General features: G+C 42.8%; 4 protein-coding genes across 10 annotated transcripts; 2 read left to right on the forward strand and 2 right to left on the reverse strand.

Moving 5' to 3' along the window:
- Positions 1-3,692: 3,692 nt before the first annotated feature.
- C28H1orf131 (chromosome 28 C1orf131 homolog) lies at positions 3,693-36,371 on the reverse strand. The gene is made up of 7 exons (XM_027531128.1): positions 36,213-36,371; positions 31,328-31,671; positions 16,200-16,265; positions 6,629-6,724; positions 6,413-6,499; positions 5,777-5,829; positions 3,693-4,564 (listed from the first exon to the last, which is right to left on the reverse strand). The coding sequence occupies exons 1-7, from the start codon at positions 36,298-36,300 to the stop codon at positions 4,429-4,431; spliced, it is 870 nt and encodes a 289-aa protein (XP_027386929.1). The 5' UTR covers positions 36,301-36,371; the 3' UTR covers positions 3,693-4,428.
- Positions 36,372-36,406: 35 nt separating this feature from the next.
- On the forward strand, positions 36,407-77,057 carry GNPAT (glyceronephosphate O-acyltransferase). 2 transcript variants are annotated; one of them, XM_027531126.1, is made up of 16 exons: positions 36,407-36,649; positions 48,136-48,318; positions 55,990-56,166; positions 58,331-58,460; positions 62,018-62,145; positions 62,457-62,532; positions 62,800-62,951; positions 63,070-63,200; positions 64,605-64,828; positions 68,045-68,287; positions 70,087-70,166; positions 71,038-71,178; positions 71,446-71,545; positions 71,629-71,722; positions 72,331-72,392; positions 76,755-77,057. In XM_027531126.1, exons 1-16 carry the CDS (start codon positions 36,572-36,574, stop codon positions 76,796-76,798), a joined length of 2,043 nt encoding a protein of 680 aa, XP_027386927.1. In that variant the 5' UTR covers positions 36,407-36,571; the 3' UTR covers positions 76,799-77,057. The 2 variants fall into 2 exon arrangements, with proteins under 2 accessions (XP_027386927.1, XP_027386928.1); XM_027531127.1 differs by lacking the exon at positions 48,136-48,318 and having other exon boundaries at positions 36,519-36,649.
- Positions 77,058-91,983: 14,926 nt separating this feature from the next.
- EXOC8 (exocyst complex component 8) lies at positions 91,984-96,603 on the reverse strand. Its single transcript, XM_027530930.1, has one exon. The coding sequence runs from the start codon at positions 96,453-96,455 to the stop codon at positions 94,278-94,280; it is 2,178 nt and encodes a 725-aa protein (XP_027386731.1). The 5' UTR covers positions 96,456-96,603; the 3' UTR covers positions 91,984-94,277.
- Positions 96,604-96,661: 58 nt separating this feature from the next.
- SPRTN (SprT-like N-terminal domain) lies at positions 96,662-109,712 on the forward strand. Of its 6 annotated transcripts, none has more exons than XM_027530931.1 (6): positions 96,695-96,805; positions 96,876-97,270; positions 98,499-98,598; positions 102,602-102,730; positions 106,017-106,284; positions 107,436-109,712. In XM_027530931.1, exons 2-6 carry the CDS (start codon positions 97,050-97,052, stop codon positions 108,173-108,175), a joined length of 1,458 nt encoding a protein of 485 aa, XP_027386732.1. In that variant the 5' UTR covers positions 96,695-96,805; positions 96,876-97,049; the 3' UTR covers positions 108,176-109,712. The 6 variants fall into 6 exon arrangements, with proteins under 6 accessions (XP_027386737.1, XP_027386733.1, XP_027386732.1 ...); XM_027530935.1 differs by having other exon boundaries at positions 96,698-96,805; positions 96,876-97,812; positions 107,436-108,347; XM_027530933.1 differs by having other exon boundaries at positions 96,704-96,722.
- The last annotated feature ends 6,942 nt before the right edge of the window (positions 109,713-116,654 follow it).

The raw sequence follows: 116,654 nt of genomic DNA on the forward strand, positions 1-116,654 counted from the left end.
TGATGAATGATGTTGACTCAAGTCAGAGTAGCTGGGAGCCGAGACTGCAGCCAAGTTCTTAAGCCGGGAGGCATCGCTTTCTCTCAACGGGAGCGGAGGGCTGCCTGGCCCGGGTGCTGGGAGACCCAGGGAGCTCCTGGGAGCCACTCCCCAGACTAGGACCTCAGGAAGCCTCCAAGGAGAGAATCCAAGACAGGCTTCGGGTCTGGAAAAGTGACTGCTGGCAGTTGTGGACACAGGAGCGCAGTGGGTGTTTCCTGGGTGAGGCTGCAGCTGGGGAAGGGCCCTTCCAACTTCTCAGTGGTGACTGGACGTCTCAGGCCCCAGGGTTTTCTCAGCACCAAGAGGAAGTGCAGAGTGAGCAAAGCAGAAAACATTAAGTGCATGATGTAGAATTGCTGCTTTCGCACTCAGCTGTTGTATTAAGCATGAGAGATGTGTGTTTAATGTTGGCAAAGGAACTTTCAAAGTAGCAAAAAGCTTTGTGTCCTTGTTTTAGCTGTCGATGACGGAAGCTCCATCTTCCTGTCTTTCTTTACCCTGCTTTCCCCCTCCCCCGCTCCTCCCCCACTGCGCCACTGTCTGTCGGGAGCTGCTGCCATAGGGTGGCAGCCCTTGGTCCCATTGGTGTTCACATTCCACTGGAAACCCGGAGGAGGGAGGTGGGGGGATGGTATGCAACTTTTTTCTAATTTTTGTATTGGTATGCCAAGCGTTTGTATTTTTTGAATTGCAAACACTGTGCTTTCTGGTCTTTGGGGGTTGGTTGGACTTTGTGTATCGCCTTTTGGAAAACTTGAGTTTTACCACAACCTTAAGCAGATTTGAAATAAATTCTTTTGACACTGCCAACAGCTGAAAGACAAGGTCTGATCTGTGCTTACTGATCAGCAGCAAGGTCTGCCTCTCTTCAAAGTTGCCTAAGTGCCAGCTGGATGGGACAGAGGCTGCAGTGGGATGGGGTGGGGGCCCGGGGAGGCCCAAGGTCAATGTGCTCAGGAAATCATGAAGTAAATATGCTGTGTGCTAAGTCGCTTCAGCCGGGTCCGACCCTTTGTGACCCCATGGACTGTAGCCTGCCAGGGTCCTCTGTCCATGGGATTCTCCAGGCAAGAATACTAGAGTGGGTTGCCATGCCCTTCTCCAGGGGATCTTCCTGACCCAGGGAACGAACTCACTTCTGTCTCCTGCGTTGGCAGGTGGGTTCTTTACCACTAGCACCATATGACTCTCAATTATAAGGTACCATCTCAAACAGTTCATGAAACTCATTTTTGCAAGTAATTGGTAAGAGTTAACACATAGTTGAGATAAATTCATGAATGAAAAGTGGATCATGGGCTGCAAGTGGAAGCTAACTAAGATTTGGGGAAAATGTCCTAATTGACCTGGGAGGATGAAGGAGACTGACCAGCCCCTTCACCCACAGACTGAGCCTGGTGTCTGACTGAAAACTGTCTTTTCTCAAATTGTGCTTCCCAAGAACAGCTGTCTCCCATGCCCCCACAGCTGGCGACCTGGTGTCAGCCTTCTGTCACCTGCCGGACCACCAAGTGGTTTAGCCAGGTTTCAGGGCCAGTTGCGGACTCTGAGAGCAGAGGGCAGGACATCCCTTAGAGGGAACTCTTGGCATCAACACAAAGAGAAGGAAGCAGAATCTGGCCAAGGGAGACCCAGCAAAGGCCTCGGCCATTCAGCTCAGTTACCCAGAGCTGGGACGTCAGTCATCACTGCCTGGGACATTACAGGGGGCGGGCATCCCTGAGAAGAGCTCACTGCTGAAGCAGGTACCTCAGCGCTCTTGGCAGAGGGTCTGCAGGGACACGGCAGGGCCCACCAGTCCACGCCCCGTGCCACACACAGGTTTCCCCTCAAGTTTAGGGAGAGGCTCCTCCAGAGTCGTGGAGAGGGAAGCTGAGACGAGCCAGGCTGGCTGGTCCTGGAGCTGCACAGACCCTCACCGTTTGCCTGGACTCCGTCAACCCCCACCCCCACCCCAGCATCCCTGCTCCAGACTCCCATCCCCTGGGGGGCGGGGGCACGGAAGACCTGAGCTTCAGGTTGCCAAGGCCCTTCTCAGCCCAGGGTTCCCGCGCTTGTCGACTTACCACCAACACTGGGGACGTGGAGCACTGGAGACATCTGGGTAACCACCTGGGAACAGACTCCTTCCTGCCTGCCCCCTGGGTGACTGTAGCCCTGCCTCCACTTGCCGGTCAGGGTCAGTTACCTCTGCAAGCTGGTGCCCACTGTTGCCCGGGCAAGAGCCTTGGTTCAGTGAAACACAGCTGCGCTCTCTACTTCCTTCTTTGAACACAAGGCCAAGCGCTGTGGGGACGGGAATCAAGAATTCCCTAAGCAGGTGCCTGGGATTAAGGGCAGATGGTAGTGTTGTATGGCACCAGGACCGATCCACCCAGGTGTATCCATGATCAGGGAGATGCCCTGCGAAGGGGAGGGGCGCTGAGTATGCAAGACACAGCAAGGAAGCACTTAAGCCCCCCCCGAGCGTGGGCTCCTCCCGTGGCAGCACTGCTCTCCACAGTCACTTCTCTCTGCTGCCAGCCTTGCTGGAGGAAGCCTCATGAACGGGGAATAAACAGCATGGTCTTACACGCGACCATCAGTGCTGGTCATGCAGGCTTGCTTGTCACCCTTACACCTGACTATTTCCAGAGCGCCCAGTGGTTACATGGCTCCTCTGTATTTACTCCATAAATTAAAAGGTGAAACAAGAAACAAGGAAAGCAATTTACACTAGGAGCTTGCATGCTTTTCCACAATTGACTAGCCTGGGACTCTGGTCGAGAGTTGGGCCAAGTGCTCAGTTATCTGAGCCACAAAGGCTCATGGGAGGTGGGGTGAGGTGGGACTGCTGGGTTTCCTGGCTCCCTGTCAATAAGACAAGGAGTTAAACTGACCGGGTACCCACTCCAGTAGGTCATTTCCAGCTCCTCAGATTTTTCCTAGGGCTTTGTCACGTTTGGTGAACTTCCCTGGTAGCTCAGTCAGTAAAGCGTCCGCCTGCAATGAGGGAGACCCGGGTTTGATCCCTGGGTCGGGAAGATCCCCTGGAGAAGGAAATGGCAACCCAGTCCAGCACTCTTGCCTGGAAAATCCCATGGACGGAGGAGCCTGGTGGGCTACAGTCCATGGGGTCGCAAAGAGTCGGACACAACTGTTTCACACCTTCTTAAAAAAAAAAAGAAAAGAAAAAAAAAAACACTTAAAAACTGCCAAGGACTTCACTGGTGGTCCTAGTGGTAAGGAATCCACCTGCCAATGGTTCCATCCCTGGTCCGGGAAGACCCCACAGGCAGTAGAACAACTAAGGCTGCACTCCGTAACTGCTGAACCCATGCACCTAGAGCCCGTGCTCTGCGACAAGAAGCCAGCACAACCAGAAACCCTTGTGCCACAACCAGAGCAGCCCACATGCAACGATGCAGGGACAAAAGACTCAGCTCAGCCCAAAACGAGCTAATTAAAATAAGTCTGCCAAAATATAGACCCTAATGAATACTGCCTTTCAAAATAAACCAGGAAAAAAAAAAAAAACTTCCAGTGTTTTAATTTAATAAAACATTTCCAATTTTGCTTCAATTGAAAATATATTTTGAACAATGTAAATGCCTTCCAAGTCAACTTATGAGTCACTTAAGAGAGTCAACCAGTGGTGAAAAGTACCCCTCTGTTTTCCCCAAAACTTTATTATTTATTAGGTTTAGATCTGAATTTTTGGACAGTGGGGGGAAAAAAAACAGCCAAAAATGAAGACCTTTTTTTTAAGTGTCACAAGCTTTAGGAAGTTCCAATACTTTCAATAAGGGCAATACTATTTAAAAATATGTGTATGGCTGCCCCAAGGGATGACTTTGAAGGAGATAACATTTAACTTACTGGTTGTGTTTTTTAACAGTCATGTTCATTTTTATCAAAAAGTTGTGTTTTATTTATACAGCTTCTTATAAAGTAGATTTTATACACCTTAGGTAGGCTGAAAATGTGAATTGCTTTTCCCACAAAACAACTGACAAATTATCACATTCTTAATTCTTTCATGATTAAACATTTTTAGAAAATTATAAACCAATTTTAAGCTAATTATTAGCACCTACAAATCTGTAAAATTATGAAATATCTACAAGTAAACGCACAAGGCACCAGTGAAAGTGAAACTTGAGTGAACCTCGCTGGAGAATATTAAACATTCTTCTCAATAATTCGACTTCAGATTCATGTTGCAGTTGGCCCAATGTGGTTATCATAAAAAAACAGATACTTTAGTAGCTAGAAATTAATTATTTCTTTTCCTTAAGATAAAAAAGTCTGTGAAATACAAAATAAATAAGAATAATCTGGAAGTCTTGTAGGGTCCAGTTTCGGTCCATTTGGCACTTTCCCATTTCTCTATTTTATAAAATAACGTCATTTAGCCACTCTGGAAGAATTTATTTTCTTGATATCAACTTGGCTCAGAATCAATGTCCCATTTTTGAATTTTCCAACCTGTCCAATCCGTCCACTTGACAAAATACTTGGAGCAGACTTCTTTTTTGATTTCCTACATTTAAAGTGAGAGAAAATTACTGTAATCAAGCTTTAAACAAATGATTCCAGCACCACAACCAGGCCACTTGGGTCTGTTCCTGTGAACTCTCAGCTCTTCCCAGGCACGGCCCCCGACCCAATGTAGTACCACCTCCTTCTTGCGGTCCCTGAACTGCCTCCTGCCTCAGGGCCTTTCCACTGGTTTCTTCTACCCTGAATAATCTGCTACCGGGTCTTTCCAGATCTTCCTCTTTATTCAGTTCTCAAGACTCAGATGTGGCTTCCTTAGAACAACACACCAGCCCACCCTCAGTGACATTCCCTCATACTGTGCTAAACTTCAACCTCCTCACAAAGACTGCCAGCTTCCCTGGTGGCTCAGATGGTAAAGAATCTGCTTGCAACTGGGTTCGATCCCTGGTTGGGAAGATCCCCTGGAAGAGGGCATGGCAACCCATTCCAATATTCTTGCCTGGAGAATCCCATGGACAGAAGAGTCTGGTGGACTACAGTCCATGGGGTCTGCAAAGAATCGACACAGCTGAGAGACTAACACTTTCACGAAGCCTGCCCAGACTTGACAAGCCCTATGTATCTGTTTATAGGTTTTAATGTGTCTCCCGCCCTAAAATGTAAGCTCCTCCAGGGCAGGGACCCTCAATGTGCTCATGGCTGTACCCCTCACATCTATGTGCCCAGCACACAGAAGACAGACCACACAGCCAGAAACAACTGATCAGCTTCCAGCTGTAGACAAAAGTAGATTTTGAAACAGTAATTTCAGAAGAGAGAAAGAGGTACTTGAATGAAAGCTAGGAAATAAGCAGAATGGCAGAAAATCAAGGTTCTACTACTCAAACCCCAGTGCTCTCCCTTGTGTGGCTGTGGACAGGCAGGCAGCACAGACCCCGGCCGGCCATGCTGACCCAGCAGTACCTCTCTTAGGAGCGAACAGAGGTCTTGTTGGAAACTTCAGTCCCAGCTTTTCCATCAGTCACTGCACATGTCTGGTGCTTGAAAACAGGTTCCTTATTCAATTCTGAGGGAGTCACCTCATCTTGGACAATTCACTAAATCCTGTATTCCGCCCTCAAGGGCCTGATTTAGGATAAAAGTGCAGCGCTGCACCAGGCTAGAAACACCACATCCATTCAAGGTATCACCTTCAGAACTAACCAAAAGGTTTATCCAAATCATTCCACCCCAGTGCCTAATTATCACTTACCTGTCTTCCTGCCCTTTCCTCTTCTTTTTCTTGAAAATATCTGTGTCCTTGGCCTGATTTCAGAATCAAAGAAAAAATATGTATCCATAATGGATAATGGAGATTCAAAAAAAGGCAAGAGATTTGTCACCAAAAGCCACAGAGATACCATTTATTTTTAATATTTTTTCAGGTAGGCACATTAAACGTAACTGACTCAAAGTTTCATCCTAAAACCCTTTCAAGACTGTGAAAGGCCATTCAGAGAAAATGAACAGCAGAAAGGTCAAACCTTCCATTTTAAGCAAAAGGGAGGGAACATAACATCCACATACCCTTGTGGTTTGTCGTAAGTCCGTGTGTTCTATACAACACAAAAGGCAAAAGAAACAACTTGATATAGCGCAAGGATCAAAGCAGCTCATAGTACCTGAACAGGAGTCGGCCATTTCAAAGCAAACCTTTCATGTAAATGAGTCAGATTACGTGGCTGGTATCACAAAATGCAGCTGACTCAAAGAAGTAGACAGAACAGTTATTTAACCCTAGGCTTGTTGTTGCCTAGACTGCTTTCCAAGCAGAGGGGTCCAGCATTGCGCTGCGGCAGACTGACACCATCTTTCCATTCTAGTTTAATAAAGAGGCTATGACACCTACCATTCTCTTTTCTTCTTCCTTTGCTGCCTTCTTTTCTTTGATGTGCTCCTGCAAAACCTTGTAATTCACATAACTATTTTTGGGAGGCTGAAACGAGAAAGTACACTTATCATTTTTTATCTTGCAAACACTTCCCAGCATCCCCCATCCTGCCTTGGTCAGGTGTTCCCCTCTGCCGTAACCCGATGGGGGTGGAAGGCAGAGGCAGCCACTCACCCGAGCACCCAGCATAATGGCACGTTCCCGTTCCAGGACTCTCTCCTTTCCTTTTCCATAGCCTGTGATCCCAAACCGGTGCACTTCCAAGCGAGCCTGCAGACACAAAGCACAGTCAGACTCAAGTGCCTTCCAAAGACTCCACAAAGGGAACACAGCCGGAGAGGTACTGCCCATCAGACACGACGCGCTACACCCCCAGTGCTATTATGTGTGACCTGCAGTGGCTGGCTACACCGCGTAAGAGTTCTGTCATGGTGGCAGGTAAGCAGCTTTGGGGAGCTCTCATGAAGGTTCATGAATTCCCCACACTGTTTTCCCACATTTAATGCATGCAGCTGAAGCTGAGATTTCTCTGCATACAAATCAGTGATAAAATGAGGATGACCCACAGAGCTCTGTGGTGCTTTGAAGTGAAGTGAAGTGAAGTCGCTCAGTCGTGCCCAACTCTTTGCGACCCCATGGACAGTAGCCTGCACCAAGCTCTTCCGTCCATGGGATTTTCTAGGCAAGAGTACTGGAGTGGGTTGCTGTTTCCTTCTCCAGGGAATCTTCCCGACCCAGGGATTGAACCCAGGTCTCCCGCATTTTAGACAGATGCTTTACCGTCTGAGCCACCAGGGAAGTCCTTGTGGTGTTTTAGATGTGCCCTAAAACAAGCTGTTACCTGCAAAGGCAACAAAGCACCTCCCCAGACATATCTACTCACACCAAGAAACCCTTTATCACAGCAGCTTCAAACACAGGTCCATTTTCTTTAAAAACATTGTTGGAACTTCCCTGGTGCAGTGGTTAAAAAATCTGCCTTGCAATGCAGGGGATATGGGTCTGATCCCTAGTCAGGGAACTAAAATCCCACAGGCCAAGGAGCTATGAGCCTGAGCACGCCGTCGCCTGTGCACCACAACCAAAGATCCCACACAACACAATTAAGATTCAGTGCAGCCAAATAAATAAATACATTAAAAAAAACAACTTAAAAAAATACATTATATATAAAAAACATATTGTAAAACAGAAAAAGACACCAATATCCACTCATGGCAGCTGAACTGCTTCCTATCTTTTTTCTCACACATTTTTTTTTTAATTGGAGGCCAATTACTTTACAATATTATAGTGGTTTTTGCCATACATTCACATGAATCAGCCATGGTTGTACATGTGTTCCCAATTCTGAACTTCCCCCCTGCCCCCGCCACCCCATCCTATCCCTCAGGGTCATCCCAGTGCACAAGCCCTGTCTCATGCATTGAACCTGGACTGGCAATCTGTTTCAAACATGATAATATACATGTTTCAATGCTATTCTCTCAAATCATCCCACCCTCGTCTTCTCCCACAGAGTCCAAAAGTCTGTTCTTTATATCTGTGTCTCTTTTGCTGTCTTGCATATAGGGTCATCATTATCATCTATCTAAATTCCATATGTATGTGTTAATATACGGTATTGGTGTTTCTCTTTCTGGCTTACTTCACTCTGTACAACAGGCTCCAGTTTCATCCACCTCATTAGAACTGATTCAAATGCATTCTTTTTAATGGCTGAGTAATATTCCATCGTGTATAGGTACCACAGCTTTCTTATCCATTCATCTGCTGATGAACATCTAGGTTGCTTCCATGTCCTGGCTATTGTAAACAGTGCTGCGATGAACATTGGGGTACACATGTCTCTTTCAGTTTTGGTTTCCTCAGCATGTGTGCCCAGCAGTGGGATTGCTGGGTCATATGGCAGTTCTATTTCCAGTTTTTTAAGGAATCTCCACACTGTTCTCCACAGTGGCTGTACTAGTTTGCATTCCCACCAACAGTGTAAGAGGCTTCCCTTTTCTCCACATCCTCTCCAGCATTTATTGCTTGTAGACTTTTTGACAGCAGCCGTTGTGACTGGCGTGAGATGGTACCTCATTGTGGTTTTGATTTGCATTTCTCTGATCATGAGTGATGTTGAGCATCTTTTCATGTGTTTGTTAGCTATCTGTATGTCTTCTTTGGCGAAATGTCTGTTTAGTTCTTTGGCCCATTTTTTGATTGGGTCATTTATTTTTCTGGTATTGAGCTGCATGAGCTGCTTGTTTATTTTTGAGATTAATTCACTGTCAGTTGCTTCATTTGCTATTATTTTCTCCCATTCTGAAGGCTGCCTTTTCACCTTGCTTATAGTTTCCTTCATTGTGCAACCTTTTAAGTTTAATTAGGTCCCATTTGTTTATTTTTTTTTATTTCCATACTCTGGGAGGTGGATCATAGAGGATCCTGCTGTGATTTACATCAGAGAGCATTTTGCCTATGTTTTCCTCTAGGAGTTTTATAGCTTCTGGTCTTACATTTAGATCTTTAATCTATTTTGAGTTTATTTCTGTGTATGGTGTTAGAAAGTGTTCTAGTTTCATTCTTTTACAAGTCGTTGACCAGTTTTCCCAGCCCCACTTGTTAAAGAGATTGTCTTTTCTCAATTGTATATTCTTTCCTCCTTTGTCAAAGATAAGGTGTCCATAGGTGCATGGATTTATCTCTGGGCTTTCTATTTTGTTCCATTGATCTATGTTTCTGTCTTTGTGCCAGTACCATACTGTCTTGATGACTGTGGCTTTGTAGTATAGCCTGAAGTCAGGCAGGTTGATTCTTCCAGTTCCATTCTTCTTTCTCAAGATTGCTTTGGCTATTCGAGGTTTTTTGTATTTCCATACAAATTGTGAAATTATTTGTTCTAGTTCTCTCTGAGAAATACCATGCGTAGCTTGATAGGGACTATACTGAATCTATAGATTGCTATGGGTAGTATACTCATTTTCACTATATTGATTCTTCCAATCCACAAACATGGTATATTTCTCCATCTATTTGTGTCCTCTTTGATTTCTTTCATCAGTGTTTTATAGTTTTCTATATATAGGTCTTCTGTTTCTTTAGATAGATTTATTCCTAAGTATTTGATTCTTCTCTTTGCAATGGTGAATGAAATTGTTTCCTTAATTTCTCTGTTTTCTCATTGTTAGTAATATAGGAATGCAAGGGATTTCTGTGTGTTAATTTTATATCTTGCAACTTTACTATATTAATTGATTAGCTCTAGTAATTTTCTGGTGGAGTCTTTAGGGTTTTCTATGTAGAGGATCACATCATCTGCAAACAGTGAGAGTTTTACTTCTTCTTTTCCAATCTGGATTCCTTTTCTTTCTTTTTCTTCTCTGATTGCTGTGGCTAAAACTTCCAAAACTATGTTGAATAGCAGCAGTGAGAGTGGGCACCCTTGTCTTGTTACTGACTTTAGGGGAAATGCTTTCAACTTTTCACCATTGAGGATAATGTTTGCTGTGGATTTATCAAATATGGCTTTTATTATGTTGAAGTATGTTCCTTCTATGCCTGCATTCTGGAGGGTTTTTATCATAAATGGATGTTGAATTTTGTCAAAGGCTTTCTCTCCCATCTATTGAGATAATCATATGGTTTTTATCTTTCAATTTGTTAATGTGGTGTATCACATTGATTAATTTGTGAATACTGAAGAATCCTTGCATCCCTGAGATAAGGCCCACTTGGTCATGACGTATGATCTTTTTAATATGTTGTTGGATTCTGTTTGCTAGAATTTTATTAAGGATTTTCGTATCTATGTTCATCAGTGATACTGGCCTGTAGTTTTCTTTTTTTGTGTGGCATCTTTGTCAGGTTTTGGTATTAGGGTGATGGTGGCCTCATAGAATGAGTTTGGAAGTTTACCTTCCTCTGCAATTTTCTGGAAGAGTTTGAGCAGGATAGGTGTTTATCTCGTCTCTAAATTTTTGGTAGCATTCAGCTGTGAAGCCATCTGGACCTGGGCTTTTGTTTGCTGGAAGATTTCTGATTACAGTTTCAATTTCTGTGCTTGTGATGGGTCTGTTAAGATTTTCTATTTCTTCCTGGTTCAGTTTTGGAAAGCTGTACTTTTCTAAGAATTTGTCCATTTCTTCCACGTTGTCCATTTTATTGGCATATAATTGCTGATAGTAGTCTCTTATGATCCTTTGTATTTCTGTGTTGTCTGTTGTGATCTCTCCATTTTCATTTCTAATGTTATTGATTTGATTTTTCTCCCTTTGTTTCTTGATGAGTCTGGCTAATGGTCTGTCAATTTTATTTATCCTCTCAAAGAACAAGCGTTTGGCTTTGTTGCTTTTTGCTATGGTCTCCGTTGTTTCTTTTGCATTTATTTCTGCCCTAATTTTTAAGATTTCTTTCCTTCTACTAACCCTGGGGTTCTTCATTTCTTCCTTTTCTAGTTGCTTTAGGTGTAGAGTTAGGTTATTTCTTTTTTACTTTTTTCTTGTTTCTTGAGGTACGCCTGTATTGCTATGAACCTTCCCCTTAGCACTGCTTTTACAGTGTCCCACAGGTTTTGGGTTGTTGTGTTTTCATTTTCATTCGTTTCTATGTATATTTTGATTTCTTTTTTGATTTCTTCTGTGATTTGTTGGTTATTCAGAAGCGTGTTGTTCAGCCTCCATGTGTTGGAATTTTTAATAGTTTTTCTCCTGTAATTGAGATCTAATCTTACTGCATTGTGATCAGAAAAGATGCTTGGAATGATTTCAATTTTTTTGAATTTACCAAGGCTAGATTTATGGCCCAGGATGTGATCTATCATGGAGAAGGTGAAATTCATTGTTTTGGGTGAAAAGTCCTATAGATATCAGTTAGGTCTAACTCTATTGTATCATTTAAAGTTTGTATTTCCTTGCTAATTTTCTGTTTAGTTGATCTATCCATAGGTGTCAGTCAATTCAGTTCAGTTCAGTTCAGTTGCTGAGTTGTGTCTGACTCTTTGCGACCCCATGAATTGCAGGACGCCAGGCCTCCCTGTCCGTCACCAACTCCTGGAGTTCACCCAGACTCACATCCATCGAGTCAGTGATGCCATCCAGCCATCTCATCCTCTGTCGTCCCCTTCTCCTCCTGCCCCCAATCCCTCCCAGCATCAGAGTCTTTTCCAATGAGTTAACTCTTCGCATGAGGTGGTCAAAGTACTGGAGGGTATTAAAGTCTCCCACTATTATTGTGTTACTGTTAATTTCCCCTTTCATACTTCTTAGCATTTCCCTTACATATTATTGTGCTCCTATGTTGGGTGCATATATGTTTATAACTGTTACATCTTCTTCTTGGATTGATCCTTTGATCATTATGTAGTGTCCTTCTTTGTCTCTTTTCACGGCCTATATTTCAAAGTCTATTTTATCTGATATGAGTATTGCTACTCCTGCTTTCTTTTGGTCTCCAAATTTGCATGAAATATCTTTTTCCAGCCCTTCACTTTTAGTCTGTACATGTCCCTTGTTTCGAGGTGGGTCTCTTGTAGACAACATATATAGGGGTCTTGCTTTTGTATCCATTCAGCCAGTCTTTGTCTTTTGGTTGGGGCATTCAACCCATTTACATTTAAGGTAATTATTGATAAATATGATCCCATTGCCATTTACTTTGTTGTTTGGGGTTTGAATTTATAAACCTTTTCTGTATTTCCTGTCTAGAGAAGATCTTTTGGCATTTGTTGAAGAGCTAATTTGGTGGTGCTGAATTCTCTCAGCTTTTGCTTGTCTGTAAAGCTTTTGATTTCTCCTTCATATGTGAATGAGATCCTTGCTAGGTACAGTAATCTGGGCTGTAGGTTTTTCTCTTTCATCATTTTAAGTACGTCCTGCCATTCCCTCCTGGCTTGAGGAGTTTCTATTGAATGACCAGCTGTTGTTATCCTTATAGGGATCCCCTTGTGAGTTATTTGTTGTTTTTCCCTTGCTGCTTTTAATATTTGTTGTGTTTGATCCTCGTTAATTTGATTAATATGTGTCTTGGGGTGTTTCGCCTTGGTTTATCCTGTTTGGAACTCTCTGGGTTTCTTGAACTTGGGTGGCTATTTCCTTTCCCATTTTAGGGAAGTTTTTGACTATTATCTCCTCACGTATTTTCTCATGGCCTTTCTTTTTGTCTTCTTCTGGAACTCCTATGATTCAAATGTTGGGGCATTTAACATTGTCCAGAGGTCTCTGAGGTTGTCCTCATTTAATTCTTTTTTCTTTTTTCCTCTCTTTGTTTATTTCCACCATTCTATCTTCCACCTCACTTATCCTATCTTCTGCCTCAGTTATTCTACTGTTGGTTCCCTCCAGAGAGCTTTTGATCTGTTATTGCATTATTCATTATTGATTTGACTCTTTTTTATTTCTTCTAGGTCCTTGTTAAATGTTTCTTGCATCTTCTCAATCCTTGTCTCCAGACTATTTATCTGTAACTCCATTTTGTTTTCAAGATTTTGGATCATTTTTACTATCATTATTCTGAAATTTTTTTTCAGGTAGGCTCCCTATCTCTTCCTCCTCTTTTGTTTGGTTTGATGGGCTTTTATCATGTTCCTTTACCTGCTGAGTATTTCTCTGCCTTTTCATCTTGTTTAGGTTGCTGTGTTTGGGGTGGCCTTTCCGTATGCTTAAGTTTGTGGCTCCTCTTTATTGTGGAGGATCCTCCCTGTGGGTGGGGTTGGATGAGTGGCTTGTCAAGGTTTCCTGGTTAGGGAAGCTTGCATTGGTGTTCTGGTGGGTGGAGCTGGATCTCTTCTCTCTGGAGTGCAATGATGTAGTGAGTTTTGAGATGTCTATGGGTTTGGTGTGACTTTTGGCCACCTCTATTTTTGTGCTCAGGTTTATGTTCCTGGGTTGTTGGAGAATTAGCTTGGTAAGTCTTGTTCTGAAACTTGTTGGCTCTTGGGTGGAGCTTGGTTTCAGTGTAGGTATCAAGGCTTTTGGATGAGCTCTTGTCGATTAACGTTCCCTGGAGTCAGGAGTTTTCTGATGTTCTCAAGTTTTGTATTTAAGCCTCCTGCCTCTGGCTTTCAGTCTTATTCTTACAGTAGCCTCAAGACTTCTCCATCTATACAGTACTAATGATCAAAAATCTAGATTAATGGTGAAAAGATTCTCCACAGCGAGGGACACCCAGAGAGGTTCACAGAGTTACATGGAGAAGAGGAGAGGGAGGAGGGAGATAGAGGCAACCAGGAAGAGAAGAGGGGGAGTCAAAAGGAGAGAGACCAATCTAGCCTGTGATCAGTTCCCTAAGTGTTCTCCACAGCCTGGGACACCCAAAGAGATTCACAAGAGTTAAGCAGAGAAGAGAAGTGGGAGGGAGGAGATAGAGGTGACCTGGGGGAGAAAAAGGAGTCAAAAGGGGAGAGAGCACTCAAGCCACTAATCACACTCCTAAGTAAAAACGGGTACTGAAGATTGGATTCTTTAAAGTACAGAATTGATAACAAATACCAAAGAAGCAAAGATTAAAAATCTAGAGTAGAGGTTAGACTCTCAAAAATATATTAAAAAAACAAAACAAAGTCACAAAGGTTGTAAAAAAATATATGAAATTTGCTTTAAAAATAGGGTCTTTTTTTGGCAAAGTAAGAGTAGGTTTTAAAAATGAAAATTAAAGGAGTAATAAAGAACTTAAAATTTTAAAAAAAAATTGTAAGTGATAATAGAAAAATATATATAGGAATTTCTCTGGAGCTGTTGAGGGCAATGTGGGGTCAGTTCTGTTCCAGCATATACTTCTTCTCAAGGTCTACAGGCCCCTTCCAATGTAGCCAATGCTGCTGCTGCTGCTGCTGCTAAGTTGCTTCAGTTGTGTCCAACTCTGTGCGACCCCATAGATGGCAGCCCACAAGGTTCCCCCATCCCTGGGATTCTCCAGGCAAGAACACTGGAGCGGGTTCCCATTTCCTTCTCCAATGCATGAAAGTGAAAACTGAAAGTGAAGTCGATCAGTCGTGTCGGACTCTTCGCGACCCCATGGACTGCAGCCTACCAGGCTCCTCCGTCCATGGGATTTTCCAGGCAAGAGTTACTGGAGTGGGGCGCCATCACCTTCTCCTGTAGCCAATGCTAACAGGGTTTTAATCTGTTGCACCTGTCACTTCCAAAGCGGTTCCCTCTTCTTCGTTTATTTTGGCTTCCTCTGTTTGCAAGTCTCTTCAGTATCTAACTTCCGCCTTGACACAAGGGGGCAAAGGTGGTCATTTATTTAGGCTCACTTGTTCAGTTGTGCTGCGGGGAGGGAGGAACACTGCAAACAAATATCACTGGCATATGTGGGGAGTGCTTGCAGTGTCTGGGCCACACTGGGTTTGCCCCTGCTCACGGCGTGTGTGCTTTCCTGGTCTACACTGCTCAGGCTCCAGGTTGTTCTGCTGGAGAACCATCTAAGGCAGGCCCTGGGATGTGTGCACTTCCCAGGTATAAGCCGATCAGGTTCATGTTCTCAGGTACTCCGCAAGGGCACAGACTTGGTTGGGCCTGCGTTTTGTGCCCTTCCAAGGTCCTAGGAGCTCAGGCGACAAGGTGCTTGGTGAGCGCATTCTCCCCAGGTAGGGGTGCATCTTATCACCTCCCTGGTCCCAGCCACTCAGGAGTGCCGTCTCAGGTGTGCCGTGTGTCTCCTCTGGGGAGCTAATCTCTGTCTGAGACCCTCCTGGTGGATGTCAACCATCTAGGATCCCAGGAAGACTTGGTTAGCAACTGGGAGCCTGCTTGCAGTTTGGTAGAGGATGCCGTCTCTTGGGGCTGAGTTTGCCCCTTTCTGGCTCTGGCTGTCGCCTGCCTGCCTTCCTGCCTCCTGCAGGGGATGGGCCAGTCCGCAGCCGGCTAGCTCTCCTCTGGTATTCATTCAGTCCTTTGTTCTGTGAGTGGGTCTGGCAGTGCCTTAGGTTAGAGCTTTTCGCAGGAAAGTTCTCTCTCTCTTTCCTCTTTTTTATTTTCCTCTTTCTCTCTCTGGCTATCCCACAGTTTGGGCTGCTGTCTCACATCAGCTCCCTCAGACTGCCCTCAGGGCATTCAGGCCCGGACCTTACCCTAAGCAATGCAGCCCGGGCCTCCCTGTTAGCCCCCCGCTTGCTGGTGGCAGACAGGAGCGTCTGGGCTACCTCTCCACTGGGAATTGCAGTTAGGCGTGTAATCTGTGAGTTTTATTTATTTTTTCCTCCTGGTTATGTTGTCCTCTGAGATTCCAAAACTCCCCACAGACCTGCAGGTGAGAGGGTTTACTGGTGTTTGGAAACATCTTCTCTTACAACTCCCTCCCTGGGATAGGTCTCCACCCCTAACTCTTTTGTCTCTTTTTATCTTTTATATTTTGTCCTACCTCCTTTCGAAGACAATGGGCTGCCTTTCTGGGTGCCTGGTGTCCTCCGCCAGCATTCAGAAGTTGTTTTGCAGTATTTGCTCAGCGTTCAAATGATCTTTCAATGAATTTGTGGGGGAGAAAGTGGTCTCCCCGTCCTATTCCTCTGCCATCTTAGGACCGCCCCCCTTCTCACACATTTTTAAAACCAAGTTACAACCACAGAACACAAACATCCCTGTTTTTCCTGCCACTATATCATGGACACTATAATCATAAAACCAGCGTGTTTTAAACGACTACACAATGTTCAACCCAGTAAATGCAGTGTGCCCTACGTCACCGTTCCCTAACCATTGGACAACATAGAAACATGCATTTTTGGTATTAAAAGCTTAAAAAATAATTTCAAAACACCTACCTTTTCTAAGTTAAATTCTTGTATATCCACATCTTTATCAAGATGGTTTTGGTCTTTAGTTTTGGTCTGAAAAGAAAAAAATAATTATTAAGGTCATCTGTTCTTTACAGTATCCATCCTCCAAGAGAGTAGTCATGTTTTTAAAAGCTGTGAATCTGGCCCAGATGCCTAGATAACAAACAATAACATATGCTTGTGGCACAAAAGCCTAATTAACAGCGAATGGAAGAAAAATGGAGAACATAAATTTAAGGTTTCAAAGTTTAAGAAAGGATTGATGAGAAACTAAGAAAAAAGAGACATGAGTAAGGGAGAGACCAATATCTGTATCTCATGCAGTGTATGTGGGAAGCTCTGCATAGTGAGGGGTTTAAAAAGGGATAACTGCCGAGCAGGAATTCTAGAGGGTAAAAAGTCATATTTAAATAATTCTCAGGACTCAGGACTTGGTGCTTTCATTGCTGTGGCCGGGGGTTCAATCTCTGGTTGAGGAAATAAGATCCCACAAGCCATGAGGGAAAGGGAGGAAGGGGGGTGGTGGGTTGGAAGGGAAGGAAAGGGAGGAAGGAAGGAAGGAAGGAAGGAAGGAAGGAAAAAAGGCATAAAGGAACAACTTTCTTTCAGGAACATCAGAAATCTAGAAATGATGGAGATGGGGATGCATAATTCCCAATAGAATATAATGATACTGCAAATGCCATCAAGATATGTGACTCTTTACATCAATATACCCCCTGGTTATGGTTACCAATCCATGGAATTAACCAGAAGTTTGAGACTTCAAGGAAACTCTCTTGTCAATCTGGCCAAGGACAGCGGTCACTATTCAACCCCAGGCCATCCTAGCCATGCAGCATCTTGAAAAGCAGTTCTGGCCTCTGGCTCCACAGGGCGGGGCCTGTGCAGAAGACAGCTGTCTTGTATGGACAGCAATGGACAGGGGAGTGGCTTGTTAAAACCCCTCTGCTGGTCACCTGCCTTAATGGAGTAGGCTCACTTTAGTTACTCTTCCCTTTTTCCTCTCTTTAACTGCACACCTTCCCAGCTTCTCGTAGCCCAGCTGTTCCACAGGCATGTAGTGTCAGCTCCTGCCCTGTGAGAGGTGGCTAAGGCTAGCTGGGATCACCAGCCCCAAACTGGGCCCTACTGGGCCTGCACAGGGCCCAAGGAAGGGCCTTTCGGGGTCAGGTGCAGAAAACTCAACCCTCAGATCAAGTTGAGCACCTCAATTTTGAACACACTGAAGCCTGTAACCCAGACACACCTGCACAGAACACGGATTACCTCACCTTTCCCCCTTCCTCCAATAACCTCTCGCCATGCCTAAGATCATCGTGCTTATCCCATCAAGACCCCAACCCCCTCACTTTTGAGAGGCAGACTGAGACTTGTCCTCCCATCTCCTCACTTGGCTGCCTGGTGAATAAATCGTACATCGCAGGATCTCAGTGTCTGGCTTGTTGCATGTTGGGCAAATGGACCTGGTTCGGTAACAGATCGTTCTTCATAGTAAAAACAAACATCTGGGAAAAATTCTTGGCTAATTATTTCATGATGCTGAGTCTATTAGCATGACCCCACCACTACCTTAACTTTTGTTTCTATTTTTAGCTTTAAAACCACTTCAGCACATTAATCAGTGGTCTCCCCTGTTTTCTTTGCCCCTATCCTCACTGTGGTAGGAGGCCCTACTGTCTGCAAGCAACACTCAGTCCTCCTCTACCTCTAGGCTCACAGGAGAACTAGGCTTTGCTCCCTACCTGGAGTTAGGCATGCTGACTTGACTTGTTTTAGCCAAAGACATGAGAGCAGAAGGAACCATATCCCTTCCACAGAGAACCTTTAAGAGCCTTTATCGACTTACCTTCTTCAGCAAATGGTGGAGCCCCTATCACCCTGGGTCCCTAGATTAGGATGGTGTGGACCACGGCGTTCTGCCCTGACAATCCTGATGAACACATGCTGCTACTGCTGCTGCTGAGTCACTTCAGTCGTGTCCAACTCTGTGCGACCCCACAGACAGCAGCCCACCAGGCTCCCCCGTCCCTGGGATTCTCCAGGCAAGAACACTGGAGTGGGTTGCCATTTCCTTCTCCAATGCATGAAAGTGAAAAAATAAAGTGAAGTCACTCAGTCGTGTCTGACTCCTAGTGACCCCATGAACTGCAGCCCACCAGGCCCCTCCATCCATGGGATTTTCCAGGCAAGAGTACTGGAGTGGGTTGCCATTGCCTTCTCCAGATGAACGCATGACGTGAGAATAAAATTAACTTCTGCCTTTAAACCACTGATGTGTAAGGGACTAGTTACAGAACCACCATCTCACCTATGCTCACTGATAAAGCTTCCCTGTCCCACACACAAGAGAGAGAAACGTCTGGAGATTCTGAGAACTTGTATGTGAGGTTATGAAGAAGAGAGCAAGCTATAAAAAGAAGCTGGGACTTCCCTGGCAGTGCAGTTGTTAAGACTTTGCCTTTCAATGCAGGGGCTGCAAGTATAATCCTTGTTCAGGGAACTAAGGAAACTAAGATCCCTTACCCTGGCCTCCAAAAACTCAAAACATAAAACAGAAGCAATATTGTAACAAATTCAATAAAAACTTTAAAACTGGTCCATGTTAAAAAAAAAAAAAAAAGAGGAGGAGCAGTTTGGGAGGAATGCGTGGGGTGAGGGGGGAAGGCAAGCAGGTTACCAGGCTCAGTGATCTTTCTGATGGGCTGACCAAAAGTATTTTCTCCTGCACTGGTGAGATTTTTATCTATTAGTTACACTGTCCAATCTTTGTCCAATTAGAGAAGAGCTGGGTAGATAAACACTCTCTCTTTAATATGCCAGCATTTCTGGGAATATTGAGAATTTTCTTCACGTCTTCTTGAGTGTAAATTATTATTTCGGGGGGTGGGGGGTGGTCCCAAAATGGTGGAGGAATAGGACAGGGAGACCACTTTCTCCCCAACAAATTGATCAAAAGTTCATCTGAATGCTGAGCAACTTCCACAAAACAACTTCTGAATGCTGGCAGAGGACACCAGGCACCCAGAAAGGCAGCCCATCTCTTCGAAAGGAGGTAGAACAAAATATAAGAGAAAGAAAGAAAGACAAAAGAATTAGGGATGGAGACCTGTCCCTGGGGAGGAAGTTGTGAAGGAGGAGAAATTTCCAAACTGTAGGAAATCCTCTCACAGGTGGGTCTGTGGGGAGTTTTGGAAACTCAGAGGGCAACATAACTGGGAGAAAAAAAACCCCACAGAATATGCACCTAACTGCAACTGCCAGTGGGCAAGTAGCCCAGAGGCTCACATCCACCACCAGCAGCGGGGGCTGGACAGGGAGGTGCGGGCTGCGTAACTGGTGCTTAGGGTAAGGACTGGGCTTGAATGGCCTGAGGACAATCTGAGGGAGCTAACGTGAGATAACTTCCCTGCAAAAGGCTCTAACTTGCAGCCTGACAAAGGACACAACTCACACAACAACGGATTGAGCAAATACCAAAGGAGAGCTGGCTGGCTTCGACCCAGCCCCTCCCCGCTGCCAGAGGCAGAGATGCAGGCGGGTGACAGCCAGAGCTGGAAGGCAAGGGGCTGCTCCATTCTCAGCCCCAGAGACCAGAATCTTCCACCAAACTGTGAGCAGGCTCCTAGTTGCTAACCATGTCTTCCTGGGATCCTGGATGGTTGACGGCTGCCAGGAGGGTCGCAGCCTGAGATCTGCTCCCCAGAGGAGACACACAGCACACCTGAGACCGTGATCTCACAGCACACCCTGGAAACCAGTGGGTGGGACCGGGAAGGTGATTAAGATGCACGGCCCACCTGGGGCAGTGCGCTCACCACGCACCCAGTTGCCTGAGCTGCTCGGACCTGGGAAGGGCACAAAACACACACCCAACCGAGTGTGTGCTCCTGTGGAGTACCCGAGAACCTGAACCTGAGCAGCTCAGACCTGGGAAGTACATGAAACACAGGGCCCGCTTTGGACAGTGCCCCTGCTGAGCAACCTGGAGCTGCGGCAGACCCACCGTGGTCCACACACTGCGAGCACTCCCCACACACGCCAGTGATATTTGTTTGCTGTGTTCCTCCCTCCCCACAACACAACTGAACAAGTGAGCCTAAATAAGTGACCACCTTCACCCCCTTGTGTCAGGGTGGAAATTAGATACTGAAGAGACTTCCAGAGGAAGCCAAAAGAAACAAAGAGGGAACCGCTCTGGAAGTGACAGGTGCAACAAATGAAAACCCTGTAGTTAATTAACACTGACTATGCGTTGGAGGGGAGAAGGCAATGGCACCCACTCCAGTACTCTTGCCTGGGAAATCCCATGGACGGAGGAGCCTGGTAGGCTGCAGTCCATGGGGCCGCTAAGAGTCAGACACGACTGAGCGACTTCACTTTCACTTTTCACTTTCATGCATTGGAGAAGGAAATGGCAACCCACTCCAGTGTTCTTGCCTGGAGAATCCCAGGGACGGGGGAGCCTGGTGGGCTGCCGTCTATGGGGTCACACAGAGTCAGGCACAACTGACTTAGCAGCAGCAGCAGCAGCATGCATTGGAGGGGGCCTATAGACCTTAAGAACAAGTACAAGCTGGAACAAGGAACTATCTGAAATGGAACTGACCCCACACTGCCCACAACAGCTCCAGAGAAACTCATAGGTATACTTTTACTATTATCACTTTTTAATTTTTTTTAAAATTTAAGTCCTTTATTACAACTTTAATTTTCATTAGTATAACCTACTATTACCTTGCAAAAAAAAGACCCTATTTTTAAAGCAAATTTCATACATATTTTTTTATAATTTTTGTGATTGATTTTGTTTTGTATTTTTAATATTGTATTTTTGAGAGTCTAACCTTTACTCTAGATTTTTAATCTTTGCTTTTGGTATTTGTTATCAATTTTGTACCTAAATTTAAGAATCTAATGTTCAGTATTCATTTTCACTTAAGGGTGTGATTACTGGCTTGATTGCTCTCTCCCCTTTTGACTCCCCCTCTTCTCCTCCTGGTCACCTCTATCTCCCTTCTCCCTCTTCTCTTCTTCATGTAACTCTGTGAACCTCTCTGGGTGTCCCTCACTGTGAATTGTTTCACCATTAACCTAGATGTTTTATCATCTGTGCCATATGAATGGAGACATCTTGACGCTACTGTAAGAATAAGACTGAAAACCAGAGGCAGGAGGCTTATCTCCAAAACTTGAGAGCACCAGAGAACTGCTGATTCCAGGGAACATTAATAGACCAGAGCTCACCCAAAAGCCTCCATACCTACACTGAAACCAAGCTCCACCCAAGAGCCAACAAGTTTCAGAGCAAGACATTCCATGCAAATCTCCAGCAAAGCAGGAACACAGCCCTGAGCATTAAAAGATTGGTCAACCACCTGCAAAAGAATGAAACTAGAACACTTTCTAACACCATACACAGAAATAAACTCAAAATGGATTAAAGATCTAAATCTAAGACCTGAAACTATAAAACTCCTAGAGGAAAACACAGGCAAACACTCTCTGACATAAATCACAGCAAGATCCTCAATGACCCACCTCCCAGAGTAATGAAAATAAAAGCAAAAATAAACAAATGGGACCTAATTAAATTTAAAAGCTTTTGCACAATGAAGGAAACTATAAGCAAGGTGAAAAGACAGCCTTCAGAATGGGAGAAAATAATAGCAAATGAAGCAACTGACAAAGAATTAATCTCAAAAATATACAAGCAGCTCATGCAGCTCAATACCAGAAAAATAAATGACCCAATCAAAAAATGGGCCAAAGAACTAAACAGACATTTCTCCAAAGAAGACATACAGATGGCTAACAAACACATGAAAAGATGCTCAACACCACTCATGATCAGAGAAATGCAAATCAAAACCACAATGAGGTACCATCTCACGCCAGTCACAATGGCTGCCATCCAAAAGTCTACAAGCAATAAATGCTGGAGAGGGTGTGGAGAAAAGGGAACCCTCTTGCACTGTTGGTAGGAATGCAAACTAGTACAGCCACTATGGAGAACAGTGTGGAGATTCCTTAAAACCTGGAAATAGAACTGCCAAACGACCCAGCAATCCCACTGCTGGGCATACACACTGAGGAACCAGAATTGAAAGAGACACATGTACCCCAATGTTCATTGCAGCACTGTTTATAATAGCCAGGACATGGAAGGAACCTAGATGTCCATTGGCAGATGAGTGGATAAGAAAGTTGTGGTACATATACAGAAGAGAATATTACTCAGCTATTAAAAAAAGAACGCATTTGAATCAGTTCTAATGATGTGGATGAAACTGGAGCATATTATACAGAGTGAAGTAAGTCAGAAAGAGAAATGCCAATACTGTATATTAACGCAAATATATGGAATTTAGAAAGATGGTAACGACGACCCTATATGCGAGGCAGCAAAACAGACACAGATATAAAAAACAGACTTTTGGACTCTTGGGGAGAAGGCAAGGGTGCGATGATTTGAGAGAATAGCACTGAAACATGTATATTACCATACATGAAACAGATGACCAATCCATGTTGGATGCATGAAACAGGGAACTCAAAGCCGGTGCACTGGGACAACCCAGAGGGAGGGGGTGGGGAGGGAGGTGAGAACGGGTTCAGGATGGGGAACACGTGTACACCCACGGCTGATTCATGTCAATGTATGGCAAAAACCACAATATTGTAATCAGCCTCCAATTAAATTAATTCAAAAATTATTTCAACTAGATTAGTTTCTTCCTAATACCTCTATGACTGGATCCACTAAAGAGCAGGGGACTTGGTACAGCTGAAGGGTGATGCTCAAGGTAGCCCTGGAATACTGCAGGCTTCCCAGGTGGCTCAGCAGAAAGAGAATCATCCTGCAACACAGGAGACAGAGACGACTACGGTTTGATCCCTGGGTCAGGAAAATCCCCTAGAGGAGGGCATGGCAACCCAATCCAATATTCTTGCCTGGAGAATCCCATGAACAGAAGAGCTTGGCAGGCTATAGTCCACAAGGTTGCAAAGAGTCGGACATGACTGCAGCAACTGAGCATGCACGCAGGCTGGCATACTACAGAGACTATGAGGGCAGTAAGAAGCGGGGGCAATAACCGGACAGAATGTCTGTAGGGCTAATGACACTTCTGGCGCAGTGCACTCGTGTTCCTCAAGGGACAAACAGCCTAACTAACCTACACTCCTCTCACTAGTGTCGTAGTTAGGCAAACAGCTTTTAAGCCAGAAAGCCTAGGGTCAGAACTTGAGCACTTTTTTCATATCCACAACCCTTCATCTGGAATCCTAAGAAAACTCAGAAGGAAATATTGTGAATATACTGAATACTGTGTACATTTCCGTCCTTTATTTTGCCCATCTTTGCATGAAATGTTCCCTTTGTATCTCTAACTTTCTTGAAGAGATCTCTGTAATCTTTCACATTCAATGGTACACAATGGGATATTGTTTACTATTTCTAGTGGGATCTAAGACAGCAGCTCATAATTAAGCACAGTCACATTTCTGTAGCAACGCCTATAAATATTTATGTCAAATGGAACCAACAAAAGTAACTCTTAAGCCTCACATCAGTTCAGGTCAGTTTTGCTGCCAAATAAATCTGTACCAAACATACAAAAAAAAACACAAAAAAACCTAAACTTGTGCTTTCCAAAGCTCTAGGGTATTAGAGTTGTTTATATGGGATGGTGGGGTGACTGTTTATATGCAAGCAAATCATTAAATCTCTCTAGGCATCAATCCCCTCTGCAAAAGGAAAACAGGTCACATGAATTGTGAAGATTCAATGAAATATTGAACTAGTTAAGGAACATAAATAATCACTTTTAGTACACAGCAACCACTCAGGAAATGGGGCTTCCCTAGGGACTTAGATGGTAAAGAATCTCCTGCAATGTGGGAGACCTGGGTTCGATCCCTGGGTCATGAAGAGCCCCTGGAGAAGGGAATGACTACCCACTCCAGTATCTTGCCTGGAGAATCCCATGGACAGAGGAGCCTGGTGGGCTACAGTCATGGGACTGCAATGAGTTTGACATGACTGAGCAACAAATATACACAGTAAGCTTTCAGGAAATACTGGCAATCTTTACTCAGCAATGCATTACATGCTCAGAAGCAGTCTATGTGTACCACAGCCCATGCCATAGGATCCACGCGTTCCTTCTGATCTACGGTACCCTGCTCTATTGTTTTTACTATGTCTTTCTTGTCTCTCTTCTACAGAGGCCACAGAGGAGGCTAAGGTTCATGAGATGGACCCGCGTTAAGGGTGGAGAAATAGGCTTATCAGATACAGCCCTGACAGCTGAATAATACTTGGATCATTTAAGCTACACCTGACCCTTTCTTAAGAGCATAGGAACTTTCTTCCTCACAGGCAGCCTTTCACTCATTAAAGAGTGGGCTCATCCACTCCACTCTCAAATCAGAAGTCTAGGCCACCCCATTTTGATCCTGGACCCTGCAGTAAACACCTCACCCAGTCCCCTCATGCCTCTGGCTACTGCTTTACCTATAATCCATTTACCATGCAGGGGACACAGCAATCTTTTAAAATATAAATCAGATCACTTCACGCCCCTGCTTAAATTCTTCCATGTGGTTCTCCATGCACTTTAAATCTGAAGGCCCCAAGCCTCTGGGGCCTGGTGTGTCTGGCCCCAGCCTGTCTCTCCACCAGCTCACACCTTCTCCCCACTGTCCTCCTCCTGCTAGTCTCCCAGCTCCTAGAACCTTACAGACCTCAATACAGCTCAGGACATCAGCAGAGCCATCTTCTGCCTACACTGCTCTCTTCTCTCCCATCCCTGGCACCCTTCAACACAGTGTCAGCCTAGAGTCACCTCCTCGGACACTTCCAACCACCTACTCCAATGGAGGTTCTGCCTGTTACTCTCAGGACCCTGCATCTTTCCTTCAGAGTATTTAAAACACTTTTAAAGTATATTATTAATTTATGCAGGGTTTGCCTGACTGCACTAACAAACAATATACTCCATGAAAGCCGAGGACTATTATCTTGTTTACTGTGGCATCTCCTGGGTCTGGCAAATAGTAGGTACCCAATTACTTACGGAATAAATGAATGAACAAATCAATGTAAAGGTGACCTCTGACCTACTATTTCTTATCAAATTACTTCTGTAATCAGAACTTTACAAATGGGACATGATCAGGAAGTTTACTTACAGGTCAGATATCTGGAATGGGTTAAATATACAAATGGTGGCTGCTGCTGCTGCTGCTAAGTCGCTTCAGTTGTGTCCGACTCTGTGCGACCCCATAGACGGCAGCCCACCAGGCTCCCCTGTCCCTGGGATTCTCCAGGCAAGAATACTGGAGTGGGTTGCCATTTCCTTCTCCAATGCATGAAAGTGAAAAGTGAAAGTGAAGTCGCTCAGTCGTGTCAGACTCTTCGAGACCCCATGGACTGCAGCCTACCAGGCTCCTCCACCCATGGGATTTTCCAGGCAAGAGTACTGGAGTGGGGTGCCATTGCCTTCTCTGACCAATGGTGGCCAAGTTCCCAGATGAGTCCATTAAAAGGGGTTCTGATTACCAACTCCAATGTAGGGAAGAAGGTTGCTTCACATGTGGGAGCCAGTGTACAATAAAGCGTGTACTGTAGATTAGAATACACACACAGAACACACGGCTGTGTGTTCACAGCTCAGTGCAATTCCGACACTACGTACCGGAGACAACACAGATTCCACAGGCAAAGGGCTCAGTCTGACAATACCATCCCCACTTCAGACCAGCTACAAGCCCAGATTGTTACATGTAGCACATCTGACCCACCACCTACAGACTGCAAGTTCTCCTGAGCCCCTTCTTGTGTTCAAATAATTTGCTCAAGTGGCTCATGGAACTCAAAAAATCCGTTTACTTCCTGGAGCACCAGTTTATTCTAAAAGGTTGTAACTCGGGAACAGTCAGATGGAGGACATGCAGAGGGCAAGGCATGTGGGAAGCAGAGAGGACCCTGCACCCCCTCTCTGGGCCCCACTCTTGCAGCACCTCCACATGCTCACCAACCCAGAAGCTGTCCAAACCAAACCGCTCCTCTGTGGGGTTTCAAAGGTTTCCTCACACAGGCATAATTGAGTACATCTGCCCTTTCCAGCTGTGAAAAGAAGCGAAGCCAAAAGCAAAGGAGAAAGGAAAGATATAAGCATCTGAATGCAGAGTTCCAAAGAATAGCAAGGAGAGATAAGAAAGCCTTCCTCAGTGATCAATGAAAGAAATAGAGGAAAACAACAGAATGGGAAAGACTAAAGATCTCTTCAAGAAAATTAGAGATACCAAGGGAACATTTCATGCAAAGATGGGCTCAATAAAGGACAGAAATGGTATGGACCTAACAGAAGCAGAAGATATTAAGAAGAGGTGGCAAGAATACACAGAAGAACTGTACAAAAGAGAGCTTCACGACCCAGATAATCATGATGGTGTGATCACTTATCTAGAGCCAGACATCCTGGAATGTGAACTCAAGTGGGCCTTAGAAAGCATCACTACGAACAAAGCTAGTGCAGGTGATGGAATTCCAGTTGAGCTCTTCCAAATCCTGAAAGATGATGCTGTGAAAGTACTGCACTCAATATGCCAGCAAATTTGGGAAACTCAGCAGTGGCCACAGGACTGGAAAAGGTCAGTTTTCATTCCAATCCCAAAGAAAGGCAATGCCAAAGAATGCTCAAACTACCACACAGTTGCACTCATCTCACATGCTAGTAAAGTAATGCTCAAAATTCTCCAAGCCAGGCTTCAGCAATACACGAACCGTGAACTTCCTGATGTTCAAGCTGGTTTTAGAAAAGGCAGAGGAACCAGAGACCAAATTGCCAACATTTACTGGATCATCAAAAAAGCAATAGAGTTCCAGAAAAACATCTATTTCTGCTTTATTGACTATGCCAAAGCCTTTGACTGTGTGGATCACAATAAACTGTTGAAAATTCTGAAAGAGATGGGAATACCAGACCACCTGACCTGCCTCTTGAGAAATTTGTATGCAGGTCAGGAAGCAACAGTTAGAACTGGACATGGAACAACAGACTGGTTCCAAATAGGAAAAGGAGTACATCAAGGCTGTATATTGTCACCCTGCTTATTTAACTTATATGCAGAGTACATCATGAGAAATGCTGGGCTGGAAGAAGCATAAGTTGGAATCAAGACTGCCGGGAGAAGTATCAATCACCTCAGATATGCAGATGACACCATCCTTATGGCAGAAAGTGAAGAGGAACTAAAAAGCCTCTTGATGAAAGTGAAAGAGGAGAGTGAAAAAGTTGGCTTAAAGCTCAACATTCAGAAAACGAAGATCATGGCATCTGGTCCAAACACTTCATGGGAACAGATCAGGAAACAGCGGAAACAGTGTCAGACTTGATTTTTTGGGGTCCAAAATCACTGCAGATGGTGACTGCAGCCATGAAATTAAAAGATACTTACTTCTTGGAAGGAAAGTTATGACCAACCTAGATAGCATTTTAAAAACCAGAGACATTATTTTGCCAACAAAGGTCCGTTAGGTCAAGGCTATGGTTTTTCCAGTAGTCATGTATGGATGTGAGAGCTGGACTGTGAAGAAAGCTGAGCGCCGAAGAATTGATGCTTTTGAACTGTGGTGTTGGAGAAGACTTGAGAGTCCCTTGGACTACAAGGAGATCCAACCAGTCTATCCTAAAGGAGATCAGTCCTGGGTGTTCATTGGAAGTACTGATGCTAAAGTTGAAACTCCAGTACTTTGGCCACCTCATGCGAAAAGTTGACTCATTGGAAAAGACTCTAATGCTGGGAGGGATTAGGAGCAGGAGGAGAAGGGGACGACAGAGGATGAGATGGCTGGATAGCATCACCGACTCGATGGACATGGGTTTGGGTGAACTCTGGGAGTTGGTGATGGACAGGGAGGCCTGGCGTGCTGCAATTCATGGGGTCGCAAAGAGTCGGACACGACTGAGCAACTGAACTGACTGACTGACTGCCCTCTCCAGAGGTCAGGAGATAGGACTGAACTATCCAGTCCTCTAATCACAAGGTTGGTTCTCCTGGCAACTAGTTCCCACTCAAGGATGCTTTCCAAGTCACTTCACTAACAGAAAAGACACCTTTATTTCTCTCATCTTTGAAGAAATTCTAAGAGTTTTAGGAGTTCTATGCTAGAAACAGGGGCTATGTTTAATGTAATATTTCTTATTATAAATCACCATATCACACCCAAGAATATCTGTTTCAATACACTGTGTAGTTGGATCATTTTTGATGGCACAACCTAAATTCTGGGGAAAGGGGGTCACTTACTTGCCAGTACCTCTTGTGTTCACAAGAGTACTTCAGACAACAGACGGCAACAGGAACTCACATGGAGAATCAACTAGTGGGGGGGACCACATAAATGGAGAAATAAAAGGAAAACAGGAATAAAAAACAAACGGAATACTTCAAAGATGACCAGCTGTTCCTGTGACTGGTCAGTGGAAGCCACCATTATTTTATCATGTCTGTTTCCATGTCTGTTTGACTGTCTGATGGTGACTTGTAAGTTTTCAGAGAGCAGGAGCCACAACATGTACATTTTCCCATGTTCTGCAAACTCTTAGCATAGTATTATGTGTCCTAATTACTCCAAAGAACTGGCCTTTGCTTGGTGTGCCTTATACCCAGGATATGCCATAATGACTAGCACTATATTAATTTGCAGTTATTTATATATTGAATATCAACATTCTAAAGTCTTTTTATGGGCATATGTATTTTCATTGTGTTCACATACTGTCTCCTTAGCCAGACACATTTACATCTTCAGAAGATAAATTTTTAAAAGAAGAAAAGGGCAGAACACCAAGAAAAGCTAAAAAATTTCATCAAGATGAGGAAGTCCAAAATGTAAAACGAGGACTTCCCTGCTTGTTCAGTGGTTACGAATCCACCTGCCAACGCAGGGGACCCAGGTTCAGTCCCTGGTCCAGGAAGATCCCACACGTCGCAGGGCAACTAAGCTCGTGCACCACAACTACTGAAGCTCACGTGCTCTGCAACAGGAGAATCCACGGCAAGGAGAAGCCCACACACCACAGCTGGAGAACAGCCCCACCCACCACTGTAGAGAAAAGCCCTCGCAGCAACGAAGACTCAGCGCAGCCCAGAATAAACAAAGAAACGAAAAGGTCCACATGCAAAGGTAAAACGAGCTGAGGTTCCTGAGAAAAGCCAACTACAGTGAAAAGGGGATTCTGTAGAGCAGAAAGGAAAAGGCCGCTGTACGTGTTCTATTATTAAGAGACAGGGAGATACAGACTCATTCAATGACAACTTTTTTTGTCCTAGAAAGGACAAATCAAAATTGTTTTGTTTTAAAATTAGAAAAAACATTTTGTTTTTTTTAAATTTTTAAATTTTGTTCTTAAATTAGAAAAAAAAAATTAGAAAAAACAAAATAAAACTCTATTCCAGAAGGATGAACAAGTCGATATAAGAGGAAACTAAAGACTGAGACATTCCAGGAAACGAGGGTATCTAGGTGCTTAGTGTCAGTTAAATTCCCCAAAGGCAGTACTGTATTTCACAGCACTGTTCTCCAACCTTCTTCATATCATGGCACACACAGAAAATACTAACATTTGTCTGGCCCACTGTAGTACCCTATGGTAAAGAATACCAGTCTTTGGAAGCTCCCTGGTTGGCCAGCTTGGGAGCTCTGGCTACAAGGGCCAAAAGAATCCATTTCTTATGTGCCTGTAAGAATTCCCATCGCCCCAGTACTTGGATACTATAAGAATTGGAAAGCTGACCTAGGATCAAAGGAGATATGGCTACATCCTAGCCTGTGTTCACACGTTCATCAAGAATATGCAAGCCTAGCTGTCTTTGCAGTGGATTGAATCATGGTCTTCAAACAGATATGACCATGCACTAATGCCAGGAATCTGTGAATGTGACCTTCTCTGGAAAAAGAATCTCTGTAGCGTTATCAAGTTAAGGATTTCATGATGAGATCCATCCCAGATTTAGGGTAGCCCTACATCCAATGATGTATTAAAAAGCAGAGACATCATTTTGCCTAACAAAGGTCTGTTTAGTCAAAGCTACGTTTTTTTCCAGCAGTCATGTATTGATGTGAGAGATGGACTGTAAAGAAGGCTGAGCACCGAAAAATTGATGCTTTCAAACTGTGGTACTGGAAAAGACTCTGGAGAGTCCCTTGGACAGCAAAGAGATCAAACCAGTCAATCTTAAAGGAAATCAACCCTGAATATTCACTGGAAGGACTGACGCTGAAGCTGAAGCTCCAATACTTGGACCACCTGATGCGAAGAGCTGATTTTTCTTGAAAAAGACTCTAATGCTCAAAAAGACTGAAGGCAAAAGAAGGACACAGCAGAGAATGAGATGTTTAGATAGCATCACCAACTCAATGGACATGACTCTGAGCCAACTCCAAGAGATAATGGATAACAGAGGAGCCTGTCATGCTGCAGTCCACTGCGTAAAGAGCTGAACACGACTTAGCGACTGAACAGTAACACATCCAATGATGGGTGTCGTTCTAAAAGAAAGGCAAGAGATTTGAGACTCAGGCACCAGGAAGAAGGCCATGTACAGACAGAGTTCAGAGTTCTGTAACTGTCAGAAGATGGAAGAAGCGAGGAAGAACTCACCCTCTGAAGAAGGGAGTAGGGCCCAGCCAACACCATAATTTGGACTTTGGGCCTCCAGAACTGTGAGAGAATTAATTTCCCTACAGGAGCCCCAAGAAACTAAGATAATCCTCTTTTTCTTTTGCTGACAGACAAAAGTTTACAGGACATGCGGAAAGCAACAGAAATGTAAACATCTGGATTTCTGCAATGACCTTGACAAAAACTTGTGAAAAAGTTTGGATAAGCAACCACACCTCTCTCGTGGACTGAATTCTGGGCCAGAGTTACAAATGCAGCCTGAGACTGCTGCTCAGCAGAATCCCTCTGCTTCCCATCAGAATGGAAGTTCCTTGAGAGAAGGGCAGTTTTTGCCTGTTTTGTTCACTGCTACATCCCAGTGCCTAGAACTGTGGCAGTACAACATCAGGGTTTTCACCATATGAGCCAATTTATTACCTTTGTGTTCTCGTCTTGATCTGGCTTCTGTTTTCTTTTTTTACTTCGGCTGTGAAACTGTACCACTTCTACCAGCTCCCTGTCATTCCTTGGGGGAGAGCAGGCTGCTGCAGCTCCAGAGACTACAGGTCCTACAGGAGAACCATTGGGGGTCACAGCAGGAGCACCCTGCAGCTCTTCCTGGAGCTCCTGGAAGAAGCTGGCAGCATTCTTCCTCTGGCCTCTGACAAGAGATTCGGGTTGGGGAGCTGGCTCTGTTGCCAAGGATGCCAGGGTCCCCGTACCTCTCTTCTTCTCTCTCTTTTTTCTGACTCTTTTCTCTTCTGTTTCATCTTCTGTCTCTCCTGTTTGTTTGAACACAAAAAGGAAAAATAAATACTTTGTGCTTCAGCTGTCACCAATATCAAATCATATGAATGCACACATCCATATGTCACAGTTTACAAACACCCAGAAATACACACAAAGAAAATATTTGTTTTTCTTCGGAGGGTCGTATCCAATATCTGCACAATTCAGAGACTCCAAAGCACTTAGTCATCTTTTCCCAAGGTAATTACATTCATGTCTTTGACTCTTAGTACAATTACCTAGTCCTTACCTTGGTCCTGACTAAAAGTGTCATCATGACAACACCCCAGGAACTGGTAATCCTAGCTGGCTCACAGTCTGTACCAAAAATGTAAGTACATCCACCACTGCTTCTTTTTAACACTCTCTAGGGTTACAGGTGGGTACCATAGTCTTCCTATTTCCTTTCATGGTTATAAACTAAAATGAATCTAAGACAACTAGCTTAATTTGAAAGGCTTTGAAAGTGAAAAAGTGAAAGCTGCTCAGTTGTGTCCGACTCTTTGTGACACCATGGACTCCTCTGTCCGTGGAATTTTCAGGCAAGAACACTGGAGTGGGCAGTCATTTCCTTCTGTAGGGGACCTTCCTGACCCAGGGATCGAATCCGGGTCTCTTGCATTGCAGGCAGATTCTTTGCCATCTGAGCCACCAGGGAAGCCCAAGATCAACCTAAGACAATTGGCTAAATTTGAATCCCTTTATTTGCAACTAATATACCTCCCCTTTATTTTAACTGTTTAAACTCTGACCAGTCACCTGAAGGTTCGGACAAGAACTCTAGGCCTCACTACTGACTGACAGTATGAATATCACAGGGCTCTCTAAATATTAGCTGAGTATTTATGCTTGTTTGTATTTTCTCAGATTTTTATTCAGTAAATGTGTATCAGACTTCTTTACCACTGGACGCGACCCCAGTGGTCAGTGGTAAAGAATGCACCTTGCAATGTAGGGGACATATACTTGATACCTGCTTCTGGAAGATTCCACATGCTGTGGGGCAACTAAGCCTGTGGGCCACAACGACTGAGCCCACGAACTGCGACTACTGACGCCTGTGCGTCTAGAGCCTGTGTTCTGCAACAAGAGAAGTCCCCACAAGGAGAAGCCAGAGCACCACCACTAGAGAAGAGCTCTTGCTCATGCTCACCGCAACTAGAGAAAAGCCCAGGTAGGTGCAGCATTGAAGACCCAGTGCAGCCAAAACTTAAATTTAAAATACAAACCTTTAATAAGAAAACATATGTATTTAGAGTCGATGAGAAAACCTTGGTCAAGATGTGGAGTAGAAGGATGTATGCTCATCTCCTCCTGCAAGAGTACCAAAATTGCAACTAGCTGTTGAACAATCATTGACAGGAAGATGCTGGAACTCACCAAAAAAAAAAGACACCCCATGTCCAAAGACAAAGAAGAAGCCACAGCCAGATGTAGGAGGGGTGCAAACACAATAAAATCAAAACCCATACCCGCTGGGTGGGTGACCCACAGACTGGAGAACAATAAAACCAAAGAAGTTCTCACACTGCTGTGAAGGTTCTGAACCCCACGTCAGGCTTCCCAGCCTGAGGATATAACACAAGAACTTGGAATCCCCAGGGAATCTGGCCTTGAGGGCCAGTGGGATTTGATTACAGGCCTTCCAAAGGACTGAAAGAAACAGAGACTCCAGTCTTTGGAGGTCACAAACAAAATTTTGTACATACCAAGACCCAGAGGAGAGGAGCAATGACTTCAAAGGATACTGAACCTAAAGTACCTGCTAGTGTGGGAGGGCCTCCTCGGGAGGTGCGGGTTGGCAGGGGCTCACCACAGGGACGGAGGCACTGGAAAGTCTCCCTTAGAGTAAACTCTCCTGGAGTTTGCCATTAACCCTACAGTAGAGCCCTCAGACCCCAGGGCTGGGATGCCTCAGGCCAACTACCAGGGAGGCAGTGCAACCCCACCCATCAGCAGACAATTGGATCAAAGCTTTACTGAGCAAGGCCCTGCCCATCAGAGCCAGACCTAGTCCCTCCTATCAACAAAAGCTTGAGTAAGAGACAGTTGCTCAGTTGTGTTTGACTCTTTGCAACCCCATTTTGTCATAATAAAAATGACAAATAATATACAAGGGAACTGCCATCAGGCTATAAGCTGATTTCTCAACAGAAACTCTACAAGCCAGAAGGGAATGGCATGACATATTTAAAGTGATGAAAGAGAAGAACCTACAACCAAGAATACTCTATCCAGTAAGACTCTCCTTCAGATATGATGGAGAAATTAAAAGCTTTCCAGACAAGTAAAAGTTAAGAGAATTCAGCACTATGGAACCAGCTTTACAACAAATGCTAAATGAACTTTCGGCAGGAAACACAAGAAAAGGGAAAGACCTATACAATTAAGACAATGGTAATAATATAGGAGGATATTATTATATTATATACAGTAATAAAATAATATGATCATACATATAGGTCCTTCGATGTAAATGGATTAAATGCACCAACCAAAAGACACTGGGTGGGTGAAAAATGTGCATGTATGCACTTCCACTTATCACATCACTCTACTTGATCCCCCCTAAATTCTATGTAATTATTTTATATTGTTAATCATGTTCCCATTACGACTTGCAATTGTAATTATCTTTTACTTTTTGTCTGGCTATTGACTGTGAAAACTGATAAACATCTTTTACTTTGTAATTATGTAACTACTACTCACTTAACACTATTGTATCATGATTGGTCAACAGAAAAATAATAGAACTCTGTATCACCAAAACTAGGATCTAGTAGAAAAACCTGTAATCACTTTTTAAAATCCAGATGCATATCAGAATTATCTTGAATTTTTTTGAAAAATACAAATGCTCAGGTAGTTTTTTTCTTCAGAGCTCCAGATATGTTTCTAATGAGCACTCAAGTTTAAAAACAATAAGACTATAGATGATCTTTTACTTTTCACCTAGTTTCACTTTTTCTATTTCATAGTCAGTGCTCCCGTTTCATTTAGTTTATGTTCTCCAATTTCTCCATTTCTTTCCTTCTAAAAAACTTTTGTATACATATGTATAATATATATATTTAAGAAAACTTGAGTTTTTGCCTAACTAAAAAAATTACATTTTGATTCCACTTGTTTGACTTAGTATAAACAGAATGCTAGATTTCTAATTAAAAAATAGATATGCACAAGCAACAAAGGTTTACTGTATAGCACATAGAACTATAGTCAATATCTTGTAATAACCTATGATGGAAAATAATTTCAAAAAATAATATGTGTATTTGTATAAATAACCTTGCTGTGCACCTGAAACATTGTAAGTCAACTATATTTCAATAAAATACACACATTAAATAAAGAGCCAACTAAACTTTGGCTTTAGGGATATAAAAACAAGTAGATACTGCCCATGTCTTCAGAGCTCCAAGTTCCAGCCTGTGTTAATACAAACTATATTTAGGATTCTGCAGATACAGTCTTCTCTAGGACTTCTCAAGGTCAGAGACTAAGTCTTCTCTGTCTTCCAACATTTCCAAAGGCCCAGAGATACTCTGTCCACAGTACAAGTCAATACAAGTGAGGGAGGTGGAGACAGACAGTGTGGGGCTTAGAACCCAAGCTCTTCAAGTTACTAGCTGGGTGAACTTCCAAGTTTTTTAACTTCTAGTGCTTATTTCTACAATAATGCTATTTGTCTTGTAATAATAGTATCAATGACAATATCTATTTCATAGAATTGTTGTGATAATTAAATGAGTATATACATGTAAAGTATGGAGTATATGGTAAAACCGCAATGCTTTTTTAGCTATTATTTTTATTCCAAGCTATGTAATGAGCTTAGAATTTTGAGCAACTGGCTCCAAAATAAAACAGCAACATCACACTACAAATTGAAGAAATGTGTTTGACCTATACGGCACTAATGCCTAATGATTTCTGGTGCATGAAGGAGTGTCATCTTCCCTGGGGCAAATTCTTCAGAGTGTGTAGAATTGGCTCCTTGCTGAAGTGCCAGGAGTTCCCAGCCTTTAATGGATAATTTTCCTTTTCCGCAATCAAGATGAAGGAAGGCGAGCATAAGTCAGCCAACTCAAGGCTGAAAGGTCGTGAAAAGCTTCATGTGAAACCGTTCTCTGAAGTCACTAAAAGACTGGGTCCCAAAGCGACAAGGTGCCACCAATGCCCGAGGGTCAGGCGGATCTGGGGGTGCGTGGGGGAAAGGGGCTTGCCCGAGGTCGGGAGTGAGAAAGGACGCTATTTCCAGAGCATGAGGTCCTGTGCACATCTCCTCGTTAAGTCTGAAAGCCTTAATGCTTTCGACAAGCAAGCCGGTTGGCCCCCACACTCAGGAACGAGTTGGGACATCTGATTCATAGAAAGACTCACAAACCCCGGTCGTAGGCGAGGGGAGGGTGCAGGACCCATTATCTGAACCAGGTTGTACGAGCCGAAGGGTGCTCCAGGAGCCTGAGGCCAGCCAGGTACGGGGTCCTCAAGTCGGCTCTCCACGTGGGCTCCGAGGCCCCGCACTCACCAAAGTCGTAGAGGTTCTGGAGCAAAGAGTCCAGAAGGGCCTGAGAACCGGGAGGCCCAGAGATCGCCAACCGGGTCTCCTGAGCCATCGTGAGGCCAGCGGGCCGCAGCAAGACAGGGCAGATCTTGCGGACCTCCCGCCGCTCGGCGTCCGCTTCCGGTTTCCGACGGGCTGCGCGCGCCGCAAGTCCCTGCGCGGCTTCCGTCCTGGTTAAGATGGCGGCGCCCGGGGTCCTGTGGAGCGGCCGTAGAGGGTGCTGCCGCCCTAGGCGAGGTCGGGCCGCCCCGCGCGGAAGAACCGCCCACAGCAGCACTGCTTAGCAAAGAATCGCAGGCCACGCCCGGGACAACAGCCGCAGCATGGATCATTCCAGTTCATCCAACTCTTGTTTCTCCGTTGGCTCCACCAGTCCCGGGGCTGTCGTGCTTCTCTACTCGGTATGCGCCCAGGGGAGCGAGGCCGGGGCGGGGCTGCGAGAGGACCCGCTTCTCTTGGTCCCGGGTTCCTCCGGGCTGCGACCCGAGGTCCGAAGGAGTGGGTCCGAGATCCCCAGAGGAGAGACTAGGTGATTGATTTGGTTTCCAGGGCGACGGTGTATCTCGGTGTGTGTGAACGTCAGTATGCTTTTAGAAGTTTGTCTTGGTGATGGTTCCTGCCCGCTTGTTCCTTCCCTTTCACTCCACCAGGCGTGGGGCCTTCAGGAAGCCTCTGACACAAAAACCAGGGAATAGAGTTGGGAATCTCCCTCTCTAGCGAGGGCGTGTCGAACTACCTTTTGGTTGATTTCTCGAACCGGAGAATCCTGCGGGTCTGACCCAACCTGAGGTAGCCTGTGGTTCCCCATCCCGCTCTTTTGCAGGTGTGATATTCCTGGGAGAAAAAGTATTTGGCTTGTATGTGTGCATCGAGTTTCTAAGACTTCTAATCTAAGAAGATTTGGAGCTTCTGGAAATTTTTATTGTGTTTCTGTCTCTGTCCATCATTGTACTTTTCCCACAAGTGATTTTTAAAGACAGCTAATGGCACCCGACCTCCCTACAATTGGCCTTTTCACCGCCTAAACCCCTTCTCCTGATTTTAACTTTTTTGCCAACGGAATGTTGGTAACTCACTGTTTCATGAAGAAATTTTGAGGCAGAAATTTGTAGCTCTCAATATTGCACTACCCTGGGGCAATTGACTTTAAAAAAAATTAATTTTTATTTACCATAAGAAGAAATAAAAGTGCATATTTTAAAGTCATGTTATCTATGTTCTGGCTTAAATCTAAGGTTAATTTATGTAGGAACGTGGTAACAGGGAAAACGTGAAAGAGCAAAGTAAACAAGAAACTCAGTTTCAGAAAAGAATGTACATATGATAAAGAATCAACCTGCAATGCAGGTGACCCGGGTTGGATCCCTGGGTCTGGAAGATCCCCTAGGGACAGGATTGGCAACCCTCTGCAGTGTTCTTGCCTGGGAAATCGCATGGACACAGGAGCCTGGCAGGCTAGTCTATGGGGTTGCACAGAATTGGACATGACTTAGTGACTGAACAACAACAACAACAAAACCCACCTCTACCTTCAAATTGGGAAATCAGTGGAACATGGGAAAACGTCTGTTCCCTTGCTGTGAAGAGCCTGGACTTATAATTGCTGCTAATTGTCCACTCTCCTAAGGTTTATCACTTGACCTCTCTCTTCATTGACCTCACTTCATAGTTCAGTGACATATTTCAACCTTGGAATGTAGTGAAGAGGGTTACTGTGTAGCTCTGACTCCCTATAGGTAGCTTTTTCAGCCCTAAACTGGTTTATGAATTAACAGCAATTTTCCACATGTGTATTAAAGGAAGTAATTGAATTTTTATTTCCTCCGCTCACCAAAGGTAAGACTTTGGTCCACTTTTTCACGTGAAAAACTAAAGCAATTGCATGTACACTGTTACTACTTTTGAAGCTAGACAGCAACCCTCACTACTCTTAAGACTACAGTCTTTAGTTTCTTATTAACCTGAAGTTTTTCTTACTGGTTCAGACCGCCCTTATATATTTCGTTGCCAGGCTCTTAATTGTGCAACACTCTGATCTTAAGAGATGTTTTAGAAACCACTGATTGTAGCAGATGTTGCAGTAGTAGGTACCTACAGTGTTCTAGTCAGCATTGACAGGGTCCAAGATATGGAAGTTAAAGATCCACCTCTTGCCTTTAGGGACTTCACAGGAGATCATGAAAATAAATAATCATAATTAAGTGAGATAAGGGCTTCCCAGGTGGCGTTAGTAGTAAAGAACATGCCTGCCAATGCAGGAAACATAGAGATGTGAGTTGAATCCCTGGGTTGGGAAGATACCCTGGAGGAGGGCATGGCAGCCCATTCCAGTGTTCTTGCCTACAGAACCCCATGGACTGGTGGGTTACAGTTCATCCATGGGGTCATGGAGAGTCAGACACAACTGAATCAACTTAGTACCCAGGCAAGTGAGATAAGCACAGTGATTGAAGTATGCTGAGTATGCTGTGGGAGGGATAAGGAGGAGCACCCAACCTGTCTGGGAACTTGGAGAAGGCTTCTAAGAGAATATGACACCTGAAATGAGATTTTAGATATGAATGGTAGATGAGGAAGAGGAAGACTACCCTAGATGCCAGTGTAAGAAGACCACACCCTAGCATGTTTGGGGGAACCAAAATAGACAAAGGTAGAATAAACGGAATATGAGAAGCACCGCGGGATCATGGAAAAAGCAAGAGTTCCAGAAAAACATCTATTTCTGCTTTATTGACTATGCCAAAGCCTTTGACTGTGTGGATCACAATAAACTGTGGAAAATTCTTCAAGAGATGGGAATACCAGACCACCTGACCTGCCTTTTGAGAAATCTGTATGCAGGTCAGGAAGCAACAGTTAGAACTGGACATGGAACAACAGACTGGTTCCCAATAAGAAAAGGAGTATGTCAAGGCTGTATATTGTCACCCTGCTTATTTAACTTATATGCAGAGTACATCATGAGAAACGCTGGACTGGAAGAAACACAAGCTGGAATCAAGATTGCCGGGAGAAATATCATTAACCTCAGATATGCAGATGACACCACCCTTATGGCAGAAAGTGAAGAGGAACTAAAAAAGCCTCTTGATAAAAGTGAAAAAGCAGAGTGAAAAAGTTGGCTTAAAGCTCAACATTCAGAAAACGAAGATCGTGGCATCCGGTCCCATCACTTCATGGGAAATAGATGGGGAAACAGTGGAAGCAGTGTCAGACTTTATTTTTTGGGGCTCCAAAATCACTGCAGATGGTGACTGCAGTCATGAAATTAAAAGACGCTTACTCCTTTGGAAGGAAAGTTATGACCAACCTAGACAGCATATTGAAAAGCAGAGACATAACTTTGCCAACAAAGGTCCGTCTAGTCAAGGCTATGGTTTTTCCTGTGGTCATGTATGGATGTGAGAGTTGGACTGTGAAGAAGGCTGAGCACCGAAGAATTGATGCTTTTGAACTGTGGTGTTGGAGAAGACTCTTGAGAGTCCCTTGGACTGCAGGGAGATCCAACCAGTCCATTCTGAAGGAGATCAGCCCTGGGATTTCTTTGGAAGGAATGATGCTAAAGCTGAAACTCCAGTATTTTGGCCACCTCATGCGAAGAGTTGACTCATTGGAAAAGACTCTGATGCTGGGAGGGATTGGGGGCAGGAGGAGAAGGGAACGACAGAGGATGAGATGGCTGGATGGCATCACTGACTTGATGAACGTGAGTCTGAGTGAACTCCGGGAGTTGGTGATGGACAGGGAGGCCTGGCGTGCTGCGATTCATGGGGTTGCAAAGAGTCGGACACGACTGAGCGACTGAACTGAACTGAACTGAGAAGCACTGCTAAGTGATAGGCAGAGGATATTTCCTAAAGGAAGTTTATATGTTTAAATGCCCTTAAGGATAAATCTTAAACTTTATGAGGCAACCATTTATTTATTTTTTTGGCTGCGCCATGTGGGACCTGTGCAGTTTTAACCCCCAGATCGCCAGGGAAGTCCCTACAGGGCATCATTTAAGGATGATCGGATTTGTATTTTTCAAAGTCCAAGAGAACTGCTGCTGCTGCTGCTGCTAAGTCACATCAGTCGTGTCCAACTCTGTGCGACCCCATAGACGACAGCCCAACAGGCTCCTCTGTCCCTGGGATTCTCCAGGCAAGAATACTGGAGTGGGTTGCCATTTCCTTCTCCAATGCATGAAAGTGAAAAGTGAAAGTGAAGAAGACTACTAGGTTTCTCAAATGATTGTGTGGATGATCTCTTTTACTTAAGCAAAGACTGTAGAATTAGAATCTGGTTAGGGAAGGAATCTGATCTGGAAGCATGAAGATCAGTTAGGACTCTATTGCCACAATTCAGGGAAGTGATTGATGAAAGCCTGAAGTCAGGCAGTGGCAGTGAGTCTGTGGAGAAGGGAGATGGATGAGTTTGTCTGGTGCTTGGGATAGTTACATGTGGTGGCTAAGAGGCTGAAGCTGACTCCTGATTTCTGCGATAGGGCGCCTGGACAGATGATGCCACCTTTCACTGATAAGAAAGAGGAAGAGGAACAGGTTTAGTTGGGGTTATACAATAGTAATTTCAGTTTAGGATGTGGGGAGTTGGAGATGTAAGAGGCAACATTATGATTTTTAACTTGTGAATTATCATATTATGGACCCAATACATCACAAAGTATTGGGGAAACATCCAAATACAGTTAAAATATGATATTTCTAATGATATGATCTACAAATATATTTCATATGATATTTAAATATGATACCAGAGTAAAAGAGGATGATCTGGCCTTAATACATGGATATGACAGCCATCCGCAAGTAGGTTGTATCTGAAGCCATAGGTCTGCTTGGAATCTTCCAGTGATACCACAGATGAAAAGCAGACTGGGACTGGGTAATTACTGGGTGTACCCATAACCCAAGTTAGAACTTCCTATTAGAGTCTGAATGAAAAGTCTCGTCCTTTTACAGTGTCCTACAAGACTACACAGTCGGGCAACTGCTCTGTCTCTTATTTGACTCATCTTGCTCGCTGGTATTCAGCCACACTGGCCTTCTGTTTCTCAGAAGTAAGCATGCTCCCTCCTCAGAGAACTTAAAGTCCTCTCTGTACAACATGCTGTGTTTTCCCAGAACTTTGCATTGCTGGCCTTTTATTATTATTATTATTATTATTATTATTATTATTATTATTATTATTGAGATCCCAGCTCAAGCATCATCTCCTCAAAGAGACCTTACCCCCACCACACACTCAGTCTAAAGTAGCTCTCCAATCACTCTTGATTAGTTACTGTTTTATTTTCTTTATATTCTGTCTTCAGTGTTATGCTACAACAGTCTTATCCTGACTTTCAAAGCTCATTAACTTGTATGAAGTTTGCAACCCTATGGTTAAAACACTGCTATTATTAAAAATTAAAGATTATTATATAAATTTCCATTAAATAAATTCTGTTAAAAATAGTTAATACAACTCAGCACTTCCTCATTAGTTTACTAAATTTCACTGTTATGCTCTTGAAGTTATTTATGTCACACTGTAAGGTGGAAATCCTAAAGTACAGTGGCTCCTTCCATCTCCTCCTAACTGTGTTTAGTAAGGTTGTGTTGGTAGCTTGAGGCTTCCCCGGTGGCGCTAGTGGTAAAGGACCCGCCTGCCAATGCAGGAGAGGTAAGAGACAGAGGTTCGATTCCTGGGTCGGGAAGACCCCCTGGAGGAGGGCATGGCAACCCGCTCCAGTACTCTTGCCTGGAGAATCCCATGGACAGAGAATCCCATGACACATAAGTCCGTAGGGCCGCACAGAGTCAGATACGATGAAGCACCTTAGCACGCATACAGGCATTGGTAGCTTGAAACTTGCCACGGTGGGAGGGTATAGACCACAGACACTGGCACATGCTATAAAGCAAGGCTCTCCCGTAGATGCACCTTTACCAGCATGCTCCTGGTGGACTTCCTAGTGAACCTGTCTTGTTTCTTTGTTGTTTATCTCCTTAAGGGCAGGCACAGTCAGCCCCCTCAGGGCACATTTCCTGTCTGCCTTGTTCAGGCTGTATTCTTAGCCTGTAGAACAGTGCCGGGTATATTTGGGGCTCTCAGTCACTGTTGAGTGAATGGGCCCACCAGAGCAGTTGTAATGGAGATACAGGTAGAGGCTTGCTGTACAAAGTAAGATAGGGAAGACAGTAGCGGAAAAACACTTCACCTCAGTCTTCTGACTTGGACTCCTCATTGTATTTTGGTCCTGTGAGTATTTATTTTAGGATGGAAAATACTTGTCCAGCAAGACGTGGGGAAGGCCAGTTAAGGAGCAGTAACACTCAACCCTGGCTGCATGTTGGAAATATTTAAAGTACTTTCAAAAATACTTCTGATACACAGGTAGCACTCACAGACCAAAGTAATCAGGAATCTTTGGGAGGGCCTGGGTATCAGAATTTTTTTTAAGTCGTGTCGTGTCGTGAAGTCTCTCAGTCGTGTCCGACTCTTTGCGACCCCATGGACTGTAGCCTACCAGGCTCCTCCCTCCATGGGATTCTCCAGGCAAGAGTACTGGAGTGGGTTGCCATTTCCTTTTTTAAGTTCCCTGAGTTAATTTTAATATGCAGCCTGTGTTAAAACCACTGTATTAGACATTGAGTTAGACCAGATTGGGAGAACTTTGAGCTTTAGACTAAATATTGGAGAGCTGTCATCAACAGGGCTCAAGAAGTGGCTTCATTTAGTAATTTGTTATCATTCTGCAAACAATGATTGGGTTCCTACTAGGGACACATGACAAGGAGCTTCCCTGGTGGCTCAGTGGTAAAGAACCTGCCTGCCAGTGCAGGAGACACAGGTTCGATCCCTGATCTGGGAAGATCGCACATGCCGTGGAACAGCTAAGCCAATGCTCCACAACTACTGGGCCTGTGCTTGAGAGCCTGGGAGCCACAACTACCAAATCCTGTGCACCCTGGAGCCCGTGCTCTACAACAGGAGAAGCCACATCTATGAGAAGCCTGGGCACTGCAACTAGAGAAAAGCCCTCACAGCAGTGAAGACCCAACACATCCAAAAAGAAAGAAAGAACAAATTTTTTTTAAAAGATACATGACAAGAAGTTCACATTCTTGTAGGGGAAACACCAAATACAAGTTTATTGAAGTTTTCTAGATGAAAATGTAATGAGGACTCCCTACAAACTCAAAGGAGAAGATGACCGTTTCAGTCCTAGGTTAAAGGAGAATCTAGAAATAGTACACAGAGGAGGTGTACAGAAACTATTGTTGAAGGCTGAGCACTGTCAAGGTGAACAGTGGGGGAGGGCCATCTGTAAGTGACCTGTCTCAACAACTGGTACCACCGTGCACCTGGTTACCAACAAAAGAAGCTGTGGCTCTCTGGGTCACACAGCTCATATCCCCGACATACACCACAATGCCAAGAATGTTAATAACAGGTGCCAAATGTTTGATAAGGAATGCTGCTCCTGGAGGTAACTTGAACAAAGCTGTAGGAGCCATGGGATGTCATAGCTTGTTTAGGTAACTAGGTCTTTATGTAGCCAGGTCAAGTGTTAAGAGGTGTGAGTTTGATCCTGCAGTTAACAGAACCATGGAAGGACCGTAGGTGAACATATCTTGGAAGTTTGCAGAGTACACATACCTGCTACTCTGCCTGGCGCATTCTTGTTCTGAGGACTCCCTTTCTCCCCACTCCCCCGTCCTCTCTCTCTGCACCCCCCAACCCTAAACACACCTCCCCAGCTCTTTCTGATCCTTTTCTCTTCCCACACTAAACGGGAAGTCTCTTAAGTCTCTTTTTGTCCCTGAAAATTATATCATTTATAATGGTAATTTGTGGCATTCTACCCAGTCTGAGCCTATATAACTTATACTGTTACTTTATTAATGAGAAATGTGAGATTTAAGGTTCTTCAGCAGGAGTCTGTGATATGTTACAATGACTGCAGTTTTACACCAGAATTCCAACAGTTACAATATTTTCCCCTCATATATTTTCTTTATATATGAACATAAAAATGCTCATGTTTGCATGTTTCACATGTTTTACATGCTACCCTTTCATACTTAAGCTCCCCATCAATGCTTTTTTGCTTCTGTTTATATTCTTGTTATGCCTAATGGTGGTCTCAGTTTAAAATTCTGGATTTTTTTTTTAATTACCTTCAGTTCAGTTCAGTTCAGTCACTCAGTCGTGTCCGACTCTTTGCGACCCCATGAATCGCAGCACACCAGGCCTCCCTGTCCATCACTAACTCCCGGAGTTCACTCAGACTCACGTCCATCGAGTCAGTGATGCCATCCAGCCATCTCATCCTCTGTCGTTCCCTTCTCCTCCTGCCCCAAATCCCTCCCAGCATCAGAGTCTTTTCCAATGAGTCAACTCTTCTCATGAGGTGGCCAAAGTACTGAAGTTTCAGCTTTAGCATCATTCCTTCCAAAGAAATCCCAGGGCTGATCTCCTTCAGAATGGACTGGTTGGATCTCCTTGCAGTCCAAGGGACTGTCAAGAATCTTCTCCAACACCACAGTTCAAAAGCATCAATTCTTCGGCGCTCAGCTTTCTTCACAGTCCAACTCTCACATCCATACATGACCACTGGAAAAACCATAGCCTTGACTAGACGGGCCTTTGTAATTCAGAACATATATATATTCCAAACACAGCTAGATGTTGGAAATACAAAGATGCAAAATACTAAGATGCCCTCAAGGTACTTGCATTTTAGTAGGGAGGCAGATGTGCAAATGATCACATGTCATGTGATACATACCATAATAGTTGTATGTAGAAAGAAGTCCTAATGAGGAAGGCAGAGTGATTCCATCAGGGGATCTTGAGAGTTCACAGAAGAGTAATACCTGAGCAAGGATAGGAACAGAAGGGCATTCCAGGCCGATGGACACGTGCAGAGGCCCAGAGGCATGTCAGCAATGGACTGTGTTGGGGAAATCGAATCACTCACTGTTAAGTGGACCATGAGTGTGGTGAGAAGGAAAAGCCAGGTCTCAGAGGTTCTTGTATGACACCAGGAGTGGCTGAGGTCTTATTCTGAAGGAGATGGGGGGGGGGGGGGAGGGGGGAGTCATATTTTAAACCAGAATTTGGCCAGAATTGTGTTTTAAAAAGGGCGTGGAGTGGGGCCTTCCCCATTGCTCCAGTGGCTGGGACTCAGTGTTCCCAACGCAGGCAGGCCTGGGTGCAATCCCTGGCCAGGAAACTGGATCCCACATGCTGCAACTAAGACCTGGCACGGCTAAATAGAAAATAAAAAAGGCATGTAGTGGCATGGAAGACTGATTCAAAGGGGCAAAACACAGGCAGGGAGACCAGTGAGGAAGCTGTTGTGATAAAGAGCATGGGCTATACATGAATGAGAAGACAGGATTGATTCTTAAAGGCCTTGTTAACAGGATGAAATGGATTGGATGTAAAGGGTGACGGAGGAGAGATCTAGAATGATCTAAACAGAGGAGTGAAGATGGCATGGAGGTTATTGATTGATATTTCATGAAAATGATCAGGTTGTAGGATTGTTCAGAGGAGAAGTGAATTCACTTTTGGAAAGGCCAAATTGAAGAAGAGAGAGGACAGTGCAGGGGATTCAGGAACAAATATTTGAAAGCAGTTGAGTAGGTGAGAGTGCTCAACGCTGTGTGGAGTGAGGAGAAGAGGGCTGGAGAGGTTAACACATATTAAAGGAAGTGGGAGGGAAAAAGACGTATTTGTAGTTTAGGGAGAAAATTTCCCCCAGGTTGAGAATCTCTGAATTAGAGAAATGAGATGAATTTTCTACTTGACAAGAATCGAGAATTAAAAACCAAAGTAGGAGCGTTTCGAATTGTTGTAGCTAAGGACAGGAGGGCATGCTTGAGAGTGGTGTCACACTGTGCGGAGGTTTAGGAGGAGGAAGACTGGAAAGAGGCCAGGTCTAGTCGTTAGATTGGAAAGAAATATTAGTGTTTGTTACACCTTTTATAGTAGCAAGGAATGAAAAATAGTGCAAATGTCCGGCATTTAAAGTTATATGGGAGAAACTTAAATTGACATGGAAGAGTGTTTTTAACATTAAGTTTTTAAAAATCAGGTGACAAAAATATGTGTGTGATTGAGGAAGAGACCAAGTCCACAGGCATAGAGACAAGCATTCGCTGAAATAGTATCTGGCTTATTGGGTGTCGATTTTAGTTTTCTTTGTGCTTTTTTGTATCCTCTGAATTTTTATAATGAACATGTATCACTTTGGTAATTAGAACAAAATATATTAAGAAATTAAGGAATATAAAGGTGATTATGCAGCCCCTAAAATATTTTAAAACAATATTTATTAATAATGTAAGGAAGTACTCAGAATACAGTTGATAAGGTAAACCATATTTGGTTTAAACCAAGATAAACCATATTTGGTATGGTCTGTGCTTTAAATTTAAAAATATGTACTTTTTTATCTATGAATGAAAAAAATAAGGAAACTAGTAGTAAAAGTTGAGAGTAGTTTGAGTAAAAGTTAAGAGTAGTGGGCAGTTTGTCTTTGCTTGTGTGTTTCTGTGTTTCCAAATTTTCCATAATTAACATGCTGAGTAGTGTAGGATAGTGGTTAGAAACAAGGTCTGTGCCTAGATAAGGCTCGAGCTTGAGTCCTGTCTCTGCCCTTGGAGAGCTGTGGAGCCCTGGCTAAGTGACTTCACTTCTCTGTGCCTCAGGCTCCCCGCTGTGGAACGGGGTAGTGCTGCTGACTCCCTTACAGGGTTGTTGTGAGGACTGCCCCTTCTTGGAGGTAAAGTTCTTAGAACACTGCCTGACACTTAAGAAGCAGTGATGCATGTTAGCTGTACTGACTGTTACTACTATTTTATCATCAGAAAAACAAACTTTTAAGAATTAACAATTTAGAAGTCATTTAACGATTTAGAAGCCTAATAACAAGCAGTTTCGGGGTGGGTTGGCTAGAAGCTGATTTGCAGTGGTTGAAAGGAGATAAGAAACTAGTACAACAAAATATGAACTGCCCCAGAGAGCTTATATGGGAGCACTTGTGTCTTGAGTTTGCGCCCTTGTACTCTTAATTTATTTGACACAATGGTAACTTTCTAATGTATGCTTTGATTTAATTTTTAAGACTAAGTGAAGGGACTTCCCCGGTAGTCCAGTGGCTAGGACTCTGCACTCCCAATGCAGGGGGCACAGGTTGGATCCCTGGTCAGGGAACTAGATTCCACATGCCACAACTGAGTTTGCATGCTGCAAGTAAAGCCTGGCACAGCCAAATTTTAAATGAAAAATTTTTTTAAAACAACTAAAAGAGGCAGACAAAACAAGGGTGATGGATGAAACCTGTGAAATAGATCAGATTTGCTTTAGACCTTAGTGCCCCACTGTGACTGTACCTGTTAACTTTGGCATAGGGACACTGGCTGTATAAAGATAGCAATCAAAAATAAAATATTACAGTTTAATATCAATTCATTGATCCTAATAATAGCTACATTTTTTTTTTCTTACTATGTGAAAATCTAATCAGAACACCCTGTTCTTTTTTTTGCTTTTCTTTTTTAGGCAAAAATTTATTTAGACCCACTCATTTCATGTATGGAATTTTCTCAGATACATATGGTGGTGAGGGTGGTGGTGGTAACAGTTTAGTCACTAAATTGTTTCGAACTCTTTCGACTCCATGAACTGCAGCCAGGCTCCCCTGTCCATGGGATGTCCCAGGCAAGAATACTGGAGTGAGTTGCCATTTCCTTCTCCAGGGCATTCTGTTCTTACTCTATGTCAGAATAAAAATTTTGACAAAGATGAAACCTTACCAATGTAGTTCCTAACCTGTCTTAACTTATTTTACAGCATGTGCATGACTTTCTTTCCTTTGCCTTGTCTACAGAAAGAGCTCAAAAAGTGGGATGAGTTTGAAGATGTTTTAGAGGAGAGGAGGCATGTCAGTGACTTGAAGTTTGCAATGAAATGCTACACACCTCTTGTCTATAAGGGAATTACTCCTTGTAAGCCAAGTGATATTAAATGTAGTGTTCTCAATTCTGAAGAGATTCATTATGTCATTAAACAGGTAAGTGAGTCCATCTTCAGCCATAGCCAGATTCATTCATTGTGTACAAGTTTCTTTTTCTTCTTGATTCTGTGAATTTATTTTGCTATTTTTAATGTATCTTTTTGGATTTCACTATATTCAGCACATTCATCCAATATTTTTTTACCTATAATGCATGCTAGCCTCTTTGCTAGACATTGTGTCTAATAGTGAGCTAGTTGAGCAGAGTCCTTGACCTCCTGAGTGTTTAGTCTCATAGGAAATGATGACCGGTGTGCAGTCAGTTACAGTGAAATACATACACAAGACATGCCAGTGGGAGGCCAGTGTACAGGACGTTAATTAAGCGTGAGGGCAATTAATTTTGTGCAGGGAGTAAGAGAAGTTATTTTTTAAATGAAGCTCGAAAGATGTGTAGGGACTTGCCATGTGAAATGGATGAAGAAGAGTGTTCTAGCAGAACAAATAACTTCTTTCTTGCGGTTTTCAAACCTCGTGGCACATCAAAATTATTCAGGGAGCCTTGAAAAGTCCCTGTACCTACATCTCACATTTGGGTGAATGAAGTGAAGGGAAGGCAGAATCAAGGCTGATGGAGCCATTCATGAGTTAGGGGCTTAGAGGAGGGGTGAGAAGAGGGCTGGAGAGAGAGGCTGTGCTCCTGCTCTGGACACGTCACTTGAGCTGTCCAGGTCGATGTCCTAGCTGGCGCAATCGGAGCTTCACTGTGGCGGCCCTTCACGTGGTAGTGAGCTTCTACACCCTGATGTTCATGGAGAGATCCTGCTTCTTTGACATTTAAGTGGAGGTGAGTCAGGTTTATGGAAAATTCTTAATTTTTTTTTTTTGGCTACACCACATGGCTTGCGAAATCTTAATTCTCTGACCAAGGTATTGAACCTGGGCCTATGGCAGTGAAACCACAGAGTCCTAACCACTGATCTGCCAGGGAATTCTTAGGAAAACCCTTTATTATCTTTATTTTTTGCTGTCTGTTTTCCTCTGATTTAGACTTAGGACCTATGCTGTTAATCGTATTGTTTTCATCTAGCGTGATCTGTCTTGGGGAAATTATTAATCTTCTCTCACTTCACGTAAGTGAAGTCAGGTTTCCTCATCTGTTAGAAGATAAAGACAGTTGTTCTCAATACTGACTGTTTGTGAGAATCACCTGGAGAACTTCTGCAGAAGTTAAACACAGTTTTCCACACGTATGTAAACTCTGTGAAGGCAAGAATTTTTTTGTCTCTTTCTCTTTTTTAAATTGCTATATGGTACCTAGCACATAGTGCACGTTCAATAAATACTTCTTGAGTTAATGGAAAAAAAATACTTTGATCCCATCCGTAGGGATTCTGGCCTAATTGGTCTAGGTTAGAACCCAGGCGTTCTTCTCTTTTCTTCGTCTCCTCCCTTTCTCCTAAATGGCACTTTTTAATTGCCCTATTCTCCTTGAACCTCCAAATCTATCTCCACATACTCGCGACAGATGACTTTTCTTCCTACTTCACAAAGAAAATTTAAGCCATTATGTGAGAACTCTTTGAACTTGGCTGTGATCAGGCTTCTAATTTACCTGCACCTAATATACATCATTTTCTTAAATGGAGCCCCTTCTGTTTGAGTTTAGTCCCTACCCTACTCCTTCACTCTGGATCCCTCCTCCTCCTCCTCCTCCTCCTCCTCCTCCTCATCCTCAGGGACTTGGCTCTCTTGCCTGTCCAGTCAGATGTCTCAGCTTCTTCCTCTTTATCAGCTCTTTACCATCAGCGTTTAATATGCTCACTGCTCTTCCAGCTTAAATAGACCCCCTTTGACCACGTTCCTTTTCTCCTTAGTACCCCTCCCTTCCTTTCCCACTTCTCTCCCCTTTGAAGAAGTTGGCTGGTTTCTATGCCTCTTGCCCTACTTTCTCACCCTTCATGGAGTGGCTTCCAACCCCTTGTAGTAGTTCTTCCCAAGGCTGTGAATGACTTCCTTCCTTGTGACTAAAATCAACCTAGTTCAAATCCTGGCTAACTTTTGGCACATGCTTTCTCTTTCTTTTCATGACACCATACTCTTCCGCTTACCCACCGCATCTGTTTTATTATTCCTCAGTTGTCTTTACAGGCTTCTTTTTTTTTTAACCTATCTCTTTAAATACTGCTGTTCCTCAAGATTTTGTTTTCTCCCCTTCTTATTCTACTCACTCACTGGACAGTTTTATTTATTGCCAGAATTTTAAGTACCTTCCTTATACTAATGTCTCCATATTATAATATTCAGTTCAGTTCAGTTTAGTTGCTCAGTCGTGTCCGACTCTTTGCGACCCCATGGACTGCAGCATGCCAGGCTTCCCTGTCCATCACCAACTTCCGGAGCTTACTCAAACTCATGTCTGTTGCGTCAGTGATGCCATCCAGCCATATCATCCTCTGTCGTCCCCTTCTCCTCCTGCCTTCTATCTTTCCTAGCATCAGGGTCTTTTCCAGTGAGTCAGTTCTTCGCACCAGGTGGCCAAAGTATTGGAGCTTCAGCTTCAGCATCAATCGTTCCAATGAATATTCAGGACTGATTTCCTTTAGGACTGACTGGTTGGATCTCCTTGCAGTCCAAGGGGCAATCAAGAGTCTTCTCCAACACCACAGTTCAAAAGTATCAATTCTTCGGTACTCAGCTTTCTTTATAGTCCAACTCTCCCAGCCATACATGACTACTGGAAAAACCATAGCTTTGACTAAACAGACCTTTGTCACTGAAAGTAATGCCTCTGCTTTTTAATATGCTGTCTAAGTTGGTCATGGCTTTTCTTCCAAGAAGCAAGCGTCTTTTAATTTCATGGCTTCAGTCACCATCTGCAGTGATTTTGGAGCCCCCCAAAATAAAGTCTGTCACTGTTTCCATTGTTTCCCCATCTATTTGTCATGAAGTGATGGGACCTGATGCTATGATTTTAGTTTTCTGAATGTTGAGTTTTAAGCCTACTTTTTCACTCTCCTCTTTCACTTTCATCAAGAGCTCTTTAGTTTTTCTTTTCTTTCTGCCAAAAGGGTGGTGTCATCTGTGTATCTGAGGTTATTGATATTTTTCCCAGCAATCTTGATTATAATATTACTATATAAAAATAGTATATTATAAATAATATAGGTAATTAGTATCTATTGCTTCAGCCCAGATCTCTCTGGAGTTTCATATGTGTATTTTTGTAGTTTATTGGATATCCTCTTGGAAGTTCCAAAAGCACCTCGTATTCAAGATGTATAAATCAAAGTCTTTGATCCACCTCACCCTCATGCCATGGATATGCTCCCACCCCATCCCCCACCCCAGATTACCCTGTCTCCAAGAATGCTCCCCACCATGTGTTAGTTGCGCAAACCAAAACTCTGGATGCCATCTTCCACTTCTTTCTTTCCTCTCATACGCTGTCAGTCACTGAGAGCTGCTGATGTGCTCTCCGAACAGTGAGGTGCTCTCCTAAAAATAGCACTTGTCTCTTTTCTTTCCATCTCTGCTGCCACTTCTCCACCTCAGGCTCCCTTTATCTCACAGAGTGCGGTAGCATGAAGTGATTATGTCTGCATTTAAGAGACCATTCAGGTTTGTGAGATGTAGAATAGACTGAAGAGGGGCCACACTGGGCACAAGCAGTTGGAAGACTAGCTTCTTTTAGGTTTCCAGGAAGAGGGCTCTGTCGGGATGGCATATCTGTTGGGCAAATAAGAAGCACAGCTGCACAGAATAAGAGACCAGGTCATTCTCTGCTCCTCTGGTTTCCTCCAGTGCCTTCAAGAAGTCATTCCTCCTGAACAACAAGCCTGTTAACTTGTGTTCTTCATCTATTCACATCCTTCCTGTCTCCAGGTGTCTTGTCTTGCCTGCTCCCAGCTTTCTTTGCTGGCTCAAACTGGCATGTACATTTCCTATCTGGAGGAAGGTCCCCTCCTGGCCTTGTATTCTTTCTTTTAAATCTCCATTTCTCTTTCCCTTCTTATCCTGACTCCTTAGAAGTATAGGCTGCCCTCTTCAGTTCAGTTCAGTCGCTCAGTTGTGTCTGACTCTTTGTGACCTCATGGACTGAGGCATGCCGGGCTTCCCTGTCCATCACCAACTCCCGGAGCTTACTCAAACTCATGTCCATCGGGTTGGTAATGCCATCTAACCATCTCATCCTCTGTTGTCCCCTTCTCTTCCTGCCATCAATTTTTCTCAGCATCAGGGTCTTTTCCAATGAGTTGGTTCTTTGCTTTAGGTGGCCAAAGTATTGGAGTTTCAGCTTCAGCATCAGTCCTTCCAATGAATATTCAGGATTGATTTCCTTTAGGACTGACTGGTTGGATCTCCTTGCAGTCCTTGCAAGGTTGGATCTCCTTGCAGGGACTCACAAGAGTCTTCTCCAACACCACAGTTCAAAAGCATCAATTCTTTGGTGCTCAGCTTTCTTTATAGTCCAACTCTCATATGCATACGTGACTACTGGAAAAACCATAGCTTTGACTAAACAGACCTTTGTCACTGAAAGTAATGTCTCTGCTTTTTAATATGCTGTCTAGGTTGGTCATAACTTTTCTCCCAAGGAGCAAGCGTCTTTTAATTTCATGGCTGCAGTCACCATCTGCAGTGATTTTGGAGCCCCCCAAAATAAAGTCTGTCACTGTTTCCATTGTTTCCCCATCTATTTGCCATGAAGTGATGGGACCAGATGCCCTCCTCACATCCCAGTTTCAGAAGTTCATTTGCTGAAATTCATCCAGTAAAAGTTACTGTGAGTCTCCAAGTAACCCGATCCCAGGGACCCACTTAGTCCCCACTTGGTCAGTTATTGCTGTGTCCCTGTCGTTGGACACTCTTCTTCAGGCTGTCTTACCTGGACGCCTGTGACATCATACAAATGGTTCTCTTCTTACATCTTCCTTGTTAATCTATTTTATGTGTTTTTACATCTGCCAATGTTTCTCAGAATTGAATCTTAACAACCTCTTTCTCTTCCTGTCTATAGTCTCCCTGATCGATTTTATCCATTCTCATCATTTCAGTTTTCATCTATAGTCTGATGATATCCAAACGATATCTCTACCCTTGGCTATATTATTGGCATTCAGAATTTTATCTCCGACAGCCCTATTCCCTGCTGGATATCTAAGTTCTGTGTCTCACAAATACCTCAAAATCAGTATATCTACCTTTTTAACCCCTGCAGTGTCCCCGGTCTGCATCCTCTATTCAGAGGATGGCCCTACTACCCATTCTTTTGCCTAAAACTGAGCGTCACACTGCCCTTACCCTTCTCTTCAGCACCCATTATCACCTTTGGGGCTCTTCTGTCTCTGGTCTGAACTATCTTGATAGTTTTCCAAGTGTAGTCCCTTTCCTAGGCTCATTTCCTGAAATCCATTCCCACCAAATCCTTGAGTCCTCCTTTTTCCCTTTTTCTAATTCTGCCTTTCTGTCCTCTCGTCCTCATTAGCCTTTCCTAGGATTACGTGCTTAATTATGTCACCAGTAACTTTAATTCTCATGTACCCCAGTCTGCCTTCCAGACTGCCCAGGATCTGTGTCAGTGTAGCTCTCTCATGTCACCAGGTACCGGGCTGCTCCTGGGTGGATGGGCAGAGTCGTGCACATCAGTGATCTCCAGACTTGAGATCCCTTCTTACATCAGTCCCTTCCCGTCCCCTAAATCTGCCAAACCTTAAGCTCTTATTAGACTCTACCCTTCTTGCCATTAGCAAACAATCATATTTTTACTTTGGAATAATGAAAAAGATTAGAAATTATTTTCCTCAAATTCCTGTTCCTTATCTTGAGGTGTGTCTCTATCTGCACCCTCTCCATGTGTGCTTTAGTCTGGGCTCGGTGACAAGGCCTCTGTGTTCCGGGCCAAGATGAGCACACGTTAATCTCTTCTGAGACTTCTAGCAGAAGCCTCTCCCTGTCTCTATCTTCAGCCTTTCTTTCTCTGTTGATTCTTCCCTTAATCTGACAACAGGTCCAATGCCACCAAACTTTACACTTAAAAATAGTTAAAATGGTAAATTTCATGGTATTATATTTTATCATAGTTTTTTAAATGCAATGATGATATAAAGACAAGAAACAGGGCTAAGGCTTTTCCAAGTTTGGAAACATTTTTACTGTAACTGTTGTCCTCTCTATTCTCCTCATTCAGACTTTTCAGTTATTCACTCTGTGGCCACTGTCTTCACTTTCCCACCTCCTGTTCATTCAGTCTCCGGCCTGTTTATATTCAGTGTTGGTTGTGTTCTGATCATATCACTAAACCTTTCTTGCTTCATCACTTTTCTGAGTATAAGGATATAGTGTAAGGATAAGCTCTGAGTAAAACAAGGGAGTGCCAGTTAAGAGGAAGCAATTTATCTTGGTCCCACAGTCTTGGGCCTGTTGAACTGGCTCCTCAAAAACTCAGACACAGGGACTTGCTGGTGATCCAGTGCTTAAGACTTTGCCATCCAGTGCAGGGGCTACGATCCCTGGTTGAGGACTTAAGATCCCATATGCCTCACAGCCAAAAACCAGAACATAAAACAAAAGTAATATTGTAACAAATTGATGAAGACTTTAAAAATGGTACACATTTAAAAAAAATCTTAAAATGTTAGAGAAAAGCTGAGATATGGAGCTATGCTATGCTATGCTAAGTCACTTCAGTCGTGTCCGACTCTGTGTGACCCCATAGACGGCAGCCACCAGGCTCCCCCGTCCCTGGGATTCTCCAGGCAAGAACACTGGAGTGGGTTGCCATTTCCCTCTCCAGTGCATGAAAGTGAAAAGTGAAAGCGAAGTCGCTCAGTCATGTCCGACTCCCAGCGACCCCATGGACTGCAGCCTACCAGGCTCCTCCATCCATGGGATTTTCCAGGCAAAAGTACTGGAGTGGGATGCCATTGCCTTCTCCGAAGTAGAGGATAATTATACACTTGTGAAAGTACTAAATGCCACTGACTTATTTCCTTTGATATGGCAATTTGTGTGTTAAATTCACCTCAGTTTTTTCAAAAAGTGAAACTCCTTCATTGCATGTAACTGGGGAGATTGGGGCTCTAACATCCCATCCTTGTCTTTAAGAGCATTCTCTTTTAGTAAGAACAAATATAATTTATTACATAGATTTCAGTCTTTTTCAAAGTGCTTTTTTAGGGAGAAGTTAAAGGAACAGATTAGGCTTCTTTGAGGATAGAAGCTGTGACTTGTTCGTCTCCAGGCACTTGACAGTCCCAGCACACAGCCAGCATTTTGTTCTCTGTACAGAAAGATGTGGCATGCCATATGAATGAAGAGCATTCCATTGTGAGGTCATGAATTTCACTAGTTATCCTTTGATAGTTCAGAGATTTTTGTACCAGTGTCCTGCATATCTGATACAGTGAGTGGTTATTTCAATAGAATCTTATATTTTCACCTTGTATGTTGTTACCTTGTAATAGCACTAAGCAATTAGATGAAGAGATACAATAATCTACTGAAAGTAACTCTCAAAGTATATGCTCTCAGACACTAGATTTTGAGCAGCAACTTAGAGAATTTGGATATAAGCTTAAATCATATCCATTTAAATTAGGAAGAAAACATGCCATTTGTGAGTTATATAACATTAGTCCGTTTGGAACTGGTCCTGCTGATTTGAGCAAAAAGAATTTGGACTTTTTTTTTTCCTCCCCAGAAATTTATCCCTGCTTTCCCTTTTAGCTTTCCAAGGAATCCCTTCAACCTGTCGAGGTCCTCCGAGAGGAAGCCTGTGAGATCCTGGATGAAATGAGCCACAAGCTGCGTCTAGGAGCCATTCGGTTTTTTGCCTTTGCCCTGAGTAAAATATTTAAACAGATTTTCTCAAAAGTGCGTGTAAATGAAGAAGGGATTCAGAAAGTGAGTATTGCTTGTTAAAAAACAATCTCTTCTTCAACCCCTCACAGTTTCTTCAACTCAGAGGTGTCCCACTTTGCACTGGATGAGCAGCTCCTGGTTATCAAGCGGCATCCAGCCTGAGCAGAAAGCAGCTCTGCCTCTCTGATGGGTGTTTCTCCCTCTTCCCTTCAGACCTGCAGGCTTCAGACAAACCGACTTACTCACAGACTTGACAGACTAGGCTAACGTCAGATGTTCACTGAGTAGTAAGAGAGTTTCTGTGTATGTTTCTCCGAGATTCTACAACATTTTCTTGTTACTCACACACCTTTCTGGCGTGTTTTTCCTGTAAACAAAGACATTCTCTTGTGGTATAATTATCAAAATAAGCAAATTAACATGGACACAACGCTGGTAATACAGATCTTTTTCATGTTTCACCAGCTGTCCCAGCTCTGTCACATACAGGCAAGGAAAGCCCTATGTCATATGTCACAGTCAGCTTCCATATCTCTTTGGAATTTTAATCTAGACCAATTCCTTAGTCTTTGTTTGTGTTTCATGAAACTACTTTTGAAGAAACAGACCAGGTGTTTCCCGCTGCCCCTTGATCTGGATTGGAGCTGCTTTCTCACGCAGGCTAAGGCCGCGTCCTCCGTGTGTCAGCCTGCGAGCACGTGGCCTCTGTGTGCTTGTTCCTGGTAATGTTCACGCTCATCAGTTGGTCACCTCGCTCTGCCATGTTTCTCCACTCAGTTACTCTCTGTCCCCTTGTAATGAATACACGTCTTGGGGAGTGCTTCAGGTTCCTGTTTTTCATCATACTTTCCTCTGTTAGTCTTTATACCCACTGATGATTTTTGCTTGAATCCAGTTATTACTCTTATGATTGCCAAATGCTGGTTTTTCTAATTGCATCACTCCTGTCATTTAATACTTTTTTTCTGGGAACAAGAGCTTTCTCTATGAAGATTATTTTATCTATTTATTTTTTAATACATTTTTTAATTTACTTGAAAGCTCTTACCTTCATTGGACTTCCTGCTCATGCCTTTTAATGCTGTGTTTTTATTCAGTCATCTACTTTGCTTCCAAGTATTTCTTCTTTTTCCTCCTGTGACTAATTTCTAAATTGCTGACTTACTATTTGGATCTCTGCTGGAGGGTGTTTGGTACAGTGCTGGGGCAGGGGATGTTGCTGGCTAGATCCTAACTGATAACAAACTACCTTACCTCAGTTGATTGTGTACTTAGATTTCAGAAGAACAGACTGTATGTTGACACACTGGGTATTTTTGAGGTTGCTAGCCTGAGAAATGTATTGGGAAGTTCATTTGCATTTGTCCCTGCTGCTGCTGCTGCTAAGTCACTTCAGTCGTGTCTGACTCTGTGCGACCCCATAGATGGCAGCCCATCAGGCTCCGCCGTCCCTGGGATTCTCCAGGCAAGAAGTGGGTTGCCATTTCCTCCTCCAGTGCGTGAAAGTGAAAAGTGAAAGTGAAGTCGCTCAGTCGTGTCTGACTCTTGGCGACCCCATGGACTGCAGCCTACCAGGCTCCTCCATCCATGGGATTTTCCAGGCAAGAGTACTGGAGTGGGGTGCCCTACTACCGGGCATCCACTCTCCCCTGAGTCCAGTGTATAAATAGAAAAGTACCATTCCTTTTCTTGGTCCTAACAATGTGTAATTTTTTTTTTTAAATCTCTGAGAGAGAATTTCTTGCTCTCTCTTCCTACAAACCACCAGTCAGTCTAGTACAACAACTAACTGTTGACTTCTTAACTCAATCTGACTTCAGATTTGTTCCCAGTTCCCCGTGAACATTAGTGGCATGACTATGTCACAACCAAGGAAGCTGAATAAGGCTTAGGCCTTATTTACAAATTTATGTGTGTAATATCAAACAATGCATGTAAAATGCTTAATTGCTGCTCAACTAATGTATGTTAGTGATCATCACCATTACTATTATTATGATCTGTAAATTTTAAATTTTTAATATTCTTGCATTATGTGAGATTATTTAGCTAGAACTCAGAAATAAGTTTTGTGTATGTGGTCAGAGAGGCAGAAAAACATTGTTAGTGTTCCCCCAGTAGCACATTCTTCCACTTTCTGATATAAGGTACAGTTTTAATAAGCGTGAAAGCTGAAAGTGTTCCAAGTGTAACCTTTGTCTTAAAGCTCCAGCGAGCCATCCAGGAGCATCCAGTTGTCCTGCTGCCCAGTCATCGGAGCTACATCGACTTTCTGATGTTGTCTTTCCTTTTGTACAACTATGACTTACCTGTGCCGGTCATAGCAGCAGGAATGGGTATGCTTCGGTCTTCTACTTTCTTTTTTTTTGTTCTTATAAAAATTAAAGTGTTCACTGGAACAATTTTAACAATTCCAAGGAAGTTGAAGAAAATGATGAAAATATAATAGCCTGTCCCTCCTTCCTTCTGGTTCCAGGTGTAATGGTTGGACTGAGTCCTCCGTGTTGTGCTCTACTGGCCTGGGCAGACATAAGCAAGCGTATGTGCACGTAGGGCTTTTGGTTTAGGTTGAAAAAGGAGAGTATACTACCCCACTGGTGGTTTTTTTTTTTTTCCCCCCCGATGGTGCATCGGTGACCATCTCTATAGGTCAATAAATAGATCTAAACTTTTTTTAAAAAGTAAAAAAATTTTTAAAAATCTGAAGGGACTTCCATGGCGATCTGTTGATTAAGACTTCACATTTCTAATGCAGGGATGCGGGTTCAGTCCCTGGTCAGGGAACTAAGATCCCACATGCTGTGCAGTACAGCCGTAAAATAAATATTTTAAATCTAAAAAAAAAAATAGGTCTAAACTCTTTTTACTATTTTTCAATTGTGTTAAAATGCATAAAGCATAAAATTTGCCATCTTCATCATTTTTCAGTGCACACTTCAGTGACATAAAGTTCACACTGTGGTACTACAGTCTATCCACTGAAGTCTTCTCATCTTGCAAAAATGAAATTCTGTCTTCATTTAACACTTAACCTCTCATTCTATTCTCCCTGCATCCCCTGGCAGCCACTATTCTGTTAATGCTTCCTATCTCTACAAATTTGACTATGCACTACCTTCTGCAAGTGGAATTACACAGGATTTGTCCTTCTCTTGCCAGCCTGTTTCACACAGCATAGTGTTCTCGAGGTTCATCCGTATTGTAGTATCCGTCAGAATTTTCTTTTTTTTTTAAGGCTAAATAATACCCAGTGTATTGTTATGCGGTTGCTAAGTCATGTCCGCCTCTTCGCAGCCCCAGGGCCTGCGGCATGCCAGGCTTCCCCGCCCTTCACTGTTTGTATAGACCAGATTTGGTTTACTCATTCATCTATCCCTGGAGACTTGGGATGACTTTGTGGCTGTTGTGAATGGTGCTGCAGTGAGTGTAGATGGATAAATACCTGTCTGAGGCTCTGCTTTCAGTTCTTCCAGATATGTACCCAGAAGTAGAATTGCTGGGTTAGATGGTAATTTTATTTTTAATTTTTTGAGGAACTGCCATTTTGTTTTCTGTAGTGGCTGCACCCCAGCAGTGCATGCAGGTTCACTTTCTCCACATCCAACCAACACTGATTATTTTCTGGTTTTTTAGATTTTTTTCTTTTGTTGTTAATAATAGTCTTCATAATGGGTTTGAAGTGATATCTCGTCATGAGTATTTGTATTTCCCTGGTGATTAGTTATGTTAAGCATCTTTTCATATGCTTGTTGGCCAGTTCTATATCCTCTTCAGAGGAGTATTTTAAGTCTTTTGGATTGTTTCTTTTCTTTGTTGATGAGTTGTAGGAATTTTTTATATATTCTGTATCAGATATGTGATTGTAAATATTTTATCCCTTTTCACTCTGTTGATTGTATCCTTTGATGAATGGAAGTTTTTCATTTTGATTTACAGTCAGTGGTCTGTATCCACAAGTTCTGTATCCATGGATTTAACCAGCCATAGATCAAAAATATTTGGAATAAAAACTCCAGAAAGTTCCAAAAAGCAATAATTGAACTTGCCATCCACAGGGAACTATTTGCATAGCATTTACAGTATACTTGCAACTATTTACAAGCAGTTGTATTAAGAATTATAAGTAATCTGGAGCTGATTTAAAGTGTACTAAGGTGTGCTAGGTTGTATGCAAATACTCTGCCCTTTTATATAAGGGATTTGAACATCCAAGTGTTTTGGTACCCACAAAGAGTCCCAGAACCAGTCCCCCACGGACTTCTCCCAACACAAGGACAACTGTAGTCCAGTTTGTCTGTTGTTTCTTTTATTTTCCGTGCTTTTGGTCTCATATCCAAGAAATCATTGTCAAATCCAATGTTATAAAGCTTTCTCCCTATATTTTCTTCTAAAAGTTCTATAGACTTAGGTTTTGTATTTAGGTCCTTGATGTGTTTTGGTTTAATCTTTGTATGTGGTGTGACTTCTCTGGTAAGATTCTAACTTCATGTCTAAGATTTTTATTGCTACATAAGATTCAGCAGTGTGTATGTATCATAATGTAGTAGTTTTGCTGTAACAAACAACTCTTCAGTTTATTTTCATATTAGTGCTTTTATTTCTGTAGAATTGATTCCAAGAAGTAGGATTACCAAGGTGAAGAAATTGTTTTTTATCTCCCTTATAGGTAGCCAGGAAAGCTGGGATTCAACCATGTATGCGCGTGCTCAGTCATGTCTGACCCTTTGTGACCCCATGGACTGTAGCCCACCAGGCTTCTCTGTCTCTAGGGTTCTCCAGACAAATACTGGAGGGGTGATTTGCCATTTCCTTCTCCAGGGGATCTTCCCAACCCAGGGATCAAACCTGGGTCTCCTGCATTGCAGGCAGATTCTTTACCATCTGAGCCACCTGGATTTAATCAACACCTTTGTTAATAAACCCAGGTGGCACAGTGGTCAATAATCTGCCTGCCAAAGTAGGGGACTAAAGATTGAGTTTGATCCCTGGGCCGGGATGATCCCCTGGAAGAGGAAATGGCAACCCACTCCAGTATTCTTGCCTGGAAAATTCCGTAGACAGAGGAGCCTGGTGAGCTACAGTCCATGAGGTCACAAAGAGTCAGACACAACTGAGCACTAACAGTAAAATTAAAACTGCCAGGAACCTAAGCACTTTAAAAGCATTTCCATCTATATAGACATGTGAAAAAGTTATTTGAAAATTAGGATAAAATGAAAAGAACTTTTTAAAAACTGATAGTGAACTCTTTCTTTTCATTGTTGAATTTTCTTTTCTAATCTGTGCTTCTAAAAGAATATCAATATTTTTACCTGATGGGTAAAAAGGAAAGGAGAGAGTGAGTGAGTTTGGCCTGCCTGTCCAGAGCATGAAGGATGTGTTGATCTGTCGTCAGGGCCAGGCTTCCCAGGTGGCTCAGTGGGTAAAGAATCTGCCTGCCAATGCAGGAGATGCCAGTTTGATCCCCTGGAGGAGGGCATGGCATCCCACTCCAATATTCTTTCCTGGAGAATCCCATGGATAGAGGAACCTGGCCAGCTACAGTCCATAGGGTCTTAAAGAGTTGGACACAAACAACTGAGCACTCACGTTCTGAGGTCAGCAGCAGTACTGACTAAAAAGGTTGGCATGGTGCCACAGTTGAGGCTGCTGCCCCTGTCTCTTGCTGGTCTGGTTGTAGAAGCAGAGGTGCATGGGAAGGAGGGTGCACAAGGTAACCCCCTTACCAGCACCTGCCCACCGAGGCCGTTCTTTCCCATAATCCCATTAGATGTTTCTTCTTAAGATGAGGAGTGTCTTACATACATAAAACCTGTCTTAATAGAATTTGACTTGAGGTATTTATAGGAAGTTGCACTCTGTGGATAAATATTAACCAGCCTGTCTTTGGTAGACTTCCTGGGAATGAAGATGGTTGGTGAGCTGCTGCGGATGTCGGGGGCTTTCTTCATGCGGCGCACCTTTGGTGGCAATAAGCTCTACTGGGCCGTGTTCTCCGAATATGTGAAAACCATGTTACGGGTAAATGCAAATAACTACCCAGTACTTTCAAGCTGTGCTTTCTTTTCACTGACGTTTGCTGTAAGGTCTTATTTAAATCTTAACTTCCGAGTGGACCACTTAGCTGTTTCTTTCCCCTTGAGGAATGTGTGTAACCTCAGCAATCTGTTTACTCTGCGTGGCTCCCTTGTTTAAGTTTCACTGTGAGCAGTGTTTGCTCAGAGGGCTGGGGAGGGAACTTGGGAAAAGGAATCAAAAGAAGCATTTATCACTTTGAGAGTAGGCAACGGGTTTTGTGTTTTGTTTTGTTTGTTTGTGTTTTCTCTTTAAAGAATGGTTATGCTCCTGTTGAATTTTTCCTCGAAGGGACAAGAAGCCGCTCTGCCAAGACATTGACTCCAAAATTTGGTAGGTTCCTTACAGATTGAAGGAAAAATGCAAACCCAAAGACTTCAGGTGTGGTGTTATCCTAGCTGCTTAATAGAACATGACACTTTCTTTTTTTTTTTTCAAGATATTCTTTACCTTATAAGTACAAGTGTTTCTTTAAAAGTGCAACTGTCTATATTGTATTTATGGGCTTGGTATATAATGTATACTCTTAGTATCTTTCCATGCCCTTGTTTGCTCTCCTTTTCAATATGTATGAAAAGCTCTTTCTCCCTGTGTTTACAGGTCTTCTAAATATTGTGATGGAACCATTTTTTAAAAGAGAAGTTTTTGATACCTACCTTGTTCCAATCAGCATCAGTTACGATAGGATATTGGAAGAAACTCTGTATGCATATGAGCTTCTAGGGGTTCCTAAGCCAAAAGAATCTACAACTGTACGTAAAGCTTGATAGCCAAGCTTGACTTTACTGGAATTTATAGAAAATGCTAGTTTATATGTCAACTAATTTCTGTATTTATTCCTATTTTTCCCCCCTGTTGTGACATTCATAGGGATTGTTGAAAGCCAGGAGAATCCTCTCTGAGAAGTTTGGAAACATTCATGTGTACTTTGGAGACCCTGTGTCGCTTCGATCTCTGGCCGCTGGGAGGATGGGGCGGAGCCCGTATAACTTGGTTCCCAGGTGCAAGGCCTGTGTTTTCCTAACTGACATAGAAACAAGGACAAAAATCTAAAAGTGTAAATTGTAATTCTCGAGTTGACCACTTGCAGAACTGAAACTCGCTTTTCTGAGATGATAAGAAGAGAAAGCTTCAATTAATGTGTTTTCCAGACAGCTGCATTGTGCATATTAAACGTGCCAAGCCAGACAGTGCTAAAACAAACACAAGACGCCATTGCCTGCTCTCAAAGTGACAGATGTTTCTTCTGATTCCCTCTCCCCAGGCTCCCTCCCCAGTAACCTACAAACTTAAAAGCACAAACGAGAAAAGTGTGTTAACAAGCACGTGTGTGGCAATTGTTGAGCACTTTTGGTAGGCCAGCCAGAGTATTTATTTTTGATCCTGGAAAGGACTGTTTAGTAATAGTGAATGCGAGTGAGTCCCTGTTCCCAAGAAGGTTATAGTTTTATGGGCAAGGAAACATGTTAGGTTCTCTCAGGATGCAGCTGCAAATGCACATTTGGGGGTTTTCTTAATGCAGAGAAGTACACCTGCGGGAGTAAAGGATACAGACCACCTGCTCAGCCAGGCCTCACGTGACTGCAGCATCGTTCATAATTTATCTGCAGTGCCAGTGGTCCCACAGCAGCTCCAGCTTCATTAGCTATCAGAAGCAGATAGTTAGATTTTTGTGGCCACAAGCTTCACTCTTTCAGTCTCAAATTGGCCAATTGTATCCATTACCAGGGAGTTCTCATTGGCTACAGCTTTCACATTATTTTGTGGGTTATTATGTGACTGCTGTCAGGTCATATGCATATCCACGGTCCAACCAGCTGAGTGGGTTCCTGATATTATACAGTGCAGTGTTTAGTGATCCAGGCATGAGGAGTGTAAGGTGAGGACCCTGGCAACACCGGGCAGGTGCCCTGAAACTTCTCAGAAGGATGGTGTGGCAGTCAGGCCCACTGTACAGCCTAGCAATGCAGACATGAGCAGTTGTCAACAGAACATATACCTGTCATAACCTGATTGGTGTGTTCTACAAGAGACACGTTCAAAAGACTATGGATTTGAACGAGGCATAGTAGTTCAGTCCAGTGGAGGAGGCATCAGTTTTCACAAAAGAAGTGATCTGTCCCACTTACAGAGCAGCAGAAGTGTTGTTTTGCCTGAAATCAGGGATAATAGAACCCTGTTAACTTGAGTAATTTTAATCACCTGTCAAGAGCATGCTCTCAAGGTGAACAGACAGATCACACTTTAGTAAAGTGCAGGTATATTTTTTCAATGTGACCTGAGAGAATTCAGTTGGCATAAAGCATGAGAATCCTCTAAAGGGTCTGTCTTCTCCCGTTCCCTTCTCCTCTCACGTTGTCTCAGTAGCAGAACTGTGATTGCTTGTTCTGTATTCTTCCTTTTAGATATATTCCTCAGAAACAGTCAGAGGAGATGCACACCTTTGTGACTGAAGTTGCCTATAAAATGCAGCTTCTCCAAATTCAAAACCTGGTCCTGAGCCCGTGGCCGCTAATAGTTGCTGTCCTGCTTCAGAACCGGCCATCCATGGACTTTGATGCCCTGTTGGAAAAAACTTTATGGCTGAAAGGCTTAACCCAGGCCTTCGGGGGGTTTCTTACTTGGCCTGGTACGTATGTGGGACATATGTGGTGAGAATGCTTGCTTTTTTTATTTATTAAATTTGGAAAGCTAAACATGAAAAAAACCCATATCGGACTTTGAGCAAAGCATTGCTCAGAGAAAGAAAGCTTAGTCTGTTTTTATACTATAGGACATTGACCATAGCTTGTTGATTACTTGAGAATAATTGTCTATATGTCATGTCTCACTGTGAGACTCCAAGTAGATAGAGGACTAGAACACCCTCCTTTGTATCCAGTGGAGTGGGGAATAAATGATGACTCTTCGTACTCCACATATTCTTCCCGCTACACCGACCTCTTTTTACCACATATTTGCAACCCTTTGCCTTACTGGATTGTAAGGATTAAAGGGCTAGTCTTGCAGAACTGTATACAATTCTCTGATAATAACAGCTTTGAAAACCTCATTGGAGTTGTGAGTACTATGCTCAGAGTTTGGAATATATATGACAGTAGTTAGCTTAAGTTACTTTCAATCTCTTTGATTTAAAATTGTAGAGACTGCAATTGAAAATGCAATCTTTTGAGGGGGGCACACCCATAACATACAGGATCTTAGTTCCCCAACCGAGGATCAAACCTGCGCCCCTACATTGGAAACGTAGAGTTTTAACCACTGGACCTCTAGGGAAGTCCCAGAATGCAGTCTTTTTAAGACCATACAATTATATATAGTCAGATACTTACTGACTGTTCACTCATTAAACCTGGGGAGTACCAGGGGTACAAAGATGAACAAGATGTAAACCCTGTTCTGGATAGAAGGCAGGGTGGTTGGTGACGTGTAAACTAGTCATTCATTGAAATAAAGACAGAGAGCTATGGACAGACTGCTGAGGTTACTGAGAATAGTGCGTGGGAAAGGGCCCACACTCAGCAAGGTGTGACTTGTAAACCAGCCTTGAAGGGCACTAGGAGCCCTTCAGGAAGACAGCTGGGGAGGAGCATGGCTAATGCAGGGAGTAGGAACACGCAGTGAGGGGGCGACAGCACTGGGCGTCTCTTGACCCGCTGGTGACGGGTGACGTTAGAGCACTGGCTTTGGGGAAGGAGTGATGGAGATGGACATGTGGACAAAGGCTGGATCCCAGAGGCCTGCTGTCTTGGAGTCTGGACTAGAGTTGGAGGTCACAGAATGCAGCTGTGGATTTAGGCAGGGAAGTATGGCGGATTGGCCTTAGGAAGTAGCCAGATTTCAGTTTAAAGATGGACCACGGTGGGGAGGGACTGGAGTCAGGGAGACAAGCAGGAAGACTGCCATTCAGAGATGAGCACTCAGGCAGCAGAGCCAGGCAGCCGCAGAGGGCAGCGTGGCTGACAGAGGCCTGGAGGCATTACTTACAGGAGTGCTGGTCAGCCGAGTGTTGATCACCAGTAGGGAAGTAAGGATGAATCATACATCTCTTCCCAGTATTGTAATGGTCTGATAGGAGGCACAGGACATGTTGATTGTAATATAAGGCATAAAGTTGTGAAAGAGGAATACCCAGAAACATATGAAAATGGAGGCACCTGTCTTTCTGAGGTGTTTTGCTTTTTCCAGAGGGGATAAATATGTGGCTAATCCATAGCTAAAAGTACCTGTGCAGCCACCATGACAGCTGTAGTTGTCATTAATACAAAGTGAGAGTCGGTTGGTAAGTTCCAGAAGTCAGGTACCAGAAATGATCAAACACAGTTTCTAATTTAGAACGTGGTGTGTATATTTGGTTCCTTTTTTGCTTTTTTACCCAGATTATTTCATATTCTTAAGCATTCTCATGTCTAGGCTATGATATGCATATTATTATATTATATATGTAAAATAAATCGTATTGTATTGTATATATAGTGTCACGCACTGTATCATTACCATGAACAACCTGAGACAAGGCAGATTAGTCCAGAGTGAATGTGATTGAATCTGGAAGGAAAAACTTCGCCTCCCACTTGTCCCTTCCATGAAGCATTCAGAACCTGTTGTCCCGCTTGAGCAGCGTGCCTCCTTTACACACCTGTCAGCCAGCTCTTCGGAGAAGGCAGTGGCACCCCACTCCAGTACTCTTGCCTGGAAACTCCCATGGACGGAGGAGCCTGGTGGGCTGCAGTCCATGGGGTCGCTAAGAGTCAGACATGACTGAGCAACTTCACTTTCACTTTTCACTTTCATGCATTGGAGAAGGAAATGGCAACCCACTCCAGTGTTCTTGCCTGGAGAATCCCAGGGACTGGGGAGCCTGGTGGGCTGCCGTCTATGGGGTGGCACAGAGTCGGACACGACTGAAGCGACTTAGCAGCAGCAGCAGCCAGCTCTTTGTCTCAGGGTAAGAATAAAATGAGTTCCCTTATCAAGAATATTGTTAAATACTCCCATCTCTTTTATCATGCTTATAATTCTAACTCCTCAGCTATCTCTTGGCCGGTGGAGTGTCGGGTGCTGACGTACCAGAAATTGTTATGAACCTACTTCTTCAGTTACCTTTGATACAGGAAAACCAGAAAAGTCTCCTTGGTGTCCCTTTGTACTCAGGGAGACGTGAAGCTTGGAGGGCGCCTGTTCGGGTTGCCCTTTGGTTTACCTCCAAAGTTGTAAAGTGATATTCTTGCCATCTTGGAATTTAGGTGTGTCGCATATCTTCTTTAAAAAAAAAATTTTTAATTTATTTATTTTTGGCTGCATTGGGTCTTAGTTGAGGCTGCAGGCTTAACTGACGTGTAGTATGTGGAATTTTAGTTCCCTGACCAGGGTTGAACCCACGTTAGAAGGGTAGAACCACCCATTAGAAGGCATGTTCTTAATCACTGGACCCCCCTCCCCTCCCCAGGGAAGTCCCTAGCATGTATTCTTGTCTTAGTATTCTTAGATTCACATATGTGATTTTCTTGTCATGTAACTTGATATTACAAAAATGTGATTCCTGAGAAAGTGTTGGCTTTCAAAATGGGAGTTGATGTGCATTTCAGAATGGCTAACAGATTTGGGGTAGATGAAAAAGTATGTTATATGTCCTTAAAAAGAGTTGATTTATGATATACTGCTTTTAAAATATCCTTCCCATGTAGTATCATTACCTCATTTGGTGGGGCTAAAACCAGTACCTGTACTTAACAGTAAATGTGTCATTTCACTAGCGTTAATTCATACTAGGGGTAAGACCCCCAGCAGTGACCCAGCCCATTTCTTTGCCATTTCCCTGAATGAATTGTCCTTGCCTATTTAGATAATGAACCTGCTGAAGCAGTTATCCAGTCCAGCATTCTTCTGCATTCCAACATCGTCAGCCTCGTCAAAGACCGGGTGATTCTGAAAATGGAGTGCGGAGACTCGGAACTGGTGGATGGACTCATTTTCCAGCATATCACCCTCCTCATGTGCTTGGCATACAGGAACCAGCTGCTCAACGTTTTTGTCCGTCCGTCCTTAGTCGCTATGGCATTGCAGATGACACCTGGGTTCAGGAAAGGTAACTTTTGGTACCATGGTCTTGAATTCTGGAAGAGACCTGGCCATTCAGTCCCATGTAGGGAGCAACATTTGAAGCTTTAAATGCCGTGCCACGTGTGTGCAGCCCACACCCCAGCAAGGGAAGGGCCTGTACTAAGAATTAGTCAGGTTTTTCCTCCTAAATACATGACTAACTGCCTAAAACTCGGGAATTGCAAAGGACCTAAAAAAATGATCTAATCTAAACATCTCCTTTTATAAATGAGGAACACTAGGCTTAGAAATTTCTGACTACTTGAGGGTATGAGACGAGAGCACAGCTCTCCATTGCCTGGTCTGATGCGCTTTCTCTGATGTCACTTCCCTCAGCCGACAGAAGCAGACGGGGTGGGTGAACAGTCCCAGCGGTGTGTGAGTGCTCATATACAGGAGCGTGCTGGTCGCACCGAGGAGTATAACAACAAGTGGAGCCGTGTTTTTCACAGAAACCTGTAGTCAGGGCTGCACTGTAGAATTTTTGGAGGCTGAGTTCCTTCCCCGAAAGCCTCTGATTCAGTTGGTTGTCTTTGTGTTTGTCATCCAGAGCTCTGTAGATCATTTTAAGGAAAAGCCAGAGTGGAGGTGCACTGGGCTCAGCTGCAGACCTTTAGCCTTGGAAGGAAATGTCATTTTGTGAATGAGGAAACTGGGGCCCAGAGGGGTCAGACAGCTTAGGTCAGGACAAAGGAAACTCAGACCTTGATCCTAGTTCTCCCTGAGGCTTCTCACGTTGGGATTCATCCACAGCTGAGGGGCACATACGTAGTCTTCTGGAGTATTTCAGTGTGAACACTCTGAAATTGGAGGCGACCGTTTGTGTCCGCATGGAGGTATATTTTTATGATGAGAAAAGTCATGCCAGAAAGATGAATGTCTGTATCTGATGGGCCAGGAAGACCCACACATCTGAGGGGTAAGACAGTAGTTTCTAGTGTTGTGTGCCAGTGTGTTCTAGTGCCAAAGATGGGATAGAGACATCGGCAGATGTTAATGTGGAAGGAAGGGAGGAAGCCATTCCTTTCCTTCTCTGCTAGGAAACCATGCACAGGTGAAGTGAAGTGCCCTGGCTTTAAGGCCACTTGCTCATTTCCACACTGACTGATTAGAAGCCTGATTGTAATTCAGCTTCAACCATTGAAATCATACTAGACTGTAGTTTACTTGTGGGTAAAATTTAGATTGTTTATAGCTTCCTTCCCTGGTGGCTCAGCTGGTAAAGAATCCGCCTGCAATGCAGGAGACCCCGTTCTATTCCTGGGTCGGGAAAGTCCCCTGGAAAAGGGATAGGCTACCCACTCCGATATTCATGGGCTTCCCTGGTGACTCAGATGATAAAGAATCCGCCTGCAATGTGGGAGACCTGGGTTCAATCCCTGGGTGGGAAGATCCCCTAGAGGGAGAGCATGGCAACCCACTCCAGTGTTCTTGCCTGTAGAATCCCCATGGGCAGAGGAGCCTGGCAGGCTACAGTCCTTGGGGTCGCAAAGAGTTAGACACAACTGAGCAACTAAGCACACAGCATAGCTTCCTTGCCCCTGGAATATGAATAATATGCCTTTAAAATACTACATTTTGAGCTTCAAGAGGAACAGGACATATGTATACCTATGGCTGACTCATGGCAGAAACCAAAGCTATTGTAAAGCAATTATTCTTCAATTAAAAATAAATAAATTTAAAAAAATAAAATACTACATTTTGGAGTATCATGAACTGCTTGGTACTCCCTGCCTGTTTAAAAAGCTGAGTTGTAATTTTGTGTAATGAATTTATTTCCAGAGGATGTCTACAGTTGCTTTCGCTTCCTATGCAGTGTTTTTTCAGATGAGTTCATCTTTCTTCCAGGAAATGCACTAAAGGTAAATCCTTAACTGCAGAAAAGCTGTGTGTTTATGGTGTGAGTTCTGAAAATATTAGGCTTGGATTCACAGGTGTGTCTTCCCTTCCTTCAAGGCTACATGCAGCAGAGAAAGACGTGCAAAAGAGAAACATGGACACTTATAGTTCAACAAACTCCGTTTTAATTCTTCACATTTAATCAATAATTTGGGGATTATTTGGTGAGAGGAACCAAATTGTTGAACTGTTAGTGCAGCCACTGTAAAAATAACTAATAGCCAACTATTCTGTTAGAAAATTTACCAATCAGGACGCGTTTTCCAGCACAACTTACTGGAATGATTAGGGTCTTTTGCTTAGAGACAGTGGAGAACAGTGGTCCTGCCTGGTGGTGAGGACAGCTGGTGAAGGATCGGGCCCCCAGAGCTGGACCGCTGGCTTGCAGGCGTGGAAGCAGCACTGGCAAGTGGGTCTGGAGTCTGTCCGTTACGCTGAGGGACACAGGTTTTGTTCAGTAGGAAGTGAGGGCAGCCATTTTGAGCATAACATGATTCTCAGTGTTTTTCGGACTTGCCGCATGCACTTTTGTTTAAATGTGAGGAGAGTATGGCTGTATACAAAGTGAAAGAAGATCTGTTGCCCAGGTAATGGTTTCTGAGGCTTATCAGGTTTTCAGTGTTTACTGTATTTGAGGATCAATATTCTGAGCGTCGAAACAGTGCTGCTCTGGCTCCTAACAACCACAACCGTGGGTCTGGGAAGGGTTGCAGAATTAGCTAGTGTTTCTCTTGTTTCAAGGGTGCATGGCTGCATACACTGAGCCCAGCAGTGGATCATTGACCTAAATTATAAATTTGTGGATGAATTCTGTCTTTTCCCCTCCCCTTCCAGGACTTTGAAGAAGGCTGTTACTTGCTTTGTAAAAGTGAGGCCATACAAGTGATGACGAGGGACATCCTAGTTACAGAAAAAGGAAATTCTGTGTTAGAGTTTTTAATAGGACTTTTTAAACCTTTTGTGGAATCTTATCAGGTGTGTAAATCTTTGCAAGTTCTCCTTCATCCTCCCATAACAAATATAACTGAGACTGTCCTACCCTGTACTTATTTCCGGTCTGAAGAGCAAGTGTCTTCCCCAAGGGAATGGTAGAACTTTTTTTTTGCAAGGGGAGGGGTCTTTATTCTGCCATAGAGGGGCAGAATACAATTAAGAGGGTAAGTGTAAAATTTTTACTGTTCTATTGTAGTTGGCTTCCCTTTTTCACTTTCTGTTCCTCTTATCCCCCCTCTTAAAAATCAGATAATTTGCAAATACCTCTTGAACGAAGAAGAAGACTACTTCACTGAGAAACAGTACTTCATAAGAGTTAGAAAATTCACAAGTCAGCTTCTCGATCAAGGTGAGTCACAACCCTGAAGGCGGTGCTTTCTGTCAGCTGAGAACAAACAGGAGGTCACTCACTCCCTCATCCCTGTGTTTTAGGGGCCTCACAGTGTTACGATGTATTATCCTCCGACGTACAGAAAAATGCCTTAGCAGCTTTTGTGAGGCTCGGTGTGGTGGAGAAGAAGAAGGTGTAAGTAACAGAGCATGATGCCCAGGGTGGGCTCGGGGCGGCGACAGCTCAAAGCAGTCGAACACCGAGTCCATAGAGAGAACTGTGGAGATGCATGTGGTCTAGGAAACATCACGTCATGCTTCACTTCTGCACGTTCTGAGTAGTGAAGTCACTCTGCGTTCCCATGCAGATTTTATGTGGCTATGAATAAAAATTACACTGAAGCAAAGAAAAAATTTGCTTTAGGCCAGCATTTTGGCTTAGACCTAATTATTGAAATTTATAGGTTAATTCTGGAGTAGGAAATGGCAACCCACTCCTTTATTGCCTGAAATATTCCCTGGACAGAGGAGCCTGGTGGGCGCAGTCCATTGGGAGCAAAGAATTGGACATGACCGAGGGATTGAGTACACGTGCACACATATTGGTTAATTATAAGAAAATCCGAGTGGGGGGCATGTCGTGTGTGTGTGTATCCTTACATATATATTCATATACACACAACTTTCAGCTATTTAAAACTACCCTTGAGGAAGACTATTTAAACATTCTTACTATATAAAAAATGAATGTTGTCTTTTTGTCCTAATTTATGCAGTAAGAAAGCTTATTATTTTTTCTCCTAGAAATAATGATTATATATTTAACGTGAACGAACCTGCCACAACAAAGTTAGAGGAAATGCTTGGTAAGTACCATTTAATAAAATGTGATGGGTTTTCACATTGCATTTAGCAACATATAGTAAAACAGCAAAGTACGGTACTAAATAATTTATCAAAATGAACAGCAGTCAAGCTTTAATACACGCAAAGAACTATTTTTGTTTTGTTTTTTTTTTTATATTCATGGATAAGCTTTATTCCAATGTCTACATAAAAATGAGTTGATGTTAATTAGGAAAAAGTTTTTCCAAAGGGGTTAAAATTTATCAAACAACAGAATTTTGTCCTTCCCTTTAGGCAAAGAACTATTTCTATCATCTAGAGTTTTCTTAAGGAACTAAGAAGAAAACTAACAGAAAACACACCAGGCATAAAATAGACAGTCTTATACAGCATAAAAATGATCCGCTCCTAACATACTAACCAGGGTGCATGATCTAGTCCTGGTGACATCAAGAAGATGCCTCTCCTTCTAGTTTGGATTCATTAGCTCCCATTTCATTGCCAAGGACCTTAGTTTCTTGAATGGGGCCTGAAGCCAGGCCCTTAGCAATGAAAGCATGGAGTCCTAACCACTGGACTGCCTGCTTAGGACTAAAATAGTCTTCTATTTATAGTATGTCTGAAATTTCAGAATACATAACCTTGAAATTCGATTTTGAATTTTGTGGTGGTGGTGTTCAGTTCCTAAGTCGTGTCTGACTCTGCGACCCGTGGACTGCAGCATGCCAGGCTTCCCTGTCTTTCACCATCTCCCAGAGTTTGCTCAGACTCATGTCCATTAAGTTGGTGATGCCATCCAACCATCTCATCCTCTGTCGTCCCCTTCTCTTTCTGCCTTCAGTCTTTCTCAGCATCAGGGTCTTTTCCAGTGAGTCAACTTTACACATCAGGTGGCCAGAGTATTGGAGCTTTAGCTTCAGCATCAGTCCTTTCAATGAATATTTAGGGTTGATTTCCTTAGGATTCACTGGTTTGATCTCCTTACTGTCCAAGGGACTCTCAACAGTCTTTTCCAATACCACAATTCAAAAGCATCAGTTCTGCGGCGCTCAGCCTTCTTTATGGTCCAACTCTCACATCCATGGCTACTGGAAAAACTATAGCTTTGACTACGTGGATCTTTGTTAGCAAAGTGACATCTCTGCTTTTTAATATGTTGTCTAGATTTTTCATAGGTTTTCTTCCAAGAAGCAAGTGTCTTTTAAAATTTCATAGCTGCAGTCACCATCCACAGAGACCACTAAAATTAAGTGTGTCACTGTTTCCATTGTTTCCCCAGCTATTTGCTGTGAAGTAATGGGACCAGGTGCCATAATCTTAGCTTTCTGAATGTTGAGTTTTAAGCCAACTTTTTCACTCTCCTCTTTCACCTTCATCAAGAGGCTCTTTAGTTCCTCTTTGCTTTCTGCCATTAGGGTGGTATCGTCTGCATATTTGAGGTTGTTGATATTTCTCCTGGCAATCTTGATTCCAGTGGTGCTTCAACTAGCCCAGCATTTCGCATGACCTACACTGTATATAAGTTAAATAAACAGGGTGACAATATACAGCCTTGACGTACTCCTTTTCCAGTTTTGAGCCTGTATGTTTATTCCATATCTGGTTCTGTTTCTTCTTGACCTGCATACAGGTTTCTCAGGAGGCAGGTAAGTTGGTCCAGTATTCCCATCTCTTTAAGAATTTTCCACAGTTGGTTATGATCCACAAAGTCAAAGGCTTTAGCATAGTCAGTGAAGCAGAAGTAGATGGTTCATGGAATTCTCTTGCTTTTTCTCTGAGACAGTGGATGTTGGCAATTTGATCTCTGGTTCCTCTGCCTTTTCTAAATCCAGTGTCTACATCTGGAAGTTCTCAGTTCACATACTGTTGAAGCCTAGCTTGAAGGATTTTGAGCATTACCTTGCCAACATGCGAAATGAACGCAATTGTATGGTAGTTTGAGCATTCTTTGGCATTGCCTTCCTTTGGGATTGGAATGAAAACTGACCTTTTCCAGTCCTGTGGCCACTGATGAGATTCCCAAATTTGCTGGCATATTGAGTGCAGCACTTTAACAGCATTATCTTTTAGGATTTGAAATACCTCAACTGGAATTCTGTCACCTCTACTAGCTTTGTTCATAGTAATGCTTCCTAAGGCCCACTTGACTTCACACCGTAGGATGTCTGACTCTAGGTGAGTGACCACACCATTGTGGTTATCTGGGTCATTAAGACCTTTTTTCATTCCAATCCCAAAGAAAGGCAATGCCAAAGAATGCTCAAACCACCACACAATTGCACTCATCTCACATGCTAGTAAAGTAATGCTCAAAATTCTCCAAGCCAGACTTCAGCAATATGTGAATCGTGAACTTCCAGATATTCAAGCTGGTTTTAGAAAAGGCAGAGGAACCAGAGATCAAATTGCCAACATCCACTCGATCATCGAAAAAGCAAGAGAAAACATCTATTTCTGCTTTGTTGACTATGCCAAAGCCTTTGACTGTGTGGATCACAATAAACTGTGGAAAATTCTTCAAGAGATGGGAATACCAGACCACCTGACCTGCCTCTTGAGAAACCTATATGCAGGTCAGGAAGCAACAGTTAGAACTGGACATGGAACAAAAGACTGGTTCCAAATAGGAAAAGGAGTATGTCAAGGCTGTATATTGTCACCCTGCTTATTTAACTTATATGCAGAGTACATCAAGAGAAACGCTGGGCTGGATGAAGCATAAGCTGGAATCAAGATTGCTGGGAGAAATATCAATAACATCAGATATGCAGATGATACCACCCTTATTGGCAGAAAGTGAAGAGAAACTAAAAAGCCTCTTGATGAAAGTGAAAGAGGATAGTGAAAAATTTGGCTTAAAGCTCAACATTTAGAAAACGAAGATCATGGCATCTGGTCCCATCACTTCATGGGAAATAGATGGGGAAACAGTGAAAACAGTGTCAGACTTTATTTTTTGGGGCTCCAAAATCACTGCAGATGGTGATTGCAGCCATGAAATTAAAAGACGCTTACTCCTTGGAAGGAAAGTTATGACCAACCTAGATAGCATATTCAGAAGCAGAGACATTACTTTGCCAACAAAAGTCCATCTAGTCAAGGCTGTGGTTTTTCCAGTGGTCATGTATGATGTGAGAGTTGGACTGTGAAGAAAGCTGAGTGCCTAAGAATTGATGCTTTTTATTTATTTATTTATTTTATTTTTTAACTTTACAATATTGTATTGGTTTTGCCATATATCAACATGAATCCGCCACAGGTATACACATGTTCCCCATCCTGAACCCTCCTCCCTCCTCCCTCCCCGTACCATCCCTCTGGGTCGTCCCAGTGCACCAGCCCCAAGCATCCAGTATCGTGCATCGAACCTGGACTGGCGACTCGTTTCATCTATGATATTATACATGTTTCAGTGGACTCTGTGGGAGAGGGAGAGGGTGGGATGAATTGATGCTTTTGAACTGTGGTGTTGGAGAAGACTCTTCAGAGTCCCTTGGACTGTAAGGAGGTCCAACCAGTCCATCCTAACTGAGATCAGTCCTGGGTGTTCTTTGGAAGGACTGATGCTAAAGCTGAAACTCCAGTACTTTGGCCACCTCACGCGAAAAGTTGACTCATTGGAAAAGACTCTGATGCTGGGAGGGATTGGGGGCAGGAGGAGAAGGGGATGACAGAGGATGAGATGGCTGGATGGCGTCACCGACTTGATGGATGTGAGTTTGAGTGAACTCCGGGAGTTGGTGATGGACAGGGAGGCCTGGTGTGCTGCAATTCATGGGGTCGCAAAGAGTCGGACACGACTGAGCAACTGAACTGAACTGAAGACCTTTTTTGTACAGTTCTTCTGTGTGCTCTTGCCACCTCTTACTATCTTCTGCTCTGTTAGGTCCACACCACTCCTGTCCTTTGTTGTGTCTGTCTTTTGCATGATACATTCCCTTGGAGTCTCTAATTTTCTTGAGGAGATCTCTAGTCTTTCCCATTCGTTTGTTTTCTGCTATTTCTTTGCATTGTTCATTTAAGATGTGTTTTTTTAATCTCCCTGCTATTCTTCGGAATTTGGTGAGAGAGGCATAAAGCTAAAATAGACACCAAAACCTTTATTCTGAGGATGATGGAGTTGATTTCTTAATCTCAGAAGTCAATGGTGTGAGAGTGAACATACTGGAACATGCTCGCCTTGAAGTTCAGGAAACCTGGCTGCGGGCACCATGGCCATGCCCATCGCCTCTTTGAGACACTGCTGCTTCTATTAACGGTGCTGCTGTCTCCACTGATTGTTTTTCAGTCTGTAAAACTCTGCACAGATGTCGTGTGTTTTTCTTTCGCCAGTGCCCAAGTGTTGTATGATTTCATGAGCCATCTCTCTGTTTTTACCTTAGGTTGTAAAACACCAGTAGGAAAACCAGCAACTGCGAAGCTTTAATGATTGCCAAATGGTTACGGAAAAATTGGTCGTGTAATTTCTGTCATTCATGGACTCGTATTACAACAAAGAGGGAAGTAAAGGAAGCGACCCATCTTCTCATCCTTTATAAGGCTTCGAGAACAGTGGACTCAGTACAGAGGGAGAGCTATCAATTTAACAGTCAGTGAAATTTGCTCCACAATGGTTAAAAAGACGTTTGTGTCCAACCCTGTGTGTGTTTTAAAATAAAACAGGCTTTTGGAAACATGTTTGGAAATACAAAGCCTAGCTCCTATTTCACTAACACGTTCAACTTACTACATGTATTTAACTGTTATGTTGACTTCTGAATTAAAATGCAGCATCAACTTTATAAAGGCTCTGGCTATCAAAAGAGAACTACTAGAAAGGGCATGTCTTACGCTTCTCGTGACTTTCTTTAATTCAGGTTGCCTCAAACAAGTACACATTTGACAAAGATATATAATAAAGTAGCTAGCTTCCATTAAACTTTGCCACCCAAGGGCCTTAATCAGTAAAACTGAATTAGAGAAAGTACATGTGACAGAGAGAAGTTATGCGATGTATCATAAATAGGCTTAACATTTCAAAGGAAGAAAAGTTTGAAATAAGATGGGCAAATAGCAAACCTCTCACTGCTTCTGGAAGGGCATTTAAGCTGAGAATTTGGATGAGATCAGCCAGTCCTCGAAATGTGGGGCTCAGGTGACAGAGGAGGGGGCAAGGGGTGAGTGTGCAGAGAGAACTGTAATCAGAATGTCCTGGGGTTGGTTCTGAAGGACCTGGAAGACCAATGTAACTGAAACAAGAGCCATGGAAAATGAAATTAAAAAGAAACGCAGGTATATTCATCTGCTTGGGCTGCCATAATGAAATACCACAGAGTGGGCAGCTTAAACAGCAGAAATTTGGTTTTTTACAGCTCTGGAGGCTCAAAGTCCAAGACCAAGGTGCCAGCAAGGTAGGTTTCATTCTGAAGCCTCTTTCCTGGGCTTGTAGGAGGCCACCATCTTGCAATGTGCTCACCTTACTTCTCTATGCGTCTGAAGACAACAGTCTCTGGTATCTCTTCTTAGAAGGGCGTTACCCCATCAGACTAGGGCCCCACCCCATTTGCCCAATCTAGCCCTGATTACTGCCAACGGCTCCAGACATGTCACATTGGGAATTAGGGCATCAATATCTGAATTTCGAACTGTGGTGCTGGAGAAGACTGTTGAGAGTCCCTTGGACAGCAGGGAAATCAAACCAGTCAATCCTAAAGGAAATCAATCCTGAACATTCACTGGAGGGACTGATGCTAAAGCTCCAATACTTTGGCCACCTGGTATGAAGAGCCGACTTATTGGAAAAGATCCTGATACTAGGAAAGATTGAGGGCAAGAGGAGAAGGGGGCAACAGAGGACGAGATGGTTGGAAGGCATCACCAACTCAATGGACATGAGTTTAAGCAAGCTCTGGGAGATGGGAGAAGGGCAGAGAAGCCTGGTGTGCTGTAGTCCATGGGGTCGCAAAGAGTCAGACACAACTGAGCGACTGAACAACAATAACAGTCTGAATTTGGGGACCAGCATTCAGTCCATAGCAACAAGGCTCAATTTCTGCAGTGCCTTAGAGACTTCTTGTAAAACGTTTGAATAGGAATATAAGTCCCATGGGAAATGCTGAAACGTGGTTTCAGCATTTGCTTGTAGGACTGTCTGTATCCAAATCCCTGGAATGTGTGTTCGTTCCCCAGAGGCCCAGCTGTTTGTGCTGCACATCCGGATTGGAGAGTCACTCCCCTGGTCCGTGCACTGGGGGCAGAGGGGCCCTCTGTGGCTCTGCTTGTTGGGAAGCCAGAGAAGACTCACTAAGAGCTGAGGAGTCAGTTGAACAGTTCTTGGCTTGTATGGATCGTATGGCTTGCCAGCTAAATGGCACTGAGCTGCTGCCCTCCAGGTAGTCCAGAGCAGTGGGGAAGCTGGGGCCCTGGCCAGTCCTTGCTGAGTGGGTGTGCACCCAATCTGGTTACTTGTTTTCTCCTGCTATGTATGTGTTGAAGACTGAGTAAGATGACTTTTATTTACTTTTTGATGTGTTTGTAATGCATTTCCAGTTTGGGGACAAAGCTACTTGGGTGCAAATGGCTATAGACTTCTCTCCCGGCCAGTTCCGGCATCAGAGCCAGGCAGGTAAGCCCATAGTGGAGAGGCAGGAAATGGGCTGCAGCCCAAACAGTTGAGGTCTTGGTGTAGGGGCAGCTGTGGGGGGTGAGTGGGTAGGTGGGGCTTTTTCTCTCTCGGTCTTCTCGGACCCTCCCAAGTCAACCTGAAGTCTTAGTCAAAGGACAGCGTGCTTCCTATGCTGATGGGGCTTCAAGTGGGTATCCTGTACCCTGCCCCACACAAGCTCTTGCACACACCTGCAGTTACAAGCCACACTGCTGTCCCTAAACTGCCCCTGCCCCCCATCCCATCTATAAACTGTGGAGCTGCCCTTGCTTTGAAGTTAGTAAAAGAAGGACCCATAGCATCTGGTTTTCCAGGACAGTCTCCCTGCTACACACAGTGTAGCAGCCAAGAATGCAGAGTCTGAAGCCCAACTGGCTATGAAGTCCAGCAACCATACGTGAGCCCTGTGTCATTTGCTTAACATCTTAAAGCCTCAACTTCCTTATCCATAAAATGGGGATGATGAGAGTACCTCTTCAGTTGTAAGAAATAGTGTCAGTAAAATGTTAGATCCAGTCCTTGGCAGTGAGTATAACCTGTTGTTACTGTGACTAATGACTGGGACCCACCCTGCTTGGCTTCCAGAGTAAATGAGATCGGACGCTTCCAGAGTGCTCAGTATGGCCATAGGCGCTTGCATCCCTGACTGACAACCTTAGGAGCCAGCCTCAGTTGAGCTGTTTAGCCCAAGAGCGTTACATGTGCCTCACTGGGCTGTCTCTCGCAGACACCTGCCATCCTCCAAGGTCAGCTGGGCCATGGTGGAAGTCACAGCTTTCCAGATATCCCTTCTTCCTCTCACCAGTGGGATCAAATCCTTCAGTGTGGGGTAGAAAACAGATTTTGATGTGTTACTTGACTCCGTTCATATCTTTACTTTTTTGTTTTTCCTGATTAAAGTTATCAACTCTGACAGAAGTATGACTCCCCCTTCAGTAAGTTCAAACACATTTTTCTAGAGCCCACCCTGGACTGGTTGCTTTCTAGGCCTGCATGTAGCTGTCAACCAGGGGTTTCCCATCACTGGGAAACTGTTACCTTAACATTTCCCTTCACTTTTCTGCATTGGATTCCCCTCTCTCTTGGATCCCATATCTTTCCTTTTATCTGTTTAATTTTAGTGAAGTACATGTTCCAGGGGTATGAGGGGTTAATATTTTAGGTTTCACCTGCTTAAAAATCTTTCCACAGTCACAGTTGTCTGATGGCTTAGCTGGGTATAGAGTTCTAAGTTAGAGATAATTTTCCTTCAGAATTTTGAAAAGCGTTTCTCCTTTATCTTCTGTTTTCTAAAGTTGATTAGAACATTCTGATTCCTGAATATGAACATTTGCTTTGTCAGAAAATCTTTAGGATCTCCCTTCTGAAATTTCAAGTGATGTACTTTGTTCTCAGTGAGTTTCTGTTTGTGGCTCAAGCAAATTTATTATCTTACTGTTTAGGTCAGAAGTCTGAAAGGGAATCTCAGTGGGCAGCCTTCCTTCTGAGGCTGTCATGGGTGTATGACATGGGTGTATTTCCTCGCCTTTTCCAGCTTCCAAAGACCACCATGTGCCTCAGCTCCTGGGTCCCCTCAAAGCCACGGTGTCCAGCTGAGTCTTCACACTGCCTCTTCCTGCTTCTCTCTTCTCTCTCTTTTCCACTTTTTTAAAAAAATGGTATAATTGAAATAGCATTATATTAGTTTCAGGTATAAATGTCGTAATTCAGTGTTTGTATACATTGCAAAATGATCCCCACAATAAGTCCAGTCATTATTTGTCACCAAATATGGTTACAGAATTCTTTTTTCCTGTCATGGAAACTTTTAAGACCTATTCTCAACAACTGTCAAGTATGCAATATTGTATTATTGTATTATTATTGTATATTGTATTATAATAATAATCAAGTACTATTAATTAGAGTCACCATCCTGTACGTCACATCCCCAGGACTTAACACATTCTGTAACTGGAAGCTTGTTCCTTTCGACCCGCCCCACCCCCGGACCTATTTCATCCACGTCCAGACCTGCTGCCTCAGGCAACCACCAATCTGTTCTCTACATCCAGGAACTCAATTTTTTTTTTTCCCTTTAGATTCCACGTGTAAGTGAGATTGTATGGTATTTATCTTTTCTTGTGTGACTTACTTCCCTTAACATAATGCCCTCAGGGTCCATCCAGACTGTCATAAATGGCAAGATTTCCTTCCTTTTTTATGACTGAGAAGTATTCTGCTGTATATAAATACCATAATTTCTCTATCTATTCATTTATTGATGGACATTTAGGTTGCTTTTATGTCTCAGCTATTAAGACTAGGGCTTCCCAGGTGGCGCTAGTGGTAAAGAACTTGCTGCCAATGCAGGAGACATGAGACCCTGGTTTGATCCCTGGGTTAGGAAGATCCCCTGGAGGGATATGATAACCCACTCCAGCATTCTTGCCTGGAGAATTCCATAGACAGAGGAGCCTGGCGGGCTATAGTCCATAGGGTGGCAAAGAGTCAAACACTGAAGCGACTTAGCCCACAGGAAGCATCCAGTAAAGATCAGATCATCGCTGGCTCTTACCTGTCCTCACACATGGGCATGCAGAGGCTGGGCCCCCTAGTCCCCAGCTTGTCCTGTGGGTAGTGGCCCTTGCGGCCACAGATCACTTCCCAGGGGTGGGTGTCAGTCACCCTGGTGGTGGGATGCTCATGGGATCTCCACTGGCTCAGTCTGTCCTTAGCTTGAGAGGAGGAAATTACACTCTTTACATGTAAAATTCATGAGTTGAAATCGAAGGTTACCACTCTGCCTGAAAAACTGAAGCTTCCCATTGTGCAAGTTGTCAGGTGTGGCAGCCTCTGAACTAAAGAGCTTAAGGTTGGGGATGCAGGCAAGGCCTCAGTGGGCCGTCTCCCAGGGTGCACCCAAGGCCAGACGGGGCCAGCTCTGTGCCACGCGCCCTCAGAAGAGCCCTAATAGCTCATTTGATCCTCAGGACAACTGTGAGGTTGTTACCTTTAGGTTAATCCTTTTATCCACAAGAAATCGAGCTGCATGGACGTTCTATGACATGATTTAAATTATTTCCATTTACTGTTTCCATTTCATGAATGCTTTTGGTGAAACAACCACTGCCAACAGGACTATATAATGTTCAATCACAGGCCAGAGGCCAAAGGGATGGAGTTGCAGGAGCCCAGGCCATGGCCCAGAGCTGCTCAGGGCAGGACCTGGGGAAGCAAAAGTGCCGGTCCAAGGGGTGGGGGTGGTCACTTGAGCTGCCCCGGAACTCAGCTGAGGACAGAATCTTCCTGGAGTGGAGACAGGCTCCCACCTTGAGGCCACTACGTCTTCCTGCTGGGGTATCAGCTTTGCTGTCATCACTGAGCCCCACCACCTCCTTCCTCTCTCTCTGTCTCTAATTCTTTATTTAAAATCACCATTCAAATATGTGGATGAATATTTCTTTCTTGATGTTTCCACTTTTCTCTTTGTTTTTTCTTTTCCTTTTTCACAGTTCAATTAAGCTTCCTTTTCTTTGTCTTAGGGGAAATTATTAATAGCAGTGGGATGGAAGGCAAAAAGAATTGCCAGCAAAATGTTTCCCTCTTAGGCTTTTAGACTTGTTTTCAAGAAACTGCTGCTGCTGCTGCTGCTAAGTCTCTTCAGTCGTGTCTGACTCTGTGCGACCCCATAGACAGCAGCCCACCAGGCTCCCCATCCCTGGGATTCTCTAGGCAAGAGCACTGGAGTGGGTTGCCATTTCCTTCTCCAGTGCACGAAAGTGAAAAGTGAAAGTGAAGTCACTCAGTCGTGTCCGACTCGCAGCGACCCCATGGACTTCAGCCCACCAGGCTCCTCCGTCCATGGGATTTTCCAGGCAAGAGTACTGGAGTGGGGTGCCATTGCCTTCTCCTTTTCAAGAAACTAGGGATAAAACTACCATATGATTCAGCAATTCCACTACTGGGCATTTATCCTGAGAAAATCGTAATTCAAGATGACACATGTCCATTGGAGCACGATTTACAATAGCCAGGATATGGAAGCAACCTAAATGGCCATTGACAGATGAATGGATAAAGATGTGGTACATATATACAATGGAACATTACTCAGCCATAAAAAGGAACAAAATTGTGTCATTTGTTGTTGTCGATCAGTTACTAAGTCGTGTCCAGCTGTTTGTGACTCCATGGATTGCAGCACACCAGGCTTCCCTGGCCTTCGCTATCTCCTGGAGTTTGCTCAAACCCATGTCCACTGAGTCGGTAATCCCATCCAACCATCTCATCCTCTGTCGTCCCCTTCTCCTCCTGCCCTCAGCCTTTCCCAGCATCAGGTCATTTGTAGTGAGGTGGATGAACCTAGAGTCTGTTTCACACAGAGTGAAGTCAAGTCATAAAGAGAAAAACAAATATCATATATAAGGAATATGTATATAGGAATACACATATATAAGGAATCTAGAAAAATGAGACTGATGAAGCTAGTGTAGGGAAGGCATAGAAACCAGATGTAGAGGATGGACTTGTGGATACAGCACGGAAGGAAAGGTTGGGATGAATTGAGAGAGTAGCCTGACATATATAAACTACCGTGTGTAAAATAGCTAGCTAGCGGGAAGCTGTTGTATAACACAGGAGGCTCAGCTTGGTATTGTGTGCCAACCTAGGGGAGTGGGGTGCGGGGTGGGGTGGGAGGGCATTTCAAGAGGGAGGGGACATATACATAAGTATATTATATATATATATAATATACTTATAGCTGATTCACATTGTTGTACAGCAGAAACTAACACAACATTATAAAGCAATTATCCTCCAATTTAAAAACAAATCCTATGATAAAACTCTAATGGAAAAGAATATTTTAAAAAGAATACATGTATATACATACATAAAAAAGACTGAGAAAAGGTTGCTGCTTGCAAAAAAAAATTTATTACTGTAAGACATTTTCTGCCGTTTGTATTTTTCCATTTTCTCTTCCACATTACCTGTGTAGCCTTGTAAACACATCATAATCCAAAACAGCTGAGATTTATAAATAAAACACAAATCAACATTAAAAAAAATTAAATAAACCTGAGGCAGAAGATAGGCTTTGCGGGAAGAAGCAAGGCTCCAAGAAAGAAGTGAGAAGGAAAGACACCTCCCCCTGACCACCACCTCTTGTCTCCTCCACCTGGTCCCGGAGTTCTTCAGAAAGAAAGATGGCCTTGGGGCTGGTGGGGTGGGGAGGGGTTTGTTCTACAGGATTCAATCTACTGTTGAATCCAGAAATCAACAGTGGGGTGCTGGGTTATGGGGAGGGCAGCAAGCAGGGCAGGGTGAGGAGTGTTGGCACAGAGAACCCAGACCCTCGGGTTCACTGTAACAATAAAACCTGATATCCTTAATGTCCTCTGTGAGGTAAAAGATGATCTTCCCAACCCAGGGATTGAACCCAGGTCTTCCACATTGCAAGCAGATTCTTTACCATCTGAGCCATCAGGGAAATCCATATAAAGGGACAGTCAGACAAAAAGCAAGCTCAGGAAAAATAAACATGAAAACAGATTGGAAATCAAAAACTCAGCAGAAGTTTGGAAGATGAGACATTTCTCATAAATTAGGGCAAAAAGAAATACAAAGATGAAAATTGGAAAGTAATCTTTCCCTCTGAGGTTCTAATTATCCATATTCTAAATGTTGTTGATGCCCCCTCGTAAAAGTTCCTTAGTGCTGAATACCTTGTGTCTGAATTGAAGTGAAGTCGCTAAGTCGTGTCCGACTCTTTGCAACCCCGTGGACTGTAGCCTACCAGGCTTCTCCATCCATGGGATTTTCCAGGCAAGAGTACTCGAGTGGGTTGCCATTTCCTTCTCCAGGGGATCTTCCTGACCCAGGGATTGAACCCAGGTCTCCCACATTGTGGGTAGACGCTTTACTGTCTGAGCCACAATAACTTCTTCTAATCTGTCTTCCCTGGTGGCTCAGAGGGTAAAGCATCTGCCTTGAAGTGTAGGAGACCTGGGTTTGATCCCTGGGTCAGGAAGATCCCCTGGAGAAGGGAATGGAAACCCATTCCAGTATTCTTGCCTGGAGAATCCCATGGACAGAGGGGCCTGGTAGGCTTCAGTCCACAGGGTCGCAGAGTCGGACACGACTGAGCAACTTCACTTTCTTTCACTTTAACCTATCTTCCAGTTCAATAATGCTGCATCTGATTTTCTCTTAACTCAATCTATTGGTTATCAATTTCAGGTTTTGAGTTTTACAGCTCTAGGCTCTCCATTTCATTATTTTGTGTGTTGGCTTTTTCATTTCCGGTTCTGAGAAACTGAATTTTGTCACTTATTTCTGAGAACATATTAAAGTTGTGCCTGATAACTCTTTTATCTGGATCCTCTGTTAAGTCTGTTTCTATTGTCTATTGTTTCTCTTTCATTTTAATCAAACAATCTCTTTCATAGATCTCACTATTTTTATTTGAGGACTAAACACTGTATATAAAAAAGTTACAGACTATTTGAGAATTTTATATCCTCAGTGAAAGACTTGGCATTTGCTTCTGGATGTTCACTGGAGGAACTAGCAACCACAAATCCCCTTCATCTATGGTTTATGATGAGTCCATCCTCAGCTTCTGTCCCTTGACAGCCTCTCTTATTTCTGGTTTTTCTTTGACTTTCAGGGTTCCAATCCTAAAAGCCTACCTGTGATTGGTTCATGTTGATGTATGGCAGAAAACAACACAACAATTTAAGGCAATTATCCTTCAATTAAAAATTTTAAAAAGTTCATAAATCACATACATTTGTTTAATGGGTAAATCTGCTTCAGAAAGTAGGCAAAGAAGTGTATTATTGCTAGGTTAAAGGGCTTGTGCATGCGTACTCAGTTGCTCAGTCGTGTCCGACTCTTTGTGACCCTAGGACTGTAGCCCACCAGGCCTCTCTGTCCGTGAGATTCTCCAGGCAAGAATACTGGAGTGGGTTTGCCCTCCTCTGGGGGATCTTCCCAATATAGGGATTGAACCCGTGTCTCCTGTGTTGCAGGCAAATTCCTCACCCACTGAGACACCTGGGAAGCCCTGGAATAATTCTGTAATTTCAAATTATCCAGTGAATCAGTTTATGGTAATTATTAATTCTGGCTTGGCTTATGTAACTTTGCTTCCTATGTTTAGCTGGTATAATAGTCTGAAATCAACTTATCAGGCAAAACTAATGAAGTGTGACATGAGAAACACAGCTCTTTTCCTGCAACTTTCCTACTTGGAGGTTTAGTCCCTAAGTCGTGTCCAGCTCTTTGAGACCCCATTGACTGTAGCCCTCCAGGCTCCTCTGTCCATGGGATTCTCCAGCCAAGAATACTAGAGTGGGTTGCCATTTCCTTCTCCAAGGGATTTTCCTGCCCAGGAATTGAACCCAGGTCTCCTGTATTGAGAAGAAGGTATTGTGGCTCAGACGGTAAAGGATCTACCAGCAATGCAGGAGACCTGGGTTCAATCCCTGGGTCAGGAAGATCCCCTGGAGAAGGAAATGGCAACCCACTCCAATACTCTTGCCTGGAAAATCCTATGGATGGAGGAGCCTGGTAGGCTACAGTCCATGGGGTCGCAAAGAGTCACACACGACTGAGCGACTTCACTTCTTCTTCTCCTATATTGCAGGCAGCTTCTTTACCAACTGAGCTACAAGGGAAGCTCTTTCCTACTTAAATGACACCTACCCAGTGGCTTAGGAGCTTCCCTCACCTCTGCAGGGAGCAGTCACAAGCATTTTAATCCTCAAGGCAGTTTCTGTGTGTCTGAGACTGTTTAATATCCCTCTTACTCAGAACTTGAGAGCTTGTTTGGAGGTTCTAGCAGGGGAGCACAGCTACTCGTATACCCTTAACTGAAGACCAGTCCTCCTCTAGGGATGACTGCCCCTACAACCTTTTTGGACTTCCTTGGTGGCTCAGATGGTAAAGCGTCTGCTTATAGTGCAGGAGACCTGGGTTCGATCCCTGGGTTGGGAAGATCCCCTGGAGAAGGGAATGGCAACCCACTCCAGTACTCTTGCCTGGAAAATCCCAAGGATGGAGGAGCCTTGTAGGCTACAGTCCATGGGGTCCCAAAGAGTTGGACACGACTGAGCGACTTCACTTTCTTTCACTCAGAACTTAACAATGTACATCTTGTGATTAGTGGAAATAGTCTTATTGTAACTATCTCATTAACTCAAACCTGCCAACTTAATTCTTTGAAGGAAGTTAAAAAAATATCCTCTGACATAACGGAGTACCTATAATTTTAACAGAGTACCCAAAATGTGTACAGATAAGCCTTTGGAAAAAGGGCAACCTATCCTGGTGAGATGTCAACATCAGACAGAATCCAATCACACAGCTCAATGACTTAGCGCAGGGGTCCCCAACCCCTGGGCCACAGAGCAGTACTGGTCCGGCCTCTTAGGAACTGGGCTGCATAGTAGGGGATGAGTGGCAGGTGAGCAACTGAAGCTTCTTCACCTGTCACTGTCGCTCCCCGTTACTCACATTACTGCCTGCATCCTGCCTCCTGTCAGATTCGCGGTGGCATTAGATTCTAATAGGAGCTCGGACCCTACTGTAAACTGCACATGAGAGGGATCTAGGTTGCATGTGTCTTACGAGAATCTAATGTCTGACGATCGGAGGTAGAGCTGAGGCAGTGATGCACTGATTCCGCATGATAGTGAGTTGTGTAATTATTTCGTTATATATCACAATGTAATAAATAAACTGCTTCATAAATGTAATGAGCTTGAATCATTCCCAAACCATCTCCGCTACCCCACTCCCCTACTCTAGTCCATGGAATTGTCTTCCATGAAGACAGTCCCTGGTGCCAAAAAAGTCAGGGCCCTCTGACTTAGAGCTTAGAGGAATGTCCTCCGAGTTCAAGTCCCACTTAGTTAGGGAATCCCTTGTAGAGTGGATTACTTGCCAATTATTTAACTTCAAAAAATTGAAATTCCTTCATAGACTGATGTGAAGAATAAATCATCTGTTAAGGGGGCTTACCACACAGCCTGGAACATAGTAATTGTTGATCAATGGTCCTCCGAAGGCAGGTTCACACATTGCTTATCATACTTGAATTTTTTTCACACAAATATTGTCATTCTTATTGATTCAGACACATGCCTCAAATAATTTTGTCTTCGAAAGTTTACTTAGAAATACAAATTTGAAATGATTCTGTTATAAGTAATGGTCTGGTTCATGACAGAATGAAAAAACTGGGCCCGGGACCTGGTCTTGAGCATGGCCCGCCACTCAGTGGCGGTATAATGATACCTATTTTCCAGGTTATTGTCAGGATCAAATGAGATCAAGCATGTAACAAAAGGTGGTGCAAACTAGAAACCTCATAAATTATAACTGTCATTAGTTATTAAAGAAATGCACTCAATAGCATTTATTTACTAAGCTTTTATCATTAATGTTATGCCCAACACTGCTCTAGGCAAGTTGATGGCAAAAAAATGAAATGCAAATATTCTGTGCTAAATGAAACATATCTGTTTCTCAATATATAATGTTTTTAACATGCATATATTTACATATCCTGTATACTGCTGACACAGTTGGAAATGGGGATGAGATTCAATGGGATCCTTTACTCCTTTTAAGAGCTCTGACCGTCCCAGCAGCTTAGGGAGGCTCATACTTGAAGTGACACACTTCACATGTCACTTCACTGTGTCACACTGTATGATTTTTCATTCTTATTGTTCAGGAATCAAAAGGAATGGGGATGTGTCTCATTATGTCACCATCATTATTATCATGCTGCACTCACCTCATGAATGACGTGAGCATTGGATATCAATGCAAAAATGCTAATGATATATTCACTAGAATCAGGCAGTATATTAAAAGAATTATGTGTTACAACAGGATAGAATTAATTCATAGAGTGAAGTATGATTCAGTGCTAGGAAATCTTTCCTAAAAACTTACCAAATTAATATGAAAAAGGAGAAAAAAACTCTAAATAGATGCTGAGATTCATTTGATAATTCAACATGCATTCTTGACATTAAAAAATTAAAATCCGCAACTCTTAGTTCACTGAAATACGTGATCACTTCCTTAACATAATGACCAAATGCCAACATCATGCTTTGAGAACAACAGGAAAAAAAAACTTTCAGTAGATACGTATCTACTATAATTCCTAATTCCTTTATATTAACATCAAGCAAAAACTATGATTTAATATAGTTTTAGGTGTTCAATTTAATACAGGATATTAAGAGAACTACATAAGATGTATAAAAATTTAAGAGGCAAAATTATCTTTAGAATCACATCTTGGGTGATATGATTACACACTGGAAAACTCTAAAAAAGAAACCCCAGGAAACTAAAATCAGTACATTTCTTACAATCAGAAAACATAATGGATTCATTCACAAAAGTATTAACAGATGAAGTACCAAGGAATAAATTCACCAACAAATGTACAAGATCTACTTGAAGAAAATTTGAAAATGCTACTGAGATATAAAAGTACCCTTGCATAAATAAAATAGGAATAAAATAAATAAATAAAAAATAGAAAGATTCAAAATTATAAAGATGTCAGACTTCCCTAAATTACATTTGAGATTATTTCAATGAAAATGCCAACTGTTTGGCAGGATGATAAGGAATGTTATTAAATTACTTAAAATTGGATAATAAATATGTGAGAATACTTAGAAAAAAACTGAAACAGCAAAAGAATGAGACCAGTTAAATTCTTTTTTGTCAAATTATAAATCTACAATTAAGATTGTTAATAGCACAGAAATCAGTGCTATTAACTGACTTATTAAGTGAATTTACTGTATCAGTAAAACAGAATATAGAGCCTAAAAGTATACTCAGATCCACATCTAATAAATGTAATATGTTATTAAAATAGCATTTCAGGTAAGTGGGGGGAAAAGAAGGATGATTCAAAATTACTGCAACAATTTGCTAATTATTTGTGAGGAAATGGGATTCTTACATCATTCTTCACTCTAAAACATATGATAGATGGAGCAAAATTTCAAGTATTAAAATATAATTACTAAAAGAAAAGCATGAATGTTTTTGGAATCTGAAAGTGGGTAAGGCCTTTCAAAACCTAATAGAAACCTTACAAATCACACAGAAAAAAAGTCAGATAAATGTGGCTTCATAAGAAATTAACATTTACTATACTCTGAAAATAAATACATGAATGAATACATAGATGAATAAATGACAAACTAGGGGGAAATCTGTAACACAGTATACATGAAAATTAATTTCTTCACTATACTATAAACTACAAAATCGTAATACAAAGATCATCAAAGAAAAGAATGGCAAAAGACATTTACAGAGCTTAAGAAAGAAAGATATACAAGGTTGCTGAAACTCACTCATAAAAATTACAAAGAAAACACAGTAAGATTTTTCACAGATTAGTAAAGAATAAATGTTATTACTAATCAGAATCATCTTATTAAACAGTGAACGACGAAAAGTAGTGAGTAAATAGTGACATTTGGGGAAGCAGGTGTTCTCCCACACTGCTGAGAAGGTACAATGGTGCGAGCTGCCTGACCAGCAATCTGACAAGTTTTACCTAAATTTAAAATGTATGGTTTGGCTGAGCAATTTCGATAAATCTTTCCTAAGACATAATCACACAAGTAAGCAAAGATACATGCCCAGGGAGCTTTTTCCAGGATTTCTGGTAATTCTGAAAATACCCTGAAGACAGCACAGTACTCAGAAAACGCACAAGCCTGACAGACCCACTCATGTGACAGAGTGCTGTTCAGTCGCAGAAAAGCCCAACCTGGAGAGCTGCACTGAGATCTGAGAAGCACTGAACTGGTAACACTCACGTGAGAGCAAGATAAACAGTAGGTGCCGCATGCTCCAATTTCTGGGGAAAACATTAGGAGAAACTCTTACCCGGTGGCACCTCTGCTGAGGAGGGTCACTAGGGGTCCGGGGGTGATGATGTGGACTTCTTACTCCATACCTTCTGCAGGGATGTTAGTAGGGGTGAATTACAGACACAGCTTTCCTCACCTTGAATCTAGCCCGTCTGCAATGGCGGTGGCACATTACTTCACAGGACTGTCCGCTGCGTGTCTCTGTTCATGCTTGCATGCCCATCTTCCTTGCACACCTAAACCTTGTCCCTTCCAGGACCGACTCTAAAGCCAACGACTCCACGAGGCCTTTCCAGACTCCTCAGAATAACACTGCACTCTTCCTTCTTAGCACTCCCATGGCACTTAAACTACAACAGACAGGTTTTTCAGTCTTTTTTTTAACAGTTTGCAATTATTCAAATTAATTTTGCTTAATTTAGCTTGCAACAATTTTGCCTTTAATTTACTAATTTATTGTTTCAATGTTTTTATTCTCTATTTTCTTCAGTTTTTAAACACATTAAGAGAAAACACACTTAACTTTATCCTGTCCTCCCCACCCCATATTTTAGTCAATGTGAGGCACAGTATTTGATAAATACTTAATACTTAATAAATACTTGTTACTTGATAAATACTGTTAAGTGATAGTGATAGTTATGTGACTGTTATGTGATAGTTCCTGCAGTATCCACGTATTATTTTTTTTAAAAAGGAGATTTTTGTCATTTGTGACCCAAGTTCTTAGGTCATATAGCCCACATTATATTTTCTTCATTTAAAGATGTGCAGAAGCTACAAAACCCACTTTGAGTAAATTCATATTATGTATATCTGACTCCCATTCAGGGGAATCCTAAAAATGTGCGATTTGACAATTCACAGTTCTGATAGTAGCAGACCACTTACTTAAATTAGCTAATGGTTTTGTACCTATTATCTCCATATAGAAAAACAAAACATAAAAACCTAGGCATTTAAAACATTTTAGTAACATGAACATAAGAATATTAAATCATTAAAGAAAAGAAATGAATATATAACAATGTAACATCAATCAATTTTACCCAGTGTAAGAAAAAAATGTAAGCTTTATTTTGGTAAGACATTTCAGATTCCCTCAGATCACAGCATACCAATAAGCAAAACATACACATACTGATTTTATACTACATGTCAAGTCCTGAATTCCCAATCCCAGGAAAGCAAGCTGCAGAATACTAGTGCTGATAACAACTACAGGTAGTATTTGAAACAAAAATAAATGAGTTTTCAGCACTTAAGTGAAATGAGGCTTTAATCAAAAAGAGACTTAATTCCACAGGGCGTCTTTTTTCAACAGTAATTAATTCATTCAAGTCTGATTTCAAGCTCAAGTGACAGTGTTATGTTTGAAGCAATTGAGAAAAGGCAATCAACATGTAAGTGGTATAATACAGTATGTACTAGATTTGGGGGCAATCTCTAACTGCATTCAATTTTTAGACCTTGTTTTGGAGTCTAATTAAACAAGAACTAGAGCTCTGACCCCACTTGGAGGAATGCAGTGAAATTGCCTTGTCTTGGCACAAGGCACGTTACAACATCGACGCTCTTTAATCAATCAGCTAACTGATTCTCCAACAGCATACTTCCTCCAGCTACAACTTTGAGGAACACACAACTTTTACCAGAAGAACATTCTGTACTTCCAGTTTTAAAAAGCAGACAATTCTATGGAGGCAACCATTTGAATATCTGAGTATACACACTGAGGTTTCTGCAACTTCATGCCGTAAGAGAAGTTTTGATTTCAGAAGTATCATTTCATGAACCCAGCATCAAATATTTACACAATACATGTTTCATACAATATTATTTTAGAAACTTCAAGTGGCATAAAATTTTTATCAAATTCAAGTTTCCAGTGATTTTAAAAAAAACAAAAGGCAGGTTACAACTGTTTTTGATCAACTGAAATATCCAGTCATAGTTATTATCTAGAAAATGCTAATGTTATGTGAAAAAATTTAGTCAAAGAAATGATTTTCAACCTTTTAAATATGCACAGCTAAACAGAAAATAAGAGGTTTGTCTGGCATATGCGTAATTAACGTCAAGGAGCTTTACAACCCTCAGCTGCTATTAGAAACTATTTCAGGTTTTACATAATTTCCACAGTCTTAATACCACTATTTTCATTCAGATAAAAGAAATGACCTTTTGAAGTCACTGACATCAGAAATGACACTTATGGACAAGAATGATAACTAGAAGCTGAGGGAAAACAGGTCTTAGCAGTTTCTCTCCAAGTATGAGGAAGGCCATATAATCAATATACAATAGATACAATAGTTTAATGGGCACTTTTCTGTTTCCCTCTTAGCCACAAAAAAACAAATCTCTGCTCAAAGCAGTCACACTTGAGAATGCTATGGGGTCTGCATATGATTTTCCCTAATTTCCTAACCACTCAGACCCTGAAATCCAAGTAAGTATTTCAATGAAAACTTTTCTCTCATTTGCATGAAGTCTGAGTCACTTTATGTAACCCACACTAAAAGTGGGTTATCTTAACAATGTGTCTTGTTATCTTTATTATTCTTAACATGACAAGGAAAAAAGCTCCAGCTGAACTTCAGACAACTCAGAAATATGTACAAAAAAATTTTTAACACAGTTCTTTAGATTTTCAAGTAAATGCACCCAAATCAAGTGTTATCAAGCTGCTAACTAGCAGCTACAACTAATGAACCATTTAAATCAGGTTGTAAATGCTTGCTAAACTGTGTTTACAAAAGCTTCTTCTTGAGAACTATAAGGACTGGAGTATTAGACTCCACACACTAGCTACGTTCATGAAGGAATTCTGTTGACCAAAGTTTAACCTAAAGCCAATTTTCTCAACTCCTTCCTCTCCCCCAAATTGTTCAAACACATTTTATGGTCCAGAAGAATATGAAGCAGGGTGTTTTATATGGCACTGTATCCTTTCAGAAACCTAACATTTCAGTGAACTGGGAGACTTTCGCCACATACTCTGTGTATTTACAGGTACTGTTCTATCTGCGCGGCATAATCTATACTGTGAGCAAGTGTGTTGAGTCAAAGGATAAGCTGAAACGCTATACTGTGACAATATATTCACTAGAGGGTTAGCATAACTTAAAAGGAAGGCATATTAGTTATTTTAGTAATTCCACTGTTTTTGTTGTATGGGCTTAACATTTTTTTTTCTTTTCTTTTGATTTTGCATTTCTATCTGAGAGAGCATCTTTTATTTTTAAGATGTGTTTGAGAGTATAAAGAATATGCTAATACAACTTAATATAAATATAAATAATATATAAGCAATCTATACGGCTACACATAAACAGGTCCAGGTGTCAGACCACTGACGTTGTACTTTCGGGATTCACTCGAATCAGTCTGGAGGCATTTCTCAGGTCCTGGAGTTGCTTGGCAGGTTTCCCCACACCCTCCTCAAACCTTTTTTCCACCACGGGGAGGACTGTTTCATACAGAAAAGATGCATTCTGTCTGATAAAAGCCTTCTTCTCTGGATCTTGCTCACACCGAAGGCTGTAATCCACATGCTGAACAGCAACCAGAATGATCTCCACCAGGCTCTCCAAAAGCACCATGTGCAGCTCTGGGAAATACAGCTTCAGTGCCTCTTCTAAGAAGCCCATGGTCTGCTTGGTGAACGCAACCACCGTGTAACTCAGGTTCACCCAGCAGTCATCCCCCGTGTATTGCTCAAAGTTACTCACCCCGCAGCTCTTCATTTCCTCTTTGAGTTTCCCCAGGGCCTCCGGAGTCATCAAATTCATCCTCCTCCACATCTCCTCTGAGTTGCGATGCTTAGTGGCTTCGATGATGATTTCTTTGTAACTATGCAAGGCTCCTTGGATGTCTTTCACCAGAAGGGCGTGGACGATGAAGGTGAGGTCGAGTCCGATGTCGCCCAGCTGTTGACAATGCTCCTTCGCCACTCTGACGCACTCGGCTGCTGTGGAGAGGCTCTCCTTACTGTCGAACACCTGCTTGCTGAAAGCATCCACGAACATGCCCATGGCTGACCTCGCCCAGACGACAAAGGCAGAGTAGCAGCCACTGTCGGTGCCTGCAAAGTCGGTCTCAAATTCCCTGGCCGTCTCCAGAAGGCTGGTAAAGAAGACGTGGCACAGCTTATGAATGTAGAGTAAGGTGGCCCCTTCAATGCGAAGCTGGCGTATTGCAGTGTGTACAGCTGCCGCCCTGTTTCTCAAAAACAGCTCACAAGCCTTCGTGCACTGGCCAAGCCGGATTAGTTGAGAAACTGCCCTGCGGGTCGCCTTGGGACCACCTCTCAGGGACCGATCCGGGGAGAGTTCAAAAACTAGTACCTCGGTGAGCTGGCGGACACGCTCATCCACTCTCGCCCTTAGTTCTTTCACAGGAGGTGGGCTGGGCTTGTCTTCTAGGTAATGGTTCAATTTATCCAGGAGGTCAACGGCACCTTCAAAGTCCCTCTGGGCAATACAGACATCCAGGTCTTCAGGCAATTCTTGGATCCATTCCATTGAGAGGTCCACCTTCTCTTCTTCTATCTCGGGAACAGTTGGTTCGTCATCGTCTTCGTCCTCAAACGGGTTACTGGCCTTGGGGGTCACTTGGGGTGGCCCTCGGGGGGCCGCTGCCTCCTCCTGTTCCCTGCGTCTTTTTTCACTGAGGGCCCTCTTGGTTTCCTCCAGCACTTCCAGCCACTCCCGTTTGATTTTTGCATTTTCTGCCTGAAAAATACGGCTCTCGGGAAACATTAACAGCTTGAACATGTCCTTCATGGGTGGGTTGTCCTTGACATTGACCACAGCCAAACCATCCAGGGGATAAAGGGCGTTGTAGCGATACATTCCCCGCCGCTGTGGCAGCCAGGTGGCCACCAGCAAACAATCGTTCATGAGAAAGCCGTGCACCCGCTGCAGCTGGGCCATGTGGTCCGCCTCGTATTCCACCAGGTCACCATTGTACACTAGGTACTGTCCCGGCGTCTCCAGCAGGTGCCTGCAGCCTTCCACCTTCTCAAGCAGGGTGGTGAGGGTTCGCTGCTTTCCTTCCTCGCCTGGCCCAGAACCGTCCCGGGAGGCGCCCCCGGGGCTGGGGAAAAAGCCGGTCTGGCCCCGGAGCTGGTCACGGCCCCCCGCGCCACCTCCTCCTTCCTCCCCTCCAGAGGCGGCGGCGGCGCCCGCGGCAGCGGCAGCAGGCAGCAGGGTAAGCGGGATGCTCTCCAGGCTGCTCTTCTGCTCGGTCAGCAGGTGGCTGAGCTGATACATCTCGCTCTCCAGGTAGGAGATCTCACGGGCCGTCTCTATGAACTGCCGGTAGTTCTGGTAGACGTTGCGCTTCAGGTTCTGCGCCGTCTCCTCCGCCAGCGCCTGGATGCGCTGTCGGTGCTCCTGCAAGTCCCGGTCCCCGTCCGACTGCTGTGAGAGCTGCTTCACGTACAGCCGCGCCTCGAAGCCGCCCGACTCGAGCTGCCGCCTCAGACGGCTCGCCCCACTGTCTGACATAGCCATCGCCATTGCCGCCCGGACTCACGCAGCCCGTGTCACTACCGCCGTGGCCGGTGCCGCCGCTGTGGAGGCCCACCCAAGCCGGGACAAACTCCAGGGCTAAGGAAGCAGGATGGAAGAGAGACGAATACGCCTGCGCCCGGTCTGAACTTCAGTCACTGCGCCTGCGCAAGGGGCCGAGTGCCGGCGATGCGCCTGCGCAGGAACTTCAGAGGCCTAGGACTCCTACGCTGGAGAAGCTACAGCGGAAGTGAGTGGAGCGCGGGGCAGAGCGATGTACGTACTACGAGGTGCTACGCATGGGCCGAGTGTGTCGTTGGTGTTTGACGTTATTCGTGAACCGTGAGGACGGTAACCAGGTATCTGAAACCTTCAACCCTAGTTTTGAGCCTACTAGGTGGTGTCATGCTGAGTTCTTTTTTTTTTAAGGCCCAGAATCTTGACTTCGGCGTTTGGAACAAGCTAAGCTCTCGTTCTCGAGCCCGTTTTCCCTGAGTCTCGCGAGATCGGCGAACTGACCAGACAGCCGGTATCTCCTAGGCGCGCGACTGGGCCCTCAGACCCCCCAGGACGTGGAGTTACCCCCTCTGTACCTCGGCAGCCATGGATGAGGACCTGGTTTTGGCACTACAGCTTCAGGAGGAGTGGAACTTGCAGGTCTCGGAGCGCGAACCGGCCCAGGAGCCCCTGTCTCTGGTGGACGCGTCTTGGGAGTTGGTGGACCCTACCCCTGACTTACAGGGCCTGTTTGTTCTGTTCAACGACCGTTTCTTCTGGGGCCAACTGGAGGCGGTCGAGGTGAAGTGGAGCGTGCGGATGACGCTGTGAGTCCCGAGCCCTGCTGGGGACGGGGCCGCCGGCGGCCCTTCTGTCTCCCCTCGCGGGCGGCGGCGTTAGCTCCGGCTCTGGATTTGGGGCAGGCGGCCCCACAGGGATTATCTTCCTTCCAGCCCCTTCCCTTCTCACCTTAAACGACTTTAAGAAAGCCCGTGGCCCATCCCGCGACAGTTTGACTTGTAAGGGGCGCAGTGAGAGAAAAGTGTGTTTCTTTGAATCTCACTTCACTAGAAAGGGCTTCCCTGGTGGCTCAGACGTTAAAGAATCCGCCTGAGACCTGGGAGACCTGTGTTTGATCCCTAGGTCGGGAAGATCCCGTGGAGGAGGGCATGGCAACCCATTCCAGTATTCTTGCCTGGAGAATCCCATGGACAGAGGAGCCTGGAGGGCTACATACAGTCCGTGGGGTCTCAGAGTCGGACACAGCTGAGCGACTAAGCACACAGCACAGTCCAAAGGCCCTTAACGGTTACTAAAAAGCGAGTTAACGCTTATCTGATTTGTCTTATGGGTGTGCTTTAGGACCCAGGTAAGAGAAACAGCCAGAATCTGCCCCAAGAGAGAGTGCCAGGGACACACTGTGTGGTGTACTTAGCAGTGAGCTCGGGAGTCAGAGTGGGGAAGGGGCTCATGTTCTCATATTTCTGGATCCAGGGGATCTAAAGGGATGCCTTTAAAAGGATCCCTTTCTGACACTCCAGGTTTGAGAAATTCTGATTTGAGATAATGTACCCGGTATATGAACGGAGTTAACAAGTAAGTCTAAGAAGTCGTTGTGTACCACTACTTGTTTTTGAATTGATATCAAAGCATCTAAAATAAGAGAGAAGATCTGATACAAAGTTGTGTGTTTAAAGTATCGATCTCTTTCATATAGGATTCCATTATAATTTTGGACATATGCTAATGGAGATCTGGCCTGCTATTACCACTATAACTGATTGAGCATAGCTTGTAGGGAGGAGACAGGGAGCAGCAAAATAGGATTATCTTCTTCAAGCTGTTATAGCCTGGTAAGGGTAAGGGAAGCCACTACTCGGATGAAATACAAGTATCTCCCAACAGAGTGGGTATACTCTCAAGAAAGCTATCCTTCATAGAGTTCTCTCAGTCTGAACTGTCCAAGAACAGTGAATAAGGATTTTGCGCTTTCGTTTCTATTTTCCTTTTGTGTATATTTGGTGATTAACAATTTTTGTGGTGGTTGTTTTCCAGGTGTGCTGGGATATGCAGCTATGAAGGGAGGGGTGGAATGTGTTCCATCCGTCTCAGTGAACCCCTTTTAAAGCTGAGACCAAGAAAAGATCTTGTGGAGGTATTCTTTGCATAAACCTGATTCTTAGCTCAGTAATTTAGAAACAGTTATTATTAGACTGCTGTAAATTAACCTGTACATGTGGGGGGAAAATCAGTTTTCCCTCACTGCAAACTTTTATTGTGGGGCAAATAATGATTACCTTATATTCTTACAGTGTTTCAAAGTTGGAGGCTTTCAGGTATGTTAGCTACTTTGATTTTTACAACAATCCTGTTTATGTTCAGTATGTGTTATCCTTATTTTTATAAATAAGGTTCAGATAGACAAAGTAGTTGGTTTAGAAGTAACCAGAAAGTTAAGATCCAGATCTTTTTATTGAGACACACAAATTTTGATTCTCTTCTGTTCAGCCACCATGGTGTCCTCCCATGACATATAGCTGAGCTGGCAGAACAAACCACTGTGAGGGCACACTTCATATCTAGAGATGGTGATCACTTCTAATAGCTGAATGAAGCAGTAGGAGCCCTCAGCTGTGTTTAGTTGAGTCCAGTAGTTGCCTGGAAATCCTCAAGATATATCTGGTGTGAGTTATCTTGCCTCAGTTGTATCACTTGAAATGTATGCACAAGAGAGCATAGGTGGTAGAGGTTGGATGGGAAATAAGTTAAAATATGCCTGGAAATATGTTGTGTAAGGATAACAAAAAGTAGTGGGTTTCACAACAATGTGAATGTACTTAGCACCACTGAACTGTACACTTAAAATAGTTAAGATGGTACATTTTTTGTTACTTTTTTGTAATCACAATTTTTTTTTAAATACTACTAAATGTTAAAGTTGTACAACAGAAATACTCAATAAAAAAAGAAACTAATAAAGGGTCAAAACCCAGATGAAATAGAAAGGTGGACATAAAAACAATATCAGCTATTATATTAAATGTAAATGGACTAAACATTCCAGTTAAAGACATGGAATGGCATATGACATTAACCAAGATGTGATTAAAACAAAGACACATATATGTTAAATATAAAAGGATGAGAAAAAGCATATCTTCCAAATATTAGACAACAGAAAATTGTTAACGGCTATCTAGTATTAATATAAAGATTTTAAGGGAAGAAGTTTTACTAGAAAAAAGGGAGACATTTTAAAATGATAAAATAACCTATTAAATACAGACACATAATGACCGTAAAAGTAATAGCATAGGTTTAAGCTTTAAACATGAAGCATCAATCAGCAGAAATGAATAAGAGAAATAAGCAATCTACAGTCATAGTTGTAGATAAAAACACAGCTGAGTTAGTAATTCAGTGAAGAAGCAGGAAAAAAACAGTAAAGCATTTAAAAAAATTAAACAATATGATTAACCAAATCAACCTTACAAGGAGCGCTAATTGGAACAGCCCTGATTGAAAACTGAATTTGTTGCATAAACAATGTTGGCTTAAATAACACATGAATGATTTTTTTCTTAAGGTAATAGGCAAGAAGAAAATGGGAACTATGTGGTAATGCTTCAAGTGAGCATTTGCTGTTGGCAGAAAGTTATAATGTAAAGTCAGGAGTAAGATGGGTGGAGGAAGAATAGAGGGACTGGCCTGTATTTGAAGTAGCTTCCTAAATTATAATGAATAGAATTCAGAAAAGGAAAAAACTTTAACTGGTTAAGGAGGTAAAGAAAAGTTTTACAGATCTGGATTTCATTACTACTAACATCAGCACGCCTACCACTCACTGTGTTGAGTACCTACTGTGTGCCAGACTAATCTAGTTATTCTAGAATTTGCTTTTGATGTTTGTTGTTGTTCAGTTGCTAAGTCATGTCCAACTCTTTGTGACTGCAGCCCTCCAGGCTCCTCTGTCCATGGGATTTCCCAGGCAAGAACACGAGTGGGTTGTCATTTCCTTCTCCAGGAGGCGAGCCTAACAGGACAGAATTGAATTCTGACATGTAGACATGGTAGAGGAGACTACTTTTGGCAGAAGGAATGGGTATGCTGTGGACAAAAGTGAGGCCACTAGGCTTATGGCATATTTAGGTCTAGAAGTAGTTGTTTTTGACCATTTATATTACAGTGGTGGGAAATTGAGGTGTTTGGGGACAATGATGTATAGATAGAGCCTAAATGTGGGAAATGGTAGATAAATAAAAATGGAAATGTTCAGTAAAATGCCATGTACCATTTTCAAGACATGTTTGAATTGAACCAAAAATTAGGAACCTAAGTTGTTTCTCTTTAATGAGAATAGTTATTATTTTAGAATGTTGAAAAACATCTGAAATGTAGAATGACCTTTAAATTTGAGTCTCAATAGAGTGGCATTGTCTTGAAAAGATGAGAATTGGTAAATGTTTGATTCTTGCATTTCTTTATTCATATAATTCTATACAACTAAAATTCATTAATGCCAATCTAGTGTTTCTGATGAAAATTTAAAAAAAAATTATGGAGGATTATGAAAAAAGCTATGCTTTTGAGGACCTTTATGATTTTCACTTTTTTTAGAATAGATTATGAAATATCAGCTATAAATGCTTTTGTAAACTTTATACCTAAATTATTCCATCCTTGGTATGGAATGAGCAGTAAGTTTTATTGTTTGTTTTAAAATTTTACATGATTTAAAGTCCTCAAACTACAGAAGACTATACACAGAGAAATCTTGGTCTCCCCCATGCCTCTATTCTGACCTTTTCACCTATAAAGGATACTGTTGTTAGTTTTTTTCCTATCATTCTCTTTGGCCAGTATTTATATCCACTCTTATCTACTCCCCACCACATAGCATACTTCTTATATAAAATGCTGAGTACACTCTTCTGTACCTTGCCTTTTTCTGTTAAAACAATACATTCTATAGCCTCCTCCATATCATTTCATAGAGATACTTTTCATTCTTTTTTATGGCTACATAGAATTCCATTATGTGGCTGTACCATAGTTCTTTCAATGAGGCCCCTATTACTAAACATTGTTTTCACTCTTTCACTATTGTAAGCAGTGCCACAATGAAATACCTCATACACGTGGCCTTTCATTTTAGTCTAGGTGTTGCTGAGTCTAACAATAAATGTGTTTGTAAATATGTTAGATGTTACCAAATTTTCCACAAGGGTTGTACTATTTTGCATTCCTACCAGTGATCCCTGGTGGCTACTGAGCCAGATTCTGGCTAAATCTGGCTAAATCTACCAGATTCTGGTAAAGAATCTGCTTGTCAATGCAAAAAACTGGGGTTCAACTGGGGTTGGGAAGATCCCCTGGAGGAGGAAATGGCAAGCCACTCTAGTATTCTTGCCTGGGAAATCCTACAGACAGTGGAGCGTGGCGGGCTGTGGTCCATGGGGTTGCAAAGAGTGAGACATGACTTCCTGACTAAACAACAGCAACAACAATTAGTGATATATGGGAATGCTTATTTTCCCTTAGCTTTACTAATAGAGTCAAACTTTAGTTTTACCAGTCTCAATAAGCAAGAAGTTATATACTTATGTAATAACTCACATATCTGTTTTTACAAATGAAGTTGAGCATTTTTTCATATGTTTATAGATCATTTATATTTCATCTTCTGTGATCTGTCCATGACATTTGCCTATTTTAAAATCAGATTGTTGATCATTTTCCTGTTGATTTTTAGGAGTGCTTTATAATTTAGGAGTTAATAGCCTGTGAGATAGTTGCACATATATTTTCCTGAGTTTGTTTTTTTCACTTTACTGATAACATTTTTTTCCCCATACAGAATTTTAAAATTTTCATGTAGCTGAATTTATCAGTCTTTTCTACTGGATTTTGGTTAACAATTAAAAAGGCTTCCTTTGAACAGGAAATTAACCTGGGATCTACAGGACTTTGGATATTATATGCGAAGTTTTGGGAATGTATGCTTATATAATTTTTCTAGAAAGATGGTTCATGACTTCTGTCAGTTTGTGAAAGGAGCCTGTGATTCAAAGAAGGTTAAGACTCCAGGTAGAGTCAGAAAATGCATTTTTATTTTCAGAAGCACCATAACAAATTAATGTGATTGTTTTTTGTTTCAGACCCTCTTGCATGAAATGATACATGCCTATTTATTTGTCACTAATAATGATAAAGATCGGGAAGGGCATGGTCCAGAGTTTTGTAAGCATATGCATCGCATCAATCGCCTGACAGGAGCCAATATAACGGTATATAAAGCCACACACATTTATCATATTTAGTAGTTATTTATTCAGTATTTCTTGGGATTTAATTAAAAATAGAGAACTGGGTAGAAACAAATACTGTGTTTGAGGATTTCCCAGGGCAAATGAGGGGCCCAGAGAAGCAGACCGGCTTATCTGGGACCCCATAGTAGAAGACAGCAGTTCTAGTGACATCCCTGAGATCTCGAACCTCTGGGAGCAGCTTGTGCAGAGTTATTGCAGGCCTGAGTACCTCTCTTCTGGACTATTACTAACATCTCCTAATTACATTTCCTCATTGTCTCTTCCTTCAATCTGTCCTATATTCTGCTGCTATTATATGTTACTCCCTTCATCAGAAGTCTGTGACTTGCATTTCTGCATAATGTGGGAGGTGGGAGAGCCTGGGGTCAGAAAGCAGGAAGAGCCAGGTTGCCTACTTCCCGATGCTGGCGCCACTGATGGTGGGACCTACTTAAACTCTTCCATGCTTTGGTTTACTCGCACTAAAAGGAGGATGATAACAATCCTTAGGCTACTGGATCCTTGTGAGGGCTAGAGAAAACGCAACCAAAAACATTTTAGTGCAGTTTGGGTACTAATTAAATATTAGTTGTCTTTGTTATTATACATTCATTTATCCAGTAACCTTACTGTTCCTTTTTTTTTCACTTTCCACAACTCCCCTGCCTATGTTTCTAACGGAACTTTTCATCTCTGCCTTTCCTCATATAGTCTCTCCCTAAAATGTGCCTCTTCTATTTTCTGTCAAAATGATCTTCATCTTTACAGTGGGATATAACTTCTCCCTCCTTTTAACCTCCTCAGCAGATATGTAGCCTTTTACAATGTTACATTCTGCTTTCATACCCCAATAGGGTGGCTCTTACCTATCTATACACACCTGCGTGTCTTTATACACACCTGCACAAGATGTGTGACATAGTGCCTCTACAAGCACTTCAGTTCAGTTCAGTTGCTCAGTTGTGTCCGACTCTTTGCTACCCCGTGAATCACAGAACGCCAAGCCTCTTTGCTGCTGCTGCTGCTGCCGCTGCCGCCAAGTCGCTTCAGTCGTGTCCGACTCTGTGCGACCCCATAGACGGCAGCCCACCAGGCTCCCCCGTCCCTGGGATTCTCCAGGCAAGAACACTGGAGTGGGTTGCCATTTCCTTCTCCAATGCATGAAAGTGAAAAGTGAAAGGGAAGTCTCTCAGTTGTGTCCGACTCTTAGCGACCCCATGGTCTGCAGCCCACCAGGCTCCTCCATCCATGGGATTTTCCAGGCAAGAGTACTGGAGTGGCCCCGCCTCCCTGTCCATCACCAACTCCCGGGAGTTCACCCAAACTCATGTCCATTGAGTCGGTGATGCCATCCAGCCCTCTCATCCTCTGTTGTCCCCTTCTCCTCCTGGCCCGAATCCCTCCCAGCATCAGTCTTTTCCAATGAGTCAACTCTTTGCATGAGGTGGCCAAAGTATTGGAGTTTCAGCTTTAGCATCAGTCCTTCCAGTGAACACCCAGGACTGATCTCCTTTAGAATGGACTGGTTAGATCACTTAGCAAGTACTGAATTTAACTGAACCAAAACAAATATTAATTCCTACAGAGATTAAATGCCTTGGTGTGTTTAGTGTTTAGAAATTTCCTTATTTTAAAAAGCAGTAAAAGCCAGTGTGATGGAAAGGGAGAGTACTCACCCTCCATATATTATTTTCTAGCTGTCAGTTTAATTTTCTAGAGAGCTCACTTCATTACTGGACTAAGGTCCTTTAACATCAAATAAGTGGCTTGCTTTAACACAGTCACATAAAATCCAGATTAGCAAAGGAATTACGCAGTTGCTAGCATAAAAGACATTCACACTTTAAGCAAAATTCTAGTGTACTTCCTGTTGTTCAGTTGGAAGAGAATTCAGGAGGTTTTTATCAGGTAGACAGCTCTTGCTTTCCCAGGTTACATTCTGTTATAGCAGACTCCATGGGGCATCCACATTGAGGACAGTTTTTAGTTAACTACATTGTTAAAGTTACAGCCCCAGGCTATAGAAATTACAGAAGTTGGAATCAGAATAGATCCAATTCCCTGTCTTTTTTACCACTGAATTACTAGGCGAGGTGTTCTCAACATAAGAGAGAAGGCAGGGTCTTAAAAGCCTCCTTGTTCCCAAACCTCTGTCCTCACAGTCTCTTCTGCACTTACTATAATTTGCATGCTTGCCAAATAATAGAATTTGTTTGCTTATAGTAGAGAGATAGTGAATATAAAACTATCTGTAGAGTTACAAAAAGCTTAGTATTGTTTCCCACAAGGGGAATTTATTAAGAGCTTAAAAAAAACAAACCTCATATGCTGCTGTTGCTCCTTACCTTATATAACTAATAACGTTCCACTGAGAGGACAGGAGGAAAAGTTCCTCAGTCATTTGGAAGTATCATTTGTAAAATGGTGCCGTGCCAGCCTCAGTGCCACCATGTGGGAGGGCTCACCTTCCTTTCAGCCTGAACTCTTCTCTGTCTGTCTGCTGCTTAGGTTATAAGTAAGAGTTCATCTAGAGCGTGAAACAGAGGGATCCTGTTTAAGGACTGAAAAGCACATTTAAAGAGAATTTGTCTCAGTGAAGTTTCTCATTCACTCAATCACCACTTACTGAGCACCTTCCTTATGCCAAGCTGGTAATAACCACTACGGATACAAGGATGAGAACATTCAAACCCTGGAGAGCTTTTCACCTATAAACAGATACAGTGGTACCCCAGAAAGCTTGTTGTGAGGAAATGAGCAGAGCTGGGCGAAGGTGGAGAATGGATTTGGCAGAGGCAGCCTGAGACCAGGTGCTTGTGTGTGGGCCCAGAGTTGATAGGGAAGAGTCCTCCGGAATCCTTTGGAATGGTTATCTATAGGGGAAATTTCAACCTAAGCAGTGGGAACACTTACTGATTATGACATTCTATAAAATCTTTATCCTAGTTTTTCATCATTTAGAAAGTGGGTTTCTAAGACTTGTACCATGTATAGAAGCTTTTTGTTTTTTTAAATTTGTCTTCTAGTCTCACATTTTTCTATCTTTACATAGGTTATGTAGCACTAAATTATGGGAATCTGCTAATTCCCATTAAAATGAACTTTTGAAGAGAAGCTAAATATAGTTACTATCTTTCCCAAAACATAACTTCAGAAAACCCTTGAGAAGTTGGAAAGTTTAAAAAGTGGCTGCTTGTTTATTACATATATTTTCTTAAACTTGTTAACTCGCCTACTTAATGCTAAGAACTGTGTCTCGGCCCAGGTGTACCATACTTTCCATGACGAGGTAGACGAGTACCGTCGACACTGGTGGCGCTGCAACGGGCCGTGTCAGAACAGTAAGCCGTATTACGGCTATGTGAAGCGTGCCACCAACAGGGCACCCTCCGCCCATGACTACTGGTGGGCTGAACACCAGAAAACCTGTGGAGGCACTTACATCAAAATCAAGGAACCAGAGAACTACTCAAAAAAGGGCAAAGGAAAGACAAAACTGAGAAAGCAGCCAGTATCAGAAGCAGAGAATAAAGGTAAGTCTGCTTATAGTCTTCCTGCTTTTCCACTACCGTGGCTAGTTCTCTGAAGGACACTCAGAGAACTGGCATTAAGATAAAGCTTAAATTAATTTATTCAAAAGAGAAAAAGGCAAAACAAGAAACTTGGTTTCAACTGAAGCCCATTTTAATTTTTTTAAAATTATTTTTCTCTTATTAGACATAAAACCCTTTTTTGAAGACACAAACATTTTTTGAAGAAAAGAAAAAGATAAAGCTTAAAGAGTGTTTCTTGTGTAGATGTTTTCAAGTGTGGACTTAAAGTGGAAAAAAATCCCATTGTCCATAAAACAGTGGTAGAAAAATATATTTTGCTCTATATATTTGTGAGAAAAAGTGGGAATAGTTTCCACTGCTAAAATTTAAGGGTAAAGTCCCTTTCCCTCTCCTGACTCACTGGGTCATTAGGAAACAGAAGGCAAAAAAAAGATTGTCAAGGTAAAAACAGTAATTCAAATAACAATGCCCGGAATGTAAGTCCTAGCTACACCCCTTCCTATCAGTTGGAGTCCATCCAAGCAACTTCTGTTGATGTATGTATTTTCATTAGAAGAATGGGAAAAGGATATGGCACGTATATGCTAACACTTCAAGATTTACCCCTTTGCTCTGCAGTTCATAGTTACTGCCCTTTGAAGGGGTAACCAGGTTACTAAAGTTAATGTTTCTTCCCTTGGGAAGTTGTTGATTGGATGTGATAAGGATTCATGGACATAAGCTTTCTCAAATCTGAAACGTTCACTAAGTTGAGAAACTATAGAAGAATTTATGTCGAAAGATTATATCCTGTTTTGTGAGCTGGGAAGATAATGCAGTAGCAGATTTTCCCCATCTGGGACATGGTTTTCTTGATAAAAGTTATTGTGCTATTGATATTTGCATGATAGAAATGCTTATCTAAGTATGAGATGGTGTTTTGTTTTGAAGAGAGGGTGTTTTGTCCTTTATGTGTTCTTGATATCAGAGCTGTCTGACTGCTGAAGGTTGTCCTCCTGTTAATAGAGAATTACAGTATAGTTCTAAGTTAGAACAAAACAGTATTTCTTCATTTGGAAAAACTATCCATTAGCTTAATACTTGTTATGGTATAAATTTTGAATCAAGGAAAAATCTTGCTTCTTTTGCAGACAAACCGAACAGAGGGGAGAAACAGCTGTTAATCCCCTTTACCGGGAAAGGTTATGTCCTAGGGGAAACCAGCAATTTTTCATCTGGGAAATGTATCACTTCACATGCTATTAATGAAAGCCAAGAGCCTTTAAGTCAAGACCATTCAGCAAATGCCCTGAGACCTCATTCTAAAACTGAGGTGAAATTTGAACAGAATGGTCCAAGTAAAAAGACTTCCGTAGCATCCCCTGTTCTCAGTACCAGTCATCAGAATGTCTTAAGCAACTACTTCTCTAAAGTGTCCGTTGCCAGCAGCAAGGCTTTCAGAAGTGTGAGTGGGTCTCCAGTGAAGACAGTGGGCGACAGCACTACAAAGTCGGTCTCTGCCGGTTCTCAAAGGAGGGTTACATCTTCTAGGACATCTCTAAGAAATTCCTTAAAAGCCATGGAATCGACATCTGTCACTGTGCCCCAGGATGCAGGTGGGCCTGAAGGTAAACTCCCAAGTAAACGACCCAGGATAGAAGACAAGACTTTTTTTGACCTCTTTTTTATCAAGAAGGAGCAAGCGCAGAGTGGTGGTGGTGATGTGACGAGTAGTTCGCATCCTCCAGCTGCAGCGCAGAGTCCCAGCGGTGCATCCGGTCAGAGCAGGGTGGTGCACTGTCCCGTGTGTCAGGACGAGGTTTCGGAGACACAGATTAATGAGCACTTGGACTGGTGCCTTGAACGTGATAGCACCCAAGTCAAAAGCTGAAAAAAATCTCTGAAAAATGAACGGGCCTCCAATGTCCACCTTTATTGCCTCACTACTACACTCAGGAATTCCTGATTAATAAGATTTGCAGGCTATAATCTAGTTCATCAATATTAAATGTTCTACTTTATATAAACATATGAGATTGTAATTAAAAAGTATTTTGCCTAGAGGTGCTATACTCTTGTTTTATGTACACTGGAGCCCAGAATTTCTTCTGGATGCATTCATGTATAATTTTTAGATACTTCTTTCTGGCTTTTAAAAGTATTTAAATCTGTTAATCTTTTTATTTATTTTCCTTAAAACATTCAGTGAGGAATTCTGTCAGGTATTTGGTTAGATTGAGTATTTCATTATTAATATTAAAATTCATTCCCAGAACTGCCAGTATCCATAGTGTCAGACATATTGACCAAAATTACAAACTAGTTGTTTTAGGGTACTCAAGGTTTTTGGGTTTTTTTCTTCCAAATTTTAACATTTCCTGTATTATAAAGATTTTTATTTTTCTGTTTCACTAAAAGGTGGCAGATTTTATAGTAAATAGATATTTATAGTAAATATTATATAGATATGTATTCTATATATTGATACTTATAGTATCTACTTATAGATAAGTATAGTAAAATAAATTTCTTTTGGAATATCGCTAGTAACAAATAGCTACTGTAATTCTGTAGGCCAGAGCTTAGCTGTTTTCTCAAAATTTTAGATGCTAACATAACAAAGTTGCCTAGTTTATGTACAAGTGAAACATCATCTGGAAACAGGATTATGAACCTTAAGCCAAAGTTGAAACCATTTAGGAATACCATTTTGCCTATGCCAAGTATTTCTTTTAAAAAACATTCTTTTTTATGTTACAACAAAGGGACAAAGATAGTTTGATGAAATTTACTTTGTTGTCTCATGGCTATAACGCCAGCCTGTTGGCATATTTTCAAGGCCTTAGTTCATAAGTTTTTTCTTTTTCTTTGTTGCAACATGACTTTTACATACATAGGTGCAGCTGGGCTCCCCTCTATGTGATCACTAGAAGTTACCCTAGAAGGTGTCCTCATGGGCGTCTCTTGTAGTCAAAACCCACAGCCCCCAAGTAACCACTGTTTTCATCTGTCACCTCAAGTTAGTTTTTGAACTTCATGAAGTCGTATCTTTGTTGCTTTGGGTAGCAGAAGTTCCTTCTTTTCATTGCTCTGTACTGCTTGTATGAATATGCCAATTTATCATTCTAATATTACTGAACATTGGCATCATCTGTTCAGGGCTGGCCATTGGTGAACAGAGCTGCTAAGAACATTCTTATTCGTTTCTGTTGAGCATATCCCCAGACTGGAAATGCAGGGTCACCAGGTCACCAGCTTCTGTTTAGCTTCAGTAAATCCTGCCAGTTTACCTACCAGCAATGTATGAGACATTATTGTTCTGTCCTTTTCATTTTTAGCCTATCTCAGTGAGTGTTTATGAGTTTTGATTCTTCTGAAGCATGAAGTTAAACCATAGTATTTAATAAATATTTATAAATGACTTAAAATGTGTATTATGTTGAATATATACATTTATACTCATACAAGATCATTTAACAAATTATGTTTAGGGAACATTTTTTTGTGTGCCAAAACCATACAAAGCTCTGGTTCTATAAAGTATATGATAGCCCACCCATGGCCTCAAGGAGTAGTACAACCTATCAGGGAGTGAAACAAAAGCAGATTAATTTCGAAATAGTTAAGTGCTGTGGGAACTGGAAAGGACAATCAGCCCAGCCCAGGGCTTCAGGAGATGGAGGAGACAAACTCTACACCAAAGTTGGGTGTTCTAGGGCAAGTCAAGTTAGTCCAGAGCAGGATGGAGAGAAAGGGCCTTCCAGAGAGAAGGAACACTAAGGTCTGGCAGCAGCCCAGCACATTCTACTGGGAGAACTGAGCTCTTCCAGATGAACAGAGTAAAATGTGAAGGGTGAAGTGGTAGGAGAAAGACTGCAGATAGGACAGATTCAAGTAAACCTTTGAGGCTGAAAAACCCATCTATTGCATTCTCCACTTAAATCGTTTGTATGGTCCCTGTTAATACACATCTGTTGATTCATGTTGGGGTGGGGCTGTGGGGATCGGGAAGGCTTATATACCAGCCAAGAACATCTGAGAAGTGTTTTGAGGGGTTCACGGTGGGGGTGGCAAGAGGGGGGAAGGGCAATGGCTGGGATGGAGAGAAGATGGCTTCCAGAAATATTTAGGTTGTAAAATAAGAATTGGTCAATAAGTTTTAAGGCACGATGGGAATATGTTAACTGGCAAGAAAGTTGAAGTTAATTTAAAATTTGGAATTAAGACGTCAATATCTAAGAATTCTGATACTCCCAAATCTGCTGTTTTATATTAGGAAAAAAAAAAATCAGTTTTATGTTCTGTTGGTTTTTCACTTTTAAAAATCAGGGGTCAACTTTTAAATGTTATTGCCCTTCATTTGAAGAGATGGGGAAGGAGAGAAGGGAAGCACACTTTATCCCATGGTCCAAAAGCTCTGAGATTTTATTTCTTTCCAAAGTTTATGGGAGTTTTAAATAAGAACGTCACAGTGAAAGAGGCAGGAGCTGTAACTTTCCTCAGACTTAGTACCCAGCTGGGATCCTATACCTGGGATACCTGCAGGATCTCCTCACTGGGCTGCCTTGAAAAGAAGCTGAGCTCTTTGCAGTTAATCCTTATTGAGGGGCAGTGGGTTCCTGTTGTTTTGATTTTTCATCCTTGAGATTATTGATGCCTTTTTGGAAATTTGTTGTATTTGTTGTTGACTAGTAGCATATCACTAGCAATGAAATTAAAAGACGCTTACTCCTTAGAAGGAAAGTTATGACCAACCTAGATATTCAAAAGCAGAGACATTACTTTGCCAACAAAGGTCCGTCTAGTCAAGGCTATGGTTTTTCCTGTGGTCATGTATGGATGTGAGAGTTGGACTGTGAAGAAGGCTGAGCGCCGAAGAATTGATGCTTTTGAACTGTGGTGTTGGAGAAGACTCTTGAGAGTCCCTTGGACTGCAAGGAGATCCAACCAGTCCATTCTGAAAGAGATCAGCCCTGGGATTTCTTTGGAAGGAATGATGGTAAAGCTGAAACTCCAGTACTTTGGCCACCTCATGCAAAGAGTTGACTCATTGGAAAAGACTCTGATGCTGGAAGGGATTGAGGGCAGGAGGAGAAGGGGATGACAGAGGATGAGATGGCTGGATGGCATCACCAACTCAAAGTACATGGGTTTGGGTGGATTCCAGGAGTTGGTGATGGACAGGGAGGCCTCTTGTGCTGCAATTCATGGGGTCACAAAGAGTCCGACACGACTGAGCAACTGAACTGAACTGAAATGAGTAGCATATCCACCAGATGAAGTAAAACTCTATTAGACAATTATTATTACAGATTAAATTCTCTGAAAGTGAAGTCACTCAGTCGTGTCCAGACTCTTTGTGACTCCATGGACTATAACCTACCAGGCTCCTCTGTCCATGGGTTCTCCAGGCAAGAGTGCTGGAGTGGGTTGCCATTTCCTTCTCCAGGGGATTGTCCTGACGCAGGGAACGAACCCAGGTCTCCCGCATTGTAGGCAGGTGATTAGCTCTGGCTTTTTCTCTGGCTTTTTATTTCTAACATTCCACTGTCAGTTACATACACATCATCTCATATCTTTTGATATGAAAAGTTAAAAACTTGTTCTTTAGTGATTCAGTAATCATCTCATTATCAAACTTTACAATGCTGTAGACTGTAATACAGAAACAAGGTGAAGTTTGCTTTCTTCGGTTCTAGTGCTAAACCTACCAAAAGATTTACCCTCTTGCTTACTGAACACCAGATGGCGCTCTTGTGCTTAGTTGTTCACTGATGTCTGCCTCTGACCCCATGGCGGTAGCCCGCCAGGCTCCTCTGTCCACGGGGGTTCTCCAGGCAAGAATACTAGAGTGGGTTGCCATGCCCTCCTCCAGGGGATCTTCCCGACCCAGGGACTGAACCCAGGTCTCTCGCATTGCAGGCAGATTCTTTACCATCTGAACCACCTTAGTACATTAAATTTCTCTGAAAAACTGAAGGCAAAGCAAAGCCAAAGAGAGAAAGAGGAACTTCAGCAACAGGAATAATAATGACTAGTTCTGACACACAAAGGGAAAAGACAGGTTATAATCTCAAGTCCTGGGAGAGGGGACACAGCATGGTCAAGAGAATGTGCTTGTTCAAAGACTGATCTACAGGTCTACCTAAGGTAGATCTACTGATCTACCTTAATCTTCCTAAACTTGTTTATATTTCACCTTTTACTGAACACTAATGTACAGTCTTCTGCAAGACACCAGTACCCAATATGACAAAACACGGTAACCCCCAACAGGAAGTCTTCCAGACAAGGTGGGACCTATATTTTCTACTATTTTCAAAATCATAGTACTCTTCCTTTGAATGTCTAGTACTTATTATTCTGCTCTCTTATCATGATTAGTCTGAAAGCTTCCTAGGATGTAATGTCGTTTGCCCCTGTATCAGAGGTCCAGTAGAACAGAGAGGAGCCTGTTAAATTCTGTGTTAAGTGCATCAAATGGCTAGGCACTTCTCAACCTTCACTGTTACCTGCTTTTGCAAAAACATCTTAATACTGATTCTTCTCCATACTTCTCCAAAGAATCAAATGTGTGTATTTTCAAGACATATTCTTGAGACCCAAATCATTCCAGGTTATAAGCATTTCTTGCAAACTAAACATGAAAGAAAACGATTTCCTTTTTAACAAGATTCCTCATATGTATTTGTATACATTTAAAATAATTCAGTAAGATACATGCAGACACTTGTTCAGTTGCATTCTTAATATCAAGATATTCAAATACTTCCTCTATGGCTCATCTGGTAAAGAATCTGCCTGCAATGCGGAACACCTGGGTTGGGAAGATACCCCTGGAGAAGGGAAAGGCTACCCACTCCAGTATTCTGGCCTGGAGAATTCCATGGACTGTATAGTCCATGGGGTCGCAAAGAGTTGGACACAACTGAGTGACTTTCAGTTTCACAGGATCCCTGATGGTAGGATGGAGTCTAGCTTCTTATCATGTCTGTGAGTCACCCATGTTGTTATTTGTAAACTGTTCATTCTAGTTGCTATTTCATGTAAGCATACTGCAACACAGGGGCTTTCCAGGTGGCTCATTGGTCAAAAATCAGCCTGCCAAGCAGGAGATAGGGGTTTGATCACTGGGTTGGGAAGATCCCCTGGAGAAGGAAATGGAAACCTACTCCAGTATTCTGGCTTGAAGAACCCCATGGACAGGGGGACTGGTGGGTTAGTCCATGGGGTCACAAAACAGTTGGACATGACTTAGCGACTAAACAACACATATGCTCATCGTGTGTCCCCTTCTGCTTTCTAACCCGTTTTGACTATTTTATATTGCACTGTGGTCTGCTTTCCTACTTTTTTTTCCCCAATGACAGTGATTATATCTTCAGTTGATTTTATTTTTCCTGGGGTATCTTACAACTTAATCTTAATTTCAGATAATTCTGTCCTCTTCAGTTTCTTTGCTGGAGTTACATCAATTCTTGTTTCACAGCTTCCTGAGGGATTTTTTCTTTTGGTCCATTTTTGTTCTGAGATTTTGAATTTCAAATTTCAGGTTTTAATTTTTATTCCTGCAAAGTCCTGTTTTTAAAGATATTTCATTCACACTGCAGTTGCCTTATGGTTAAGTAAAGAATTTTCTTCAGCTATAATTCTCATGTTTTTTCCTTTTAGATAGTACTGTTTGTAGCTATTTTTCTTCCCCATTCTGCTCATTTTCAAAGGTATAATTTTCCTTGACTTGCAAAAACAGTTGGTTTAATATAGGCAAAGATGAGAGGCTTCTAAATCAAGAGTGTTTTCTTCTGCTGGAATAGTGAAAAACAGTGTTTCTCAGAGAGGACATATTTGTGAGATGGGAGGGATTTGCAATCTCATTTGATTCTATAATTTTATTTTTCTAAGACCCTTGCTTCCCTCCTTCTTCCATTTTACCTTCAACCCTCCAGGAGCCATCTCCCCGTCTCTGACATGGTGCCTTCCTCAAGCAGCCTCCTTCGCTCTCATGAACTTTAAGCCTCCCCCTGATGCCCCAGTGGCCAGCACTGGTGACGCAGTGGTGTGACGTATCAGCATTTCCAACGCTTGTGCTGGGCTCCCTGCTTCCCCCGGACACTGCCACCACTAGGCACCCACTGCCCTTCTCTTTAACGTACAGTTTCCACCTGACTCCTGGCCTACGCAGGAATTCTGGTGTTGGCTCTAGTTTCAGATGCTCATTTCTCTGCATATAAGTTGAACTTCTTTCTGTGTCTCACAGTTAAGCTATAGCTACAGGTTATGGGTGACTTTGTTGGGAAGATAATGAAAGAGATTCAGATTAGGCAGCAACTAAGATTCCTTGGAAAGCCAGAGGCTCAAGTACTTCCCCTTAAGTATGAACACACAAGCAAGAATGGTCAGACCTGGGAGGAAAACTTCTAACCTGACAAAAAATTAAAACAAAAATTTTAAAAATGTTAAATACTGTATCTACTAAATGGAACAGGTTTTCATATATTTTAAAAATTTCGAGGAAAAAAGAGTTCTTGAAAATTAAAAATGTGACAGCACATGTGAAACCCTTGGAGAACTGGCAATGAGGTATCTTCAAAGCAAAGGACAAAGGCACACAGTGGTAGCTGACAGTGGCAGGCTCACACGTGAGGTGGACTGTTTGGACAACCGTTCAGTTCAGTCGCTCAGTCATGTCCAACTCTTCACGACCCCATAAACTGCAGCACACCAGGCTTCCCTGTCCCTGTCTGGACAACAGGAGTTCAGAAAGAGCAGAGAAGATGGAGGGGAGAAATAATTTAAGAAAATGTCCCCAAATGTAGGGCATGAGTTTACAGTTCGCATGCCTCTCGTAGTGGCTGAGAACAGGCATGCTGTCACAGCCCTGGGGACACGAAACTATTCTGTGAGTGTCCACATAGGAAAAGCAGAAATAGGAATGGCTCAGATTTCTCAGCATCCACACTGCAACGTGGAACCTAGGCAATGCCTTCAAAATTCTGAAGGATAATTATTTCTGAGCTAGAATTCTAAACTCAGGCAAATTACCAATTAAATGTGAGAGTTAAAAAAAAGAAAATTTACCTCCCAGGTACTCTTTCACAGAAAGTACTGAAGGACATGCTACACCAGATTGAGGAAGTAAGCCAAGAGAGTAGAAGACGCAGGACCCAGGAAGCGAAGACCTACAGAAAGGAGCGACAGGACCTCCAAAACAACGTGGCAGGAGGTCAGGGGAGACAGCTGTGTTCCAGGCAGACAGCCCCACCACACGAGGCTCCTGCAGGTTGGAGGCCTTGGGGGTTTGAAACGGAAGATCATGCAAGACTTTAAGAAAAAAGTAAACTATAAAAGTCATCATGATTTATTCTACATCTCACCTTTGAATAGCACAAATACTTTTTTTCCTTTTGCTTTGGCTGTGTCACATGGCATGCGGGATCTAGTTCCTAAACCAGGAATGGAACTCTTTCCCCCTGCAGTGGAAGCACAGATTCTTAATCACTGGCCCACCAGGGAAGGATCACCAGGGATGTCCCAAATAGTCTTTGACTATTCATGTGATCTAAAGTTACAAGATAGTTATGTAAGGAGGTCAGGGAGGTATGGTAGAGGCAGAGGAGGGCTGGAGAGACACCTGTATTCTTACCTCCCACGTACGGAAGTTCAGAGATAATGAATAATCTAGAATGTGGCAATGCAACTGTATTATTTAGAACTAACTGGGCACAAATGGAGAAGGAAATGGCAACCCACTCCACTATTCTTGTCTGAAAAATCCCATGGACACAGGAGGCTGGCGGGCTACAGTCCATGTGGTCACAAGAGACAGACACCACTGAGTGACTAAGCACAGCAATTGGGCACATACCCAAAAAATCACTTAAAAGAGTTAAAATCTTTTCTCAGGGGAAGAACACAAGGGGCTGTTTTTCTTACCAAGCCTCACATAAAACAAGCTGACTTAACCTACAACTGCACTGTAACTTTGACTTAAAAAAAACTGTAATGCTATTCTATAGAAGACCATAGAAATAAGACAATTTTGGCAGAAAAAGGCCTATCTCAATAAATATAGACCTCATCCAGTAACTTCTTATCCAGTAACGTCTATAACACCTGTTCAGAGCTCAGAAATGATCCATTTGATAAGAAGCTGCCTGCAGCTGTTCAGGCCCTCTGTGTCTTATGACCTGGTTTATATTTAAGTGTTTTCTACTTGTAAAACTCTTCCCAGCTCATGAGGCCAGGCCCTTTATACATATCATTGGTCCAATGGTGTGTCCTTGAGCACTGCCATGTTCCAGGTGAAATTTACTTTCTGGTGATCATGAAAAAGCAAGAGAGTGGCAGAGAAACATCTATTTCTGCTTTAT

Source organism: Bos indicus x Bos taurus, chromosome 28, assembly GCF_003369695.1.
Source record: "Bos indicus x Bos taurus breed Angus x Brahman F1 hybrid chromosome 28, Bos_hybrid_MaternalHap_v2.0, whole genome shotgun sequence".
NCBI lineage: Eukaryota > Metazoa > Chordata > Mammalia > Artiodactyla > Bovidae > Bos > Bos indicus x Bos taurus.

Excerpts from the sequence above, each read along its gene's own strand:
- GNPAT (XM_027531126.1), top strand. The coding sequence starts at position 36,572 with ATGGATCATTCCAGTTCATCCAACTCTTGTTTCTCCGTTGGCTCCACC. Across the intron at positions 68,288-70,086 it reads GACACCTGGGTTCAGGAAAG|AGGATGTCTACAGTTGCTTT; the intron begins GTAACTTTTGGT and ends ATTTATTTCCAG. Across the intron at positions 71,546-71,628 it reads AAGTCAGCTTCTCGATCAAG|GGGCCTCACAGTGTTACGAT; the intron begins GTGAGTCACAAC and ends CCTGTGTTTTAG.
- EXOC8 (XM_027530930.1), bottom strand. The coding sequence starts at position 96,455 with ATGGCGATGGCTATGTCAGACAGTGGGGCGAGCCGTCTGAGGCGGCAG.
- SPRTN (XM_027530932.1), top strand. The coding sequence starts at position 97,050 with ATGGATGAGGACCTGGTTTTGGCACTACAGCTTCAGGAGGAGTGGAAC. Across the intron at positions 98,599-102,601 it reads CAAGAAAAGATCTTGTGGAG|ACCCTCTTGCATGAAATGAT; the intron begins GTATTCTTTGCA and ends TTTTTGTTTCAG. Across the intron at positions 106,285-107,435 it reads ATCAGAAGCAGAGAATAAAG|ACAAACCGAACAGAGGGGAG; the intron begins GTAAGTCTGCTT and ends CTTCTTTTGCAG.
- C28H1orf131 (XM_027531128.1), bottom strand. The coding sequence starts at position 36,300 with ATGGCTCAGGAGACCCGGTTGGCGATCTCTGGGCCTCCCGGTTCTCAG. Across the intron at positions 16,266-31,327 it reads ATCAAGACGAGAACACAAAG|ACCAAAACTAAAGACCAAAA; the intron begins GTAATAAATTGG and ends TTTTCTTTTCAG. Across the intron at positions 4,565-5,776 it reads AGGAAAGGGCAGGAAGACAG|GAAATCAAAAAAGAAGTCTG; the intron begins GTAAGTGATAAT and ends CTTTAAATGTAG.